Source organism: Bos javanicus, chromosome 1, assembly GCF_032452875.1.
Source record: "Bos javanicus breed banteng chromosome 1, ARS-OSU_banteng_1.0, whole genome shotgun sequence".
Lineage (NCBI taxonomy): Eukaryota > Metazoa > Chordata > Mammalia > Artiodactyla > Bovidae > Bos > Bos javanicus.
Window position 1 is genome coordinate 108,619,463 of NC_083868.1, and position 121,755 is coordinate 108,741,217.

The following is a 121,755-nucleotide window of genomic DNA, read 5'->3' on the forward strand; positions in this document are numbered from 1 at the left end:
AAGAACATTTTCCTCAGTATTTGGAAGCCAGGTTTTCCTCCGTCTGTAAATCCTACTTACTCCAGGTTTTTTTTAAAAACCCAGAGAAAAACATAAGATACCTTTAGTTTATATATCAGCTATTAGGTGGTTCCTTACCCACTGTGTGCTGCAAATTTCTTTAAAGATATTTTCCAGTTTAACAATTCCAGAAATACTGTCAATTCTCCTTTTCAACTGCTACTTTTCACTAAACACAAGTTATGCTGTTTTTCATATTGGAGGTCTGGGCTAACTGTATTTAAAACTATGCATTAACTCAATAAAACAAAACTTTAAAAACCTTAGCACAGAAAGAAATATTAGAGTTCAATTTCCCCAACCTCTTCATTTAAAAAAAAAAAAAGTAATAGTATTCACCTGGGGAATTTTGCTCATTGGATATCATGGGTGGATGGGCTTAGATGTAGGGCCATATTGTAATCACCTATTATCAGAAGGAAGTTTTTGAATAAGGAGGTAAGAATTTGCCCTGTTGGGGAAATAAGCTAAGATTAAAAGGGTCTCAATGAAATAGGCAATTACTATGAAATATGGCCCCGGCGTATGCTGGCCTCAGGGACATACCACTGTGGAACGTGGTACAAAAGCCAGGCAACATCAGTATGGCAGCACCAACAGGAGGAAGCTGGACAGACCTCTTCACTTGGTTCTCTAAACAGAGACCAAGCCAAGAAAAAGGGAGGGACTGTGTAAATGATCCTCAACCAGTCATTCTTCTTCAGTGACTGAAAACCTCAAGTCTGGCAGCACCCGTTTCTTTTGCTAAAGACCACCATCTGGAGTGAAACTGCCTCATCCCATCAGCATCAGGGCCCTCATTATTCTCAACAGGGCCTTTTTTTTTCATGTGTCTGAACTCCCACAGACAATGCAAGAAGTCTATGTACAAGCCCAACCCAGACACCAGAATAATGCTGGCTCGAGCCATCCATGGTCAGATGCACAGACACCTGCGTGACTGTGCCCCCAGCCCCCACAGGCTGGAGGTGGGAAAGTGCCAGAAGGATGCCTGAGTGCAGCTGAGCATGGTTGTAGCTGAGACGCAGCCCCTCACATCTATCATGTTGGCAGAGCAATCCCTTCTGAGCAGAAACACCTGGAAATCAAAGCGCAGCGCAACACTGTTGGTCCTACAATGCCGGCCCCATAGTTATCACAAAAGGAGATGGGCTAATCTTGCCAGCACAGCTTGCCTGCTCTCAGCCCCACACTCTGATCTGCTTGCCACTACGTCCCTGATGCTCCAAACAGCAGAGGTTATAATGTTGGCAGAGCTAAAGCAGAGTTGAAGCTGTGTTGCTATTGAACATGAAGAACTAGCCATAGAAACAGAGGCATCAGGATGGGGAGGGGACACAATGACAAAGAAGCCGCCAGAAGGCAAAGGGGAAGGAATGTAGAAGAGCCACATTCCTCCTACCCGCCCGCAACCGCACCGCACCACATTCCTCTTGAGGAGTAGCTACACAAGTAACTAGCCAGCCACTTCCCTGAACACTAGGGTTTCTGGAGTACTGCTCAGTGCCTGGTATTAGGACACTAAGAGGATAGTTGTTTCTGATAAAATGGGGAAGCGGAAAGAATCTTGAGAGAGGTTTCAGAACAGAAGCCAGATTTGAGCAGATCAGTAATAACAATGAGAATAACAGCTAAATGTACTGTGTGTTTACATAGTTTAATTAACTGTGTTAACTGCTTATGTGGATTATATAATTTAATATAATTATAAAATTAACTAGACAGGAAGGAAGGTACATAGAGAAAGCATTGCAGAAGGGAAAGGTAAGGACGAGAGAAAGTGTTGAGAGAAAGTGTCACGTTCAGGAAACGGTGAGATAGAAAAAATAAGGAGCAGGTGAGAGAAGAATCATGCTGGCATAGCATATTCTTCTCAGAAGCCTCTCTTGGCACTTCCCCATTCTGATTACTCACTGTATATTATCCCCTCCACACCTAAAACACACTTTGTTGAAAGTGCCTGTCAGGATAACAAGTACCTGGAAGTATCAGACACCTAAAATAATAGACAGGTGGCAGTTTATTGGTCTTTCACAGAGAAGCCCAGGGGTAGCTGCCCAGGGCCGTGTGGCAGTCCCGTAAATGCCCGGCCCCCAGTCGCCCTCAGACTCTGCTCCACCATTCCTAGGGTGCAGCCCTCATCTGTGTGGTCTAGCACGGTCACGGAAGCCCCAGCAATTACATTCACATCCAGTGAGCAAGAAGAAAACATGAAAAGAAAGGCTGAAGGAGGCATAACCAACATATAAAGGAGGTTCTAGAAACTTCTTACCCAGGACGGTCCAGATTTGGCACTGGCCCTTGGCACTGGCAAGGGAAACTGAGAGAGGCATCTTTACCCTGGGTGGCCAACTAAAAACTGGAATTCTGTTAGGAAGGAGCAGATGTGGGGGGATACCTACTAGCCTCTGTCCATAAATGTTTATTTAATCTCTTGTTTCTAGGGCATTTTCTTTGACTCAACCAGATCACAACTTCCTTAAGAATAAGGGCTGTCTTCTACTCTTTAATGTGTTTCAAGGCATCTAATACATACCAAGCATCCAATAAATGATGTAGGAAAAGAACTGATGAGTAACAAATGAAACAAGCAAATTCTTATAAATCTTTGTGGTGTTTACGGAGATAATTTTCACGGCTGAGCTCCACACAAATAGTGTGACCATAAGATAATGAAACTGATTTCTTTTTCCAGTATGTATCATGGAAAGATGCTTTCTAAAAGCCATGATTGTAATACCATTAGAAACAGAATTTTGTTTAAACAAACAAACCAGACCCCATGTAACAAAGAAGAGTCTTCATATGAAGAGCCATCTTCAGAGCCCACTGCATGTTCTCTTTTTCAGTAACCAATGGTGCTGAATCCTCTATCTTGTGAGGGTGTGTTTGGAATTTGGAAAAGTGATCCAGAACCAACTCTGATGAATAATAAGCTAGATAATTCAACTACATCACACCATTTCTTTAAATTATAACGATAAAGTAACTAGTCTAAATTCTTCATATGCTTTTTAAATGCCTGTGAAAAGTATTTTAGGAGTGCAATTCCTAAAATATTTTAAAGAATGCTGAATTAGCTAAATGTCATAATTAGTAGTTGCTTATGTTACATTATTTTAGTAGAATAATAATACAGACATGTTAAGCATATTAGCATAAAATTGATATATTTATATGTGTGTATTATGTATACATACATACATGTGTATTATGTATGCATACACACCTATAGTCTGTTATTTAATGAACAGGATTATACATTATGGATAATGCAAATTACCATTTTATATTTCTTTGTATATATACACAAACATATGCTACATATATAGATACACATATACACATATCCACACACATGTATGTATGTATGTATGTAGCCTCCTTGCTGCTGCTAAGTTGCTTCAGTCGTGTCCAGCTCTGTGCGACCCTATAGACGGCAGCCCAACAGGCTCCTCTGTCCCTGGGATTCTCCAGGCAAGAACACTGGAGTGGGTTGCCATTTCCTTCTCCAATGCATGAAAGTAAAAAGTGAAATTGAAGTCACTCAGTCTTTTCTGACTCTTAGCAACCCCATGGACTGTAGCCTACCACGCTCCTCTGTCCATGGGATTTTCTAGGCAAGAGTACTGGAGTGGGTTGCCATTGCCTTCTCCATGTATCCTCCTTATTATTTGACAAACAGGATTATCTAAAATGGATAAGCAAAATATTTACCAATCCAGACCTTCCACAGTATAAAGCATTTACTAGGTTCAACATTATCACCAATAGTTACTGAAAAAGCAAACCAAAACAAGCAAATAAAAGAAAATACACTGATAGGCAAATAAAAATACAGTACCAATATAATCAGTTTAAATCAAATAATAATGTCTTTTGAGAGAAAGCAAAGGCATTTTACAGACATCAATTTTCCTAGGGGAAAACACAGGCCACATCTCTTCTGCCAGCAATTCTTGGCTGTTTATGCAATGCTGAGCCATTATCTAATATGTGGAGAATTTTATATTAACCACAAGGAAAAAAGTGAATCAATAATGCTGCTTAGAATGGACACAGCACTTCTCATCTTCCTAGCACTTTACCAACATTGATGAATTAAGCCTCTCGTGGTCCCAGTGAAACTAAAACACAGTTATACTCTCTCACTCAGGAAAAGAGACAGAGATAGGAAGTCAAGTCAATTGTCCTCAGCTCTGTAAGGGTTAGGGTCAGGCAAGGACCAAGACAAGAATCCTCGTGTGGAGTCAAGAGGACCACACCCAGCATACTCAAGCCTCCCACCCCAGAGAACTGGACTTGAAGCTCGGGTGCCTCACTGTCTGAGAGAGTGTGGAAAATGTGTTTTCAAGTCAAATATCTATCAATAAACACACATTGATTTTCTTTAATTATCTCCACAGAGCAGACTTGATTCTGAAGAACTTTTTTTTTTTAAACTGTGATTTGAAAAATGTATCACCTATTTGTCAGACATGCATAATTTATGAAGGCCCTTTCACTCTGGGTTTATAGTCCAAAACCGACAGTTTGTGAGTTATTAACATGTTATTAGATATACCCTATTAAGATCTGCAGACTCCAGCCCCTTACTCAAAGACACTACTTAAATTTTCACTTGCGTTATTAAGATCAGAGGATTCTGACTCAAACACCACCCAATGAATTCTTTCTAAGGGACTGCCTGATACAATGAAACTATCAAAAAAATTATCCTTACTTCCATAATTAAAGCCTTTAGTTTAAAACAAGCATGCTTTACATGGAATGTGTTTCAGTAACTTTCTTCCCATGCATAGTGCATGCTAATACTGATATTAAACTCAAAAGAAAATCCTAGGAATCTTTATTAACAAAAGATGCTCTTGATTTGGAGGACAGATTGTCTACTTTACAGGTAACTGACTTAAAAATAACTTCTAAAACTTAATTCATGAGGCAACAGCTTTCTGTTGCTGTCACTAAGTAATACTAAATTTAAATATGTGCAAAGAACATGATAGGAATTTCTGTTAAGTCTGGTAAGATAACTGTATGCCTGTTAATGTCTTATGTATAGCAAAAAAATGAGGCAAGAATAAATAGACATCTCCATTCGTAAACAGGGATAACGGCTGTTAACAGTGTCACATGATTCATTTACTCTCTCCAATTCTAATTTCAAGTTAGTTAATGAAAGTTAATAAATATGTATGGAGCATATGCCCAGCACAGGGGAACCAGTAGAAAATGAGAAAAACACAGACCCTAGTGAGGGGCTCAGGGAAGAGATCCTTGAAGAAGCACCTGGAGCCTGGGGGCTGAAGGGGGATGAGGGGCAACAGGAAGACAGGCAAAAGCCACTGCCCTGTGAAGACCTGGTGGGCAAGAAGAGGAGACAGAAGTCCAAGAGGCAGGGGAGATGCCTGGGGCTGGATGCTACAGGCCACCTGGTCTTCATTCTGAGGACAGCAGGTGGCTACAGGAGGATTTTGAGCACAGGGCTGCCAGAAGCAAGGGAAGGGGCTCAAGGACACCCGAAAAAAAAAAAATCATTATGAATGAAAAGGGCCTGAGTGTCCAGATCTTTTTCAAAACCTATCTTGAATCTAAGTTTGAGGTGATCATTTTAAGTTAAAAACAAAGAAATCACCTTCTCAAAACCCCATGAAGATTACCCATCTTCTAGAGGTTGCTTTCCACATGCAATTCTATGATACCTCTCTGAAGTTGATATGAGAAAAAAAGGGGAAAATGGAGAAAGGGAATGACTGTTTTAATATTATTTCCCATATACCAAAATACATTAAAAAAAACAATAACAGACACCCCCATGCCTACCAGCAAGATTTTGCCAAGGTTAATATCTAATAATATTTGATTTGGTTTTTTTGCTTTTATGAGATCTTATTTTTGATAAATAAAACAAGTTATAGACAAAAACTAATTTCCCCAAAGAGGGCAATTATTTTGAAATTATTGTGTATCCTTCTTTTACATTTTACTTATATAAATATGTATACCTATATATAATTTGGAGTCTTTCAGGTTTTTAAACTTGAAGTGGTTTCATACTGAATGTGTAATTGTGCCACTTGCCTTTTTTGACCCAACATGTTTTTGAGATATTTTCATAGTGATACATGTTGTTCTAGTTCATTCACTTTAACTGCTGCATGAATCCTGTATGATTATGGCACAATACATTGATCAGTTCTCCTATTGGTGAATATTTAGACATTCTTTTTTTTCCTGAACTCAAACAATAACTGCAGTGAGCATCCCTGCATTTTTCTATCTCCTGATGCACATGTGTGAGAGCTTCTCTGAGGGACAATGTTTATATAAAATGTTTTAACACATTACAGGAAGGTAGTCCACTAAATTGAACTAATATTTTAATTGTTAGTAGTGACGACAATGACAGTGACATGTTTAGATTACAGGGAATAGTTCAAAGCCACCATTTTCAGGACACATATTCAAAAATAAATGAAATTAATTTTGTAGAGATGAAGAATGGGCATTTAGAGGTCAACCAGAACTTAGTCAAGTTTTTAATTGAGTGGCTGAAGCTCTGCAGGGTCTGATCTAAACTGAAAATCTGGTTGAAAGAGCTATGCATTTCTAATTTAAGATATATGCCACGTAGACCTAAATAGCAAAGAAAAACGGCAATAGATGAACCAAGAGAAATAAAAATCCGACATGTTCAGGTTAGCATGTCACTGAATAAGTTTCCCAAACCCCTGAGGCTCATCCAACGTGAAGAATTATATATAATTATCTATAGATCGATGAGATTTTTCAAGATCTTATTTTTCTTTCCTAATTTTTTTCTTTCCCAAAACTAACAATCTTGGACCAGGCTGGAGTCAGGATTTCCATTCACTTCCTAGTGCTGCTTTTTTCATCATCACTCATCAAGAAAACTCAAACAGCTACCTTGTCAGAACTTGCCCTTTGGCTAAGTGAATTGAGAGTGAAAAACCCTTCTGAACTGAACAGCAGTCCCATGTGGGCAAGTGGCAAGGCTTCAGTGGGAAGAAATTAAGTACAAAATGCATTCCCTCTAAGGCTAAGGGTGAAAGTCTTTCATCTCCCCACCTGCCTACAAAATGCAGAGCAATGCTTTCTAACAGCCCAAAGAGACCCCGAAAATCACACCCTCAACACTACCAATACTGCCACCCAGATATACCACTTGGCATGTACCTGGAGCCGGTGGAACATGGATGTTTTTATTTACAATGAAACTGGAGATCCTCTCATTTAAACCCTATGTTTTGCAGAAATGGAAGTCCAGTGATACTAAATGCCTTGTTGAGGCTTACTCAGTAACTATTGGTTTACAGACTCCAAATTCTCTATATCCTGGGCTTTGTCTTGCATTATGTGGCTTTTCATATACTGTTAATACATGATGACAATTTAAAATATTCATTCTTTATTAAATTTTCATTACTAGAAGTTTGCCAAAAATTTTCAGGAACAGTACTTTCTGATCATTAGAAACTTCCTGCGGAAGATTATATTAACATTCTCAATCACTTGCTCTGCCTTCTGGCCCACTGAGGCCAGGCTTGACTACATGATGTGCTTTGGCCAATGACATGCAAGCAGAATTGAAGCGTAACTTTCTAAGCAGAAGCTTTAAAGGGCATTGCATATTTCCTCTCTTTCTTTTCTTCCCTCTGCTATAGGACAAACATGTCCCAGACAAGGGCCATTCCCTCAGCCTAGATCCCAAGATGAGGAAGAGACATGGGGAAGACCTGATACTTACACTGACACATGGAGAATGAGAAGCAAATCTTTGCTGTTTTAAGTCATTAGGAGTTCAGGATTCTTTGTTATTGCAACATCACCTAATGAAAGCTGACTGACACAGTTACCAACAAACTGAAAATCACAAAAATGGTCAGTCATCACAAAACAACTCATATAAAATTGTGAGTAGCAAGACCAACCTCATAACTGTTTTTGGAGATGAAGACAAGTCATAATGCATTCTTTTTTTTCTTTTATGTATTTACTTTCACATTGTACAGAATTTCCAAGAGCAGTGTGGAAAGTTGGCTATGGGATCATTAATAGGTGCTTTTCATGATGCTCTATATCATCACCCATGGCTTCTAGAAAGGAGGCTGAACAGTAAGGGCCATTGAGAAATTCAACACACGAAAAGCCAAGACTTTGGGGGCTAAAGGCTCAAGCTACTTTTCTCTGTGCCCATCCATGAGGGTGGTTCCCCAACAAACACTGTCTCAGAGGCTAGCCTGTCATCATCTGTATGAACCCAGCAATGAAATCCACCCTGCTGGGGTAAGAGAGGCAGTATGGCCCTCAGCAAAGCAAGTCACTTGTCTCCCTCCCTTCAGGGACAGTACCCAGCCCACTCCATCATTCAGCTAAGATCTGTTGAGTGCCAACTATGTACAAAGTGCTGTTAAGCCTAAGGATATAAAAAAGAACAAGACTTCCCTGGTGGTACAGTGGAAAGGAATCTGCCTGTCAATGCAAGGGAAATGGGTTTGATCTCTGGTCTGGAAAAACTCCACATGTCTTGGAGCAACTAAGCCCATGTGCCACAATTACTGAAGCCTGTGTGCCCAGAGCCTGTGCTTTGCCACAAGAGGAGCCACTGCAGTGAGAGGCCCATGCAACTAGAGAGTGAAGTGAAGTGAAGTGAAGTGAAGTCGCTCAGTCGTGTCCAACTCTTTGCGACCCCATGGACTGTGGCTTATCAGGCTCCTCCGTCCATGCGATTTTCCAGGCAAGAGTGCTGGAGTGGATTGCCATTTCCTTCTCCAGGGGATCTTCCCAACCCAGGAATTGAACCCGGGGCTCCTGCATTGCAGGCAGATGCTTTACCGTCTGAGCCACCAGGGAAGCTACTAGAGAGTAGCCCCCATTTATTGCCACTAGAGAAGCCCGCACAGAAACAAAGACCCAGCACAGCCAAAAATAAGTAAATAATTTAAAAGAAAAAAAAAAAGAACAAGACAGACAAGGTTCCTGACCTCAATTAATGTATATTTTCGTGGCATACAGACAAAAACCAAGCAAAGTAATAAAGATATTGTAAAAAATATGGAAAGTAAATTAGGTGCTGTAGGAAGAAATTACAGCCCAAATTGTTTTAGATGGTAAAAAGCCTTCTTAGAACATGATATTTTAGCTAAGATCTGAAGGATGAGATGAATTTGGTCATACAGAGAAAAAACTGGGAAAGTGTGCTCCAAGCAGTTGGGGCAGGGATTGTAAACACTCTGAGGCATGGACAAGCGTGATGTGTGCAGGGGGCAGACAGGCCTTCAGGGAAGTGAGGTTGTGACTTGAGTCCGGGAACCAAATTCAGCATGAGAATAATCCAAATGAATGAGAGTCAAGGAATGAACCATGGGTAAACAGGCTATCCAGACGCTTTAAGGCAAGAAGCAGACATTTTTCAGGCTTAACTGAATATTGACTCTCCGTCAACGTGATAATGTAGCTTTGCTGATGCTGAATTTGGTTCAAACCTGGAAAACCAAAGGACACAGTACACAGAAGGTTAGGTTAAGTTTTGAAGTGAGTCCTATGTGTAAAAGGCTTGAGGTACAGCCAAAATCTGGCTGCTTACTTAGACACAGCAGGCCCCTGTCCTGTTCTGTGCAGACATGCCATGGGGGGACTGGCATAGAGAAAAAAAATCCTACCATAATAGACTGCATCTGCTCCTGGCCTCTGTGGCTACCTCTCTTCTGAATAGTTCCTAGGCTTTGATGACACCAATCAGGGTGTGGTGTGGTGTGTGTATGTGTGTGTATGTGTGAGAGAGAGAGAGAGTTTTCTCCTGTTGCACACCCATAGCCCAACGGACACATTGCAAGTGTGGCTACAGCCCCATAACTAGGGAGTAGAGAGGATGAGATGAGATTGAAGTGTAGAGAAGGGACAAGACCACACAGGACTTTATGGTCTCTGGGAAGACATTTGGGGTTATTCTGAAGGACAATAGGAAGGTAATAGAATACCTTTAGAAGGGCACAGAGTCTGATTTCTGCTTCATGCAGATAATTCTGACTGCTGTGCATGGAGTGGGTAAGAGGAGGCAAGAAGACAAGTGATGGGTACAGTTGAAGTGGACAAAAGATCCCAGTGCAAACACCAGGGTGGTGGCAGTGAGTAGGCAATGGTGGATGGTGTGATAGATACCTGGTAAGACTTAGTGATGGACTGATGTGGGGAAAAGGAAAAGAGAAGAATGAAGAATGATTTCTGGGATTTTGTTTGAACGACTAGATATATAACAGTGCCATTTACTGAAATGATAGAGTGTTCAGCAGAGAGGCAGATTTGGTAGAAGAAAAATGAGGAAATTAGAAGTTCAGTCTTGGCCACAGTAGATTAGTAAAATCTACCTAAAATATCCAGGTAGTGCCAAGTGGACAACTGGATATACAAGTGTGGAGCTCAGGGCACTGAACAGAGCTGTGGGTATGGAGAAGGAGTTATCAAGACATGGATGGTGAGAAGAAAACAAGCTTCATATATTGTTTAGAAATTATTCTTTTAGAATCACAAATATACTTTCCTCAGATAAACTCTACAACAAGAAAGCCAAAACAAAGGTCTTTAATGGTTCCTGACTAGAAGCTGGGTTTATGAATTTATGTAGAAACAGAGTCATGGGACAAAGTGAGTGAAGTCATTAACAGGGCTGGTGGGCACATGACTGCTTAGGTATATAAATTCTATCTCCTACCCAAACATATTCTAATATATACAATTTCTTATAACAGATATATAGTGAATAAATGGAATTCCCCAGAACAAATACGTAAAACAAGCTTTGCAGTTACCATAGCCTCGAGGTTAAAGATTGTAGACCATAGATGATTACAATAAACCCGTATAATAAGGAAGGGAAATATTCCAGGTGAATTCTTTACCTTCTCAGCAAGCAACCCAGGCAGAAATTTAGTTTCACAGGGAGAAAAGCAAGTATTTACAGATCTAACTTTAACAAGATTTTTAACCCACCTGGCTAATACACTTGATGCTTTGTGCCTTTATGGTGCATGGTGCGTGCAAAGTCACTTCAGTCCCATTTCTTTGCGACCCTATGGACTGCATCCTGCCAGGCTCCTCCATCCATGGGATTCTCCAGGCAAGAATATTGGCGTGGGTTGCCGTGCCCTCCTCCAGGGGATCTTCCAGACCCAGGGATCAAACTCACTTTTCTAATGTGTCCTGCGTTGGCAAGAGGGCTCTTTACCACTAGCACCACCTGGGAAGCCCCATGCCTTCATGGTAACTACTTCTAAATATTCTCATACCTTATCCCTTATGTTCAGAGCAAAGGATAAGGAGTAACTCGATGCTTTGCCTTCTCAGATACACTTGTGTCAACAATCTTCCTTCCTCTCAAAATTTCCCATTAAGTACTATTTCTCATTATATTCCCTGGCCTACCATTTCAATACCCTGTGTGAGCCAAGGTTTTCTCAAAGTGCTCTGGGCTATGCCCAACTTCTTCTTTCACTATGGACTGGATGAAATTGCCTTGAGAACAGTACAGTCATACAAGGGGGGAAGCTCTGGAGCTTGGCCACAGGGATATTCAACATTAGGGATCCAGTTGAGGTGAGTGACACAGTGAGCGAGACTGAAAAGAGTGAAGTTGGAGGCATATTAGGAAAGTATGGTATCAGAAAAACTGCTCTGGGCATTTGCTGTTTTTGCTGTCCCAGAGTCAGTCCATTTCTTGTGGTAAAGTGAAAAGTCAAAGTGAAGTCGCTCAGTCTTGTCCGACTCTTTGCGACCCCATGGACTGTAGCCTACCAGGCTCCTCCATCCATTGGATTTTCCAGGCAATAGTCCTGGAGTGGATTGCCATTTCTTTCTCCTCAGGGGATCTTCCCAACCCAGGGATCGAACCCAGGTCTCCCACATTGTAGACAGACGCTGTTATCGTCTGAGCCACCAGGGAACTCCCTTTCTTGTGATAATAGGACCTCAGATATGTTTTAGGGGAACCACCCTTTCCTCTACCACATGGGATTGGGGTGAACCCAGCTGTCTCTTAGGTGGAGCATTTAACCCCAGCCTGAGCCAATCAATGCCTTCCATCCCCTGGCCATAGTGGTTGGTTCAGGAATGGACACTGAGCCTAGGATAAGACAACAGGACCAATTACTGCTAATCCCAGGACTTCCTGGTTAAGGCATAATTTTTCTTGCCAGAGTTCAACATAATTAAATAAGAGAGTGGAGTTTATGGCAGCCATCTTGTCAGTATGAGGGGAGAATATGTTTGAGAATGGAGCCAATTTGGAGAAAATGGAACCAAGAAATGCATACAAAGAAAGCAGTCTTAGTAACTCTATCTGAACTCCTGAATCAGACCATGTCTAAAACCAGCATCACCAGGACAGTGATTATGTTACTGCTGCTGCTAAGTCGCTTCAGTCATGTCCGACTCTGTGCAACCCCAGAGACAACAGCCCACCAGGCTCCTGCATCCCTGGGATTCTCTAGGCAAGAACACTGGAGTGGGTTGCTATTGCCTTCTCCAATGCATGAAAGTGAAAAGTCAAAGTGAAGTCGCTCAGTCATGTCCGACTCTTAGTGACCCCATGGATGGCAGCCTACAAGGCTCCTCCGTCCATGGGACTCTCCAGGCAAGAGTGCTGGAGTGGGGTGCCATTGCCTTCTCCAACAGTGATTATACGAGCCAATAAATTATCGTTTAGCTTTGTCACAGCTCTCACCAGCAATTAAGTCTTAACTAATGGAGAAAGCAAGAGACAAGACACTTCAAGGAGTACTGAACTGCAATACAATAAGAGGTTTAAATCAAGTCAGAAAACTTGTCAAGTCCAGAGAATCTGGCAACTTGGTGGCTATCAAGAGCCTTGACAAGATCAGTTTTGGTGCAGTGGCACATTGGAAACTAGCTCCGGGTGGCTCTGTGGAATATCCTCCAAGAATGTGTATTATCAGTCACAGCTTCTAGTGGATAAAATGGAGCAGAAGGAGCCCTGGACGGAGAACCAGGAGATCTGGACCTCAGATATGGCAGCCACTAACCAGCTGTGTCTCCTTGGGCAACCTGCTCACTTAATCTCTGGGGTGTAACAGCTGCCTCATCTATCAAGTGATTACCCCTGCTTCATACCCAGGGTCCCTCTAGCTCTAAAACTCTCAGTATTTCTAAATTTCTCAGTATTTTGTTGAAATTCAGCACACTTGTTCTGTTCTGAAACTTAGTGGAAGAACAAGTCATCCAAACATACCCAGGTTCCATTAGCATTCTCTCCAATGCTGCTAAGCTAAATTCTCCTTGGTTGCTGTCTATTTCATAATATCATTTCACTGAAAGTCACATCACGGATGTGGTTGGCTTGGGCAGAGCACTGGGGTGTGTTCCCTGCCTCCGGAATACTAGAGTCTCTTCTCTGTGACCATACACGGCTGACACTGTACTCACATGTCCTGTTTGGGGTTTTCCACTCTGCTTCTGTGGTGGCTCAGATGGTAAAGCGTCTGCCTACAATGCGGGAGACCCGGGTTCAATCCCTGGGTTGGGAAGATCCCCTGGAGAAGGAAATGGCAACCCACTCCAGTATCCTTGCCTGGAAAATCCCATGGACGGAAGAGCCTGGTAGGCTACAGTCCATGGGGTCACAAAGAGTTGAACATGACTGAGTGACTTTCTTTCTTTCTTTACTCTGCTTCTATTCTCATCGTTGGTCTCATATAGAAGACACAATTTATGGCTCCATAATATCTGGCCAGGGGAGTTTCATAGGCCTTTTGAACCTCTAAAAGGAAAAAATATTGGCAAAGTCTTCCGCTCTTCGGGCTTCCCTAGAAGCTCAGTTGGTAAAGAATCTGCCTGCAATGCAGGAGATTCTGGTTCCATTCCTGGGTCAGGAAGATCTGGTGGAGAAGGGACAGGCTACCCACTCTAGTATTCTTGGGCTTCCTTTGTGGCTCAGCTGGTAAAGAATCCACCTGCAATGTGGGAGACTTGGGTTCGATCCCTGGGTTGGGAAGATCCCCTGGAGAAGGGAAAGGCTGCCCACTCCAGTATTTTGGCCTGGAGAATTTCATCGACTGTATAGTCCATGGGGCTGCAAAGAGTCGGACACGACTGAGCGAATTTCACTTTCACTTTTCCTTTCTTGATTTCATGCCATGGGCCTGCCCCATTGCAAACCGAACATTGTCCAGGAAGCAAAACAGGCAACAAAGGTCAGTGGCTATTAAAAGGCATTCTTATTTAGCTCAATCAGGAACAGGATAGGAGAGGTTAAGTTTTCAACAGAGTAACATACCGTATATATCAGCACTAACAATGAGGTTTTATTTCCCTGAGTCAGCTTTAAAAATAATGTTGACTTTTATGGTCGATACATTATAGATCACCATATTTATGTCAGAACATATTGGCATGAAAATAAATCAATGAAAATATTAATACGTGAGCCTTGTGTTTAAATGAAACCCCTTGCAACTCCACACCTTCCCCTCATATTTCACTATGGCACTTTCTGAGCCCTCACCTCTGACATGTTTTACTGAACATGACATCGAGGCCTGATTTTACTCTCTGCGACTCCTGTTTTTCATACGCCTTGCATATAATGTTCAAAAAATATCCAGTTTGCTCTTTTACCATAAACATACATATCTGCATTCCATCATCAATAGGACTGTCAATTCAAATATATAGTTTATGCACGAACAAAATATTTCTGAGTCAAATCTCTGACTGGTATACTATTAATAAATGAAACTCTCTGTGTTGGAGACCACCTTCAAATATTACGTTTGCTATCGACAATCACTTTTAAGAGTCATGGTAAGTTTCTGTTATAAATATGCATTTTAGAAAGCAAGTTCACAATATAGACATTATTAAAGAAAATTGGGTTTAGTGAAAAAGAAAATCCATTCTCTTAAGTGTATCTTTTCTTCTAACACTCTTCTGTACTGACAGAACATGCCAAGTGCCAGCTGCTCACAGCCCTCTTCTGAGGGGGAATCATCTTTCTCAAAGCCTCCCCAGAAACAGCAACCATTGGTGTGCATCCATCAAGTGTGGCCTGCTCCTACTCCATGATCGCATCCCAGCAGCCCCTGGGCACCATGAATGAGCCACCCAGGCAGCCAACAGGTGTGCAGACCCACAGCGTGCCAGAGGCCTGGTGTGGCAGTCCTATCCAAGCAGGAATAATGGTGACCACCTGGGCCAATCAGAGTCTCTTGAGGAAAATTCCCATGTTTCCATGGGCAGAGTTAGCCATCTGCAGCAGTGATGGAAGGCAAAGGAAGCCCGGAGGGAAAGCTGAGTCAGAGGAAGCAAGGAGGAAGCAGGAACTGAACAGAAAAGCAACAAAATAGAGGAAAAAAAGAAAAGGGTGAAGGTGTCGGTTAGAGCAGCAGAAAAAGAGGTCACTAGGGGTAGTCGTCGGAGAAGGCAATGGCATCCCACTCCAGCACTCTTGCCTGGAAAATCCCATGGACAAAGGGGCCTGGTGGGCTGCAGTCCATGGGGTCGCTAGGAGTCGGACACGACTGAGCGACTTCACTTTATTTTTTCACTTTCATGCATTGGAGAAGGAAATGGCAACCTGCTCCAGTGTTCTTGCCTGGAGAATCCCAGGGATGGGGGAGCCTGGTGGGCTGCCGTCTATGGGGTCGCACAGAGTCAGACACGACTGAAGTGACTTAGCAGCAGCAGTAGGGGTAGTCATCAGGTCCCCTCTCATATTTAATTCACTAGCTCCTCCCCAATATTTAGGACTTCCCTGGTGGCTCAGACAGTAAAGCGTCTGCCTATGATACGGGAGACCTGGGTTCGATCCCTAGATCGGGAAGATACCCTGGAGAAGGAAATGGCAACCCACCCCTGTACTCTTGCTTGGAAAATCCCATGGACAGAGGATCCTGGTAGGCTATGGTCCATGGGGTCGCAAAGAGTCAGACATGACTGAGCCACTTCACTTTCACTTTCCCCAATAATTAATTCACCAAAAACTCACATTCATTTCGCTCCTAAATATCCACTGAATACACCCAGAGCTCTCTGGGTGAGGGTGTACACCCTCACCACTCAGGTCAAAGCTACCATGATGTCCCTCTTGGACTAGAGCAAACACCCTCCACCTGTCTCCAATGCTCCCCGCTCTCCACTCTCTGCTGCTGCTGCTAAGTCACTTCAGTCCTGTCTGACTCTGTGTGACCCCATAGATGGCAGCCCACCAGGCTCCTCCGTCCATGGGATTTTCCAGGCAAGAATACTGGAGTGGGGTGCCATTGCCTTCTCTGTCTCCACTCTCTGCACATCATCTAATCCAGTCATGCCATTCTGTGTTTCTTAGACACACACACACACACACAAACATTAAACCCTTCAGTAGGAAAAATCAATTAGATCTAAATGGGGATGGCTTTCATATGCTAATTGGAGAAGTCCAGGAAAGCTGGAGTAGGAATACAAAGACTTATAACATGAGTAACAGAAAACATTTTTATCGAAAATACGTAAAGAACTCCTAAAACGCAGTAACAAAAGGACAGACAACTCAATAGGAAAAAAAAAAAACGGCCAAGAAGAAACTACAAGAATCACTTCACACAAAGAAGCAGGTCCAGATGCAGCAGGAGCCCCTCTCCCACAGAGAAGCAGCACAGAGCATGTGGGGAGGAAGAACACCTCATAGGCAAAAAAAAAATAGGGTTCAGTGAGAAAGTCTTATGCCAGAGGGTACGAGCGGACAAAGGCAGGTCCTTCTTTCACCAGGTCACTCCCCTTGTCCCTCACCCCTGCTCCCTGGAGTTGCTCTCCCAAACACGAAGGTACCACATCCTCCTCCTTCTCCCTTCTCTTGCCCAGAGTCCAGAGCCATTGCGGATTCCTCCCTCCACACCCCCCACCCCGCCCTAGCAACACCCTAGCAACAGGAAAGGCTCCGACAGTGGACCGCACATCCATCAGCCTGTTAGTGCTGTAAACGGCCCTTTAGGGAAGCTGTAAGAGGAGCCTGATGCCTGAGGGTAAGAGTGAATGAAGGCAGGGTCCCGAGATACAAGTTCTCTACTCTGCCGATGCCTTGGGCAACTTTACCACTAGTTCTTGAGCCGCAGGCTCTGCCACTGATCTCCTCTCTTGCCCCAAACCAAAGCAGCTTTCTACATTTCTGCACACAGCACATAGGCAAAGACTCAGTCGTGATGCGTTTAAAGATCTTTGATGCCAGATGAAACGAAAAGGTAAAAGTTTCCTAAAGATCTCCTTTCAGGGTCATGACTCCAGAGGAAATGATGGACTTCCAGAGCCACAGGACTTTATAGCTATTTTTATTGCATCATTAATGTAAAAAAAAAAAAAAATCTGATTTCAAAGTCATTGATGGGGTGGTATTACCCTTTTGTATTTTTACTTCTTCAGTGGTGATTATTTTTCCAGACAGTAACATCAGTTTCAGAGCAGCCACCTTCTCTGTTGTGACAATACAATGTCAGAACAATGCTTCCCAATCACTCCCTGTGTTTACACTAATTTGAAGCTGCCAATTTTGTCAGATCCTTGTCAATAGAAAACAAAAATGTGCAAACTGCTATATAATTATTGAAATTAAGTACTCACCGTCTCTAGATATCCTTCTAAATTATTTAAAGGATCCAATTTGCTTTTCCTTGTGAAAAAATAAAAGCCCTTGCCTTCTTATGTTTGTGGACAATTCACACATGGAAAAGAGATCTAGGTACACAGCAGGCACAAGCCCACACTGCAAAAATATAATACAAAATTATTAAAAGGCTAATCAGCACCTTTTATCTTAAGACTCAACGTATAGTTTAAAACTGGGTTGCTATCTAGGTCTCATACTTGAGGTTTTCTTCAAGATTTTTTTCTTTTTTGATGACCATTTTTTAAAGTCTTTATTGAATTTGTCACAATATTATTTCCGTTTAATGTTTTGATTTTTTGGCCATAAGGCATGTAGTATCATAACTCCCTGACCAGGGATGGAACCTGCACCCCCTGAATTGAAAGGTGAAGTCTTAACCACTGGACTACTAGGGAAGTCCCTTGAAAGTTTTTTAAAACTCAGATCTGTCCTCTCTCTCTTTACCATTATCTCCAGATCATGTTTTTTGAGCTAGGGTTCTGCAATGCAGGAGACCTGGGTTCAATCTCTGGGTCAGAAAGATCCCCTAGAGAAGGAAATGGCAACCCATTCCAGTATTCTTGCCTGGAGAATTCCATGGACAGAGGAGCCTGGTGGGCTACAGTCCATGGGGTCGCACAGAGTCAGACATGACTGAGTGAGTAACACTTATACTCTGTCACCTATAAAAGGCACTACTTCTAGTGACTTCAGGGATGACCTGCTTTTCTATTTCCCTTCTTTCTTTATTATGTGATTAGGTGGGTGAGATGGGGGAAGGTAGCTTAAAAAAAAAAAAGAAAGAAACCCTCTGGAAACCTGGGAATTTGCTATCTCTGCTTTGAAAAGGAAGCCCAGGCTTTCCCCAAAACATCAGAGATAGGACTTCCACTGCACCTCAGTTTGCTCAGCTGTAAAATGGTGAAAACTCAACATTCAAAAAACTAAGATCATGGCATCCGGTCTTATCACTTCATGGCAAATAGATAGGGAAACAATGGAAACAGTGACAGACTTTATTTTCTTGGGCTCCAAAATCACTGCAGATGGTGAAGAACTGACTCACTGGAAAAGACCCTAATGCTGGGAAAGACTGAAGACAGGAGGAGAAGGGGACAACAGAGGATGAGATGGTTGGATGGCATCACCAACTTGATGGACATGAGTTTAAGCAAGCTCCGGGAGTTGGTGATGAACAGGGAAGCCTGGTGTGTTGCAGTCCATGGGGTTGCAAAGAGTCGGACATGACTGAGTGACTGACCTGAACCAAACTGAAAATGGGGGAATTAATTCCGGCCATGCCTATCTCACAAGATCTTTTTATAACTCAATCTCAGCAAGGCTGCTTTCAGCTGATTGCAACACACCATTTTATTGTGGAAACCTAACATAGTAACTTTAGATAAAAGACCAGTAGGAGGTGGTTTAGCAGGTGGGATTTTCTGTATGTCCTCAATGAATTATATCCATGCACAACTACTAGGCCTGGACCTAAAACCAATCCCAATACCTGCTTTCATTTGGAGGGAAAAAATTATAAACTGTCTGTCAGTCTTCAACGCCACCTAGTGGTTCGTTGGCCAAATAACACCAAACTATCTAGTGGATTTGAAACACAGGAAAAGTAATTCAAACTACTAACTCCTGTAATCCACCATCTAATTAAATGTACCTTGGGGCCCCATTTTGAAAACTCATTGAAAGACAAATTATGTTGTGAATATGAAAAATAAATTTCTAATTCATCTTTATAAATTAAGAAATCTTTATAAATTAAGTAGTGCATACACTACATTAGCTTTTATTTGGTTGCACCATGCAGCATGTGGCATCTTAGTTCCCCAACAGTGGATCAAACCACCGCCCCCTTCAGTGGAAGCACAGAGTCTTAACCACTGGGCCACCAGGGAAGTTCCCCACAGCAGCTTTTTGAGAAACGGCCATACTATTTTGCACACCATTGTGGGAGGGGCATCATAGGGGTGGAGAGCGGGAGGGAGAAACTACGGGGTGTAAGACAAGCTCAGGGATCTACTCTACAACACGGGGAACACAGCCAGTATGTGGAACTCTTAATGGAGTGTAACCTTTTAAAATTGTATTAAAAATAAAAATCCTAAAGAAATGCATCTATTTATCAACAGTTTTTCAGAGTAACTTGTAAAAACAAATTTACTGTCTGAAAGCACTTATAAGACTCTGTTAAGTAGCTCCACTTCTCTAAGAAAGGTCTCTAGATAGAGATAAAATATTAAAATCAATGTATAGATTAAACACATGTAGAATACAAGAGTGGCATTCAAAAACGGAAAAAAGAAATGTCCACTTCTTTGGCCCAAAAATTTTTTTAAGGGAGATTTTATTTTCCCACTTCAACAACCATTCCTCCACAACTGAAAGCAGTAATACTTCATTGTTATTCAAATTTATTCATAACTTTTCCCTTTTCTGAACTCTTGAAGTACGTATCTTATAGATACTTGTTAAAGGAGAAAGAAGAGCCCTTTCTTCATCTGGGCTGAGTCATTTCTCTGGGTAGTGGTAACTATTTCAACCATGAAAATGTTAAAGACTTCCCTATTCCCATGGAAGAAGAAGAACTAAAGAGCCTCTTGATGAAAGTGAAAGAGGAGAATGAAAAAGTTGGCTTAAAATTCAGCATTCAGAAAACTAAGATCATGGCACCTGGTCCCATCAGTTCAGTTCAGTCGCTCAGTCGCGTCCAAGTCTTTGCGACCCCATGAATCGCAGCACGCCAGGCCTCCCTGTCCGTCACCAACTCCCAGAGTTCACCCAAACTCATGTCCATTGAGTCGGTGATGCCATCCAGCCATCTCGTCCTCTGTCGTCCCCTTCTCCTCCTGCCCCCAATCCCTCCCAGCATCAGGGTCTTTTTCAATGAGTCACTTCTTTGCATGAGGTGGCCAAAGTACTGGAGTTTCAGCTTTAGCATCAGTCCTTCCAAAGAACACCCAGGACTGATCTCCTTCACAATGGACTGGTTGGATCTCCTTGCAGTCCAAGGGACTCTCAAGAGTCTTCTCCAACACCACAGTTCAAAAGCATCAATTCTTCAGTGCTCAGCTTTCTTCACAGTCCAACTCTCACATCCATACATGACCACTGGAAAAACCACAGCCTTGACTAGACGGACCTTTATTGGCAAAGTAATGTCTCTGCTTTTCAATACACTATCTAGGTTGCTCATAACTTTCCTCCCAAGGAGTAAGCATCTTTTAATTTCATGGCTGCAATCACCATCTGTAGTGATTTTGGAGGCCCCCCCCAAAAAAAAGTCTGACACTGTTTCCACTGTTTCCCCAGATGCCATGATCTTCGTTTTCTGAATGCTGAGCTTTAAGCCAACTTTTTCACTCTCCTCTTTCACTTTCATCAAGAGGCTTTTTAGTTCCTCTTCACTTTCTGCCATAACGGTGGTGTCATCTGCATACTGATATTTTCCCCGGCAATCTTGATTCCAGCTTGTGCTTCTTCCAGTCCAGTGTTTCTCATGATGTACTCTGCATAAGCAGGGTAACAATATACAGCCTTGACATACTCCTTTTCCTATTTGGAACCAGTCTGTTGTTCCATGTCCAGTTCTAACTGTTGCTTCCTGACCTGCATACAGGTTTCTCAAGAGGCCGGTCAGGTGGTCTGGTATTCCCATCTCTTTCACAATTTTCCACAGTTTATTGTGATCCACATAGTCAAAGGCTTTGGCATAGTCAATAACGCAAAAATAGATGTATTTCTGGAACTCTCTTGCTTTTTCCATGATCCAGCGGATGTTGGCAATTTGATCTCTGGTTCCTCTGCCTTTTCTAAAACCAGAATAAACATCTGGAAGTTCATGGTTCACATATTGCTGAAGCCTGGCTTGGAATTTTGAGCATTACTTTACTAGCGTGTGAGATGAGTGCAATTGTGCCGTAGTTTGAGCATTCTTTGGCATTGCCTTTCTTTGGGATTGGAATATCACTTTATGGAAAATAGATGGGGAAACAATGGGAACAATGACAGATTTTATTATTTTAGCTCCAAAATCACTGAAGATGGTGACTGCAGCCATGAAAATAAAAGACACTTGCTCCTTGGAAGAAAAGCTATGATCAACATAGACAGCATATTAAAAAGCAGAGACATTACTTTGCCAACAAAGGTCCATCTAGCCAAAGTTATGGTTTTTCCAGTAGGCATGTATGGATGTGAGAGTTTGACTATAAAGAAAGTTGAGCGCCAAAGAATTGATGCTTTTGAACTGTGGTGTTGGAGAAGACTCTTGAGAGTCCCTTGGACTACAAGGAGATCCAACCAGTCAATCCTAAAGGAAATCAGTCCTGAATACTCATTGAAAGGACTGATGCTGAAGCTGAAACTCCAATACTTTGGCCACCTGATGCAAAGAACTGACTCATTGGAAAAGACCCTGATGCTGGGAAAGATTGAAGGCAGGAGGAGAAGGGGACAACAGAGGATGAGATGGTTGGATGGCATCACAGACTTGACGGACGTAAGTTTGAGCAAGCTCCGGGAGTTAGTGATGGACAGGGAAGCCTGGCATGCTGCAGTCCATGGGGTCACAAAGAGTTGGACAAGACTGAGCAACTGGACTGACTGATTCCCATGGAAATATATCCATCATGGTACTCAGAGGTCATTGCTCCATGGATGATTACCCAAGGCTCCTGTTTAGCAGGGAGCCAGAAACAGGACCAGGCTCTTGGAGACTCACAATGGGAAGAACTCTGGGCTGAAGACCTGGGACCCATCTAACCCATTCAGGATGATCACTTCATTATTTCCTCAAGGCCCTTATCCCCACTGAGTCCAACAGTGAAACAAATTCCAACCCTAATCATATCAGTCTTTTTGAAAGGTCTTGAAGAAATGGCGACAAAGAGGAGAAAACGCATGACACACTCACTTTTTAGAAGTGAGGGTGTCTCTTCTCCTGAGAATTTCATTCATCATGAAAACTGTCCCCCAAATTCTCTTCCATAAAACCCCAGCCTGTTTCTCTTCAATTCTAGGTCTTTCCACTTTTGCTATGAACAGCTGCATAGCCCTTCAATGCTGCTTCCCAATGAATGGAAGAAGCTAGTTCTAGAGAGACAGGAGAAAAGTCAGGGGATTGCAGAGGCTAGAAAAGCGGCTTCAAGAAGGAGGTGCTCAACATCATCCCAGATTTTGGCTAGTGAATTAACCCATTATAGTCTGAATTTTGCTCCTTCCTTTCTCCATGATAGCAGCCTACATGATGCACTGGTCCAAACATTGTGTAGTTCTCTTACCGGATGCCTTGACTAAGGATGGTCAGCCTCTCACTTAAACAGCTGTCCTTCCAGACTGAGTAAGGGCTTTCCAGGTGGTGCTGGTGGTAAAGACCCCACCTGCCAATGCAGGTAGACATAGAGACATGGGTTCAATCCCTGGGTTGGGAAGATCCCCTGGAGGAGGACGTGGCAACCCACTCCAGTATTCCTGCCTGGAGAATCCTCATGGACAGAGAAGCCTGGTGGGACACAGGGACACAAAGAGTCAAAAAGACTGAAGCGACTGAGCACACACATATGAATTTGTAGGTGACACATTTCAGACCACAGCAGAAGGTCATAGCCAGAAAGAAAAGTGACCTTGTCTGTTATGAAGTGGTAATGCCAGACTCACCCGCTCACCCTCCCACATAAGCCAAAGAGCTTAGTCAGAGCAACGTAGTCTCTAGGAGGAGGAAAAGGAATGGTGGGAACAGAACCAGAACCTGTTGGGTCACCCCCTTATGACACACTGTGTGCCTTTCTTCCAGCTGATTCTCCCAGCAACCTCACCAGGTTACAGCTGTGAAGACCGTGGCTCAGAGAGAGAAGATGACTTGCTCCTTCACACTGTACTCACAGTCCCTGCCGAGCTGGGATTGGAGGGCTTCTTACCACAGTCATGAGGGGGCAGAAGCCCACAGCCCGCCTCAGGAGCAAGCCCTCCACACTGGAGGGCCTAGCCAGCCCTGCAGGGGTGTCTCCTCTGACTCCAGGCTTCCTCACAGTAAAATAGAGCTAGTGCTTCATCCGCAAGGTTGCTCAGAAGACTAAACGAAATCACAGTGTGAACCGGCAGGCCCGAGCCAGCACTGAACCAGGCCGGTGCCACTCCTCAGCATCCCCCTGAGAGCCCACACCGCGCTGGGAAGGCAGGTTTGCTGAAAGTAACTAAGCATTGGCCAGCCCTCCATGTGGAAGATGATAGAGGACAAAATGAATGAAAATATCGTTCTTTCTATGAATACTCACCCAGCCAAAAAGCTTTGCTCCTCCAGTCAGGCAGATGTTAAAGTCAGTCAACAAGCCCCTTGCCTCAGAACATCATGTTAAAGTCAGTCAACAAGCCCCTTGCCTCAGAACATCGGTCCCAGCCTTCAAGCTTCAGGCTTCAGCTCAGGCACTGGCCTCCCCAACCCCTGCAACTCCAGCCTCAGGTATACTCTCAACTCCTCCTCTGGCTCACACCCCATGTCCAATGGGTCCCATTGTGCCTGCCTCAGCAGTGCCTCTGGGTCAGGTCCTCTCTCCTCATCAACCCACATGGCCTCGCTGGGGTCCGGAGCATCTCTCACCTGCAGGCACTGCCTGGGCCCCCTTACAGTCTGACTGCTCCAGGCTCGCTTCTGGGCTGCTGCCGGGCCTTCCTCCCACACTGCCTTACCCGTCACTGTCCTGCTTAAGCACATCCACCCTTCTTAATGCATCCTTGGAGTTCCGCCCCCACACAGGTCATCCCGCCATGCCAGGACTCTTCAGCTCTGTCTCCGTGCATGTGCTATGCCTCCAACCCCATCCCTCAAATGCCCTTCACCCTTCTTTCCCAGCAAGCTCCTCTCGGTTCTCCCAAGCAGCTCCCGTGGCACCCAACCCAAGTCTTCACTCGACTCCCTCAGCACCCTGCTGGTTTTTGCAGCGCTCGGTGACCATTTCCCACAATGCAATGCAATCAGCTGTATCTGCTTGTCTTCCCCACCAGATTATGAGAGCCTGGAGAGCAAGTGCTGTACCCATCTTTTCTCCATAGTGCCTGACCAACAGATGCTCCATAAGTGCTTGTTGACCGATAGAATGCACGAGGTCCCCGTTCCTTCTGCTGTGAGTAAAGACCTATATGTTACAGTTTACCCCCAAAGTACCCAATGTATGCTTTTCCCTCTTTCCCTGTATTAACTTGTCTTTCTGAAGATGAACCCCTAGAAATCAACTTCTTGGAAAGTTCAGGCTTCATCTCAGGCACCCCTGTAGGTCTTGTGCTGGCTGATTTCCCAATGCATCGGGCTCCACACACAGCTGCCTCAGCTCTGTGGCTCTGCCTGTTGGATCTGCTTTGTCAGCAGGGATGAGGGTAAGAAAGAAGCTGCACCTGGCTTCACAGCTCAGATGTGTTTTCTTGGATGTCCGGGATGCTGGGGTGTTTAACAAGCAAATCAGCCTCGGGATTCAAATACGCAGTTAATAAATCTTGAAAGAGATACAAATCAAAATCCTCTCACAGAGCCTGTAGGCAAAACCCATGCTTTCCCTAATCCTCCCTAACCCCCAGGGATCACTTTCCACTCCCACCAAGGCATGTGGGTGGGGTTAGGGCCAGGTTGCAGGAAATACTGCCCTCTACGGATGCACCATCATCTTCGGCTGGAAGAGGTCCTTTTGGAGGTTTCCTAACTCTATGCAAAGTAGTCTAGCCAAAGAACAAGTCACAGCGCTGGAGGTGGTATGCCCTGCTTAAATGACAGCAGCACCTTTTCCTGCCACATGTGTATCCGAGCTTCCTATCAACCCAGCCTGGACCCAAGAGCACACAAGTCAGGGTAAGGGAGGCCCTGTGGACCTGGTAAGTTGAAAAGCCCTCCTTTAAAATCTGCTTTGCCCTTGGTGTAAGCTTTTTTTTTTTTTTTTACTAGCACTGGTCTCTCTCAAACAAGGACTCTGACCAGACTTTAGGAGTTAATGCCAAGTCAAGGCAGAAACTAACACTCAGCTGAGGCTGTGATGCTCTGCTAGCCACTCCGTTTCCTCCGAGGGGAAGGAGAAGCAGGAAGAGCTGTGCTCCCCTGGGGAGATGGAGAAGCTGGACACCAATATCTCAGAGGAAGGAAGATCCTGCCATCTCTCAGAGCACTACAAGCAAGTCTACCTCTCCCTGACCTACAGCATCATCTTTGTGCTGGGGCTGCCCCTGAATGGCGCCGTCCTGTGGCTCTCCTGGCGCCAAACCAAGCGCTGGAGCTGTGCCACCATCTACCTGGCGAACCTGATGGTGGCAGATCTGCTGTATATATCGACACTGCCCTTCCTCATCGTCACCTACTCCCTGGAGGACACCTGGCCCTTTGGGGAGCTGCTCTGCAAGCTGGTGCGCTTCCTGTTCTACGCCAACCTCTACAGCAGCGTCCTGCTGCTGACCTGCATCTCCGTGCACCGCTTCCTGGGCGTGTGCCACCCACTGCGCTCCCTGCCCTACCGGACCCGCCGGCACGCCCTGCTGGGCGCCACTGCCACGTGGGCTCTGGTGGTCATCCAGCTGCTGCCCACCCTGATCTTCTCTCACACAGACGACATCGACGGCCAGATGATCTGCTACGACACGACCAGTGCGGATCACTTTGACAAGTTTTTCGTCTACAGCATGGTCCTGATGTTGTCCAGCTTTGTCCTGCCCTCCTTGGTTATCTTGGTGTGCTACTCACTGATGGTCAGGAGCCTGGCCACACTAGTGGAGACCCTCACGAGGGTGGGTGGCGCAACCCGGGCCAAGTCCATCCGGACCATCTTGCTGGTGTGTGGCCTCTTCGCCCTCTGCTTCGTGCCCTTCCACATCTCGCGCTCCCTCTACTTCACACTCCGCTTCCTGTCCTCAGGCAACTGCCAGCTCCTGACAGGTCAGCCTGGCCTACAAGGTATGGAGGCCTCTGGTGAGCCTGAGCAGCTGCCTCAACCCAGTCCTCTACTTTCTGTCAGGTGGGAACAGAGTCAGGCTCTTCCAGGAACTGGGGCACAACAAGGTGGGTGAGCACCCAGCTGGAGCCAAGGGACAGAGACTCTTGGCTGTCTCTTGCCCACCTGGGGGTGGGCAGGTCTGGGTCCTGCCAAGATGAAGTTCAGGGGGAAAGCTCCAAGATGCTGACAATGACTTGTCTGAACAGAGTCACGAGCTAGTGGGAGAGAGACCCCCACTAGGGCTCCTAGTGGTGTCCTAAAAGGATTTTAATTTTGATGCTAAGTGATTTTAAAATAAGAATATGGAAAGAGCTACCAACACAAAGGAAAACGTTCTTAATGAAGCTGACATTTATCTTTCATCATTCAGATTTCAGCTCACACGACACCTTCTCGTCACTCCTGCCACCCTAGCCAATGTTAACCTCTCTCCCCCGAAATCAATCTCTATTATATTTCCCGATTTGTTGTCATTATTGTAACACTTATTAGGACCTGGACTTGTTCGTTTACTTATTCATGGTCTCTTCCCCCTAGAATGGAGGCTCCAATAGGACAGGGACCTCATCTGAGTGCTGTCCCCTAACAGCAGCCTCCACAGCAGGGCTCAGCACACAGTGGAGTACAATAGGGGCTGAATGAAGAAGTGGGCAGCTGGCTGGATAGATGGAGCCCTTAATATGTAAGAGCACTTTATAAGAAATAACTCATTTAATCCTCCCAACAGTCCCTGGAGGCAGGAGCTATTGTTAGCCCCTCTGACAGATCAGGAAACTGAAGCACAGAGCTTAAAGTAGCTTATCCAAGGTCACCCAGCTGGAGAACACCCAAATCATAGTGCTGGACGGGAGCTTTGAACCCAGGCACTGGCTCTGAGGAACACAGCCCTAAGATTGAAGCAGATGGCCCAATCCCAATACTCATCAAGAGCTGGCTGAGTTTTCGTTGACAGTACCAGCTCACCTGTTTACATAACTGCTGTAACTTGAAGACAACTGTAGCGGTCCCCAACCTTTTTGGCATCAGAGACTGGTTTCATGGAAGTCAGTTTTTCCATGGAGCAGGGGTAGGAAGGGATGGTTTCACGGTGATTCATGTGCATTTATTGTGCACTTTATTTCTATAACATCGGCTCTACCTCAGATCATCAGGCATTAGATTCTAGAGGTGGGGGACCCCCGGTACACAGGATGTGCTCTTTTACTATGCTTCTTAACCAGCGTTCTGATTAAGGTCAGAAAAGGCTCTGCAAGGTAAAGTGGCTGCAGAAATGATGATCCACCTTATTCACATGTGAACATAATGTCTCAGTTTATGACAGAAAATTCTACCACTGTCTTAAATCACAAGATGATGCTCATCTTCTTAAAAAAAAAAAAAAAAACACAAAAACAGAAAAGATCTTTTTAAAAAAAAACAAAAACCTCTTATATTTAAATAATAATGATCTCCAAGGAGCTCTCAGGTCTAAACATGCATGATTTAATAATTCATTATAATCTCTCTATGAAGAGGTGGATAAGCCTTTTTCATAAAAGCTAAAGTGTAACCCCTCATTACTACCCCGACTCTATTTACAGGGAACGTCTGAGTAAACCACATACGTGTCTAAATTAAAAAAATTTATTCTAAATGTGCCATTTATTGCTTTCAAGGGCACACAATAATTAGAACTAGACTAAGTGTTGCCTAGCAGAATTCCTTCAGATAATTAGTTTAATGAATAGGCAAGGATGTTTTCTAATTAGCAGGTCAGCTGTTTCTATATAAATAAGGGCTTCTATAGTAGCTGAGAGAGCTTAAAACTGTTTGCTCTTTTGAATATTCTCTCAGTTGTCTTGCTTATATTATTACTTTTTGTCCCTTTCTTCTCACAAACACAAAGGAAACACTCAGCTGACCTACAGTCCCGACTATTACCTCTTACAAATGAGCAAGGTTTAACATTCCTAGAGAGTTGGCTCCCCAGTAAACGCTTAAAGCCATCCTACATCCCACTTAGACATTATTTCTAATGCCCACCAACCTGCCAACCCTGGAAATGGAAAGAAAACTAATCTAGAATTTTCAGGATGCATCACTTTTATCTAAAAAGCAAATAGTTTGTAAATAAGTGTTAGTCACTCAATCGTGTCGGACTCTTTGCAACTCCATGGATTGTAGCTAGCCAGGCTCCTTTGTCCATGAAATTCTCAAGGCAAGAATACTGGAGTAGCCATTCCCTTCTCCAGAGGATGTTCCCAATCCAAGGATCGAACCCGGGTCTCCTGCATTGCAGATTCTTTACCATCTGAGCCACTAGGGAAGCCCAAGTGCTTTATACCCCTGGCCAAACTTTTCCAGTGTTAAGTCCTTGCTAACTTATGTGCTTACAATTATTTCTCTGATCCATATAATGCTAATTTTGCTTCTGCAGAATCTTTTGACCTATCTAATAGCAAAGAATAAGCATCCACTTTTAACTTACTTCTCTATCACTGGGATCAAGAAAGTTTCACCTAGTTGTCATCATGTCCTAGTTTTCAAGGGTAGTTATCTCAAGATATGAGAATCGAAATAGACTATTCCCCTTTAGAGAAAGGGCTCCATTCAAAGGGGAGCTGGGAACCCACTGCTCAACAAAAGTCAAGGGGATATTCCTGACTCCCCTTTGGTTAGCAAACACCCATCAACACCAGGGAACGAGGAGACTAAAACGAACAAAAGTTCTCTCTCAATCTCCCCATTCAATGCCACCACCCTGGTGAAAGCTTGGGTCCTCAAATTGTTATCACCCTGGGCTCTGAGCATCTGTGTAATCTGCCTGGCTGCTTGGACAGGTTAAAACAAAACTGAAGGTCAGCAAATATCATCATGTTTGAAATACCAGCACTGGAACAGTACTGGATGCAAATGTAATGGCTGTAGCCACCTACAAGGGGCAAGCACGGTGCCAGCTCTTGAGGAGGTTACAGACTGTTGGAAAAACAAACCCAGACAAACAATATGAGCACTAATTAACAACTTCAGCAGCTACAGAAAAAAGTAATGTCAGTTGGTGATTAATTTAAAGCAAACAACACAGTGTAAGTATGAGGGAAGCTTTGTCAGGGGGCAGGGGCTTCGGGGGTCATGAAAGGTGTCACGTGTATGCTGAAAGCTGGGTGAAACTGCAGTTAGAATTTCTCAAGCATTGGAGAGAATGGAAAATTTGTGTGGGGGCCAATGGTTGGTTACTGAAGGGTAGGAGGCAGAGACAATGCTGGAAGGGCTGAAGTGTGATTATACCCCAAAGCCAGAAAAAGAACTGCTTCTCAAGGAACATCTGAGCAGGAGGGTCACAGGATCAAAACTTCGACTGAGAAACTTAATCTGGCAGTCTTGTGTTTAGAGATAAGAAACAAAATGTTACAGAAGACTTCTGTGATATCTCCTAACTGGCTTCAAAGTCAGCCTACACACCATCTCCAGGTAATTCTTAACACTTTTCATAGATCACACTCTCCCTATTTCTGTCCATTCCCTCCCTACAAACTTGCTTCTATAGGATAAAGACCAAATAGCTCATCCTGGTCTACTAGATCCATCACAGTCCAGGCCTAGATGAACTTTTCAACTCACAGGTCTTATACCACATCACATGGGTGTCCACCTCTCACATGTTCACCAGAGGGCCACCATCCACCACTCAACACCCTGCCCCAAACCTTCTCCACATGCCTACATACTCATCTCCCCAGATCTTGGGGTCCACTTCCTCCGGTCTCACTGCACTGCTGACTCAGCCTCTGGGCCTATCGCCTTGGAGTTGGTGATGGACTTCTTTATCATTCAGGTCTGTTTTGTCTCTCCTTCTACTCCATTTTTCAACGTATAGACCATGGTACCCTAGCAACATTCCTAGGAGGAGAGGGGAATGACAGAGGATGAGCTGGTTCGATGGCATCACTGACTCAATAGACATGAGTTTGAGCAAGCCCTGGGAGTTGGTGATGGACAGGGAAGCCTGGTGTACTGCAGCCCATAGAGTTGCAAAGAGTCAGACACGACTGAGCAACTGAACTGAACTGAGCAACATTCCAAACATAATGGACACTCAGTAAGCAATGGTGATGCTGATGATGAAGAGGAGGTAGAGGAAGGTGATCACCATTTATGAGGCCACTGCAGTGATCCAAGATACAGATAAAGGGCATGAAGAACTAAAATCTTTTAGTAGAACCAAAAAGATTTCAAAACACACTGGAAAGAATGAAAAAGAGTGAAATAAATTATTGAGACATAGCTGGTAAGGGGGACAGAAAAAAACAGACTCTGAGACTCCAAGCCTGAGGAATCAAAAGAATGATCAACTAGCACCAAGCACACAGGGACACTCAATAGTCGCTCAGTAGGAAAGCAAAAGGGAGGAAGTAAAGGAGGGAAGGCACAGGCTGTGCATCGTGAGGGAGAGTTCAGACGACTGAAATGTGAGCCGCCAGTGAGGCCTCAAGTTGGAAATGTAGGATGGAGGGTCAGAGAAAGTTTAGGCTCAAGCTCTGGGTTTAGAGTTATCTATTCAGGCAACTCTTCCAAGCTGCAGATAGCAATTATATCTCTGAGGAAGAAGGGAAGAGAAAGAACAAAGGACCTAGGAGATACAGGAACCATAAAAAGGGTTGACAGGGAACACAGAGGCAGTAGATGGTGCTGATAATAGTGTGGGAAAACCAAACCAAGGCAGTTTCAAGAAAGAGAGTAGTCAAGGGTATCACATGAAACAGACATGCCAAAGAGAATGAACAGTTGTCTCTCAGCATACAGTTCAAATGCCACCTCTTCCAAGAAGCCTCCCCTGATCACACATCAAAAGGCCCTTTCTCGGGACTTCCCTGGTGGTCCAGTTGCTAAGACTCTACACTCCCAAGGCAGGGGGCCCTGGTCTGATCCCTGGTTAGGGAACTAGATCCACATGCTGCACCTAAGACCTGGTGCAGTCAAATAAATAAATAATAAAAATAAATATTAAAAAAAAGAAGGCTTTCTCTTTTCTCTGACCCCTTGTCCACATCTCCCTTTCACCAAGTATGAGCAGCATTATTTAAGTCCCCTTATTTCCTATCCTGCCGGATCCAGCAGAGATTTCAACATATGGGTACTCGCTAAATCTGTGTGGAGTAAATGAACATACAGCAAATAATTCTCCTGTGTATGCTTTCCGGAATTACTGCCTGAATCCAGTTTATGAGTGTGTGCCTATAAAACTAAATCACAAATCGTTTGGGATTTATTTGTTCTCACACTCACCAACTGCAATTCAAAGCAATTCCAGGACACACTATACCTGCAAGCATTCTCACTTTTTAGCCTGTATTTCAAGGACAATAAAGAAGGGAGATTTTTCATCAAGTTGTTTACAATTAAGCATAACCTAAGCTTATAAAGTTGCGTATTCTCATTGTCTTTTACTTTTTTGTAAACAAGCTCAATCTCCTTAATATTTCAACTTCTCAACTTTTTGTTTTGTTAATATTTTCTGTTTGTTTGTTAATGTACTGAACAACTTCAAGGGTAATGGCCTCAAGAATTCCATGATAAGATGGAACTCATATTCCTGCAGCAAGCTCTAGCTGGACATTTTTATAGTGTTAAATCATGAATAAAAAGCAAAAAGTGCCACTTCAAGCAAATTAAAGAATCGTTGAGTCTGAGAAAGTTCCACTCCACAGGTAGAAAAACACATTAGCCATGAGACCTTTAGAAAGCATTAACCCAACAATCAAAGACACAGTCGCTGAACACTCCTTATGGTCTCTCCTTTTATAGCCTAGTTTCTTGCAAGAGTGGGCTATGCTTTTTATTGCAATTTCTACCTTGAATTCATAGTGCCAAATCATCGCAAGTTGGCTACTGCCCATCTCACCATCCCACTGCATTGTAACTGCTCTTTACAACACACCAATGGTTTCCAGTTACAAACCAAATGGTCATGCCCTATCCTGCTTGGGCTTCCATGGCATTTGTCACTGCCACCCACTTCCTCATTAAACTGATTGCACACACTGCCCCCTCTCCTGCTTCCACCCTGTAAGTGTGGGTGGGTGGCCCCAGGGTCCCGCCCCTGCACTCTTCTATTCTACCCCACTCTCCTCCTGGACAACCTCACCGACTCCCTGAGGGCCCCAATGATGACCCACAAACCCCTCTCCAGGGAAAGCCTCTTGCATTCCAAACCCATGCTCTTGTCCATACAACAGTTCCTCGGGCATGGCAAGTTCCATAAAGTCAAAACTGAAATCGTTTTCCTCCCAAACCTGCTTTCAGCTCAATGGCACCATCCATCCAAGCCAGAGATCTAGGGGTTGTGCTTAACTCCAGCCTCTTCCCACACTTCAAACTGTCATGATCACATGGTCAGATTGGCCTCCCTAGCATCACAGGACCGTGTTTTCTCCTTTTCATCTGCTCCACCACTGCTTTGGTTCAAATTCCATCACTTCTCGTGATGCTCCAATCGATTTATCATTCTCTGACCCCAGATTTGTTCCCCGCAAGCTCTAATTCATTCCCTTCCTTCTGCTTCTACAGTCATCTTTGTAAGATGTAAATCTTAATTCCCAATATATGTATCTTCCAAAAGCGCCCATCTGCCTTCAGGCTTAAGATCAAAATGCTGAACATACAACAACAGTCCTTCATCAATCTTGTCTCCTATCAAAGCTTCCAACCTGGGATTTCACTGGTGATTCAGTGGTTGGGACTTCACCTTCCAATGCAGGGGGTATGAATTCAATCCCTGCTTGGGGAGGTAAGATCTCACATGTCTTTGGGCCAAAAAGCCAAAATACATAAAACAGATGCAATGTTGTAACAAATTCAATAAAGACTTTAAAAGTGGTCCACATTAAAAAAAAAAAAAAAGCTTCCAACCTGAACTCTACATTTGCCTCCTTCACTCCATCTTCATCAATCAGCAGGTTCCAAGATTATCTCTAGAAACTCTTGTCCTCCTCATTCATACCTCGCTCCTCCACTCCTTAGGTAAGTCATTTTATTCATCCTTTGTCATGCAGCTCAAAGACCATCTTCCTCTGGGAATCTCAGAAGTATTCTAGAGCATTAGTCATTGCTCTATGACAGTGCTCTTTGCACCGTATCACTATCTCAGAATCACTGATCTTTTGTCTGTTTCTCTCACTCATCAATGTGTGGAAGATGGTCCACAATTTCCACATTTCTGAATCACCACCTCTAGTAAAGAGCCTTAGGGTCAGTGCTCCCAGAAATGAATGATGATACAGAAGTCTGTGCATATCATGAAGTATCATCTATTGTTACAGTATTACGCTTGGGTTTTCCTCACCACTTTATTTCTTTGAATCATAAGATGCTATCAAAGACACATTCCAATTTCAGAGACGTTAAGAGATGAAATACTACAGTCTACAGGATACAGCATATTAATTTAAGTTACATGTTTATAAAAACTTTATAGTCATCAGACTAAAAAGACATTTAAAAAAAAATCCAAGTGCTGGAAAATAACCCAAAACTTTCTAAAATAACTCTTAAGTGAAGAGAACACACGTATGTTATCTTAAAATGTTACATTTTTCCTTTGAAATGTTCATTAAAGAACTGTTTGTTCTGTATTCTAATTGTGGTAGCCAAACACAAATCTGCATCCATTAAAATTCACAGAACCATTAAATTCATGTAATCCATTAAAATTCATAGAAAATAAAAGTCATGGGAAATATTTTTAAATCTCCATTAAATATGGCCCATTCCTTGCCTCTCCTCTCCCCCAAGCCTGGACTGCACCTCCACAACCCCATCAGAACCCAAAGAGGACACTTACTTCTCTGACACTCTCACTCCAGCCCCTGAGCAATGACTCTGAACTTGGAGACGGCCCGTGTCCGGGCGCACCTCCCCACACCTCCACATCTCAGGCCAGGCTTCCTGTCACTCACATAAGCCCTGCTCCCCTTGCAGCCAATTCCCCTTGCAGCTGATTCCCTCATCCCTGCTCTCCCAGCTCTGTTGCTGCCAGTTCAACAACCTTGAACTGGTACCTTGCATATCTTTTCTCCTCTCTCACCCTCCTCCCACTTCACTCTCTCAACTCCTGTCCACTGTACCCTACAAAGTCTGGGCTCTACTGGGGTGCGGAAGGGGGAGAGGAATTCTCCTTTTGTCCTGATTATTTACTATTTAAATATTTATTAATATTTACTCAGAGCAGATAGGGTCTGCTTTGAATGGTTAAAAACTGCCTGAACATGGCAAGACACAGAACCTGGAAATAATCGGAGTTTCCTTGGGAAACTGAACCAGACTCTACAAAGAAGGCAAGTCTGCTGCTGTGCAGGGCGTGTGTGGTCCAGCAGCCCCTTACACTTCCCCTGTGCCTCAGCTGCAGCGAGCAGCTTACGTTTTAATTGGTCATGTTCCATCCCTTCTCAGGGGCTCCGTCCATGCTGCTCCCTTTTCTTAAGACTATTTTAATCCAAGATTCTCTACAACCTGGTTTCACAGAATTTACAACAGAAACTTGAGCCCCAGTGCAGCTTTTCCCAACTGATAAGGCCAACTTTCAGAAGCCATGGACTAGAACGGTCATATGGCAGTCAAAGCTTAAAGAAATAACAACTGAGTAATGATACAGTAAACCAGAAAAATGGATGTACTGAATAAACCTATCCTACATAATACACTTTCAAGCTGTTCTAGGAATTTTAAACTTACGATGTTATGCCATGTACATCCAACAATATAATCAGCTAAATATGTTAAATGTTGTCTAAAATATCTGCATGTCCAGAGAATGCAATACACAAAAATTCCTTGACTTTAATATATAATATGACAAGACCAGTGTTAATCACTCAGTTGTGTCTGATTCCTTGTAATTCCTATGGACTGTGTAGCCCACCAGGCTCCTCTGTCCATGGAACTGTCCAGGTAAGAATACTGGAGTAGATTGCCATTTCCTTCTCCAGGGATTCTTCCTGACCCAGGGATTAAACCTGTCTCCTGCACTGCAGGCAGATTCTTAACTATCTGACCACCAGGTAAGCTAAAGAGTGTTTCAGTTTGTCAGAAAATTTTCATATCCATATTTTATTTAATGCAAAAGACATAAATGTTACTTAAGGTCCTACTCTGGAGGAAAAACTACTCCCATAATCTTTCAATGACGGTAACTAGGCAAATTTTCTGTATTCCAACTTAGATTTTCTTCTTATATAAATAATTTTCCCCATAAATAAAGAGTTAAAATCAGTGTTTTAATGTTTTTTAAGTCAAAAGTTAAAGACATCAAGTATTTCTTTTGCAGCGCTTTTATTTATCTGTATAGATATACAATTATCATAATTTACAGTTACATAACTTTTAGTAATTAACCGGACTATAGGAAAAATCATACAAAAAGTTTGTACCACAAAATCATGTCCCTAAGGGATTAGGGTTCTCAGTAACAGAGAAATACAGAAGCTCAAAAGGGTCAGCAAGCTCTTGTAACTAAAGAGAGAACACAATCTGCTATATGTGGAAATGAGACTTCATAAAAGTATCTTTCAAATATCCCCTATTACAAAAGGGAATGCCTATTAAAATGCCATTATTTATTCTATATAAAACACCCTTTCTATCACTTCAAAAGCTTTTTTTTTTGCTTTAAGATTAAAAAAAAAAAAAAGGGCCAAATCCTTAAATAGATTTTGTGAAAATTATGTCAATACAATATCCAAAGATTTCCATTATTTACTGTCCTTACTCAAAATCACCTGCATGTACCAGGTGCAATTTTGCAAACGTCACCACTGATAAGCCTATTCCAAAGCAGAATTTTTCAGCAATACAGAAGACACAGTCCTCACAGTTATGCTTTACAATAGGTATATTCAAAATATAAATATAAAATCTCTCCAAACTATTATTTTTCCTAATGACTAAACTCTAAATTTTTTTTTAAAAAATGGAGGTTTTCAAACCAATGATGTGTGCAGCCCAATCTCATGACACAGTCATTTAAACTTCTCATCTGTAAAACACAATATAATACATTATCAAAAAAGGGAAGGGAAAAAAACCCACAAAACCCCATCATTACAAAATGAAAACCATAACCACTATAAAAAACATGCAGTGTCAAGTATTAAGTTACACATTTTGCTGGATAATCTTTTCACTCCTTTTGACCATAAAAGTAACACAGGATCAATGTAGAAAATTCAGAAAAGCCAAGAAAAAAAATAAACTCTTCTAACCCTACCATTCAAATGGAATTGGTAATATTTGGGGATTTTTCTTTCAGCCTTTTTTCCATTATATACAAGTAATGCATTTAAGAAATACATATGCTTGCATACTTTTTCTTGAATAAAATTAGGATATATTTGCATTTTTACCTTTTGTTCACTTAACATATGACAATGTTGAGTATCTCTGACTTTAAAAATCCTTCTAAAACATGATTTTAAAAACAACAACTATTTACAGAAGTAGAATTATTATGTTAAAAGGGAATTTGAGGGAGTTCCCTGGCAGTCCACTGGGAGGACTCCACACTTCCACTGTTGAGGCCCTAGGTTCAATCCCTGGTTGGGGAACTAAGATCCCACAAACCTCAAGGTGTGGCCAGAAAAAAAAGGAATTTGAGACAAGCAAGAATCAATCTCCAGAAAACACAGCCTTGTTCTATCCTATTTCAGCCTACTCAAAATTCATAAAACTTACACAGTATATATTTACAAATAAATTTTTTAAATCATAAAAATTCAGTATCTAAAAAACTAGAAATAACAAGAAAAAGACTCATCAGGAGAAAGTATTTGCAAATGATGTGACTCATAAGGTATTAGTCTCCAAAATTTGCAAACAGCTTATGATGCTTAACAGCATCAAAACAAACAACCCAATCAAAAAATGGGCAGAAGACCTAAATAGACATTTCTCCAAAGAAGACATACAGATGGCAATTAGGTACATGAAAAGATATTCAACATCAATAATTATCAATAATTATGAGAGAAATGCAAATCAAAACTACAATGAGACATCACCTCACACCCACCAGAATGGCTATCATCAAAAAATCCACAAACAATAAATAAATACTGGGGAGGGTATAGAGAGAAGGGAACCCTCCTATACTATTGGTGGGAATGTAAATTGGTACAGCCACTATGAAGATCAATATGGAGACACTTCTAAAAAAACTAAAAACAGAGCTACCATATGACCCTGCAATCCCACTCCTGGGCATATATCCAGAGAAAAACATGATCCAAAAGGATACATGCACCCCAGTGATCACTGCAGCATTGTTTCCAATAGCCAAGACATGGAAACAACCTAAATGTCCACTGACAGAGGAATGGATAAAGCAGATGTGGTCATATATACAACGGAATATTACTCAGTCATTAAAAGGAATGAAATAATGCCATTTGCAGCAACAAGGATGGAACTAGAGTGTGTCATGCTGAGTGAAGTAGGTCAGACAGAGAAAGAGAAGCACTGTATAACATCCCTTATATGTGGAATCTAAAAAGAAATTATGCAAATAAACTTACAGGACACAGATAAACTCACAGACTTAGAAAACAAACATGGCTGCTGGGCCGGGTAGGGACAGTTAGGGAGTTTGGGATGGACAGGTACACACAGCTGTGTTTAAGACGCATAACCAACAAGGAACTACTGCATAGCACATCAAACTGCTCAGTGTTATGTGGCAGCCTGGATGAGAGGATGGTTAAAAGAGAACGGATGCTTGTATATTTATGGCTGGGTCCCTTCACTGTTCACCGGAAACTATCACAACATTGTTAATTGGTTGTATCCCAGTATAAAATAAAAAGTTCAAAAAAAGAAAAATAGTCACTACTATGGTTCAGCATACACTCATGGAAAAAACTGATTTAACTTCAATTCCACACTATATACTTTAATCTGTTCCAAGTAAGAGAATACAGAATAGCATGTTAGTACCAGGAGGAAATAAAAGATGATCCTAACTAGTTAATATCAACTATCTTATCTTATCCAGTACTTTGGCCACCTCATGCGAAGAGTTGACTCATTGGAAAAGCCTCTGATGCTGGGAGGGATTGGGGGCAGGAGGAGAAGGGGACGACAGAGGATGAGATGGCTGGATGGCATCACCGACTCGATGGACGTGAGTTTGGGTGAACTTCAGGAGTTGGTGATGGACAGGGAGGCCTGGCGTGCTGCGATTCATGGGGTCACAAAGAGTCGGACACGACTGAGCGACTGATCTGATCTGATCTGATCTCAACTAGATAGTAAAAGATTATTTCAACCATCACCAAGAGTCAGACACAACTGAGCAACTGAACAACAATAATTAGTTAAGAAAAAGAAAATACGAGAAAGAATGAAAGGGTAAGCCTAGCACAGGAAGTGAGGACAAAGCCCTTTCCTCCAATAAATTATAAATACTGCAGGCCTCTCTCTCTTCTCTCAGAAGGAAAGTTAAAGCCCAATTTGCTTTTTATTCCCTTCATTTTATTTTAATCTTTGATATCCACCCTTTAAAAATTTTCTAATACAAACAAGAATTATGTTACAGTAGTCCCAAAGGTAACTGTTAGGTCTCAAAACTCAAGAGACTAATTTCTTAAAAGTCTAAACCCAATCTTGAAATAAACTGCTAATGCGTCAAGATTTTAAAAATAAAGACTTTTCTCTTTCAATACTTACTCTTCATGAGAAAGTTTCATTTCTTCCCTTTTTTTGGCAGAATAATTTAGGTTCCCACCTAAAATACATACAAGTGTGGAATTTTTTCAATGTAACTATCAGAAGTAAAATTCAAACACGCACGTGCCAATTTGCACATGCACACATACATCTTAAAGTAACAAAAAAAGCTGCGGAAGGTGAAAAACAGTTTATCTCCTGAAAACGTCCCAAGGGGGAAAAAGTGTTTTTTAAGAACCCTTATATGATACAAATAATCACTCCTTAATGTTAGCATTTTTTAAGAAATTTGGATTTATGTATTGCTCAAGGTTTGGGGACACTGTACTATTAATAAGTAGTGAAAATTAAGAGACATTAAAAGAAATGACCTAAAATTATTTAAACATCATATATAGTCATCTTTCTAAATACATGACAACCCTTAGGGGGTAAGCCAGTTTAGAAAAACTAATAAAGGTAATATAAAAATTTTATTAAGGACAAAAAATACAAAAACCAATATAAGCAAATGAAAAAAACCTGTAATTTCTCATTCTGTTACCAAACACTTTCAACCTTAAAATGCAAACTTCAGCCATAAATATGTTCACTTTTCATTTTTTAAAAATATAAGACACAGGCTACAACAGTCATCACAATTATACTTTAAGTATATAGGAAGGACTTCAGGTTACTTTTTTAAAAAGTTATACTTCTTTATGATAATACAAAAATAACATCTAACACAAAACTTAAACTGAACTGACCAGCAAGAACAGAACAACAATTTTAATAAATAAATGTGAGGGTCCAGAAACATAATTATATGCTATGAAGGAAAATATGTTTCAACACTATAAACAGAATGTTATTACATGAACTAAAGCACTGGCCTCTACAGGGGCATGGAGACAATCCAAGTGCCCCAAACAACTGTCCACTGTGGTCGATATTTGGCTGAAAATAATAAAATTCTATAAAGCAATTAGCCTTCAATTAAAAAATAAATTAATTTTAAAAATACCTCAACTTCTCTTACCTTGGGCATGATTCACCATGTAGAGTAGGACGACAGATAAAAGGGACACTGGAAGTGAAAAAAACATAGGATCCTTAAATACCTGTGCTTTTCCCCAATGGTTCCTATGTAATCATAACTGCAACCCCATGGATTGTATGTAGCCCACCTGGCTCATCTGTCCATGGCATTTCCCAGGCAAGAATGCTGGACTGGGTTGCCATTTCCTTCTCCATGAGACCTTCCTGACCCAGGGATCTGGAAGATGGGTGGATTCTTTACCATCCAAGCCACCAGACCAGGGAAGTCTATTAATTCATATACAGCCCACTATTTAAGAAGAAATTATATATTTTTTAAAATGTGATGTGCTAATTTCTGCTAATTTTGAGATAATAAAATGCATTCAGGCTAGTCATAGCAATCATCTGCAAATACCACACCTTAGTATTTATTCCTGTAAATGAAGTCAGATAAAATTATCACTGGAGTATACCATTTTAAATACAACTTACTGAAGGATAAAAGACATCTTGGTATGTTATGTGACATTTTCTTCAGATGAACACAATTTATGTGTAAGGTGAACACATCAGTGGAAAAATACTGATTTATGTTTGCAGTTTCAGCAGTTTCCTAATGCTTCCTATTTTTAACCAATGAATCATTAAATAAATGATTTATTGGTAAAATTAAATAACAGGACTAACAATAAAAACAATTCAAAACAGACTAATGAATAAATCATGAGTGTTCAGCCCTAAGCCACACTAATGTCCACATCTTCACACTAGGGACATACTCAGGACCCTTCAAATGGATCTACTCTAAAGGGGAAAGTGTTTTGTTTAAAAAAAAAAATTAAGTCTTTATGAAACAGACAAGATGAGTATGGAATCTGGGTGACTTTTTCTGTGTAACTTTTTTCACTGAGAATGTTTTTAATGTTCATTCACGCTGTAACATGTATCTGTACTACATTCTTCTTTGCACTGTATAACATAACGTTTACCAGTAAAAAGAACAAATATTTAGAACAGAACAGAAAGTAGACTCCACTGCTACCTTTATGGATAGGAATCTCCTGAAAAGTGCCGATGACTCTTCACAGAACTGAAAAGTCACTAGCTGGAGGAGGAAGCTGCTGTGTAACACAGGGAGCTCAGCCTCGTGCTCTGTGGGTTTTGGGGGAAGGAGGTTCAAGAGGGAGGGGACATATGTATACTTATGGCTGCTTCACACAGCTATACGGCAGAAACCAACAAAACACTGTAAAACAATTATCTCCAATTAAAAATAATTTTAAAAACTGAGAGATCAAAAAAAATAGTACTACCAAAAAAAAAAAAAAATCACTAGCTGGGAAACAGATGCATAGGCTAAGAATTAGGCAAATCTGAGTGCAACACTTTAGGGATTTGGTTTTTAAAAGCGGGGAAAAGAACAATAACAAAAACCTAGAAGTATAAATGACAACGTGTGCATGCTAAGTCACTTCAGTCATGTCTGATTCTGCAACTGCATGGACGGTAGCCCGCCAGGGCCCCTTCAGGTTCTTCTGTCCATGGGATTCTCCAGGCAAGAATACTAGAGCAGGCTTCCATCTCCTTCTCCAATAAACAAGGACATTCTGCCACATATTAGAAGAAACTAAATGTTGCCAGGTGGCGCACTTACAGGAAACACAGGCAATGAAGAAAACTTCTAAAAACAAGTATCCCCGAGTATCCAGGATCATTCCAGCAATGATGGAAATGACCGCCAACCCAAGATTCTGAATGGACTGCATGCTACAATTTAAGAAATCAAAAAAAAATATATATCAATTCTAAAGTCATCATACACAAAAAGCAAGTCACTATAAATAATTGTATCTATAAACCACATATTATTAATGCTAAGAGATGTTTTAACCAAGAATGATCTGATTAGATTTTTTTATTTCCATGACTGTTTCCACTACTTAACTTTAGGCTCACAGGTAAGGGAATCTGCCTCAGCAAGGGCAGGATGAACATGACACCTTCCTGCTGAAGGAGACAAAGGGCTAAGCGAATGCCAACCATAGATGTGGTTCCCCACTTTGGCCTTTCCCACCAGAGAGGACAGGGATGCAGTGTCTCACTGAGAAGTCTACAGATAAACAGGCAGCAGGATGGTCAGCAAGCAACGCCCTTTTACAGGGTGGCTTATCGCTAGTTCTCCTATTAGGGGCTTGGTGCATTTTTTTGCCACAATAATAACACAAATAGATTAACGGACTTTTCTGCTTATTTCGAGGTTCAGAGCTGTCCCAAAAGCCTGAAGATGACTAGATTCAAGAGGTCTGGATTTTTATAAGATAATTAAATTGACACAGCAGGGACAGACATTATATGATCCATGTGCAAACACTTACAAGCCATATGCAGTTCCCAGTTGATGTTCAGGAACTACAAACGCCACCATTGGCCACAAGGCACAGGCGAGTAATGAGTAGGAGAGTCCCAGGAGACACTACAGAGAGCAACACAGAAAAGAGTAAAAAACGCTTATATTTACCAAAAGGTGATTTTCCTTTGATGTAGATTAGCAACAGTGACATAATAACTAACACATGCATATCCACACAAATTGCGTTACAAAATAATTAGGCTAAAAATTCACATTCAATACAGAAAGGTCCTGGCCCCTCTCTAACAGTATTCCTCCAGTGACAAAATACACCAAGTAAGAAAATAAAGCTAATTTGCAAAAAGTCATTACCAATGTCTCAGGAAAGCTAATTTTCCAGTATTCATTAGGAATTACAAATTAAGCAATCATGGTAACATTATGCCAGTAGTCTATTATCTTACCTCTGGGTCATCACCACTCATCTAGAGAGCCAAGCATAGAACCAGTAACAACCACTGCTCATTAAACAGCACCTACTGCTAACTTTTTCTCCAATTAAAGAAGAGACTTTATGACTTAAGTTAAAATAAGATCACTCATCATTTATCCCTATCAAATTGGCAACAATTAAAACAATGCCAGTGTCCAACATAGCGAGGACACTATTAATAAAAAAAACAAACACATTCATATATTATTGGTAAAGTCCTAAATGGGTAGAAAGTTATTACAGCAGAGGCTTCACAGCATCCACCAAGATGTTCAGTGTGCAAAACCTCTGCTCTAGCATTTCTACTTCTAGGAATCCATCCCACAGACTTCTCACCAAGGGCACAAATAGATATATTCACAATATTCTTTTATTAACAGTTAAGAAATATAGCACTTCAGCCTGTGGCCTTAAAAAATGACATTTTTGATGAATAACAAAAACTTGATGAATTCATCATTACTCTTTGACCTACTTAGAGTCAGAGACCAAAAAATGTAAAATCATAGATGCTGGGGCTAAATGATGGAATGACTTTTCTTAATGAAAAGTAAATGGAACTAATAGGCATTTTGGCTTTTATACGACTGTTTTATTTCAAATTCTCCATTAGCATTGAGAGTACTATACAGCCAAATGAAATCAAAAAGACTTTATGTATTGATGACTATTATTTATATACTTTAAAAATAGTTATCCTGTGGAAACGGACATCAAGTCTGTCTGCCCCAGTATCATGAGCACTGCGATCAGAAGACCGAGCACGGCTTTTGTTACGTGCTGTACAGTCCTCCCCGAGCCCCGCGGTGTCAGTAGCCACATTACCATAGCAATCCAGGGGTTCCACAGTGTGAAGGCCAGCATGATGTGGGAAGCAAGTGTGGTCACCACTGCACACAAAACCCAGATGATGTTCTTTCCTGTTTTATCCACCAGAAGCCCAAATATTGGGGACATGGGAGCTGATATTACATATACGACACTGCCCAGAAAATACAAAAGATACTTAATAAAAGATATCACAGCAAAAAAAAAAAAAAAATCCAAAAGTCCTTAATTCTAAAATTCCTAGCTCATTTAACATTCTTCTAAAATGGTCATCAGTAAATAGAAATATAAAGATATAAAAGTGATCCAAGACTTCGCTGGTTTTCCATGAATGTAAAGATGGCCATTTTCAGGACCAAGACCCAAGATAGACTTGGTTTCACACTATAGACGTTAGCTCACATAAATCTTCTCTGGCTCTAACACGGGGTTATAACTAAAGACCCACACTAAGCACACAGTAAGCATTCACAGAATTAATGGAATACCTGTTAATAGCACTGGCTGCCTGGGAGGAAAATCCAAATTTCTCTGTAAAGAAAACTCTAAAATAGAGAGGGGGGAAAAAAATAAACCCTTTAGAGAGAATTATTCTGTTTTTGTAAAAATAAAAGCAAAGTAATACTGAATAAAATAGTCAACTTCCCCTTCTTTCTGAACTGTTTTCCCATCTTATTTGATATTCATCTTTGAGCAACGGGCTAAAGCTTTAGTATTTATGTAAGTACTTGACCAACTAAATAAAATACACTGATGCCTAATTTTTCCTCTTTTACATATACAGAAAATAATACACACAAATTTTCAGAAACCCAAATATATTACTATATGAAACCAAGATGGCTTCTTTTTCTTAAAAATAATACTGGATGCATCCTTTGCTAAATAATGTATAAGGTTCCTCTCTCAAACTGTAAAATGAAAGACTGAATTTAAGGATTATGATTACAAAGATGTTTCTCCACAAACACACACTCACACACTGCTCTGTTTAAGTGACAGTGAAAATTGCTCAGTCGTGTCTGACTCTCTGCAACCCCATGGACTATACATACAGTCCATGGAATTCTCCAGGCCAGAATACTGGAGTGGGTAGCCTTTCCCTTCTCCAGGGGATCTTCCCAACCCAGGGATAGAACCCAGGTCTCCTGCATTGCAGGCACATTCTTTACCAACTGAGCCACAAGATTAGCCCACTCTGTTTAAGTAGGTGCCTACAAAAACATAGAGGAGGTAGGAGATAAAGCAAAGAATTTGACTTAAACCCTGAATTGGAGTCTGGTAGAACTGCAGTCTAACAAATGCAGATGTGCCTCGTCACTATGAGCTAATGCACCATCTCCATTCTCAGTAAGATACTTCCTAGCAAAAGAATAAAGAGGAAACAAAGAATACAAATCCAAAATCAAGCATTAAAATAAATCAGTATCACGAATCAAAAACTGTACTTAGGTATTTCCTCAAAAACCTGGTACAAGAATTAAACCAATACTAAACCTTAAGCTACAGCTTCCTGGGTGGCTCAGTAGTAAAGAATCTGCCTGTCAACGCAGGAGATGCAAGAGAAGTGGGTTTTATCCCTAGGTCAGGACGATCCCCTGGAGGAGGGCATGGCAACCCACTACAGTATTCTTGCCTAGAGAATCCCACAGACAGAGCTTGGCGGACTACAGTCCACAGAGTGTCAAAAGAGTCAGACACAACTGAGTGACTGAGCAAACAAACCTCAAGCTAAGAAAAACAGTTGTATCCCAGGATGTAAAACAATTTCTATGAACATACTAACAACATACTAACAAAAATTTACAGCTTAAAAATTTACACTTATATGATTAAATTCTCATAATTTAGCGAACAAAAATGGAAGGCTAGAAATTACTTACTTTCCAAGTCCAATGAAAGGGAAGATGGCGACATAATAGCAGACACAGATGATAAATATAAGCCATAGGGGTAAGGAGAAATCCTTCACGTCCGTTAACTTGATCACTTCTCCTGAGAGGAGACAAGAAAGATGCTGTCAGTGCAATTCTGCATTTCTAAGTCCAGATTCTTTTTCTTTTATCACCTGATTAACTTTTGCAGTTCAGTTAAAAAAAAAAAACAACTTTTCTCAGTAAATTACTAGAACACAGCTTTGGGGATAATTTTAAAAGACAATAGAAAAATATAAAATCTAAGATTAGTATCTACCTTCTTCCTCTCCTCCAGGAACACTTATCACTTTGAAAATATACAAAGTACAATCAAGAAGGTAAATTCTGCCAAAACCACTTACAGGGGAAAAAAACATATCCAAAACTTTAGACAAGTGGAAATAGATTTGGAAATAAAATATTTAAACTGAATATACATCAATATAAAATTGTTTTTAAAATTTAAGTGGAAGAAAAAGATTTAATAAGCATGTATTAATAAGCTTCACTGGGTTTACAACATTACTATTAAGAACTTACCTCACTGTAAATTATCTCAAAAAGGCCATAATTCCCAAAAGCCTAAGTTATCTTGCATTCAGACTAACCTGTTTTCCCTTGTTCTTTATGAAGGATTCGTTCCGCTCTCTGATCCAAGTAAGCAAGGGCCAAGGCACAGACAAGTGAAAGAATGCATGTTATACCCCCTATAAAAAAGAGAGAGAGAGATTTTTTACGGAACCAAACCGAAGGTTCCTAAAAGGCAGCACATTATATTAACAGCAGAAAACTTAGCCACGGAAAGGGATGGCATCTGGAGGCATATACAAAAAAACTACAATTACTAAATCAGGACAGAAGGAAAGTAAATGCATATGGGAACCACTCAGCACTTAACAGTTGCTATTACTATATATTAATTATTTCCCAGGAGAAGGCTGGAGATTAGAAAGGCTAGAACAAACTAGTCTAGTCTTATAATCAGAATACAGATTAAAGAAAGCTGATGACCAGCTAGCAAATTAGTCCGAATTTCTTAATTCAGTCTAAGCACCCATTATTGATGGATACCGGGGCAGGGGAAGAGGATAGAATTGCAAAAGCAAAGTCTGATTCTATGATCGGCTCATGTTCTTCTGACCCCTTCCCAAGTCTAACCCCTGCTTCCACCCCATGGCGACCCCAAGGGTACCAACCAGCTCAAGTTACTTCTAACCCCTTCCCAAGTCTAACCCCCACCCCATGGCAGCCCCAAGGGCACCAGCTCAAGTTACTTCTGACCCCTTCCCAAGTCTAACCCCCACTCCATGGTGGCCCCAAGGGCACCAGTTCATGTTTCTTCTGACCCCTTCCCAAGTCTAGCCCCTGCCCCCACCTCGTGGCGCCCCCAAGGGCACCAGTCCTCCCACAGCACAGCCCACTCACTCTCTCCTCCGTGCAATCAGCATTAGTCACCGATGCTGAGTCATATCATTAAAGTGAACCAGGATAGAGAGTGAAGAAAGTTTATGCTTCTCAAGATTTTAATAAACAGAAGTTTAGTAAAGCTAATGAATCTTTAATTGGCTGATGCAATACGGCATAATATGAAAGACTGCAGGGTCAGGAGACATGAGTTCTGCTTCTGGCACTAACAAGCTGACTGATCTTGGGCAAGGAATTTAACCTCTCTGAGCTTCAATTTTCCCATCTGTAAAATAAGAAGCTTTGACTTGATGGCACAGATCCTTCCTGGCTCTAAAATTCTTTAAAATGTATTATCAAATTCTCCACCGTGGAGGGAACTAGAAAGAATACTGAAGAGCATTTGAGAGTAAGAAAAAGCTTTTGAGAGGCAAAGGATTTGAGAGGGAGGGGAAGAGAGGAGGGGTCTCTAGAAACAAGCTTCCAGTCTAGCATTACCTCTCACTACCCCCTAGTTCAATTCCTGGGTTGGGAAGATCTCCTGGAGAAGGGACAGGCTAACCACTCCAGTATTCTTGGGCTTCCCTGGTGGCTCAGATCGTAAAGAATCTGCCTGCAATGAGGGAGACCTGGGTTCGATCCCTGGGTCAGGAAGATCCCCTGGAGGAGGATATAGCAACCCATTCCAGCATTCTTGCCTGGAGAATCTCCATGGACAGAGGAGCCTGGTGGGGGTTACAGTCCATGGGGTTGCAAAGAGTCAGACATGACTGAGCAACTAAGCACAGCACAGTCCTCCCTTTACCAGCCTGTACCAAGGAATTATAAGGAATAAAAGATGGTACAGAGCCTGCAGCTCGCCACCCACAAGTCTCCCTAGGGCTCTGCAAGCAGTTCTCCATACCCCATGGGGCTCAGTTAGACAAATTTACCACACAGAGAGGCACAGCTGGTGAGTCCAGAGAGCCTCATCTGCTTCTCACTGACCCAGCTGGCAACCAGCACAACCCAGCCTTAGCCAACAGACCCTGGTGCCAGAAGTGATCTATATGGCTTAGGCAAACAGCCACACTTCTACAGAAAACTAAGACATGGAGGTTAACTTCCTTGTCAAAGATGAGTCAGGACCAGAATCCAGACTCTGGGCTCCCAACCTGGTAGGTTTCTAATCACATCCTATCACCTCTGACATCTACAAAATGTAAGTTCCATAAGCAAACTGAATTTGATCAAAGGCAACAATGCTCCCTTTTGCTACAGACTATTAACGAACACCTTACAGGGAGGTATAAACTCCCTGACTGCTTTCCAAGTTCTCACATATACTCTCATTTGCTCATCACAACAGCACACACAGGACAAGATCCTCATTTTAAGAAAGTGGAAATAAAAACACAAATGGGATGAATGACGTTACTATGTTCACTGTGTCTAATTAGGTCCAAGAACTAGTGAACTGTGCAGGCACAACCATAACCACGTGGTCTAAGCCGGGTTCCCCTCTCTGTCACGCCCCTTTGTGTAACAAGCTTTCAAAAGAGGCAAAACGTGGGACTTCAGGATTCACTAACCGATCATAAGTGTGACCCCAAGGGTTGTGTGACCAGCAGAACCCAATGAAGCTTCAACCTTAGAATATAGCCATCCCATGAGGTTCATGTTTACTGTGCTTCCCTGGAAGAGAAAGAAAAAAAATCATAATTTTCATTTGTATCTGTCCTGCTTGAAAAAAAAAAAGATGTGAGTAGCTTAGAGAAATAGGTATAATAGGGATCATTAAAAAACAGATAATTATAAAAAAAAACACTACAAGGAAAAATAACAACCTAAGATAAAGCCACAGCTAAGATTACTACACAAAAATGGCAACTTATAGAAAATGCTAGTATTCAAAACAGCACAGTACATATAGAACTTCCTAGTAGCCCAAACAAAAATAAAACACAAGTTACCAAATTTACAGGGTACCCAAGACAATAATAAACTTTGGCTCAGAAAAAGCACAGCTTTTCCTGATAGTGACATCTGGGGAAAAAAATCCATCCTCTGATTGTCCTTGGCATGGCGTGCTCAGTCGTGTCTGACTCTCTGTGGCCCCATGGACTATAGCCTGCCAGGCTCCTCTGTCCATGGGATTTCCCAGGCAAGGTTACTGGAGTGGGTTGCCATTTCTTTTTCCAGGGGATTTTCCCAACCCAAGGATTGAACTCGAGTCTCCTACAAGTCTCTTGCGCTGCAGACTGATTCTTTACCACTGAGCTACCTGCGAAGCCCATATCAAATAGCAATACATGTTTCCTTAAAAAAATAAGCAAAAAATAAAGGATGGAAGGAGAATAGGAAGGAGTGGACACCTTGCTGAGATGTGACTGTGGATTAAGAACTTGAAGGGAGCTGTGAGACTGCCCAGGGGAAAAGCACAGCACTCCAGACCGAAGAATAGCCAGTGACCTGGCCCCGAGAGTCTAGAGCAGTGTCTGCGAAGGAGACACAGAAGAGATGAGGTCCTCAGGGAGGAACTGGGGGGAAGGCAGGCTACTGGTAATAAAAGAACTTCTGGCTTTTACTGAGTGAGATGGGAAGCCACTGGGATTCTAAGTAGAGAACTGGTACAATTCCTTACATTTTAACACTCACTCTGGCTGCTATACTCAAAACACCCTACAAATGAGGATGACACAGAAGCCAGGACATTGGCTGGGGGAGGCTGCCATAATGAAGAAGAGAGATGACGGTCTCGGACTGGGGAGACTGGCAGAGGACACAATGAGAAGCGATCAGATTACAGGTACATTCTGATGGTAAAGCTGATAGGATTTGCTGCTGGAAAATATGTAGAGAGTTGAGCGAGTGGTAAGGAGTGGTTCACAGTGACATCAAAGTTTTTGCCTGAGAAACTGGAAGATAAGAGCTGCTCATAAATGAAAACCTTTAGCATGAGCTGGTTTGGGTGATGGTAGGTGGAATGGCAAGAACTGGGCTTTGGCTGTGTTGAGTCTGATACGCCTACGAGACATCCACATGGAAACGTCAGCAGGAAAGCTACACGTAAGGGATGGAATTCAAAGGATAGGCCTGGACAATACAACTTCAGGAGCAAAGATATGCTATTTAAAACTTCAAAACCAGATACAATTACCAAGGAAGTTAAGTGTCAAAAGAAATGAGAAGGTGTCCGATGACCCAGCCCACATTACAGGTTGAGAAGACTGAGATGGACACAGCAAAAAGAGGTACAGGAGCAAGAAGAAAATGATGATACTGTGGGGTCCTTGAAGCCAAGAGAAGAAATCAAGGAAGTGTCCTAAACACTACTGCTAAGGTCAGACACTGGAGACTGAGAAACGAATGGGTCCTCAACCAGATTCTCACAGCAATTCACACAAATGGCTATTTCTCACAAAACGGTAGCCAGTGGCACTACTCAGATGAACATGAAGGTATAAATGAAGACCTACCAGAAACTTTCCTCAATATCATCAAATATACAAGCCCCTCAAAGACATGTTGTCTTAATAACCCTTTAAATCTAAAATGCCTAATGTGATCTGGCTTAGCAAGTACTTAATAAATATTTCTCAAAATAAGGAAATTTTAAAAGTAACAAAGAAGAACCAAAAGGCTGCTGGACTTCCAACCCCCAGGTAAGGCATGAAAAATAATAGAACTGAGAAGTCCACTGACTGAAGGGTAATGGTAATAGCCTAAGTGTTTAAAATCAGACAAACTCCCAACTCAGCCAACAAAAAAACCATGACAAGGTAAAGCCAGAACTGCCACAATCCTTCTGAGTAAGTGCAGGGACATGAGAGACACAAAAAAAGACTGAACTTCCATCTATCCCAGCACCTCTGTGATGGACTCCTCTTGTCTCACGAGTCTCACAAGGACCCTAAGTACACCATCCGGACCAGAATCGAGCCACCCTCGCTATTGCAGAGGTGGCTGCCTGAGCTCTGCTTCACTCCACGTCCAGCTCAGGTCCCTTACCATCTGATAAGCCCTGCATCACAGAAGCCCAAGACACCTTTTGAGAAACTTAGGGCTCCTCAGGATGAAGGTGAATGGATTATTAACTAGTTTGTGGCCACAAAGGAAAGAACTTGAAGATCACTAGTAATCACAGTGCATCACTGAGAATGAGTCTTGCTCAACTGCTCCTATTTCCTTCTTTTAGGAGTTACTGGGTGATGAGATACACTAACTGCTACAGACATGTCTTGATTTGCCCAAGATACATTATGAAGCACCCAGAATGTCCCTGTGGATAAAATTTAGAAAACGTGGAAAACCACACTAGTTATCAAAGGTAAAAAAATTAAAATAATACTTGGGTATTTCCTACCCAATTGACAAAATGACTTTTTAAAAATAATAGCCTGCAGTATCAAAGCTACAGTAAGAAGGATCCTCTCATATCGCAAAGACAGAGATAGAAACATCTCTGAAAAGATAAGGTGGAAATATGTCTCAACAGTCCTAAGAAACCCAAACAAACCCTCTGACTCAGTAATAATTCCATTCTGCGCAATCTAGCCTCAGGAAACAATCAGAGATACAGACAAGTTTTGGAATGTTGCTGCACAACAGCTCTATTTATAATATTGGAAAACTAGAAAAAGCCTATGTGTACAAAAATTAGACATGTTTTATATATACACAACACACATAAGTGTAATATATCTCATAAGATGAAGCATTACATTAAAAATATTTCATTTGTACTGCATTTTTTTGTACTGGATTACTTTACATGTACAAAAATTAGACATGTTTTATATATATACAACACACATAAGTGTAATATATCTCATAAGATGAAGCATTACATTAAAAATATTTCATTTGTACTGCATTTTTTTGTACTGGATTACTTCCCTAAGACTATGTTCCAAGGATTTTCATGCCATTTACAGTCTTTAAAATCTTGACTTTTAATGGCAAGAATCTTTTTAAAAACCTCTATTCATAGGAGTTTATGAGAAAAAAAAACCGAACAGGGTTTGGGATGGCCAAAGCACCTTTCAGGTTGAGTTTATAACAACTTGCCAAAGCCTCTGACTGTGTAGATCACAAGAAACTGTGGAAAATTCTGAAAGAGATGGGAATACCAGACCACCTGATCTGCCTCTTGAGAAACCTATATGCAGGTCAGGAAGCAACAGTTAGAACCAGACATGGGACAACAGACTGGTTCCAAATAGGAAAAGGAGTACGTCAAGGCTGTATATCGTCACCCTGCTTATTTAACTTATATGCAGAGTACATCATGAGAAACGCTGGACTGGAAGAAGCACAAGCTGGAATGAAGATTGCCAGGAGAAATATCAATAACCTCAGATATGCAGATGACACCACCCTTATGTCAGAAAGTGAAGAAGTAAAGAGCCTCTTGATGAAAGTGAAAGAGGAGAGTGAAAAAGTTGGCTTAAAGCTCAACATTCAGAAAACGAAGATCATGGCAGGTCCCATCACTTCATGGGAAATAGAAGGGGAAACAGTGGAAACAGTGTCAGACTTTATTTTTTGGGCTCCAAAATCACTGCAGATGGTGACTGCAGCCATGAAATTAAAAGACACTTACTCCTTGGGAGGAAAGTTATGACCAACCTAGATTGAAAAGCAGAGACATTACTTTGCCAACAAAGATCCGTCTAGTCAAGGCTATGGTTTTTCCTGTGGTCATGTATGGATGTGAGAGTTGGACTGTGAAGAAAGCTGAGCGCCAAAGAATTGATGCTTTTGAACTGTGGTGTTGGAGAAGACTCTTGAGAGTCCCTTGGACTGCAAGGAGATCCAGCCAGTCCATTCTAAACGAGATCGGTCCTGGGTGTTCTTTGGAAGGAATGATGCTAAAGCTGAAACTCCAGTACTTTGGCCACCTCATGCGAAGAGTTGACTCATTGGAAAAGACCCTGATGCTGGGAGGGATTGGGGGCAGGAGAAGGGGACAACAGAGGATGAGATGGCTGGATGGCATCACCGACTTGATGGACATGAGTTTGGGTGAACTCCAGGAGTTGGTGATGGACAGGGAGGCCTGGCGTGCTGCGATTCACGGGGTCACAAAGAGTCGGACACGACTGAGTGACTGAACTGAACTGAATGTCGCTCCCCTGGGTACCCTCTACCAGACAACCTAATATGAAACACCGTGATCATTTCCAGGTTCCAAATACTGGAAGGAACATGACCACCAATAGTGAAGTCCAGAGAGGCAGGAGCATCACAGTCAGGGAACTGAAACCCAGGCCACATGGTTTAGACAAGCACAGCAAATGAGTATGTCTGACCAAGACCTTCAGATCTGTCTTCGTAAGCAAAATGCTAGTGCCTGACAGAGAAAATAAATACTCGCTGGAAGGCAAAAATCCAACAACCAGTAAAAGCTACTTGTGCAGGCAGATCTCACCTCTATAGGAGACTGGGCTTTACTAAGTTAATCATAGCTGGAACTTCCTTGGTAGTCCAGTGGCTAAGACTCCATGCTCCCAATGCAGGGGACCCAGGTTCAATCCCTGGCTGGGGAACTAAGATCCCACGTGCTGCAAGTAAAGAACCCATATGCCACAACTAAGACCCAGGGCAGCCAAGTAAACAAATAATAATAAAAATAATGTATTTGGATGCTTTTTATAAAGTGACACGACTTTGAGAATTTGTTTAAAAAACAAAAAGTTAACTGTAGTAGATGAGAGAGAGCTTATCACTAGAAATGTGCAAGCAGAGCCTGGATGACCATACATAAAGACGTTCACTGCAGTAATGCCAAAAATGGGTAAAGAAGTTAGAGAATAAAACCTCTGCGATCCATCTGTCCCAATGCTCAGAATCTCTGAACTAACGAATGCTCAATTAGCATTTGAAACTGCTTCCTCTTAGGTGAAATAAGACTAGAAATGCCTTCACTAAAGGTAAATGGTACATTATGGTCTAGAAAAATATATAAAAAATCAACACAACTTATACAGAAATATATTTCATCCTGTAATCTTTAAGACATGGTTACAAGAGTCAATCGTTTGCTTCCTATTTGGCTTTGTTATCTGTCATACTTACAATTCTCGCCATGCTAAGCTGGAGTCCAAACACCAAGTTTAATTCTTTGCCTTTAAACCAGCTCACAGCGTATGTATTCTGGGCAACTGCTAAGGACTCCCCACCAATCCTAAAACAAGGAAAGAAAAGTCACAGCTTTTAAAAGAAATACCACAGTTAGCAATGCAGCAGGTGTAAAATTTTGACACTCATCCTGTCAAGAGGTAGTGTCTACGCTCCTCCTCTGAATCTAGATGGACTTGTGATTGCTTCAATGAGGAGAAGGCAGTGGAAGTGGGGCTGGGATATAAAAGGGGGTATCTGCCTTTTCACTCAAAAATTGACACTTAGAACCCTGAGCCACTGTGTACGAAGGCCAACGACCCTGAGTCCACCGTAGTATGAGACAGCCAAGCCACAGAGAGGCCAAACGTAGGTGCTCTGGTCAGCAGTGCCAGTCCTCAAGTCACCCCAGTCCAGGCTCCAGATGTCAGGGGCACAGACACACTGTTCACACTGTACCCAGTCCAAATTCCTGACGCACAAAGTCCAAGATGTAAGGGTTCTTTTGTAACCCAGCAGGATCTATGGGGCCTTCCTGAGACAGGCCTTTGCCCGTATGCTCTGCTGCAGCTCCTCTCTGAAGGACACAGATAATAGTATTTGGTATGAATTTCCTGAGTTGTGCTGCAGATGTGAAAACTGCCCCCACCAAAAGAAGAATGACTTGATGACCATGAGCACACAGCCCAGGCCTCCAGGAGCCTAGGGACTGATAGAGTTACCCCTGTGACACCACCCTACTGCCTCCCATCATAACCACCCATCATCAGCCAATAACAGAATTCTACACAAGCTGATCAGGTACCCTGAGACATCCCCGCTTCGTCTATCTTTTAAAATGCTTTGCCTAAACCCTTCCAGGAGCATGAAGCTTTTTAGGGCATGAGCCACCTCGTCTCCTTGCATAGCCCTGCAATATACCTTTCTCTGCTCTAAACTCCTACATTTCACTGAACCTCACTGTGCACCTGGCACACAAACCTGCGTTTAAGTACAGGTAATTTAATACACTGCAATGACAACCCTGCCTGGCAATAAAAGGAGTTTGAGCTACCACATCATCATCTACACTGTATAAAATGTTCATCTGGGAAGAGTGGTCCATACTTTGTGAAAACACATAGATTCACACTTTTTAGGCAGTATCTTCCATATTTGACATTCTTCTATTTTCCAGATTTTAGTTTTCCTTCTGCAGGTTCTAAATACTGACCTTCAGGTAAGAGATTCCTCTTCTCTGCATCCAAACACTGAGTCCTCCTCACCACTGTCCTCATCTAAAAATACTTCCCCTCTTCTATGAACCCAAATCCTATATGGATGGCCATTTCTGATCACACATCTATCTCTGAGTCCCTTTCACATTTTAATAAGCCATTTTTCCCTTCTTCCTCACTTAGAGCACTTTTGGGGATGTGTCACCTATGGCTACGTGTCCCTGGTACCTGTAAAAAGCGTAAGTTAGGTTGTCTGCATCCCTCCAGGCAGAAAGCCCAAGGCTGAATTGAGAATGAGCTTACAGAACAGACACTGAAATTCAGTGAGAGCTATTGGTCTTTTAGTAATCTGCTCATTAAAGCCTTTTCAACATGATTCAAAAGGACCTACACATTACCCACTAAGAAACAGCAAAATGTCCATTAATCACCAAGCTAGAAATTGACATTCTATACTTCTCTACCGGAGAAGGCAATGGCACCCCACTCCAGTACTCTTGCCTGGAAAATCCCATGGATGGAGGAGACTGGTAGGCTGCAGTCCACGGGGTCACTAAGAGTCGGACACGACTGAGCAACTTCGCTTTCACTTTTCACTTTCATGCATTGGAGAAGGAAATGGCAACCCACTCCAGTGTTCTTGCCTGGAGAATCCCAGGGACGGGGGAGCCCGGTGGCTGCCGTCTATGGGGTCACAGAGTCGGACATGACTGAAGTGACTGAGCATAGCAGAGCATAGCATACTTCTCTACATGAGGTTTAAATCACAGTCTTCAATACAACAGAAAAGCAAAACACCTAAGAAAAACATCATCTCTGGAAAACTATTTAATATTCAAACCCTATACAGAATTAACTATTACCACCCAAAATTGTTGCTTACTGTAAAGGAAAATTAAGACAACAATTGAGCAGTTGTGTGTGTATATATACGCACGCACACACACACACACATATATATATAGAAAGAGAGAGAGAGAGAAAAAGAAAGAGAGATAGATATCAAGGATTTGAAGTAATTCTCTAGAAGATACAATAATATATTTTGGCAAATCTTTAATAAATTGATAAATGAACAGTAATGTGTGCATGTGTTCAGTTGCTCAGTCGTGTCCAATGCTTTGCTCCATGGACTATAGCCCACTAGGCTCCTCTGCCCATGCAATTTTCCAGGCAAGAATACTGGAGTTGGTTGCCATTTCCACCTCCAGACGATCATCTCCACCCAGGGACCAAACCCGTATCTCCTGCAATTCTCCTATACTGCAGGCGGATTCTTTACCACTGAGCCACCTGGGAAGCCCCCAAAACAGTAATTTGTTAAGACAAATGAAATTATGCATAACTTACCCAAACACAAACCTTCCCAATTCCATCAGCCAAAAGGCATTAAATATTCCACCTAGGGCAAAAACAACCTGTAACATGGAATATAATGTAAGATCAATGAAAAAGAAAATTCAAGGAATCCAAAATAAGTAACATATGATGAAACACAACTTCTACAATGATTTTACTATTTCTTCTTGGTAAATCTGTGAAATTTAAGTATCAATGTTCATCTGTCTCAAGGCTTAAAATGGACTGTGCATTATGTCACATGGGCATTTGTGAACTCTGCTTAAATTAGGCTTTCACCAAACACATCCACGCTGGTGGAAGCAGATAAGAATTCGAGAGACAGTGTTCACAGTAATCAGTGAACCATTTGTCTTACCTGCCCAATGCAAACAAAGCAACTAAAAATGATGGTGCCCCATCTGTCAGAAAGAGAGAGAGAGGGAATTAAGAGTTTATCACCAAATCCTTCAGGAATAATTCACTTTGGATTTCTTGGGACTCCTCTGCATTCCCTCCAAAGGAAGAAAAATGAGGTTCTGGCTGGCCTCTGAAATCAGCAGCTTTCCGAGGCTGAATGCTAATCCATGGAGGTCTCTAATCCCAAAGGGATTCCAGAGGCTTTGGTAAGGCATATTTGTTTAAGCCATTATCATCTCTTAAACAAAACTTGTTAAATAATCTTCAAGAAGTTCCCAGGGTTCCCATTTAAAAATGGACATTCTTCACAAATTTTTTCTTGAGTTTAGGGTTGATTCCAAGGAATATCTATATTAAATAATTTTAAGTGGTTTTAATTCTGTATGCTGCTGCTGCTGCTAAGTCGCTTCAGTCGTGTCCAACTCTGTGCGACCCGACAGACGGCAGCCCACCAGGCTCCGTCATCCATGGGATTTTCCAGGCAAGAGTACTGGAGTGGGTTGCCATTGCCTTGTCTGTTAATTCTGTATAACTAAAAGCTATTTGTAAAAGGAAAAACAGGGACCATGAGAAATGATATAAATCTGCTTACTCTAACATTCCACACTCTGAATAGCTCATTAATGTTTCCCCAGAGTAATAAAATACCAGTATTAGGAGAGTCATTAAAGATTATATGAGTAAACCATCTTTCTGAAACCCAAGTCCCTCCAAAACTCCTTGTGAAATGGTCATACCACAGTCTACTGGAAGTTTTCCCAAAACAACTCATGGCCTCTCCTGTTATCCTGATCAAGCAAAATCTTCATCACTCATAAATGGCATCTGTTTCCTTCAAGTTCAAGCGAATTCTACCCCTTTAGACGAAGCAAATTAAAGTCCATCTTTATACACTCATCAAAGTGTTTAAAAGTTAGTCCCCAAGCTTAAACACATATAGTTTCTTCTTTTTCACCACACACGGCTGGAAAGCCCATCGTCATTTTGCCCTCTGCCTTCTGAAAATATTCCAGACTACATCCCTCCTAAAGTCTCCACAAACAGCACACAATCACCAGGATGAAAACTGACAAAGCTAATAATGTGATGCCTTCCTCAGCATCTAACTGGAGTGGTCACAAAAAGTTTAATGCCTAAAGAAAGGCAGAAGAGAAAAGCTCACTGGGGCTGGGAGAGGTAAACAGTAAATACCTGCCAAATACTGTGCATCCATCTCCCTCAATCCTTATAACCACCTTGCAAGGCAGGAAATACTATCCATGTTTTACCAATAAGGAAACTGAGGCTCAGGAATCTAGGAACAGCTCAGAAGAACTAAGAAGCTGAGCAAGTGGCAGCAACAGAAATCAGAACCTGGCTTGCTGATTCCAAGTGAGGGCATAACTGACCTTTAGATAACTGAGTTACCATATGCCATGAGCAGCATTTAACTGAAATACCAAGTTTCAAAAACCAAAATTACACACACACACAAATAAATGCACATTAACACACTCAATACACAAGTTTATTCAGTTCTTCCTAGAAATACTTAATCTAGTTTTGTGTTTTCTTAATAATCATATTTACCCACAAGTGAGATTTTTCCCAAGCTTACCGTATTCCAAACACTCGGTCTATCAAAAAGCCACCAAAGAAACACAAAACTACATTGGGCCAAGAATACCAGGCATACAGCAGCATGAATTTCGTGGTATTCACCTGCATATCCTATATGGAAAGAAAACAGAACAATTTTTTTCAAAGCAGTTAAGTGTAGCAACTAACAATCAAATCATTCTTTCTGGTAGTGGAGGCATTTCTTAATCATTTACTGTTACTAACAGCTTTGGCCTCTACCTCCAGAAAAACGGCCCCACCTGGGAACTTCTTGCATCTGCAGTCGTTTCAGAGGCTCCGTGGGGCTCAGCGTCCCTCAGCTCTTGCCCTATGGGGATCACCTCTGCCTACATCCGCCCGTATCTTCTACATTTCTATTCCCTGTGTACTACCTGCTGTGGGGCTTCACTCACATGAAAAAGGACAGTCTTTAGCATATCCTTTCCCCCCACCTCACTAATTCTTGGTCTTTCTCATTCACTCTAGAATGTAAAGGGCCAATCTGTGTATTTCTCCCTATCCAAAGGTTAAAAAAAAAAAAAAAACTTACAAAGGAAAAAAAATCTAAATACATAGGAAACTGTAAATATCAAAAATACCGACATGGACAATCCTCTGGAATCAGTATCCACATTTTAAAAATGAAATAACAATAACATATTTAAGAAAGCAAAATGCTCTCCTACCAAATCATCTGTCATTCTGATGATTACACAGTGGGAGAGAGACATGCCAACAAAAATTTGCAATACTTTTTGGGCTGCACTGTAGAAATAGTAGTTATTTATCTAAGGTATGAAACAATATCAAGTCATAAGTGCCATAAATGAATTCTCTGTGGCCACTCATTCCAAGTCAAGAATACTCCTTGCCTACACAGATTTGGTGACAACAGATGTTCAAATGGATTCATTAGACAATGTTTCAGACCATGCAATCTGAGAGCTGATGCTTCAGCAGTATATCTGCTCCAGAGACAACAAAAGAAACAAAGGTGAAAAGTCAACTTACCCGTTTAACTTGAATCTGAAGGGCAGCAGGATTATCATAGCAAAAGTAGCTGCCTAGATAAAGGAAAAGCAAATTTCTTTTTAGTAATACTTTCCATATAAAAGTTTCAAGTTGCAATTACTACTCCAATGGTGATTTTAAATGTTTATACTAGGAAATTAAAGTATACTAGGAAACTTTTTTGGACTGCTTCCTTGTCCACTAATACTCAGTTGCAGCCAAATAACTCAGAGAAAACATACCAAGTTATTTATAAATTATCAGCCTGCATACACAGCAAATACTGGGAACCTGGATTAAGAAGTTAATCAACAACTGTTTTTCCACCTTGAAAGTGAAAGTCACTCAGCTGTGTCTGACTCTCTGCCACCCCATGGACTACACAGTCCAGGGAGTTCTCCAGGCCAGAATGCTGGAGTGGGTTGCCATTCCCTTCTACAGGGGATCTTTCCAACCCAGGGATCAAACCCAGGTCTCCCACATTGCAGGCAGATTCTTTACCAGATGAGCCACCAGGGAAGCCGTTTTCCACCTTACTTTCATCCTGTTTCCTATGTCTATTGTTTTATTAGCATCTTCATGAAACAGCTATATTTTCCTTAAAGCTACCAACACACACACACACACGTCAAAAACATCCTCAGCAGTTTCCTAGTAATGTTACCTAAAGCCACCACTTGAGCACACAGGAATGGAGTTTAACTACTCTGACTAGATCTGTTTTCAAAATAAGAATTCTAATTCCACAAACAGTATCCAAGATCAAATAACTCAGCAAATACACAGCCAGGAATGAAGAAGAATAAAATAGAGTTCTAAAAGGTTAGATTAAAACATAGTAACATCTTCTGGAGGGTCAGAAAGAAAGAAGTGGAGAGAGGTCGGACTTTTTATAGTAATAAAATCAACAAGAGTTTTGATAGGCCACAAGATAATGTTGCCTCTGTTTCTCCACTAACTCTGTCTAGAAGTATACATGAGAAACCACCAGTTCAAAAGAAATAAAACTGTCATTAGAAAAGTTATGACTCTGGTTTCTGAAACCCACTGAAAGTAAACATAAAAATCACTAAATATAAATTGTTAAAGTAGGGGCAATTTTAAGTGTCTTGTGTTGTTCTTGATTTTTTGTTCCTAAACTCAGAACTTCATGAATCCTGTTTTAATGGCATATCAATGTCAAAGGAATCATATCATATCAAAGGAATATCAATGTCAGGCTTCAAAGTTAATGAATGGGCACCATCTTGCCACAAAGTGAGAAGAGAGGGAACAGAAAGAGGTGCAAAGAAACTTAAAGCCCAAAGCAGCCTCCATGCCTTCTTATATATTCCAGCAGTAGCATAAAGGTATCCACCATAAACCTGTTGATTACACCAAATCCAGCGAGTCCACGAAAAATACATTATTACTTTCACACCAAGCTGATACTGACATAGAATGTTACTGGAAAAATTAGTTGCTGGGACATAATAAGCAGATATTTTAAAAATTATCTCCAGAAACTGCTTTCACAGTCACCAAATTTCGTAACTGAAACCAAACAGCACAAGTCCAGTCCAGTATGATCGCTTCACATTAGCAGAGCGGAGGGTACTACAGAGTACGAGAATACATCTACCCATTGACGCAATCAACAAGACACACTCATACCTTTTACCAAAGAGGAAGAGAAACAAACGACTGCCAACGAATTTTTCAATCAAAAAATTTAAAGTATTCTTTAAATACTTTAAAGTATTTTTGGAGGCTTCTTTGGGGGAGGGGATTACATCTTTCTGCATTCCCTCTAAACAAAGTGTCATGAGAGGAACCTTGACATCTAGGGATTCTCTCATATCTATAGTCCCAGAAGGCAAATTGCTAGCTTTTGGAACTTCTTTCGAGAGCAAATGAGTGGGACAAAGGTTGCTCAGCTCAGTCCCCTGACCCCCCACCGTCAGGACACTGAATAGCCAGCAACAGTGGGGTCGCGAAGCGGGGGAAAAAAGGGCGAGAGGACCTAGGAGTTCAACGCAACTCCGAGACTCTGTAATTCCTTGATTACCACTCCCACCCCACCAGGCCGGCCGGCTCACCGAAGCCAAGGAAGCACATCAGCAATAGAACCACAAGCCGGTGCGCTAGGTGACTGGGGTCGCAGAGGGCCTGCAGCGCCCCGGAGGCAGCGGGGGGAGCCCGGGTTTCTCTGCCCGCCTCGTCCGAGCCGCCTGGCAGCAGCGCCCTCGCTTCCTCCTCCTCGTCCTCCATCGAGCCCGCGGGAGACAGAGAGATGACAGCGAGTTCAACTCCAGGAGGAAGCCGCTGCCGGAGCCCAGAGCAAACTGTGCCCACGTGACCGCGGCCGCTCACGTGACGCCGCAGCAGATCACGCAGGGCTACGCTCACGTGAGTGGGCGTGGTCACTCGGTAGGCCGGGCCGGAGGGGCTTGGAGGGTAATAGCAGCGTGAGTTCTTCACTCGCAACTTTCTAGGCGGGGGTCCTCAACCCTTCCTCCGCAGACCGCGCTGTTCTCTCGTTTCCTGCCTTGCTCCCACTGCCGACTCCACGCCGCTCCTCCGGAGAAAGTGCGGGCCTCCCCTCAGGCCCGACGCCAGGCTCCTCCTGCGCGATCCCACCTGCGCGAAGGAGGCGAGAACGCGCGCAGCGCTCCTCTCGGCAGCTTCTTTGGCTGCTCTTAATAACACACCTTCATTGAGCACCTTATGATGAGTCAAGTTACGTTTCAGGTACTGGGAAAACTAAGTGGAATGTGACAAGCTCTCGGACCTCAAAGAGTTCACAGTTTAGTTGCAGAGAGCGACAGAAACTGATACCTTAGAGAACAGTATGGTGAATGAATGAGTGTAGTGAGAACTGCGGCTGAAATGAGCACTGAATTCTAGCGGAAAGTCAGGGAAAGGCGTTTGGGAAACGGAGAGTAAGTGTACCGTTTAACCAACTGTAGGGGGAAGTGACGGCGGAGGGGGTGAGGAGTACTAAAGATCCTTAAAGTTCATACCTAAACTAGAGTTAATAACAATGAGTCAGTCTTGGTTCTTTATGAAGGGGTGGGTTATAGAGGTGAGGGGAGCGTTACGGATAATAAAGATGCAAGCATGAAACAACTGAGTGTGTGTGTGAGTGAGTGAGTGAGTGAGTTGATCTGGGAATGAGAGAGGGAACTCCAGAGTAGGAACAACAAAGCTTGTTTCATGAGGAGCCATGCAAGGTAGAAATTTCTAGCAGAGCAGCAAGGACGCCAGACCTGTGGTGGTGCCAAGCTTCATGACAGAACTCTTGAGGGTGACAAAGCTAGAGGTTGAATAACAATGAGGATTACTAAATATTAGGAAGATTAGAGGTGATGAGGGCCTATCCTGGGGAAATAAGGATGGAGCAAGGAAAATGGGCTTCCCAGGTGGCGCTAGTGGTAAAGCACCTGCCTGCCAATGCAGGAGACTGCAGAGACGTGAAATCGATCCCTGGGTTGTGAAGATACCCTGGAGGAGTGAATGGCAAACCACTCCATTAAGTATTCTTGCCTGGAGAATTCCATGGATAGAGGCGGCAGGTGGGCTGCAGTCCATCATAGAGTCAAAAAGCGTCAGACAGGACTGAAGCAACTTGTCTGCAGACAAGGGAAACAGACGAAGTGTTTCACAGGTGAAATGGATGACTTTGTGAATAATAGCTTATAAGGTCTGAGAGAAAGGCTGGACTTGAGAACCTCTCCCAGGTTTCTAGCGTGGGCTCCCCAGTAGAGAGATCAGAATACAGGGAGAGGGGAGTGGGGGAGGATGCCAGAGAAGAGAGATCAGTTTGGAACATGTTGCCTTTGAGATGTCTGCACAAGAGGACTCCACCTTGCACCTCCCATTCTCCAGCTCCGAAGGAGGAGCCCCCAGTCTAATAAAGCTGTCTTGCCAAGATTATTAACAATGCCATCTTCCCAATCTCAGTGGTCACTTCTCTCCCTGTCTTACTCCACTTCTCAACATCAGTTGATGCAGTTGACAGCCCCTTCTTCATGGCTCCTTTGACATACTCTTGCCTTGTTTTCCTTCTGGTTTAGTGGGCTCTCATTTGCTATCTCATTTGTCAGCTCCTCCTCTTCTACCTGATCAAGTGCTCCCGAATCCAGTCCTGGACTCTCCTCCACTCCTGCAGTTCCATAGCTTTAAATATCAGCACTGTTCTGTACTGTCCAATTGGTAGTCATCACCACATGTGACAAGTTGATACTTGAAATGTGGCTAGTCCTATTTGAGATGTGCTATAATCACCAACTCGATGGACGTGAGTTTGAGTGAACTCCGGGAGTTGGTGATGTTCAGGGAGTCCTGGCGTCCTGTAATTCATAGGGTCGCAAAGAGTTGGACATGACTGAGCGACTGAACTGAACTGATAAGTATAAAATACCAGATTTCAAAACAGTGTGAAAAAAATATCTATCTCTCTGGGAATTCCCTGGCGGTCCAGTGGTTAGGACTCCACACTTCCACTGCAGGGAACACAGGTTCGATCCCTGGCTGGGGAACTAAGATCCCACAAGCCTCAAGATGCAACCAAAAAGAAAATCTCATTAATTTTTATACTGATTACATTTTGAATTAATAATATTTATGTATATTGGGTTAAGTAGAATGTTAAAGTTAATTTCACCTGCTTTGACTTTTTAATCTGACAGCTAGAAAACTTTAAATTATGTGTGTGGCTTACATATTTCTATTGGTGCTGATTTATACGCTGATGCCTTCTAAATAACCTCCATTCCAGACTCCTTTCTTAAACAATGACTCCTATTTCAACTGCCTATATAACATCTCTGCATGGATAACTAGTAGGCATTTCAAATCTTACATGTCCAAAGCAGAATCCTTGAGTTCTCTCACACATTCTACCTGTTCCTCCCTAGCTGCTCCCCAGCAAAGTAAATGGCACATCTCTCCACATGTTGCCAGCCACGAGCCTAACATTCATCCTAACGGCTTACTGACTTCAGTGCCAATATCTACTCCCCACCTTTGGAGTTGTCAGCTTCCCTCCAAAACATATCCTGAATCCATGCATGAGCTCCACCACTACTGTTCTTAAAAGACTGATGCTTGAAATGGTGTACTGCAACAGATGTTTAAATTCTTTTTTAAATTTTGCTCATTTTTCATGAGAAACATACCTAGTATGACATTCAAACAGTACCGAAGAGAATTGAGCTCAAGGCAAGACTTTTCCGCCTCCCTCTCCCCAGTTCTTCTGGGAAGCAATCACCTTTTCTAGATTCCTTTGTATCTTTCCAGAGATATCCCACAGTTTTTTTTTTTTTCTTTCAACAGAACAATATAACAAAGAGAATGGCTTCATTTTGTGTAACAGATGCAAAGGATTCTGCCCTATAAATATGTTATACTTAGCAAGTCCTCTATTGATGGACACTTAAGTTGTTTCCAAACTTCTGTACACATTCCTGCTGTGAATTGCCTAAACAATGTTCATTTCACATTTACCTGTAGGATAAATTCTTGAAAGTAGATTTCTGGGACAAAGGGGTATACTTTTAAAATACTGCTCAGTTTAGTTCAGTTGCTCAGTCATGTCCAACTCTTTGCAACCCCATGAACCGCAGCACGCCAGGACACCCTGTCCATCACCAACTCCTGAAGTTTATCTAAACTCATGTCCATTGAGTCAGTGATGCCATCCAACCATCTCATCCTCTGTCATCCCCTTCTCCTCCTGCCCTCAATCTTTCCCAGCATCAGGGTCTTTTCAGATGAGTCAGCTCTTCACATCAGGTAGCCAAAGTATTGGAGTTTCAGCTTCAACATCAGTCCTTCCAATGAACACCCAGGACTGATCTTTAGGATGGACTGGTTGGATCTCCTTGCAGTCCAAGGGACTCTCAAGAGTCTTCTCCAACACCACACTTCAAAAGCATCAATTCTTTGGCGCTCAGCTTTCTGTATAGTCCAACTCTCACATCCATACATGACTACTGGAAAAACCATAGCCTTGACTAGACAGACCTTTGTTGACAAAGTAATCTCTCTGCTTTTTAATATACTGTCTAGGTTGGTCATAACTTTCCTTCCAAGGAGTAAGCGTCCTTTAATTTCATGGCTGCAGTCACCATCTGCAGTGATTTTGGAGCCCCCCAAAATAGTCAGCCACTGTTTCCCCTTCTATTTGCCATGAAGTGATGGGACTGGATGCCATGATCTTAGTTTTCTGAATGTTGAGCTTTAAGCCAACTTTAACTCTCCTCTTTCACTTTCATCAAGAGGCTCTTTAGTTCTTCTGCTACATAGTGTCAAATTGTTCTGATTAAAGTCATACCAGTTTATACTCCACCAGCACTATCCCTAATCAACCTTGTGATCAGAATTTTGGTGTTTGCAAATCTAATAAGTGAAAAACAGTTCTCATAGTGTTGTCTCAAATTGCATTTCTGTTCAAGTTGCAGGTTCAAACCTCTTTATATGATTAATAGTCACATATTCTAGGAATTCTCTTCATATGCTTTTTTATATTTTCAGATGAGTCCTTTGCTTTCTGTCACTGATGAAACCGGCTGTTTGTGAGATAATTTCCTTTGACTATGTTTATGGTGTATTTTTTCATACACTTTTTTAGTGTAAAAAAAAATTTTTTTTTCGTGACTCTGAGGATTTGCTTCTCACACAAGATTTCGACAGCCTTAACTGGGCTTCCTACTTCCACTCTTTGATTTCTATGATATGTTGACCACACAGCAAGTCAGAATGATCTTTTTGGTTCATTTTGGGCTTTGGTCTGTCAAAAGATAATGAGACAACCATCCAATATGTGAACTAAAAACAACAAAACTGGAGTTGTTATGTACTCTTTGTAAGGGAAAGCTGTGTGGGTGGGTAGGTAGGTAGGTGCACACCACCTTAACCAAGTGATCAAAGTTAATATTACCAGTACTGAGATAAACTGACATCATGTGCCTGCTGATATTATGCACTGAAATGGACATAGCCCTGTAGTAGCCCTACCAAAGCTCATGCCCAGATCTAATCATGAGGAAACGCCAGACAAACCCAAATCAAGAGACATTTTACAAAATAACTACCCAGTACACCTTCAAAAAGTCAATGTCATGAGAGACTAAGGATCTGTTCCTGATTAAAGCAGACTAAAGGGACATGATCACTGACTACGTGTGATCCAGAATTTCTTCAGTTGTAAGGAGCATTATCAGGTCAGTTGACAAAATCCACATAAGGCCTATGATTAGATAATTTATACCCAGTCAGTGTCACTTGCTTTATTTTGACCATCTATCACACTGTGGTTATGAGAGAGAAAATACATCATTTTAGAAAACACACTGAAATATTTAGTACCAACTTAACCTGCAACTTACTTTCAAGTACTTTAAAAAAATGTGTATGTGTGCATGCTTACACATGTGTATGTATGTATGTATGTATGCATGCAGAGGGAGGAAAATAAATAAAATGTTAAAAACATTAACATTTAGGGGGTCTGGGTATAGGATATATGGGAATTCTGTGAACTAGTCTTACTTTCATGGAAGTCTAAAATGATGTCTACCAGACATTGACCTGCCCTGAGTGCCTTGTGCGTTCTGGTATTTAAAACACCTTGTACAGGACCCAGCTTGAAAAAACACTAAAGTGGAGGGACGACGTCATTAAACTCAAGGAGAGTTGCTCCAGCTCAAGGTGTAACAAGAAAAGTATATGGACTTGGAAAAACCCATTCCTGCCCACACAATAAACATGCTCATTCTGTCTTCCTTGACCTCTTATAAGTCAAGCAAATCACTTACAATTACCAAGTGATACAAAAATAGGAATGAGGATATAGGTGTAGATTTTATCATCTGGCTGGGATCAAAGGCCATTGGGTTGACCAGCTGGTTTCATTGGTGTGGAGATGGCTGCAGCCTCTGGAGCAAAGTTAGCCCTGTAGGCAGAGAAGAGGGTAGGGTTCTCTCAAAGCTCTAGATTCAGCCTTCACCTACTTTTACTTCCTACCACTCATCCTGAGGGCTGTGTGGGTCAGAACTTTTCACTGTCTCCCTCCTACTCAGAAGCCCAGCTGGAAACCACTTTGTCCTCTTCAGTGTCTTCCTGCCAGGATCTGCCCCAACCCCACCTCTTCACCAGCAGGGTGAGCTTCTAACGTGGGACAAGAGAGAGGAGCGTGAGGTTCTACTTGGGAGTCCAGGAGGAGTGATAAGTGAGCTTGATCTCAAAGAATGGATAAGGTTGAGGAGGAGGAGAGTGAAGGTTTTTCAGGCAGAAGCAACATCATATGCAAAGACTTAGAGATTCAAAATTGAACGTGTGTGAAGGAAAGTGTTAGATGTCTGGCAAAAATAATTTTTAAATTGATTTAAATCCTGGAGCTAGAGTTTTAAGTCTGACTTTTCCATTTATCAACTCATAATGGATATTTTATAGTCTCTGGTCAAGTTTATATAATCAGAATGAAAATTCTGTAGATTCTTGAATGAGGTACCAATTTTAAGAGAAAAAAATACGTGTTTTAGTAGTGTGTGTGTGTGTGTGTGTGTGTGTGTGTGTGTGCGTGCTCAGTTGTGTCCAACTCTTTGCAGCCCCATGGACTGTAGCCCGCCAGACTCCTCTGTCCATGGGATTCCCCAGGCAAGAATACTGGAGTGGGTTGCTATTCCTACTCCAGGGGATCTTCCTGAACAAAGGATGGAACCTGCACCTCCTGGGAAGTAGTGTAGTATAAGATATACTTATAAGATAAGATTGCCCTTACATTTTGGTATTTAATTGACAAAGCTCATGGCCCAGATCATGAAAAGGCATCCACTAGAAGGTCTGGGTAGCCTTGGCTAGTTCACCTACTAATCATTCTTTAAATACTTTCTTTTCCTTTACCTTTTCTTTTGGCATTAGCAACCATGACCTGAGAATCTATGTCTTTCACACATTTTGCCTGGTACCTTGCCTTTGACTGTCAATGGTGTGGACCAAGCTTTTCACCTCTCAGCTCTGGGACTCAGGTAATGTTCCTGTTCATTTGTTAACATTTCTCTCAGCAATATATTTGCAAGGAAGTCCGCTCTGAATATCTACTTCCTCTGCCCAAAATATAAAATCCACTCATTTATAAGGAAAAATAGCATGACATAAGCTTGAAATGATGTCCTCATAAAGCATAATTTTAAAAGTCTCTTGAAACACAAGTGCTTTTGCAATAAGGAAAGATACCATGTGACTACAGTCATACTATATGACTATAATCATAAGCCTAAATGATTTAGGCTTATTTTGGATTTTAGCAACATAATTTTCCCATCAGTTAATTAAAAGACGCTTACTCCTTGGAAGGAAAGTTGTGACCAACCTAGACAGCGTATTAAAAAGCAGAGACATTACTTTGCCAACAAAGGTCCGTCTAGTCAAGGCTATGGTTTTTCCAGTAGTCATATATGGATGTGAGAGTTGGACTATAAAGAAAGCTGAACACCAAAGAATTGGTGCTTTTGAACTGTGGTGTTGGAGAAGACTCTTGAGAGTCCCTTGGACTGCAAGGAGATCCAACCAGTCCATTCTAAAGGAAATCAGTCTTGGGTGTTCATTGGAAGGACTGATGCTGAAGCTGAAACTGCAATACTTTGGCCACCTGATTCGAAGAGCTGACTCATTTGAAAAGATCCTGATGGTGGGAAAGATTGAGGGCGGGAGGAGAAGGGGATGACAGAGGATGAGATGGTTGGATGACATCACCGACTTGATGGACATGGGTTTGGGTAAACTCTGGGAGTTGGTGATGGACAGGGAGGCCTGGCTTGCTGCAGTTCATGGGGTTGCAGAGTCGGATACGACTGAGCAACTGAGCTGAACTTTCCATCAGTAAAAATCATATTTGTGACTTGCATACTTTATTGGGATATCAAAGTAACAGTGGAATTTTTAAGCATGTCCGTGTCCTCATACAGAAAAAAAATATGAACAAAAAATACTAGTCTTAATGTCTTTTGGGAACAAAGCCTTGAATCTAAAATAATTAAAGCCAAAGAGCAGTCTTTATGGGTCAGACCCTCTGCAGCCAAACTTTTTTTTAAAGGTCTGAACAAATGTTTGCATGCTCAATAAATAATGCTTTTAATTGTATAGCAAAATACACAAGAACTATTTAGATCTATTTTACACACTTCCAATGGAATAATTTTATTGTTTTCCTCATTTGTTTATGGCAAACTTGAGTCTAGAAGGAGCAGTTTGTTGCAATACAAATTAGTGAGTGAACAAAGATTAAACAGTAATGTACTATATAACTTACTTCAAACCTATGGCTAAAAGAAGGAACAAAAGTGAAAGTGAAGTCGCTCAGTCGTGTTTGACTCTTTGTGACCCCATGGACTGTAGCCCACCAGGCTCCTCTGTCCATGGGATTTTCCAGGCAAGAATACTGGAGTAGGTTGCCATTTCCTTCTCCAGGAGATCTTCCCAACCCAGGGATTGAACCCAGGTCTGAAAGGGATTGTAAAATATATTACATTATTTCTATATATGACTATTCCACTGAATGAAAAAATTCATTAAAAATGCAAAAATTGGGACTTCCCTGATGGTCCGGTGGTTAAAACTCTGAGCTTCCACTGCAGGGGGCACAGGTTCAATCCTTCATTGGGAAATCAAGATCCCACATGCCTTGTGGCACAGCCTAAAAATTAAAAAAAAATTTTTTTTAATGCAAAATTCGATGAAAGTATAAAAAATATATGAGGCAATATGACCAAAAAAAACTAAAAAGATACATAATACAGACCTTAGAAATGAGGAGGAAAAGATAAAAACAAACAAATAAGACAACACCAAAACCAGCCCCTTGAAAAAGCTGCTTTAGAAAGTAAATCTGAGTGCGCCAGTACAGGAGCACACAAGGTTCCCCAGTGGGAAGAGTGAAAAATGGGAAGGGGGAAGTTCTTACACCTTAGAGCTCAGAGCCTCTGATCCCAGCATGACTGTTAGAGCTCTAAGTACTTGAGTGTAAAGTGTAAGAGTAAATATATGTGTTTCCATTCATACACAGACCCCCAGACTGACACATTACTATCTGTTTTGAAAACCAATTGGAGAGATGGGACCTGCCCCAAAGATACTAAACTGGTGAATTTGTCAGGATGAAGAAGAGAAAAGGCTGGCTTATGGGTAACAAAGATATGTACAATGCCTTATGAGATGCCATCCACAGTTGCCCCAAATTTCTAATACCAATGGTTAAATTTATGCCCTTCAGACTTCAATTTTTAATAAAGTTAGAATCTGCCTACAATGCAGGAGACACAGGAGATGCAGATTCAATCCCTGGGTTGGGAAGATTCCATGGAGAAGGAAATGGCAACCCATTCCAGTATTCTTGCCTGAAAATCCCATGGACAGAGTAACCTGGTGGACTATAGTTCAAAAGGTTGCAAAGAGTTGGACACAACTGAGTGACTAAGCACACACACCTCTCTCTTACTACATGTTATCTGTGTATGAATTCTTCTTTCAACTTATTTCTGTTTTTCTCTTTATGTGTCTATATTCATTCATCCATATGTCTATATATTTATTTGCCTGTTTGTCTACTATAGTTGTGGAAGTCTGTGTTATTGTCTAATTGCAAAAATCATTGTATTTTTCCTCCTTAATAACAGATGAAAGAATAAGTAATATTACATCTTCTAATTGAAAAAATACAAAGGAACTCTCCCTCTCTTGGTTTTATATATATATATATATATATATATATATATATATACACACACACACACACATATATGTGTGTGTATATATGAATATAAACAATGAAATATGTTCACATACTTATGAATTACATGTTGAGAAAGAGAAAGACAAAGGATGAGCAAATATATTAAGAAAGAATTAAGCTGATAGAGGAACAGCCATAGGACGTGTGTGTGGACACTCCTTATGCCCGTTACAGATTTACTGTCTGACCTCTAGCTCATCCTTTCTCCCTCTTCTGTGATAATTTAAATATGCTTCCTTTGCCAAGTGGCCCCAGTTAAGTTTTGTCAGTAGATGGCAAAGGAGAGACATCTCAGATGGAAAGGGTTTCCCCCTCCAGTCCTTCTGTGCTCCATCCAGAGTTTCCTGTGAGTGCCCAGGCACTCCAGCTCCCAGTTCCTGCAGTACCGTGGTTGGTTGGTGTTTTTCTTTTTTTAAGGAAAAATGTTAAGAAAACTACAATTTTAATAGAAGAAAGAAATAGAATACTATAAAATGAGTACTATTGCAAAACCATACAATAAAACGACCTCTGAAATTCAAAGTGAGATGAGGAAAGAGAAAAGGATGAGACAAAATTAAATTAGATTAGATTAGATTAAATTTCAGTAACCAGCTTGCTGGAAGAACAATGATAGAAAGAGAAATATGAGCATACCTCTACAGAAGCAATGGCAGATTTTACAACCTGGGAAGCAGTTAATCTTCCCTACTCTAATCTTGAAATTTAAGTCGGCACACACCCATGTTAAACAGATCAGTGTAAAATCTTGAATTAAACAATCTTACTAGATTCTGGTTCACCTATTGTCATCTGTTCAAGCATGATTTGTCTGTAAATAGTGCAGAGTCAATGTATGATTCAATTCATACATGTAAACCCACATATTTTAATTATCTGTTTCAGATAGCTATCTACCTATATATGTATGTGTGTATATATCTCTACCTATACATATAGATATATGTACATCTGTATCTATCTGTAGAAATGACTGCCCCTGATAGATTGTTTCAGTGTATATATCTGGCAGCTGGCCCATGAAAGACAAAGACAAGTATCACAGGTATCATATCTGACTTGAAATGCCTTTCTCATCCATCTCTACCATGCCTGATTCACCATACATTTATAGTACAATAAAATTTTTAATTATCTCCTGGCTTAGGTTAAAAAAACAACAGTATTGTTATCTATGTCAGTCATTGAGTGGTTTCTCTCTGCCTAATAATCTATCCTGAAAAACTCTCCATATCAGTTCATATAGATCTTAATCTTTCTTTTCTTTCTCTTACCTGCATAGCGCTGTGTCATATGTATGCACCATCATTTATTCAGCCACTCTCCTATATTGGGGCATTTATTAAATATTCAATATTTTGCAATTATAAATCATGTTACAATAAATAACTTCATGCATATGTATTTTATATTGTCAGAGGTGTCTCAGTCTAAAGTGGGATTGCTGGGTCAACAAATAAATGCATACGTGGTTCTGTTGGATGTTGCCCAATTTCCCTTTAAAGGGTTTGTAACATTTTGTGTTGTGAAAATACCTGTTTTCAAGAGGCAGTCCTAAGATGGCGGAGGAGTAGAATGGGGAGACCACTTTCTCCCCCACAAAGTCATCAAAAGAACATTTGAAAGCTGAGTAAATTCCACAAGACAACTTCTGAATGCTGGCAGAGGACATCAGGCACCCAGAAAAGCAGCCCATTGTCTTTGAAAGAAGGTAGGAAAAAATATGAAAGATAAAAAGAGAGACAAAAGAGGTAGGGACGGAGATCCATCCTTGGAATGGAGTCTTAAAAAGGAGAGAAGTTTCCAAACACCAGGAAACACTCTCACCAGCGAGTCTGTGGTGAGCCTTGGAACCTCAGAGGGCAACATAACTGGGAGGAAAAATAAATAATTAAACCCCACAGATTATATGCCCAAGTGCAGACACCCGCATCCGCCACTAGCAAGCGGGGGCTGGGCAGGGAGGCACGGGCTGCATTGCTTAGAGTAAGGACCGAGCCTGAATGCCCCGAGGGCAATCTGAGGGAACTAACTTAAGATAGCAAACCAGAATGTGGGATAGCTACCCCCCAAAAGCCCTAACCTAAGACACCACCAGGCCCGCTCACAGAACAAAGGACTGAGCAGAGCTAGCCGGCTGCAGACCAGCCCATCCCCCGCCAGAGACAGGCAGGCGAGGGCAGCCAGAGCTGCAAGGGGGCAATCGCGGCCCCAGAGAGGCATCATCTACCAAACTGCAAACAGGCTTCATTGCTAACCAAGACTTCTTGGGATTCTGGACAGTCGACATCCGCCTGAGAAGGTGCGCCAGTTGTACACCCAGAAAACCGAGCGGCAGGGATGGGGGAGGCGATAAGTGGCAGCGACCGCACTCGCCAAACACCTGGTCACCTGAGCAGCATGGACCTGGGAAGGGCACAAAACGCAGGCCCAATTGAGTCTATGCCTTTGTGGAGTACCCGAGTACCTGAACCTGAGCAGCTTAGACCTGGGAAGTGCATGCAACCCAGGGCCGGCCTCAGACAGTTCCCAGCAGAACAACCTAGAGCCTAAGCAGTGTAGACAGGGAAAGCACACGCACCGTGAACAGGGACAAACCCAGTGTGGACGAGACACTGCGCACAGGCCAGTGTTACTTCTTTGCAGTGTTCCTCCCTCCCCACAGCACTTCTGAACAAGTGAGCCTAAAAAAGTGTCCACCACCGCCCCCTTCTGTCAGGGTGGAAATTAGACACAGAAGAGACCAGCAAACAGAAGAAGCTAAAACAGAGGGAACCTCCTTGGCAGTGACAGATGGAGAAGTCTTGAGGCTACTGTTTAAGACTGAAAACCAGAGGCAGGAGGCTTAAGTCCAAATCCTGAGAACACCAGAAAATTCCTGATTCCAGGGAACATTAATTGGCAGGAGCTCATCAAACGCCTCCATACCTACAGTGAAACCAAGCACCACCCAAGGACCAACAAGTTCCAGAGCAAGACATACCATGCAGATTCTCCAGCAACATAGGAACATAGCCCTGAGCTTCAATATACAGGCTGCCCAAAGTCACTCCAAACCCATTAACATCTCATAACTCATTACTGGACACTTCATTGCACTCCAGAGAGAAGAAACCAGCTCCACCCACCAGAACACCGACACAAGCTTCCCTAACCAGGAAACCTTGACAAGCCACCTGTCCAACCCCACCCACAACAAGGAACCTCCACAATAAAGAGAACTCCACAAACTACCAGAATACAGAAAGGCCACCCCAAACACAGCAAGGTAAACAAGATGAAAAGGCAGAGAAATACCCAGCAGGTAAAGGAACAGGATAAATGCTCACCAAACCAAACAAAAGAGGAAGAGATAGGGAATCTACCTGATAAAGAATTCCGAATAATGATAGTGAAAATGATCCAAAATCTTGAAAACAAAATGGAGTTACAGATAAATAGCCTGGAGACAAGGATCGAGAAGATGCAAGAAAGGTTTAACAAGGACCTAGAAGAAATAAAAAAGAGTCAATATATAGTGAATAATGCAATAAATGAGATCAAAAACACTCTGGAGGGAATCAACAATAGAATAATGGAGGCAGAAGATAGGATAAGTGAGGTAGAAGATAGAATAGTAGAAATAAATGAAACAGAGAGGAAAAAAGAAAAACGAATTAAAAGAAATGAGGACAATCTCAGAGACCTCCAGGACAATGTTAAATGCCTCAACATTCGAATCATAGGAGTCCCAGAAGAAGAAGACAAAAAGAAAGACCATGAGAAAATACTTGAGGAGTTAATAGTTGAAAACTTCCCTAAAATGGGGAAGGAAATAATCACCCAAGTCCAAGAAACCCAGAGTGTCCAAAACAGGTTAAACCCAAGGTGAAACACCCCAAGACACATATTAATCAAATTAACAAGGATCAAACACAAAGAACAAATATTAAAAGCAGCAAGGGAAAAACAACAAATAACACACAAGGGGATTCCCATAAGGATAACAGCTGATCTTTCAATAGAAACTCTTCAGGTCAGGAAGGAATGGCAGGACATACTTAAAGTGATGAAAGAAAATAACCTACAGCCCAGATTACTGTACCCAGCAAGGATCTCATTCAAATATGAAGCAGAAATCAAAAGATTTACAGACAAGCAAAAGCTGAGAGAATTCAGCACCACCAAACCAGCTCTCCAACAAATGCTAAAGGATCTTCTCTAGATAGGAAACACAGAAAGGGTGTATAAACTCAAACCCCAAACAATAAAGTAAATTGTCAGGAGCCATGTTAGGCATTACTGACAAAATGGAGGCATGGCCCCAACTCCTTCTCATCTCGCAGGCATGGCCCCAGGATGAAAGAGTTAGGCCTTGTAATTCTGACTTGTTCTTTCCTTTCTTCGGTTGAGTTGGGTGGAAAGAATGTTAAGGTGCTTGAGAGAAGCATGAGAAAGCGCAAAGCCTTCTGCAGTTGTGCCCAGAAAATAATCTATAAAGTAACCATTGACATTTATTCAAGGATCTTTACAAAAAATGTCCCAGGATGAGCATGTAGGCCGCAGCTTGAGGCCATGGGAAGGATTGTTTTCTGAGACCTGTTTGTGAGGGAAATATTTATGGCAAAGGAAGTTTGCTGAGTTTGGGGTTTAGGAATAATTAAGAATAGAAGCCTTTTTAGGAGATAGTGATCTTAAGATGCTAGGGGAAAACAAGATTCAGAAAGATAAGAAATAAACTGAGGAATGTGGCATGAGTTACAATGTAATCACAAGTTAAGTATAGGACACATAAGAGAAAGTAGATAATAGATAGTAAAGACAATTCTGAGAGAATCGCTGAAACAGGAACTCTGTTTGTAGGGCAACAATGATTTCTGGAGACAATAAATCTGGGTGGGGGAAACTGAAAATGTCAAACCTCTGACCTAATGTTTTTGTCAAAGTATATAAGCTTGAAATAAACGTGTAGTTCCGTACTATGAGTCAGAGGCTACATCATCATCTGCCGACACCACTCACGCCTTCAGGCTGATTCCTTGGCTGCCAGAGCTGGACTCTGGCAGTAAATGGCAACGGGATCATACTTATCAATAATTACCTTAAATGTAAATGGGTTGAATGCCCCAACCAAAAGACAAAGACTGGCTGGACACAAAAACAAGACCCCTATATATGTTGTCTACAAGAGACCCACCTCGAAACAAGAGACACATACAGACTGAAAGTGAAGGGCTGGAAAAAGATATTCCATGCAAATAGAGACCAAAAGAAAGCAGGAGTAGCAATACTCATATCAGATAAAATAGACTTTAAAACAAAGGCTGTGAAAAGAGACAAAGACGGACACTATATAATGATCAAAGGATCAATCCAAGAAGATATAATAATTATAAATGTATATGCACCCAACATAGGAGCACCACAATATGTAAGACAAATGCTAACAAGTATGAAAGGGGAAATTAACAATAACACAATAATAGTGGGAGCCTTTAATACCCCACTCACACCTATGGATAGATCAACTAAACAGAAAATTAACAAGGAAACACAAACTTTAAATGATACAATAGACCAGTTAGACCTAATAGACATCTATAGGACATTTCACCCCAAAACAATGAATTTCACCTTTTTCTCAAGACCCACACGGAACCTTCTCCAGGATAGATCACATCCTGGGCCATAAATCTAGCCTTGGTAAATTCAAAAAAATTGAAATCATTCCAAGCATCTTTTCTGACCACAATGCAGTAAGATTAGATCTCAATTACAGGAGAAAAACTATTAAAAATTCCAACATATGGAGGCTGAACAACACGCTGCTGAATAACCAACAAATCACAGAAGAAATAAAAAAAGAAATGAAAATATGCGTAGAAATGAAGGAAAATGAAATTAACACAACAACCCAAAACCTATCAGATCAGATCAGATCAGATCAGTCGCTCAGTCATGTCCAACTCTTTGCGACCCCATGAATCGCAGCACTCCAGGCCTCCCTGTCCATCACCAACTCCCGGAGTTCACTCAGACTCACGTCCATCGAGTCAGTGATGCCATCCAGACATCTCATCCTCTGTCGTCCCCTTCTCCTCCTGCCCCTAATCCCTCCCAGCATCAGGGTCTTTTCCAATGAATCAACTCTTTGCATGAGGTGGCCAAAGTACTGGAGTTTCCGCTTTAGCATCATTCCTTCCAAAGAAATCCCAGGGCTGATCTCCTTCAGAATGGACTGGTTGGATCTCCTTGGAGTCCAAGGGATTCTCAAGAGTCTTCTCCAACACCACAGTTCAAAAGCATCAATTCTTCAGCGCTCAGCCTTCTTCACAGTCCAACTCTCACGTCCATACATGACCATAGGAAAAACCATAGCCTTGACTAGACGAACATTTGTTGGCAAAGTAATGTCTCTGCTTTTGAATATGCTATCTAGGTTGGTCATAACTTTCCTTCCAAGGAGTAAGCATCTTTTAATTTCATGGCTGCAGTCATCATTTGTAGTGATTTTGGAGCCCAAAAAAATAAAGTCTGACAGTGTTTCCACTGTTTCCCCATCTATTTCCCATGAAGTGGTGGGACCAGATGCCATGATCTTCGTTTTCTAACCCAAAACCTATGGGACACTGTAAAAGCAGTGCTAATGGGAAGGTTCATAGCAGTACAGGCATACCTCAAGAAACAAGAAAAAAGTCAAATAAATAACCTAACTCTACACCTAAAGCAACTAGAAAAGGAAGAAATAAAGAACCCTCACTTTCACTTTTCACTTTCATGCATTGGAGAAGGAAATGGCAACCCACTCCAGTGTTCTTGCCTGGAGAATATCAGGGACTGGGGAGCCTGGTGGGCTGCCGTCTATGGGGTCACACAGAGTCGGACACGACTGAAGCGACTTAGCAGCAGCAGCAGCATCAGAGTTAGTAGAAGGAAAGAAATCTTAAAAATTAGGGCAGAAAAAATACAAAACAAGAAAAAGAGACCATAGCCAAAAATCAACAAAGCCAAAAGCTGGTTCTTTGAGAGGATAAATAAAATTGACAAACCATTAGCCAGACTCATCAAAAAACAAAGGGAGAGAAATCAAATCAATAAAATTATAAATGAAAATGGAGAGATCACAACAGACAACACAGAAATACAAAGGATCATAAGAGACTACTATCAGCAACTATATGCCAATAGAATGGACAACTTGGAAGAAATGGACAAATTCTTAGAAAAGTACAACTTTCCAAAATGAAACCAGGAAGAAACGGAAAATCTTAACAGACCCATCACAAGCATGGAAATTGAAACTGTAATCAGAAATCTTCCAGCAAACAAAAGCCCAGGTCCAGACGGCTTCACAGCTGAATTCTACCAAAAATTTAGAGAAGAGCTAACACCTGTCCTACTCAAATTCCAGAAAATTGCAGAGGAAGGTAAATTTCCAAAGTCATTCTATGAGGCCACCATCACCCTAATACCAAAACCTGACAAAGATGCCACAAAAAAAGAAAACTACAGGCCAATATCACTGATGAACATAGATGCAAAAATCCTTAACAAAATTCTAGCAATCAGAATCCAACAACACATTAAAAAGATCATACACCATGACTAAGTGGGCTTTCTCCCAGGGATGCAAGGATTCTTCAATATCTGCAAATCAATCAATGTAATACACCACATAACAAATTGAAAAATAAAAACCATATGATTATCTCAATAGTTGCAGAGAAAGCCTTTGACAAAATTTAGCATCCATTTATGACAAAAACCCTCCAGAAAGCAGGAATAGAAGGAACATACCTCAACATAATAAAAGCTATATATGACAAACCCACAGCAAACATTATCCCAATGGTGAAAAATTGAAAGCATTTCCCCTAAAGTCAGGAACAAGACAAGGGTGCCCACTCTCACCACTACTATTTAACATAGTTTTGGAAGTTTTGGCCACAGCAGTCAGAGCAGAAAAAGAAATAAAAGGAATCCAAATTGGAAAAGAAGAAATAAAACTCTCACTGTTTGCAGATGACATGATCCTCTACATAGAAAACCCTAGAGACTCCACCAGAAAATTACTAGAACTAATCAATGAATATAGTAAAGTTGCAGGATATAAAATCAACACACAGAAATCCCTTGCATTCCTATACACTAATAATGAGAAAATGGAAAGAGAAATTAAGGAAACAATTCCATTCACCATTGCAATTAAAAGAATAAAATACTTAGGAATATATCTACCTAAAGAAACTAAAGACCTATATATAGAAAAGTATAAAACACTGGTGAAAGAAATCAAAGAGGATACTAATAGATGGAGAAATATACCGTGTTCATGGGTCAGAAGAATCAATATAGTGAAAATGAGTATACTACCCAAAGCAATCTATAGATTCAATGCAATCCCTATCAAGCTACCAACGGTATTTTTCACAGAGCTAGAACAAATAATTTCACAATTTGTATGGAAATAGAAAAAACCTCGAATAGCCAAAGCAATCTTGAGAAAGAAGAATGGAACTAGAGGAATCAACCTGCCTGACTTCAGGCTCTACTACAAAGCCACCGTCATCAAGACAGTATGGTACTGGCACAAAGACAGAAATATAGATCAATGGAACAAAATAGAAAGCCCAGAGATAAATCCACGCACCTATGGACACCTTATCTTTGACAAAGGAGGCAAGAATATACAATGGAGAAAAGACATCTCTTTAACAAGTGGTGCTGGGAAAACTGGTCAACCACTTGTAAAAGAATGAAACTAGAACACTTTCTAACACCATGCACAAAAATAAACTCAAAATGGATTAAAGATCTAAACTTAAGACCAGAAACTATAAAACTCCTAGAGGAGAAAATAGGCAAAACACTCTCCGACATAAATCACAGCGGGATCCTCTATGACCCACCTCCCGGAATATTGGAAATAAAAGCAAAAATAAACAAATGGAACCCAATTAAACTTAAAAGCTTTTGCACAACAAAGGAAACTATAAGCTGACAAAGAATTAATCTCAAAAATATATAAGCAACTCCTGCAGGTCAATTCCAGAAAAATAAACGACCCTATCAAAAAATGGGCCAAAGAACTAAACAGAAATTTCTCCAGACATACAAATGATTAACAAACACATGAAAAGATGCTCAAATCACTCATTATCAGAGAAATGCAAATCAAAACCACAATGAGGTATCATTTCACTCCAGTCAGAATGGCTGCTATCCAAAAGTCTACAAGCAATAAATGCTGGAGAGGGTGTGGAGAAAAGGGAACCCTCTTGCACTGTTGGTGGGAATGCAAACTAGTACAGCTACTATGGAGAACAGTGTGGAGATTCCTTAAAAAACTGGAAATAAAATTGCCATAGACCCAGCAATCCCACTTCTGGGCATACACACTGAGGAAACCAGAATTGAAAGAGACACGTGTACCCCAGTGTTCATTGAAGCACTGTTGTAATAGCCAGGACATGGAAGAAACCTAGATGTCCATCAGCAGACGAGTGGCTAAGAAAGCTGTGGTACATATACACAATGGAGTATTACTTAGCCATTAAAAAGAATACATTTGAATCAGTTCTAATGAGGTGGATGAAACTGGAGCCTATTATACAGAGTGAAGTATGCCAGAAAGAAAAACACCAATACAGTATACTAACGCATATATATGGAATTTAGAAAGATGGTAACAATAACCCTGTATGCGAGACAGCAAAAAAGACACAGATGTATAGAACAGTCTTTTGGACTCTGTGGGAGAGGGCAAGGGTGGGATGATTTGGGAGAATGGCATTGAAACATGTATTGTATCATATGTGAAACAAATCGCCAGTCCAGGTTTGATGCATGATCCAGGATGCTCGGGGCTGGTGCACTGGGATGACCCAGAGGGATGGTACGGGGAGGGAGGGGGGAGGGGGGTTCAGGATGGGGAACACATGTACACCCATGGCTAATTCATGTCAATGTATGGCAAAACCCATACAATATTGTAAAGTAAAAAAAAAAAAAAGAACCAAAAAAAGAGAAAATACCTTTTTTTCCCACAGCCTGACCAAGAGAGTACATTGTCAAGGTTTTGAATTTTTGCCAGTGTGAGTTGGCATATGCAGCATAGATTTGTAAAAATAATGTTAAGGAGTATATACAATAGTAGATATAATTTTTTAAATTTGAATACATTTGCTTTTGGATAGATGTATTCACCTATGTGGCTCAGTAGTAAAAAAACTGCCTGCCAATGCAGGAGACGCCGGTTCAATCCCTGGGTAGGGAAGATCTTCTGGAGAAGGAAATGGCAACCCACTCCAGTATTCTTGCCTGGAAAATCCCAAGTACAGAGGAGACTGGTGGGCTTACAGTCACAAAACAGTCGACATGACTTAGCAACTGAACAACATTCAACTATGTAGAGCATCTGTTTTGGCATGTTCTCTTTTTTTGTCACTTGTCAGTAAAGCTATTTGGCCAGTGGATGTCACCCTTGTACTACTTTAAGGAATAGGACAATAGCTCTCTTTAAAAATCCACTTCATGTGTTCATTAGATAAACTATGCAAGACTTTCCAAGGAACAAGTCATTTTTGAAAAGCCTAAGATTAATATGCTTAATGGGAGGGAACTTTTTGAAGGGTTAAAATCAGCATGTTCTGATTTAAACTGTGTGATAGATGTGAGCTGATACCTAAAATCAGCCAAAGTAAGGACAAAATTAATAAGCAGTGAGAACTAAACCTTGATCGTGTGGCTCTTTGGTGTATGTAAACATTAACAGTTTGGCATTTTTGTCCTTGGTGGAATGTCCTGTGAGGGAACTAGAAGGAGGGTGTTTACCTGCACTTCTACAGACCCCTCTCCAGCCCAGAGCAATGGACAGTCTCCAAACATGAAATGAAAACCTCTTAACTCTTGCAGTCTCTCTCCTAACACTACCTTCATAAAATCCATCTTTAAATTAATTCCTAAAGCATTTATGCATTTTTTAATTGGCAAAATCAGTTTTCATTCCAATCTCAAAGGCAATGCCAAAGAATCTTCAAACTGCCACACAGTTGCACTCATATCACACGCTAACAAAGTAATGCTCAAAATTCTCCAACCTAGGCTTCAACAGTTTGTGAACCGAGAACTTCCAGATGTTCAAGCTGTATTTAGAAAAGGCAGAGGAACCAGAGATCAAATTGCCAGCATCCATTGGATCATAGAAAAAGCAAGAGAATTCCAGAAAAGCATCTACTTCTGCTTCATTGATTATGCTAAAGCCTTTGACTATGTGGATCACAACAAACTGTGGAAATTCTTCAAGAGATGGGAATACCAGACCACCTTACCTGCCTCCTGAGAAACCTGTATGCAGGTCAAAAATCACCAGTTAGAATTGAACATGGAACAACAGACTGGTTCCAATTTAGAAAAGGAATATGTCAAGGCAGAATATTGTCACCCTGCTTATTTAACTTCTATGCAGAGTACATCATGCAAAATGCCAGACTGGATGAAGCACAAGCTGGAATCAAGATTGCCAGGGGAAGTATGAATAACCTCAGATACACAGATGACATGACTTTTATGGCAGAAAGCGAAGAGGACCTAAAGAGCCACTTGATGAAGGTGAAAGAGGAGAGCAAAAAAGCTGGCTTAAAACTCAACATTCAAAAAACTAAGATCATGGCATCTGGTCTCATCATTTCATGGCAAGCAGATGGGGAAACAATGGAAACAGTGACAGACTATTTTCTTGGGCTCCAAAATCACTGCAGACGGTAACTGCAGCCATGAAAATAAAAGACAGTTTCTCCTTGAGAGAAAAGCTATGACTAACCTAGACAGCATATTAAGAAGCAGAGACATTACTTTGCCAACAAAAGTCTATCTAGTCAAAGCTATGGTTTTTCCAGTAGTCATGTATGGTTGTGAGAGTTGGACCATAAAGAAAGTTGAGCACTGAAGAATTGATGCTTTTGAACTGTGGTGTTAGAGAAGACTCTTGAGAGTCCCTTGGACTGCAAGGAGACCCAACCAGTCAATCATAAAGGAAATCAGTCCTGAATATTCATTGGAAGGACTGATGCTGATGCTGAAGCTCTAGTACTTTGGCCACCTGATGTGAAGAACTGACTCATTGGAAAAGACCCTGATGCTGGGAAAGATTGAAAGTGGGAGGAGAAGGGGACAACAGAGGATAAGATGGTTGGATGGCATTACCAACTCGATGGATGAGTTTGAACAGACTTCAGGAGTTGGTGATGGACAGGGAAACCTGGTGTGCTACAGTCCATGGGGTTGAAAAGAGTTGGACATGACTGAGTGAACTGAACTGACTGAACTGAAGATTGATCTTAAGAACTGGAGGATCCTTGAACTGGTTACTTTTTGCATTAAAGGGAAAGAAAAATCTTATCTAGCCTGTGGCATTTTAATATTAATTATTGTTGCTCTTTAATATTCATTATCATTCTTCTTTAATATTCATCATTGTTTACTTCAGAAAACCAGGTAATTTTCAAATCCAAGAGAAAGAAAAAGTTAACTTTAGAGATTAGAGCTGTGTTCATCATCATCAATCAGGCATATTTGTTATCAAAATTAATTAAATGAACTTGTTATTTTTAAAGATATTTTATCAGGAGAGTCCCAGCAGAAAAATGGTAGCATACACAAATTAGGATACCTCACAAAAGGTTCTGAGAGTCTTAAAGACCACAAACCCTCGTTGGTTTAGCCCAACTCCTCATTCTGGTATAAGCTCAGTATTCAGTGAACATAATCACGGTTAATAAAACTGACAACAGATGATGCACACTGAGTTCTGACATCCATAGTTAGATCCCGCAGGATGACAGACCTTAGCCAGGTGTGGCTGAGAGGTCGCCTCCATTCTGAATCTCTCCCTCCACACAGGGCAAGTCCTGCCACCCGTTGTGACCTGCTGGCTTCATCCTGTTTGAGTCTTTGTTCCAGTTGCCAGGCCATCTGGGGTTCTTGCTTAGACTCTTTTTCCAAGGTCACCAGAAGTGCAGTCTTCATGAGGGAGTTCTCAGATCGTCCTCTTCCTTCCACTGTGCTTGCTAAGCATTTGCTGTTCATCACGTGCGACCATGGGGCTGTCTGTCTCATTCTGCTCGTGAGGCCCTGTGGCTTCTGTGTGTTTCTCATTTAAGCATTGTAACTTTTCTGGCCGTGGCCTCTCTGTTCTTCCCACAGATGGTTATGGAAAGAGTTTTCAAATCAGTTCTGTAAATATTGGGCTTTTTTTTTTTTTTTTTTTTTTAGAAAAGATTAAAGTGTGTGGATAGTAGAGGGTGACAGTGAACTTAGGAGAGTTCCCACTTTATTACCTTCCATTCCTTGAGCAGGAATTTCACTCAGTTTGCCTAGCAACCTTGATTTTAGGAGCTGAACATGTAAATCACTCACTGCTGTTTGAGAGGAATAGTGTTTTACCTAAAACTTCTGACAGTTTTGCGAAAGCTGAAATTGAAAATTGGCTGAGCGTTGCTGAAGAATCCATCATCATTCTAGTGTGCTGATGCATTGCAATCAGCAGGTTGAAGCAATCTGGGCATTCTATTTCTTCCAAGAAATACACATCTGCCGATTAGTTATAGATGTGTGTGCTCAGTCGCTTCAGTCGTTTCTGACTGTTTGCAGCTCTCTGGATTAGAGCCCACCAGGCTCCTCTGTCTGTGGGATTCACCAGGCAAGAATACCAGAGTAGGTTGCCTTGCCCTCCTCCAGAGGATCTTCCTGACCCAAGGATCGAACCAGTATCTCTTAGGTTTCCTGCATTAGCAGGCGGGTTCTTTACCACCTGCAAGCCCCTGGTTATAATTAATAATAGTTAACTCAATTGTGTGTTTCCTGTGTACCAGGCACTGTTTGAAGCACTTTACTTGTGATATCTGACATAATACTCACAGCAACTCTCTGAGGTAGGTACTCTTAATATCCCCATGTTATGGATGATGAACTTCTAGCCATCTAAGTAGAAAAAGACAGAATGAGAAAACTGTTAAGTAAGCCAGAGAGCTCTGGGGAGTGTGGGAACTCCACCAAGAGCAAGCAGGGCGGATCAGCCCCAGTGGATGCACACAATACCCAGACAGAGAGAGAACCCATCAGTGTGCAGCCTGATGGAGGAACTGCCCCTTCTGTGGGTGGGAAGGCCTCTTGCTGACCTGTTCATCAGACTGAGTAAAGAGGTGAAACACAAAATAGTAAACCAAAGCAGGGCTTCCTATGCCCAGGACTTGAGGGCAGAGAGGGAAGAAGAAGGACCACATCTCTGTCTTCAGTAGATAAGACAACCTCTCCCTGTGCCCATGGTGCCCTGGGGCGGCCTCTCGTGGGAAGCAAGGGCTTCCTGGCGGGAATGAGGCACAAGTAATCCATCCTCCTTGTGTTCCTGGAGAAGGCGATGAGCAGCTTGGGAAAGACGGGGCAATAGTACTACTTCATGTTTCATTTAATGCCTTTCAGGGGCTGTGGCGGAAGCAGCCCACCTTATCCTCTGCAGGCACATAGCGTTTCTGCACGTGCAAGCCCAGCTTCCAGATGCAGCTCTTGCCTTCAGGGCTGGCTGTGGCCTCCCCCCACCCCCCAGTGCCCACTGGGCCCATGCACAGGGTAGGCTGGAAGTTCCAGACAATTAATACCAACTCAGGAGTTGGTGGATAAATATCACATCCCCCTTGCCACATACGTGCTTGTTCTACACTTGTTCCAAGTTCCCCAGAAGAATTTTGCCCCATTTGTGCACTTAGGTAACTTATTTGACAGTATATGCCTTTAAGGCCATCATCTCTGCCCTTCTTTGTGTCTCCTGGGATCACCTCTTGTGTTGAGGCCTCCAGGATCACCCCCAGGTTCAATGATTCTGTAGAAGGATTCATACAACTCAGCATATAGTTGTACTTGTGGTCATGACTGATTATAGCTAGAGGACACAGAGCCAACTCAGCAAAGGGAAGAGGCATGTAGGATGAAGTCCAGAGGACCAGGAACATGCTCCTAAGAATTCTTTCCCAGTGAGTCAAATGGGATATTGTTCCTTCCCCCAGCAACAAGTTGTTAAAGCATGTGAGAAATGCCATCTGCCAGGGGAGCTCTTGAGAAACTCAGTGCCCAGTGTCTCTGTCTCTCTCTTTTTTTTTTTTTTTGGCTGCACTGGGTCTTAGTTGCAGCACACAAGATCTTTGATTTTCGTTGTGGCATTCTAAATCTTAGTTGTGGCATGTGGGATCTAGTTCCTTAGCCAGGGATCAAACCTGGGCTCCCTGCATTGGGAGCACAGTCTTAGCCTCTGAACCACCAGGGAAGTCTCACCAGTGTCTTTCCTGAGAGGTGCTCACAGAGATACCCTCTCCCTGGCCTGTGGTCTAATTCCAGAAGGAAAGCACGACCCACATTATTTGCACAGTTTAGGTACAGTGAGCCATTCTCATAAGGGTTTTAGGATCCTTCTCCAAATCCAAGTTCTCAGATGCAAGCCAAGGGCTCCAGGATAGCAGTCTCAGACCCTCATGTTAATGCTTTTCTCCACCCCCAAGATCCCTGCCTCAGGGTTCACTTCAGTTCAGTCGCTCAGTCGTGTCCGACTCTTTGCGACTCCACGAATCACAGCACGCCAGGCCTCCCTGTCCATCACCATCGCCCAGAGTTCACTCAGACTCACGTCCATCGAGTCAGTGATGCCATCCAGCCATCTCATCCTCTGTCGTCCCCTTCTCCTCCTGCCCCCAATCCCTCCCAGCATCAGAGTCTTTTCCAATGAGTCAACTCTTCGCATGATGTGGCCAAAGTACTGGAGTTTCAGCTTCAGCAACATTCCCTCCAAAGAAATCCCAGGGCTGATCTCCTTCAAAATGGACTGGTTGGATCTCTCTGCAGCCCAAGGGACTCTCAAGAGTCTTCTCCAACACCACAGTTCAAAAGCATCAATTCTTCGGCGCTCAGCTTTCTTCACAGTCCAACTCTCACATCCATACATGACCACAGGAAAAACCATAGCCTTGACTAGACAAACATTTGTTGGCAAAGTAATGTCTCTGCATTTGAATATGCTGTCTAGGTTAGTCATAACTTTCCTTCCAAGGAGTAAGCATCTTTTAATTTCATGGCTGCAGTCACCATCTGCAGTGATTTTGGAACCCAAAAAAATGAAGTCTGACACTGTTTCCACTGTTTCCCCATCTATTTCCCATGAAGTGATGGGACCAGATGCCATGATCTTCGTTTTCTGAATGTTGAGCTTTAAGCCAACTTTTTCACTCTCCACTTTCACCTTCATCAAGAGGCTTTTTAGTTCCTCTTCACTTTCTGCCACAAGGGTGGTGTCATCTGCATATCTGAGGTTATTGATATTTCTCCCAGCAATCTTGATTCCAGCTTGTGTTTCTTCCAGTCCAGTGTTTCTCATGATGTTCTCTGCATATAAGTTAACTAACCAGAGTGATAATATACAGCCTTGACATACTCCTTTTCCTATTTGTAACCAGTCTGTTGTTCCATGTCCAGTTCTAACTGTTGCTTCCTGACCTGCATACACATTTCTCAAGAGACAGGTCAAGTGGTCTGGTATTCCCATCTCTTTCAGAATTTTCCACAGTTTATTGTGATCCACACAGTCAAAAGCTTTGGCATAGTAAATAAAACAGAAATAGATGTTTTTGTGGAACTCTCTTGCTTTTTCCATGATCCAGTGGATGTTGGCAATTTGATCTCTGGTTCCTCTGCCTTTTCTAAAACCAGCTTGAACATCAGGAAGTTCACGGTTCACGTATTGCTGAAGCCTGGCTTGGAGAATTTTGAGCATTACTTTACTAGCATGTGAGATGAGTGCAATTGTGCAGTAGTTTGAGCATTCTTTGGCATTGCCTTTCTTTGGTATTGGAATGAAAACTGACCTTTTCCAGTCCTGTGGCCACTGCTGAGTTTTCCAAATTTGCTGGCATATTGAGTGCAGCACTTTCACAGCATCATCTATCTGGATTTGAAATAGCTCAACTGGAATTCCATCACCTCCACTAGCTTTGTTCATAGTGATGCTTTCTAAGGCCCACTTGACTTCACCTTCCAGGATGTCTGGCTCTAGGTGAGTGATCACACCATCGTGATTATCTGGGTTGTGAAGATCTTTTTGTACAGTTCTTCTGTGTATTCTTGCCACCTCTTCTTAATATCTTCTGCTTCTGTTAGGTCCATACCATTTCTGTCCCTTATGGAGCCCATCTTTGCATGAAATGTTCCCTTGGTATCTCTAATTTTCTTGAAGAGATCTCTAGTCTTTCCCATTCTGTTGTTTTCCTCTATTTCTTTGTATTGATTGCTGAGGAAGGCTTCTTATCTCTTCTTGCTATTCTTTGGAACTCTGCATTCAGATGCTCATATCTTTCCTTTTCTCCTTTACTTTTCATTCTCTTCTTTTCACAGCTATTTGTAAGGCCTCCCCAGACAGCCATTTTGCTTTTTTGCATTTCTTTTCCATGGGAATGGTCTTGATCCCTGTCTCCTGTACAATGTCACGAACCTTAGTCCATAGTTCATCAGGCACTCTATCTATCAGATCTAGGCCCTTAAATCTATTTGTCACTTCCACTGTATAATCATAAGGGATTTGATTTAGGTCATACCTGAATGGTCTAGTGGTTTTCCCTACTTTCTTCAATTTAATTCTGAATTTGGTAATAAGGAGTTCATGATCTGAGCCACAGTCAGCTCCTGCTCTTGTTTTTGTTGACTGTATAGAGCTTCTCCATCTTTGGCTGCAAAGAATATAATCAATCTGATTTCGGTGTTGACCATCTGGTGATGTTCATGTATAGAGTCTTCTCTTGTGTTGTTGGAAGAGGGTGTTTGCCATGACCAGTGCATTCTCTTGGCAAAACTCTATTAGTCTTTGCCCTGCTTCATTCCGTATTCCAAGGCCCAATTTGCCTGTTACTCCAGGAGTTTCTTGACTTCCTACTTTTGCATTCCAGTCCCCTATAATGAAAAGGACATCTTTTTTGGGTGTTAGTTCTAAAAGGTCTTGTAGGTCTTCATAGAACTGTTCAACTTCAGCTTCTTCAGCGTTACTGGTTGGGGCATAGACTTGGATTACTGTGATATTGAATGGTTTGCCTTGGAAATGAACAGAGATCATTCTGTCGTTTTTGAGATTGCATCCAAGTACTGCATTTCAGACTCTCTTGTTGACCATGATGGCTACTCCATTTCTTCTGAGGGATTCCTGCCCACAGTAATAGATATAATAGTCATCTGAGTTAAATTCACCCATTCCAGTCCATTTTAGTTTGCTGATTCCTAGAATGTCTACATTCACTCTAATCCTGGAACATGCCCCTCCTCTGAGGGCACCATCCAGGAATTGTGTCATAAGGTCAACATATTTGGTTTTAAAACTCCTTCATGTTTCTCTCGTTTTCACAGTGCTTTGGACTCATATCAGGTGATATTATACAAACTAAAAAGAACTGAACACGTGGTAGAGTGGCTCGATCCCTGTTCTAGAAATTAAGAACACTAACTTCTATCTGTACATGCCTCACATAAGGACTGACTCACATGGTGGATTTCAGTTTGTTATCAACAGTAATCCCTTGTTATTCCTGTTTTAGTCCATTCAGACTGCTAAAACAGAGCGCCATAGCCTGAGTAGCTTATAAATGACAGAAATGTATTTCTCACAGTTCTGGAGGCTGACCATTCCAGTATCTGGGTGCCAGCTGGGGTTGTATCTGGTGAGAGCCTGCTTTCTGGTTTGTTTATTTTTTCCTGCATCATATGTGGCAGAAGGGATGAAAGAGCTCTCTGGCTTCTAAGGGCACTAATTCCACCTCCCAAAGGCTCTACCTTCTAATAATCACGTTGGGGGTTGGGTTTTAACCTTGAGTTTGAGGGGGAAAACAAACATTTCAGCCTGTAGTAATTCCCTACTTCCATAAATCACATGTTTCTTTGATTTTTGTCTAGAAAATGTAGTCACCTTTATAGAGGTATGATTTACATTCAGTAAAATGTGTACTTTGTCATTGTACAAGTCAGTAATTCATGAGAAATGTATATTATTATATAACCACCACCCAAATCAAAACATAAAATAGACATCACCCCCCAAAATTCCTTCTTGGTCCATTACAGTTAATCCTTTCCTCTACACTTATCTCCAGACATCCCCTGATCTGATTCCCTTCATTACAGTTTGCCTTCTCTAGATTTTTATATGGGTTTCCCTGGTGGCTCAGAGGTTAAAGCGTCTGCCTGCAAGGCAGGAGACCCGGGTTCAATCCCTGGGATATAAGTGGAATCAGAGAATATGTAGTCATTGTGGTCTCTCTTCTTTTACGTAACAAACCATCTGCACTGCATCCATATTGTATGCTCTGGTAGTTAGTTCTTTTCTTGCATTGAAGGGATTTAGAATGGTTTGTCTGTGTAGTCGCTTGTTGATGAAACCTTGAGTTCCTTCCAGTTTGAGCTATTATGAATAAAATTGCTAAGGACAATCATGCATAAGTCTTCATAAAAACATAAATTGTTTATTTCTCTTGAGTGAATACCTATGTGTAGGCTTGGTCAGTGGAATGGTAAGTATATATGTAAGTTTTTAAGAAACTGCCAAACTACTATGCAAACTGGCTGTGCCTTTTTGCATTCCCACAGAAATGTATGAAAGATCCAGTATTACCACATGCTCATGGACGCTATATACTGTCAGGTTTTTTCTCTTTGATTTTAGCCATTCTAATGGATATGTAGTAATAGCTCTGGCCAGTTTCACTTTACATTTCCCTGATGACTAATGATGTTGATTGAACAATTTTTATGTTTATTTAGCATTCATGTATCTTCTTTGGTGAACTGTCTATTCAGATCTTTGCCCTATTTTTTTTAAATAGAGGTGTTTGTGTTCCCAATATTTAGTTGTAATATATATTTGAGTTGTTACTTTTTAAATCAGATTATATTTTGTAAATAATGTGTCCCAGTCTGTGGCTTTCATTTTTATTTTCTTTATTGAGATACCACTCATATCCCATCAATTCAACCATTTAATAAGTAAAATTCAATGCATTTCAGTATTGGGTTGGCCAAAAAGTTCAGGTTTTTCTGTAACACCAGGGCTTTTCAGAAAAGCCCAGACTTTTTGGCCACCCCAGTATATTCATAGAGTTGTGCAACTATCACCACCATCTCATTTTAGCACATTTCCACACTCCAGAAGGAAACCCTATACCCATTACCTTTCATTTTTCATTACCCCTAAGAGTCCCCCATCCACCCAGCCTTCAGAAACCACTAATATGTTTTCAGCCTCTGTTGTTATTGTTCAGTCGCTTAGTCATGTCCGACTCTTTGAGACCCCATGAACTGTTGCATGCCAGGCTTCCCTGTCCTTTATTATCTCCCAGAGTTTGCTGAGATTCATGTTCATTGAGTCAGTGATGCTATCTGACAATCTTATCCTCTGTCCCAAGATTTTTCTCTGTAGATTTGCCTATTTGGAACATTTCATTTAAAAGGAATTACACATGTGGTACATTATGATTAGCTCCTTTCGTTTTATAAAATGTTTTCAAGTTTCATCTATGTTGTAGCATGTATCAGTATTTCATTCCTTGTAAATGTCAAATAATAGTCCATTGTGTGAATACACATTTTTTTTTTATCTCTTCATCACTTGATAGACACTGGAATTGTTTCCACTTTTTGGTGATTATGAATGAAGCTGCTATGAGTATTCTTATACAAGTTCTTGTGGACGTATGTCTTTAGTTCTCACTAGGGATTTCATTCTCCACATCCTTTCCAATACTTGTTATTGTCTTGTCTTTTTTATGATAGCCATCCTAGTGGGTGTGTATGAAGTCATATTTCTTTGCTTTGTGTTTTCTGATGGCTGATGATATTGGAAATCTTCTCATGTGCTGATTAGACTTTGTAAATCTTCTCTAGAGAAATATCTATTCAGATCCTTTGCTCATTTTTAATTGGATTGTCTTTTTATTATTGGACAAAATTAATCGTTTTATCTTTTTTTTTTTTTTGGTTATAGAAACTACCCCAAATTTAGTGGTTTTAAGCAATAACCAGTTGATACTGTATGGAGGAATATACTTTAATAGCTGGGGAAGCCTTGTGAATGCATAAGGGATTATTACTACTGATGCTCCTGGCTAATTCTAGTTCTTCTCAATTCCAGTCAACTAACCTGGAAAGGAGTGAAATAATGCCTAATAATGCACTAATGACACAGTTCTGAGCAGTTGTAATCCTGGCCAATGTCTAACCAGCAATGTCCCGTGTAAGGTAAAGTCACCTACCAGAGAAGGGACCGGGTATAGTCCCCAACCCCTCCCCAGATGAAGCAAGCTATGGCAGCCCAGGTCTCTTGAGAAAGAAGAAACTACAAAAGAAGCTACCAGGGCAAGATGACACAGGAGAAACAGAGATAAGGAGAAAGGTTGCTCATTCATTTTTTCCTCTGAAAGAACTGTGACTCCCAGGCCTGCTGGATCTTGTCAAACACTCCTTCTTGGCTCACAGATGAAGCTGTTTCTAGCCTAATCCTACCACTGACGTGGGTTTCCCTGGTGGCTCAGATGGTAAAGAATCTGCCTGCAATGAAGGAAACCCAGGTTGGAAAGATCTCCTGGAGAAGGGAATGGCTACCTACTCCAGTATACTTGCCTGGAGAATCCCATGGACAGAGGAGCCTGATGGGCTACAGTCCATGGGGTTGCAGAGTTGGACATGACTGAGCAGCTAACACTACCACAGACTTCTCTGTCACCTTGGAAAAGTCAGCTTCACCTCCTTGTGCTTCAGTTTCCTTATTTTTCTCCCCAGCTTAATTTTGATGTGATTGACAAATTAAAATTGTATTTATTTAAGGTATACAATGTGATGTTTAAAACATCTCTTAAATTAGCCTTAGGGATATCAGGTTTTTTTGGGTTTTGTTTTTTAAATATGCTGCCAGCCACCTCTTAAATTAACTAAATGCATTTTTGTCCAAACTTGCTCTAACACTGTCTAGAAATTAACATTTTTCCTTCATTAAAATGGACTAAATTATTTCCCTGTTATGAAATTACTTTGAACTTAGACACTCTTACTTTGGTTTGTATTTTAGTAGTTTTCAAATTAACTGAATTATGCCACCCTTGTTGTATCCATGCTGCCAAAATAAGCACCAGACAACCCACAGAAAACTAAACAGACCTCAAGGGAGTTATATTGAATGGGGAAAAAAGTCAGTCTCAAAAGTTTACAAACTGCCTGATTTCATTTACACAGCATTCTTGAAATAAAAAACCTATAGAGATGAAGAAAAGATTAGTGGCTGCTGGACTTGGGGGCTGGGGGAAAGAGGTGAGTGTAAAAAATAAACAGAATGTGATTATTAATCAGGAATATAGAAAGATGAAATCCTATATATCATTTATTTGAAAAATATTTATCATTACGCATTTGATCTTTTTCATTTCCAACCATATATAGTTTTCACCTTGGCAATGACCTTGCTGAGTGGGAAACATAATATCTTTAATACACGAGTTAAATCTAAGATGATGTTCAAATGGACTGCAGGTAACCGTTTATGTCAATAATAAATACAGTAGATTACTTTTAAAACCCATACTTTGGGTTTTTTATTACAGATGCAATTGCTGACTTACCATAAATCAATGTGCTTAAAGTGCCATATGATATCAAATGTTTAGCTTAACAGCATAAAATTGAGCAGAAACTGTAAAACATGTTTTATAGATGCCATAAAACCCTGGGGCTGGAGGTCTTGCTTTTTTGCATTACTCTGATCCATCAAGTCCCCTGAAAATTCCAGATAGTCAGTACACTTGGGAATTGAAAACTGGCTTTCAGAGTTTTACTCACTTAGGTCACTATGACCTCCAAGGAGAGCATTTCTGTTTCCTAATGTGAGAAGAGAAGCACTTACTGGCTAGTATGGGACTCACTGGGAGTGAAATCATTAGATCCTTTGTAATGCTCTTTGTTAGGAGTCCTTCCTGCCTAGCAGGTCTCCGCCTCCCCCTCAGCCCCTTGTGGGCTCTTTACTATCTGAAAAGAGGCTAATTGATATGGCAAAAGGGTGGTAGTTGTCCTAAACTGTTGCTTCTGTGAGCATTCATGTAGCAAATTGAGTCATCAGGCAGTGTTCTGCTGGTGTGCGATACAAAAGAGCGGGTAGGGGCGGTGACAGTGTGGAGAGGTGTGGATCGATGTGAGGGGCCTTCAAGATGCAGAGGCAGTCAGAGTTGCTGATAAAAGATGAGAAAGAGGGGGAAGTCGAAGCTGATGGATGCCTAGGTTCTCGGCTTGGCAACCTGGTAGGAGGTGGCACTATTGCTGAGATAGCGTGCAGAGAAGGGAGCCAGGGCAGTGAAGGAGGATACACTGAATTTAAGATACTCAAGGGTCATCCAGTATGAATTTCCAATAGCAGTTGGATATTGGGTTCCCTGGTAGCTTAGCTGGTAAAGAATCCTGAAATGCAGGAGACCCCGGTTTGATTCCTGGATCGCAAAGATCTTCTGGAGAAGGGATAGGCTACCCACTCCAGTATTCTTGGGCTTCTCTGGTAGCTCAACTAGTAAAGAATCAGCTTGCAATGTGGGAGACTTGGGTTTGATCCCTGGGTTGGGAAGATCCCCTTGAGAAGGGAACGGCTACCCACTCCAGTATTCTGGCATGGAGATTTCCATGAACTGTGTAGTCCATAGGGTTGCAAAGAGTTGGACACGACTGAGCAACTTTCACTTTCATTGGATCAAAACCAGAAAATAAATATAAAAGGGTTGACTGAAGGTGTTTTTCTGTGTTGCAAATGTGGTGTCTTCTGTTGTAAAACCATGTATCCCATGAATTCTTTCAAAGAATGACCTAGTTCAGCCTTCCATTTTTATTTATCCATCCAGCCATTAATTTCTAAGCTTAAACCACCTATTGCCCACCTCTTAGCATTCAGAAAGTTTGCTACTTTTTCTCTTCACCCTATGGAACCTGGAATGGAAGGTAGTGCCTTATAATGTAGCTAGAGATCAGCCCTGAAGTCATAGTAGTAGTGGTAGTGTTAGTCGCTGAGCTGTGTCCGACTCTTTTGTGATCCCATGGACTGTAGCCCGCCAGGCTTCTCTGTCCATGGGATTTCCCAGGCAAGAATACTGGAGTGGGTTGCCATTCCCTTCTCCAGGGGATCTTCCCGATCCAGGGATTGAACCTGGGTCTCCTGCATTGCAGGCAGATTCTTTACCATCTGAGCCACGAGAAGCCAATACTCAAGACATAAAAACACTAAATAAAAAAATCTGTGACAAGTCAATAAAGAGGTAAAATGGAATGATAAAAAATGTTTTAGTCATTCAAAAGAAGGAAGGGAGAAACTTTAAATGGAACATAAAGCAGGTGGGTTAATTAGAAAACAGTAAGATAGTCACTGAAAATCCAACTATATCAAGAACTAATATAAATATAATATAAACTATATCAAGAAGGCTGACTAATCCAAGTAAAAAGCTACAACCATAATACTGGATTTTGAAAAACAGGTTTTAAATATAGGAACACAGAAAGGTTGAAATTGAGAGGATTAGTCATCATGCAGATGTTCACCACACGGAGCTGGGGGAGCTGTCCTAATACCAGACAAATTGTGAGGCAGGAAGCACCACCCAACAGAAAACAGGACACTTTACAATGACCAGAGGGTCAGTCCAACAGAAAAACAGCACTGTCTCAAATGCTTACACACACAGTAACTTAGCCTTAGCTTCAAAGTATAAAAGATGAAAAATTTACAGCTCTGAAATCCACTGAGAAAAGTCACTAATCAAATTGGAAACTGATCTGAAAAACAAGTCACTTCTAATTGTGAATTCATTATTGCAAAGCACCTGACTTTCCTGAGCACTGGTTGGCCTTGAAGTTGCCGTAGGGACAGTCAGGTGATCTGCTGATGCTGATTAGAATTCATTTAGAAAAACACAGATGGAATGCAACAGTCTCACTTGATGACGTAATAAACACATAGTGTTTTACTTGAAGTGCCTGGAGATGTTTTCGAGAGGGCTCACTAAGCACGTGGGAGGGATGGGGCTCACTCTCCAGTGGTTGCCCCTTCCTGACTGTCCTGCCTTGGGATCCTCTAGCTACTAATCTTGTTGTCAAAGGCTAAACATAATCTGCAGCTGCATCTTGGTACCTGGTCCCTCAGGAGTCCTTCTCAGACACTTAGAGCAGTGAAGTGCTCCAGGAATATGGTCCGAAGCATTGTAAACATGGAGAGAATTTTAAAATGCTGGTTTCCTCCCCAGCAAGGACCTCATCATTTAGTTCCTCACATCATCACTAATTTCTGCCCTGAGACCTTTTGTTTCATGAAGATCATTTAACTCTCTCTATTGGATCTGCAGAATCACCTGGTGCCTGCCACCATAACACACAGTGTCTACTTAGGGCAGAATCTCAGGTCAGAGGTAGTAATCTCTGCAGTAGAATTCCTTTCTCTAGGAATGGAATATTACTCTGCTACATTTAACCATAAAGGAATGTGTACCATTCCTTTGAAGTGTCACCTCTCTCATTGCCTCCCTGACATAGGGCTTTGGCCCTGGAGTTCACCCACTTCCTCTTCCTCCAGGAAAAAGGACCCCCTTAATTCTTCTTTAGTTCTGGGAGAACTCCCTGGGTTTCCAGCCACTGACCTCTTTCCAGAACTACCTGTATCTCTGCCATCTCTGCAGGCTCCCACAGAATCTGCTTCCAGTGGTTTGGGAAGTAACTCCAGCCTCTCCTGCTGAGGGTAGGTCTGGAGAGGTGAATGCAACAATGGGTAGGTTGTTATCAACAAACATAGCAAGAGGTTTCCTTGAGATGTTCAGTTCAGTTCAGTTCAGTTCAGTCGCTCAGTCGTGTCCAACTCTTTGCGACCCCATGAATCGCAGCACGCCAGGCCTCCCTGTCCATCACCAACTCCCTGAGTTCACTCAGACTCACGTGCATCGAGTCAGTGATGCCATCCAGCCATCTCATCCTCTGTTGTCCCCTTCTCCTCCTGCCCTCAATCTTTCCCACCATCAGGATCTTTTCAAATGAGTCAGCTCTTCGAATCAGGTGGCCAAAGTACTTGAGTTTCAGCTTCAGCATCAGTCCTTCCAAAGAACACCCAGGGCTGACCTCCTCTAGAATGGACTGGTTGGATCTCCTTGCAGTCCAAGGGATTCTCAAGAGTCTTCTCCAACACCACAGTTCAAAAGCATCAATTCTTTGGCGCTCAGCTTTCTTCACAGTCCAACTCTCACATCCATACATGACCACTGGAAAAACCATAGCCTTGACTAGACAGACCTTTGTTGGCAAAGTAATGTCTCTGCTTTTGAATATGCATGCTATCTAGGTTGGTCATAACTTTCCTTCCAAGGAGTAAGCATCTTTTAATTTCATGGCTGCAGTCACCATCTGCAGTGATTTTGGAGCCCCAAAAAATAAAGTCTGACACTGTTTCCATTGTGTCCCCATCTATTTCCCATGAAGTGATGGGACCAGATGCCATGATCTTCGTTTTCTGAATGTTGAGCTTTAAGCCAACTTTTTCACTCTCCTCTTTCACTTTCATCAAAAGGCTTTTTAGTTCCTCTTCACTTTCTGCCATAAATGGTGTCATCTGCATATCTGAGGTTATTGATATTACTCTGTGGATTTTTCTTTCCCTGCTTCCTTGTACAGTGACCAAGTGACCTTGTGGAAGAATAAAGTTGATAGAAAATGATTGAAAAGAGCCAAGAATAGTCATGTTGAGATTGGTGACTCCAAAACAGCTTTAGGCTTAGGGCACGAAGCACGTGGAGAAACGTAAAACAAGAAGAGAGAGACTAGAGGACTGGCCAGACAACCGCAGCCCAGTGCCTCCCAGGGAGACCAGAGTAGGTCTGCTGGGTGGGGTGAGGGGAAGAGCAAGGAGGAGCAGGTCAGCACTGGGAACCTGGGGAGCACCTGAGAGGGCTCCTGATCAGTACCCTTCCTCCTGGGAGGCTTTTGGTAGCTACACATCCCTGGAGATGGTTGCTGAACTCTTTCCACACACCCTTTCCACTTTCATGTTTCAGGACTCTCACAATCCCCACGTATATGTTAGGAATGCTTTCGGTTGCAAACAGCAAAAAAGAATATGCTTTGCAGTGCCTTAGACAACAGAGGTTTCTTTTTCTTTTGTAACAAGAAGGCTGGAGGTGGGCATTTGCTTCATTGAAGCAACTTGGGACCAAGTTCCCAAGAACAGGATTCAGTTAGTTCTGGAACGATCTTCAAAGATCTGTCACTCTAGAAGCTGCCCAGGTGGAACCAGTATTCCTGAACTCACTTGAACCTACTGTGCTCTCCTCCCTTCTGGGTTTCCAGAGTCCTTTAACTTCCAAAAGAGTCAGTAGTACTACCAGTGAACACCTGATTCATTTATTCATTCAGATAGTCAACCGGCAGGAACTCCTCACCTTCTACATGGCAGACAGCTCAATAAGGGTTGTGAATTGGACCTACAGATGTGATGATTTAACAACTTTCTCAAACTTGGTGGGATTTTCAAAGAATATTTTAAGCACTTTTTCCGCATTGAAAGATGGAGCAACCATCCAAGTCAACATGGTGTATTAAACAGCCTCTTTTGCCTTCATCCCATCTCAAAACCTCATTACAATATAAAGATTTTGTTCAAGGCAACAAACTCTTCAAGGACAAAGCTAAAAAGGAAAATGGAAAAAGAATTGAAAAGATGTGAATAAAATTTTGGAAACTGGAAAGCAGGTAGGAAGTAAGGAATGACTTAGAGACCAGGCATGAGTTGCAGAGAGGAGGCAGAAAGCAAACAGATTGGCCCCATAGGGCAGCCCCCTGAAAGGCACAGGATTGGAGGCACCAGGAACCTCTAAGGAGGTGGGGTGAGAGTTAAGAGGCTTTACTAAAAGCAGGGGGACCCCTAGTCACTTATCTACCCCACCCACCAGACATCGACTTCAACAGAAAGCACATCGGAGAAGGAGATTAAGGGCAGCTCAGGATGCTGAATGAATGGGGAGAACCACCAGCGACTCTTTTTTCCACTGCCTCTGCGAATCCTGTGGCCCAACTTGTACATCTGAGGCAGCAGGTTAGAATGTTCCTCTTTAGGGTAAGTGAACTCAAAGAAAAGACTTATACACAATGATTATTGGGAATCCTAATCAGACATAGAAATTCAGAGGAAATTAAGGCAGCACAAAGAACAGCATAAACTTTCAGAAAAATCTTATTATCTTCAGAGAGGTAATGGAAGATAATCGCACCAATGAAAAAATGCTACTTACAGAATAAAATGAGTTTTCAGTTCCTATAAAAACAGGGGAAAATATTCAAAAATTTTATAGAATTCAAGCAGGCCTTACTGGGAAGCTACTAGAGGATGTACTTCACCAAAATGAGGGGATAAACCAGGGAAAGAGAAGACATAGGATTCAAGAAATGGATTCAACCCAGGAGAGTTGGATAACACATCAAAACAGAAGGACAGAAGGCTCCAGCTGGGCTATATTTTTTTAAAAGAAAAAAATCAAGGGACTTTCCTGATGGTTCAGTGGCTAAGACTTCCTGCTTCCAATGCAAGGGGCACGGATTCAATACCTGGTCAGGGAACTAAGATCTCGCGTGCCACACAGCCAAAATAAATAAACCAGTAAAAAAATCAACAGATTACCTGACACATTTGACTTAAATGGAGATTAACAATTCTGGCAAAGAGTTGAAAGAACATTAGGAATAGTTATAAATCTTAAGATAATTTTGAACTCCAGGGAGAAAAGTTGCATTACAAAGGAAACATTATCGGTTTGCCTGAGCTGGGAAAAATATTTCCAGTAATCACCACAGTGTTTCCCTTGACTATTGATTTAATAAAAAAATTACGATACAGTTCCATTGGCAGAATGGGCAGAACAAGAGTGCCACATCCTTATCTTTCACAGCAGCAAGTCAAGAGATTATAGCGAAATCTGAAAAGTCAGTCAATAAATACAGAAGCCTCTGATTTAGGCACATGGAAGAAAAATCCAGAAGCAGCAGCAGAGCCAGTTGAAAGTGAGACCGTCATCTCTCTGATGAAGAGGGCTGTGTGGGAAACGGTGATCTGTCAGACCACAGGGAATTTTCTGGTCAACAAGTCCCAAACTTTGTGATTCTTTCCCCACTGATTCCCTGGGTTCAGCCAAAGTCCTCCCTTGAGGATTGCCAAGTGTAAACTCTTAGGTAAGCAAACAAACACACACAATGAACTTCATTTGAACTTGGTTTTATCTTTTTTTTCTAAGTCAAAAGCATCATAACAAATAGGGAAGGTGCCAGGGCCACACACAGGTGGGCGGGTCTGCTCAGAGGTTCTGTTCCCCCGAGCCTCTCGCATCTGTGTCTCTGGTTCATATGGAGACCCTGGAGTGTCTTCACTAGTCACCCGACATACAGGCACTCAGCACACATTTGAATGAATGAAAGAATGAATGAGCAAACAGTGAAAGAAAACCCCACTATTTTTCATACATCATAAACACTTAACAAATGTTAGGACCAACACTGTTGCCTCTAGCGCTTCTTTGACTCACTCAGCAGCCTAATGGCCTATTATGTATTCTGACAGTATATGAAGTGGGCATCTCTAATATGCAAGGGACACTCCTGCCTTCAAATACAATACTAGCTGTTTGGAGAGGCAACATGGGAAGAGAGGAAAATTGAAACTTATGGCCTCAGACAGTTGAGCAGTGGGTGCAAAGGAAGAAGTTGCAGTGGGACTTGAACCCATAAACTGAGGGAGGGCATGGCACAGGGAGGGGGGAACTTGGCCAACTCTGGCTGCAGAATCCCTAGTCTTTCCCAAGTATTCACACCGAGGATGGAAAGAAAGGAAGACAAAAGTCAACACAGTGCAAATTTGGTTGGCTTCCCACAAGCATCCTCATGTTTACCTTAAGGTTTTCACTCTAAGGCAGAGAAATAACAGTTTCCCTGGTGCTGAAAACTCTCCAGTCTTTCCTTTCTGCCAGGAGGGCAGTGGGGAGACTACAAGTTGACTGCCTGTTCTGCTCACTCCTTGACTTAAGATGCCCATTGATTTCCCCCATCTGGATTTCCCCCATTTCTTCCCACTGGGACAAGGATTAAATCATCATTCAGGAGTAGCTAAAAGAACTTTCACTAGTCTAGACCCCTTCTTTTGGTGTTTTCTAATTCTGGAAGTCTGTATCTCCACTCTTATGTCCTCAGGAATAAAGCAGGTCCAATGCCAGACATACTAGTTCACATCAGAACAGCCCCTTCCTCATTCTAGGAGGAATATCCCAGTTAAGGAGAATTCTTGGTCTCACATTCCACTTGTTGAGACTTCCAGGTATAGTGTCATTGTTTCTTTAATTCCAGTTACTTTGCCTTTATTTACTCCTGGAAAAATATCTGGAGGAGCAATACTCTAAGTTTTGTAAATATTCCTTTTTAGCAAAAGGCATGCCCTTGACATTTAAAACCCCTGACTTTGGGAAATAAGATAACTAGAACAGGCATAATCTTAAGGCTCTTGAATTCCATGGGGTGGTCACTTCTAGGAATCTGGTTCCATGTACATGTGTTGGAGTGCTCAGTTCTAACCCCGTATGTCTAAAACGGAGCCTGGCATAGAGAAGTCCCTCCATGAAGATTTTTAAATGAATGAAAAATTTAAAAACCTAGCATCTGATGGCCGTAAGTGTATCCTGCCACAAGAGAGAGTGTCAGAGGGTTCTATTTTGTAGTGTGTTTAAATCCACTTATCCATCCCACGAGCTTGCATAGACTCTATTTTGTTTCAGGATGACCTGGGAGCTCATGTTTGCTGATGAATCTAGTGGTTCTGTGTCTCAAGTGCAGGGAAAAAGTCCTCTCTTCTGGCTCTTTTCAAATAATCTCCTATGTGAGGCCAGCTCTAGGAGGGCAGGGTTCCAGCTGCCATTGTCCATGAACTGCACAGGGTCTCTAGTGTGGCTTGTGGTGGAGGAAAATCTGTGTTGGCAGAAAGCGTGGGAAGTTACCTTAGAAGTCGTGGGAAAAAAGTCCTCAGAAACCCTGTTCCAGCCATGCTCCTTATAAGGATACTGGTTGTGCAGGCTGAGTACCTACTATGTGTCAGTGGTAAACAAGACAGACACATTTCTGCTTTCAAGGGACTTGAAGTCTCATGGAGGAGCTGGAAGTTGTAGAGTCTTACAGGGCTACATAAAGGGACATATGGCCCAGACAACCAGAGAATGATCACTAGGAGCTAAAACCAGGCCAAGGAGGGCAAGGAGAGTTCCCAGGAGGGAAACAGCCCATAGATGAGAGATGTTGGGTTGTATTTGGGTAAACCTGGAACAAAGAGTATGATGGGGCACAGGAAGCTGCAGTTGGGGACTTCCCTAGTGGGCCAGCAGTTAAGACTGCATGCTTCCAATAAAGTGGGCCTGGGTTCATTCTCCGGTCAGGGAACTAGATCCCACATGCCTCAACTAAGAGCCTGCATGCCAGCTCAGCCAAGTAGAAGTTTTTTAAAAATTAGAAAAATACAAAGATGCTGCAGATGAAGGAGGGTGTGGCAAGCAGGGGTACGATCACAGAGGCATCAAGTTAGGCAGTGTGGGCTTTATTCTGAGAGAAATGGGAAGTCACTGAAGTACCTTTTAGCTGGGAGTGAGAGGGGGCATAGTCATATTTGCATTTTAGAAACATCAGATGGTGATTCAAGCCAGAAGAGTGGCAGTGGTGATGAAGAGAAGCAGCAGAACTGGAGCCTTTTAAGAGGTGGAATTTATATGTAGGAGGGAAAAAGATACGGTGGATGACAGAGAAGACATCAAGATGAAGCTTCAGGCTTCTAGAATGAGCAAGGGAGTCAATGAAGGTGCTCTTCCCTGAGCTGGTGCTCACAGAAAGAGCAGGTTTGGTGGGAAGATGATGGTTCAGGTTTAACCTGTTGAATTCAAGTTACCTGTAGGAAATCCAGCACAGATAAATGTCCCTTGGATGGACACTGTATTTGGGTCTAGAGCTCTGCAGAGGAGCTGGGCTGAAAACAGGGATTTGGATGGCATCAGCACAGAAAGATAGTGAAAGCTGTGGAAATGGGTAAGAATGTGTCAGAGAGGAGAAAACAAAATCAAAACCTTGAGGAGCCCCAGCATTTAAAGGCAAGACAAAGGAAGAAGAGTCTATGGCACAGATTGAAAGGAGGCAGCCAGAGAGATGGGAGAAAAACCATGAGTGTGGAGTCAGGGAAGCAAGATAGGAAAGAGTTGTAGATGGAGGTAGATATCTTTGTCCAGTGATGCTGAAGGATTAAGCAAAATAAGGGTGGGAAAGTGTATGTTGGATTTAGCAGCAGAGCAGGTGTTTTTGAGTTGAATCATGTCCCCAAATTCATATGTTAAAGTCTAACTCCCAATATTTCAGAATGTGACTATATTTGGAAATAGGTCCATTGATGGAGACTTGGGTTGCTTTTACTTTTTAGCTATGATAAATAATGCTGCTATGAACACAGATGTATAAATGTCTCTTCAAGACCCTGATTTCAGTTCTTTTGGGTATGTACTCAGAAGTGGCATTGCTGGATCATAGAGTAATTTTATTTTTAATTTTTTGAGGAGCCTCCACACTGTTTTCCACAGTGGCTGCACCATTTTACAGTCCTACCAACAGTGAACAAGTGTTCTAGTTTCTCCACATCCTCACCAACATCTATTTTCTATCTTTTTGATACTAGCCATCCTAATGGGTGGGTTGGGAAGATCCCCTGGAGGAGGGCATCACAACCCATTCCAGTAGTTGTGCCTGGAGAACCCCATGGACAGAGGAGCCTGGTGGGCTACAGTCCAAAGGGTTGCACAGAGTTGTACACAGCTGAATCAATTTAGCATGTATGCATCCTAATGGGTGTGAAGTGTTTCTACTGGCACTTTTTTGGAGTATTCTAGTTTAAATAGGTCCACCCAAAACTGACCACAAAGCTGACCCGTGCAGGGTAACCCAAGTTCAAGCTGTCAGTAGGTGTGCCTCCACCCATCACATAAGAGGAGCCTATTGCACTAGTGACCAGCAAAACTACACACACACACACACACACACACACACACACACATTTCAAAGAAGTTGTCATTTAAAAGGGAATGCGTTCATGGGCTGACATGTTTAAACAAAATAGAAGTATATAAAATAAAAAGTAAAATCTCTTTACACTGCTTCCCAGTCTCCAGCTATCTGTCATCAAGAGAAAAGGATGGTTGACAACTTCCTGTGTATCCTCATGGAAATTTTCCATTCATTTCCACATATACCCCATTTTATACCACCCTGCATAGCTGATCAAGATGACACTATACATCTCGTAAATTTTGTATTTTAAAAATACGTGTATGGGATTTACCTGGTGGTCTGGTGGTTAAGACTCCACACTCCCAATGCAGGGGGCATGGGTTGGACCTTGGTTGGGGAATATCCTGCATGCCACATGGTGCAGCCAAAAAAAAGAAAAAAATGTGTGTGTGAATACACACAATTTACTCCTACATCATGACAGCCCCCGCACCCCCGCCCTGTGTCACGGGCTTGCGGCTAACAAGAGCTAGTGCAGTCACCCACCTGTAGGGTGTATCTGTATGAACCTGTGTGTATATTTTACCCAGATGAAAGCTTACCTTTTATACTTTCTATAACTTTTTTTTTTTTTTTTGCCTTAAAAAGATATCACAGTGTGATGGATTGATTTTATGTGTCAACTTGACTGGGTCATGGTGTGCCCAGATTTTTGGTTAAACATTATTCCTGGATATGTCTGTGAGGGTGTTTCTGGATGAGATTAACATTCCGAGTCTGCAGGCTGAGTCAAGCAGATTGCCCTCCCTCGTGCGGGTGGACCTCACCCAGTCCATCGGACTCCTATGTAGAACAAAGGGTGGGGTGAGGGAGAATTCGCTCCCTCTGCCTGTCTTCAGCCAGAACATTCCGTCTTCTCCAGTGCTTGGACTGGAGCCACATGACTAACTCCCCTGGATCTCCAGCTTGTAGATGGACCATCTTTTAACAAATCTTCAAAAAATTCATGGTAGTCTCTCACTGTCTTCACCTTCAGCTGCTTAACGTTTTTATCTAGTTTTCTCTCCAAGAGTGACTTTGACTTTTCCCATGATGATTAGATGGGACACCCCAGAGGGACCACCAAGGGCCACCTGGGGAGGGCGGGGCAGCCCACCAGTGACACACCAGGGAGGAGGAGCAGGTGGCTGCCTGCACGCCGCAAGCGCCAGTCAGGAGCAAGGACTCTAGGTGTTGCCCCCACTTCAAAATTCTGCATTCCATCACCTGGCCCTTCCAGCACGTCAGAATATGGTACTTTTTGTTTTTCAAGAGAACCAGTTTAGTTTAAATCTTTGAGGGATACAGTATCATATAATTCTGTGTGCAGTGAAGTCTGTTAGCAGGAAGTCTGTGCTTAGCAGGACCTGCTACTGTTTCCATGGGCACCACAAGTTACCGTGCTCCAGATGCCTCTGTTTGGTTTGCCACCAGAAGTCACTCTGTTGTGCTTTGTGCCTCGATCTCTTGCCCAAATAGAGTTCAGGTTCATTTGGGCCATAAATGCCTTCAATTTTAAGAAAAGCCGTGTGCTCCCTCCGGTTGCAGAGACCACGCTTGTAGCCGACAAAAACGACCCCAGACCACAGCCTCCCCGACAGTTACTTCTTTAGAAGTCCTGTTACTGGCAGACTTCCACAGGCTCCAGGATGGTGAACTGAGCAGATCTGATCTCTTTTGATAGGATAAGAACCCCTCTCTTCCAATTAGAGAAGAACAAAGTACTTTTTAAGTACAATGTGTCCCCAAATAAACTATTTCGATTGCTGAATCCGAGATGTAGCAATACATGCAGACCTAAATCTTATTCAGATTCCTTAAAACTACGTTTAGTTTCCAAAAGGTTGATACCATATTATTTTGTTGGTACCATTTATTTTTTTGTGGTGAAAAATTAACAGTACAAAAAATAATAGTTCCACGAAAAAGTTCCACCAGAGAAAAATCCCTTCACTTCTATTAAGATTTGAAAGACAGCCTATCAGTTTACATGGACATTGACTCAGAATTCACAATTAATTCCCAAATGATGTAAGCAAAATTCTGCAGGTCAGTAAGGAGGAAAATAGAGATGAATCTCATTAAGGATTAAGACTGCTCAAACTGTGGCCCAAAGCCATTCCCCCTCTAGTTCTGTAGGCTTGGGTTCTCAGGCGCATTGGAGTTGGGGTTGAAGAGAACTCAGCAGGGCGCCACCAGAGAGCACCTGGGTACAGCAGGATGTGGTGGTTGTGATTAGGAGGCCTCAGGCCGCTTGGGTTGGTAACAACAATATTTAGTCTTCCTAGGGTGCTTTTGAAATCTGAGAAGCTCCCCAAAGCCCCACTGTAGGCCCAGGGCACCAAGTTGCTAAGAGAAGTCACTATTACAGACATCATGTAACCTGAGGTCCTGGGGGACAGACCGGGGGGAGGGAGGCACCAGCACGAGTGGGGGTTACAGGAACACCCTCCTCACTGAGGGTGTTCTGCCTCTGCCTGTTCCCGTATGTTCACAGCAGGGCAGCCAGGGTGACCCTTTCCAGGCACTTCTGATCCTATCAGGCCTCTGCTGAAACATTCAGGCCTCGTATCAGTCTTAGAACAAAGACCATGTTGTCCTCACAGGGTCTTCAGGCCCATTTCTCCACCAATTTCCTCCACTTCCAGCTCCTGCGCACCAGCCTTCTATAAGCTCCTCAGGCATTCCATGAGGGCACTTTGCTACATCGAGCTCTGTACAGGCTCTGTTCCTTCTTCCAGGACTTCTCTCCCCTCCCCTCCCTCCTGCCCTGTCTCACACTCCTGCTTCAGATCTCAGCCTAAAAGTCTACTCCCCCGTGAATTTCCTACCCCAGACAAATTTGCCTCTCCCAGCAAGTATCTTCCCCTCAATAATTTATCACAGTGTGCAATTATGTTGGCACATGCATGACATCTTCCTCCTCCATTAAAGTTGTGATCCCCACAAGGGCAAAGCCTATGTCTGTTTTGTTCACAGTGGTGTTTCCTAATGCCTGGCACAGGTACCTCAAAGGCACTCAATGAATGCTTCACGCATGAATAAATGGTGTCCCATCTTGTATAAATGTAAGATTTGGACTCACTGCCCACCCCTCCAGCAGAGGGTACAACCAGCATGCAAATTTCTCATCTTACCCTCTAGGATTTAATTGTATTTTCATTACTTCAATTCATGTATCTCCATCCTTCAAAGTGAAAGAAAATCATCACAGATTCTTGGTGCTAAAAAGGACTTGGGTTTTGGGTTTTTTTTTTTTTTTTTTTTTTAGTTGATTTACAATGTTGTGCCAATCTCTACTGTACAGCGAAGTGACTCAGTTAGACACATATAGACATTCCTATATTCTTTTCCATTATGGTTTGTCATGGGATATTCAGTATAGCTCCCAGTACTATACATTAGAACCTTGTTTTTTTATCCATTTTAAATGTAATGTTTTGCATCTACCAGTCCCAAACTACCAATCCGTCTCTCTCCCTTTCCTGCTCCTCCTTGGCCACCGTAAGTCTATTCTCTGTATCTGTGAGTCTGTTTCTGTTTTGTAGATCAATTCATTTGTGCCATATTTTAGATTCCACATAGAAGTGATATCCTATGATATTTGTCTTTTTCTGACTTACTTCACTCAGTATAATAATCTCCAGTTGCATCCATGTTGCTGCAAATGGCATTGATTGCTTCTTTCTTATGGCTGAGTAGTATTTCATTGTATATATGTACCATATCGCCTTAATCCATTCATTTGTTGATGGACATTTAGTTGTTCCCATGTTTTGGTTATTGTGAACAGTGCTGCTGTGAACAAAAAAATACGTGTATCTTTTTGAATTATAGTTTTGTCTGGGTATAGTCCCAGTAGTGGGATTTTGGCATCATATGGTATTTCTATTTTTAGTTTTCTGAGGAACCTCCATACTGTTTTCCATAGTGGTCACACAAACTTACATTCCCACCAACAGTGTAGGAGTGTTCCCTTTTCTCCACATCCTGTCCAGCATTTGTTATTTTTAGACTTTTTAATCATGGCCATTCTGTCTGGTGTGAAATGGTAACTGATTATAGTTTTGATTTGCATTTCTCTAGTAATTAGTGATGCTAAACATCTTTTCATGTGCCTATTGGCCATCTGTATGTCTTCTTTAAAGAAATGTCTATTAAGGTTTTCTGCCCATTTTTCATGGAGAAGGAAATGGCAACCCTCTCCAGTGTTCTTGCCTGGAGAATCCCAGGGACGGGGGAGCCTGGTGGGCTGCCGTCTATGGGGTTGCACAGAGTCAGACACGACTGAAGCGACACAGCAGCAGCAGCAGCAGCCCATTTTTCAATTGGGTTGTATGAGCTGTTTGTATATTTTTGAGATTAAACTTTTGTCTGTCACATCATTTACAAATATTTTCAACCTCTTCTGTAGGTTGTCTTTTCATTTTTTTATGGTTTCCTTTGCTGTGCAAAAGCTTGTGGGGATTCAGTTATACTAATAAAGTATTAGGCAAATGTGTTAAGCAGGCTAATCAAGATAACTAAGCTTTCTAAATTTTTCTACAGTTCAAGATTTTTCCCTGCCCAAGAAGTCTAGTCAAATGCCACTTAAATCTTTAAGTTCCCTAACAGACCAGGAAAATTTCTCTTTGTTTTCATGTACTCTCCCTCTGACTAATGTTCTGGGAAGTAAAGATCATCCAAATGCAGCATCTTGCTCATTCTTCACAAGCTCTCTGTGTAGTTGATGGATGCTATGCCCTCTGTTCCCCGAAATAAGCCATCCTCACGTCTAGCTTAATTCCTTTATTTGAAGTGGTTTTTCTTCTCAACTTCTCCAGAGGTGCCATGGAAAAGGCAACTTTGGAAGAAATTGTAAGGACAAATCAGCTCTGCCAAATATTAAATACATTAAAAGGCTATGATAACTGATGAGACTAGTGCCAGGACTTATGTTTTAGTAGCCATGTCCTTTGGGTACCAGAGTAACTAAAGGAATAGAAATCCTGGACATTGCTGACCAGGGCTGTGATCCTTCATGGTTCCTGGAAGGGGTTGTCCACTTGATGCACTTGAGGCTGCCTCTCCACCAAAGCACCTGCTTTAAGGATCACAGTCTCGACTTGAGAGTGCCTGGCTCCTCCTGGCTTCCCGGCCTCACTCGTTTTCTGCTTACTACCCCTTTTATCTCATCCCAACCATAGTTCCTCCACTTTAGTTACTTAGGTTTCTTCATTCAGAGTGATTATACCCCCAAACTGGGGTCTACTAAAGTTTTCAGTGGCCTTCTGTCTATAGCGATGCTGATTCAAGAATACTATAATCAGTTCAGTAGGTAATGAGTAGCTGAGAAAATTGGAAACTCTCTGCCCCACATACTATGAGATCTATTTTGTGTAAAAGCAGAAGGAAAATTCTTAAACCACTGTGTACACAGCAAATCTTAGTCAGAGCTGATCTCAGTTTCTATTGACAGCAACACAAACAGACAATAAATAAATCCTTTTAGTTCCTAATTTCTCAAGTACCAGAATTAGTTAGCTGAGAGAGCTGAGCAACCCAGTGAGTAGCTGCAGCCAATTCAATAGAATTTTTTAAAAGATAATTTTAAAATATTGTATATGATTGAAGTCTTTCTATCAAGCTCAAAAGTAGTGTTGGAAATAGGTGCTAGAATAGACACTACAACGAAAACCTAAGTGCCTACTGTTTTATATATATATATATATATTTTTTTTTTTTTTCCCCTTTGTAATTGACACTTCTGTGTCATCTGACCAAGTGTTCACTGAGAGATTCACCTCTCAACTCTCTAATAAATGCAGCATAAGGTTTGTAACTCTCTGTGAATCCTTCCATGAGAAAAGGGCTAGAAAAACTATACCTGTAAAAGCAAATGTTTCCCCAAGGACTATGGGCATCCAGAAAGTTTGTCATCTGCCTGCTGCCGTGTGTAAAGAAAAGTAAGTCTTTCATGTGAAATCAAATCCCCAGGCTTACTCCATTCATAGGCATGGGAGTCACATTTACATTATTTCCAGAGCACAGGAATCCTGATCCAAATAGTTAAACCAAGAGCTAGTCTAGGACCTAAAAAGTCCTTGGGTTTAAGAATAGTCAGACTTCCCTGTAAGGATACCAGAAAAGAATTAAGAGTTCAAAAATTTGGGATAATCCAACCATGTACCCAACATTAGAAACATATTTTTGTCCTGTCACACTTGAAACATTTATAAAAATTGAATAATTACAAAAATTGACCACTGAACAACAGCAAAAGGAATCTCAGTACCATGAAAAAATTCAATCAAAAACAAATTTTAAAAATAAATCAATGTATTTGGACAATAAGAAATAATTTCCTAATTATTTCATGAGTTAAAGAATAAATCATTATAAAAATTATAAAATATTTAGAAATGGATGCCATTCTATATGTGGAATGCAACAATGCTTAGAGAAAAAAATCAAATATAGTAGAAAAGAAGAAAAATTTAACTAATGATCTAAAGCATTCAGTTCAAGAAGTCATAAAAATAATAAAGTAGAAGTAATAAATGTAAAAACAAAAGTGAATGAAATAAATAAATCTAATTCACTAGGTTTAATAAAATCAAAGGCTGACTCTTTATAGACCTGTAAAATGGATAAAACTCTCCAAAATTGGTCAATAATAAACAAGAAAAGGCACAGATCAATAATACTAAAAATGGAAATTAAATATAAGTATAGGAATTTTTAAAATTTTGTATAAGAATGCTATGCACAATAGGACAATAATTAGATGCAGTAGATAATTTTCTAAAAAAATACAGAAAAATCAAATGAATTTTAGAAGCCTGTAAAAATCTATAAACTTTAAAAACGAGTTGAATCAGTAATTTAAAAAAAGAATTCAGCCACTAAAAGGAAGCAATGATCCTTTAAAATGGTACAGTAACTTGGGAAGACAGTTTGGAAATTTCTTACAAAACTAAACAGACTACAGTCCAGCAATCACAGCCCTTAGTATTTACATAAAGGACTTGAAAACTTATGTCCACACAAAACCCTGCACACAGATGTTTATAGCAGCTTTATTCATAATTATCAAAACCTAGAAGCAACCAAGATGTTCTTCAGTAGGTGAATGGATAAACTGTGGTAATGCAGACAATGGAATATTACTCAGCATTAAAAAGAAATGAGCTATCAGGTCATGAAAAGACGTGGGAGAAACTTAAATATGAATTACTAAGTGAACAAAGCCAGTTTGAAAAGGCTGCATGCTGTGTGATTTCAACTGTGTGACATTCTGGAAAAGGCAAAACTATGCAGACGTAAAAAGATGAGTGGTTGCCAGGGCTTGGAGGTAGAAGGGATGAATTAGGTCATGGGATTTTTAGAGCAGTGAAAGTACTCTACATGATACTATAATGGTGCCTAACACGACACATTTGTTAAAACGCACAGAATGCACAACAGCAAGAGTGAGACCTAATGTCAACTATGGACTTTTGGAGATAATGATGTGTCAATGCAGATTCATCAATTGTAACAAATGTACCACTCTGTGGAAGATGTTGATGAGGAGGGAGGGTGGGGAGAGACAGGGAGTTTATGAGAACTCTGTTAATACTTTCTGCTCAACTTTGCTATGAACCTAAAAATGCTCTTTATAAGAAAAAGTCTATTTAAAAAAAAAAAAACACAACAATCCTTGATGGCATTACATTTGTTTTACCGAATATTTGAAGATAATAAAAATCTTTAAATAAGATGTTAACAGACTGAATCCAGCAATCTATTGAAACTTAAGGAAAAAATTAAGATTCATTGCCAGAATGAAACAATGTTTAGCTTAAGAAAATCTATCAATGTAGGAGCCAGTTTAACATGTTAAAAAAGGAAAATACATAATTATTTCCATAGACATAGAAGACTCATTTAATAACTGTAAAGCCCATTTATAATTAGAAAATAAACTCTTAGCAAAGTAGGAATAGAAGAGAAAGCTTAGACCTCATAAAAGATGTCCTCCAAAAAATTACAGCAAGCATTATACTTAAAGATGAAACATTAGAAGGGTTTCCTCAAAATTAAGAAAAATTCAAGGATTTTCAGTATCAGTTCTTCTATTTAACCCAAGATCTTAGCCCTCAAGATAAGACCAGAGACCACTATGCAATGTATACTGTTTGGAAAGGAAGAAAAAAAGCTTGCCATTAGTTGCAGATAATATATATTGTTTGTGTTTGTATTTGTTTTCTGTTGCAGGGTAACAAGTTACCACAAGTATAGCAGCTTCAAGCAGCACACATTTATCATCTTATAGTTGGGTAGAATTCTGTTCTCTGCCCAAGATCTCAGATGGTAGAAATCAAGGTGGCTCCTTGTTTCTATTCTCAGCTGGAGCTCAGGGTCCACTTCCATGCTCACGTGGTTGTTGGCAGAATTAAATTCCTTGTGGTTGTAGGACTGAGGTTTCCATTTCCTTGATCATCTGGGGGCTGCTCTCAGCTCCCAGAAGCTGCCTGCAGTCCCTTGCTACATGCCCCAATCCATGACAGCGTACTTACTCAAAGCAACCAGGAGAATCTTTCTTTTCCATGGGCTAAGACTGAGTCTTTTGTGATACAAAAATAATGCGAGTGAATGTTGTCCCATCATCTTTGCCATATAAAATAACCTGTTCAAGGGAGTGACTATTCCACCATATTCACCGGTTCTGCCACACTTAGTGGAGGGGATTATAGGGGGTGTAAATACAAGAAGGTGAAAACCTAATGATCTTGGAGACTTTCTTAAACTTTTGCCTACCACAACACAGAAAATCCAAGCGATTATTTTAAAGTATTATACCTAATATGACATTTTAACAGGTTACTAAATATAAGATCAACAGATGAAAAATCAAAAGTATTTAGACAAGAATCATTTAATGAAAATGTATTTAAAAAGAAGTTTCCAATCTCAATACAAAACAAAACTACCAGGTATTTAACTAGGAAAATATTCTAACAAAAACAGTTTATGATCCAGAGGAAATTATCAAATTATAATGAAGGACATGAAAGGACATCAACACAAAAAGAGAAATATAGATCAATGCAACAAGATAGAAAACCCAGAGATAAACCCATGCACCTATGGGCACCTTATCTTTGACAAAGGAGGCAAGAATATACAGTGGAGCAAAGATGCATTCTCTTCAATAAGTGGTGTTGGGAAAACTGAACAGCTATGTGTAAAAGAATGAAATTAGAACACTTCCTAACACCATACACAAACATAAACTTAAAATAGATTAAAGGCCTAAATGTAAGACCAAAAACTATAAAACTCTCAGAGGTTTAAAACATAGGCAGAACACTCTTTGATATAAATCACAAGATCCTCTATGATCCACCTCTTAGAGAAATAAAAACAAAAATAAACAAGTGGGACCTAATTAAACCCAAAAGCTTTTACACAGCAAAGGAAGTCATAAACAAGGTGAAAAGACAACCCTTAGAATGGGAGAAAATAATAGCAAATGAAACAACTGACAAAGGATTAATCTCCAAAATATACAAGCAGCTCCTGCAGCTCAATACCATAAAAACAAACAACCCGATCAAATAGTGGGCAGAAGAGCTAAACAGACATTTCTCCAAAGAAGATGTTGTTGTTCAGTCACTCAGTCATGTACAACTCTTTGCAACTCCATGGACTGCAGCACACCAGGCTTCCCTGTCCTTCACTATCTCCCAGAGTTTGCTCAAATTCATGTCCATTGAGTCAATGATGCCATCCAACCATCTCATCCTCTGTTGCCCTCTTCTCCTCCTGCCCTCAGTCTTTCCTAGCATCAGGTGGCCAAAATATTGGAGCTTCAGTATCAGTCCTTTCAGTAAATATTCAGGGTTGATTTCCTTTTCTATTGACTGGTTTGATCTTCTTGCTGTCCAAAGGACTCTCAAGAATCTTCTCCAGCACCATAGTTCAAAAGTATCAATTCTTTGGTGCTCAGCTTTCTTTATGGTCCAGCTCTCACATCTGTACATGACTATTGTAAAAATCACAGCTTTGACTAGACAGACCGTTGTCAGAAGAGTGATATCTCTGCTTTGTAATACACTGTCTAGGTTTGTCATAACTTTTCTTTCAAGGAGCAAGCATCTTTTAATTTCATGGCTAGTAATTTTGGAGCCCAAGAACAGTGACAGCCCAAGTCTGTCACTGTTTCCATTGTTTCCCCATCTATTTGCCATGAAGTGATGGGACCAGATGCCATGATCTTAGTTTTTTCGTAAGTTGAGTTTTAAGCCAGGTTTTTCACTCTCCTCTTTCAACTTCATCAAGAGGCTCTTTAGTTCATCTTCGCTTTCTGCCATTAGGGTGGTGTCATCTGCATCTGAGGTTACTAATATTTTTCCCTGCAACCTTGATTCCAGCTTGTGCTTCATCCAGCCCAGCATTTTGTGTGATGTACTCTGGATATAAGTTAATTAACAAGGATGACAATACACAGCCTTGATGTATTCCTTTCCCAAATTTTACCTGGTGGCTCAGACAGTAAAGAATCTACCTGCAATGCAGGAGATGTGGGTTTGATCCCTGGGTCAAGAAGATCCCCTGGAGAAGAGAATGGCAACCCACTCCAGCGTTCTTGCCTAGAGAATTCCATGGACAGAGGAACCTGGCGGGCTACAGTCTATCTAGCAAAAAAAGACATACAGATAGCTAATAAACACATGAAAAGATGTTCAACATTGCTAATTATTAGAGAAATGCAAATAAAAATACAATGAGGTATCACCTCAAACTGACCAGCATGGCCATCATCAAAAAATCTACAAAGAATAAATGCTGAAGAGAGTGTGGAGAAAAGGGGACCCTCTTGCACTGTTGGTGGGAATGTAAATTGATACAGCCACTATGGAGAACAGTATGGAGAGTCCTTAAAAAACTAGAATAAAACTCCCATATGACCCAACAATTCCAATACTGGGCATGTACCCTAAGAAAACCATAACTGAAAAAGGCACATGTACCCCCAATGTTCATTGCAGCACTATTTACAATAGCTAGAACATGGAAGCAACCTGGATGTCCATCGACAGATGAATGAATAAAGAAGCTGTGGTACATATACACAATGAAATATTACTCAGCCATAAAAGGAACACATTTCAGTCAGTTCTAATGTGATGGATGAATCTAGAGCCTATTATACAGAGTGAAGTAAGTCAGAAAGAGAAAAACAAATGTCATATATTAATTCAAAATTAAAAGATGCTTACTCCTTGGAAGAAAAGTTATGACCAACCTAGATAGCATATTCAAAAGCAAAGACATTACTTTGCCAACAAAGGTCCGTCTAGTCAAGGCTATGGTTTTACCAGTGGTCATGTATGGATGTGAGAGTTGGACTATGAATAAAGCTGAGCGCCGAAGAACTGATGCTTTTGAACTGTGGTGTTGAAGAAGACTCTTGAGAGTCCCTTGGACTGCAAGGAGATCCAACCAGTCCATTCTGAAGGAGATCAGCCCTGGGTGTTCTTTGGAAGGACTGATGCTAAAGCTGAAACTCCAGTACTTTGGCCACCTCATGTGAAGAGTTGACTCACTGGAAAAGACTCTGATGCTGGGAGGGATTGGGAGCAGGAGGAAAAGGGTACGACAGAGGATGAGATGGCTGGATGGCATCACCGACTTAATGGACATGAGTCTGAGTGAACTCCGGGAGATGGTGATGGACAGGGAGGCCTGGTGTGCTGTGATTCATGGGGTCGCAAAGAGTCAGACACAACTGAGCGATTGAACTGAACTGATGGGATCTAGAAAGATGGTACTGATGAAATTTTAGCAGAGCAGCAGTGGAGACAGAGACAGACATAGGGAACAGATTGTGGACACAATGGGGGAAGGAGAGGGTGGGACAGATTGAGAGAGTAGCGTGGAGACATACGTGTTACCATATGTAAAATAGATAGCCAGTCAGAATTTGCTGACATGATTCAGGGAGCTCACACCAGTGCTCTGTGACCACCTAGAGGGGTGAGGGGATGAGAGGTGAGAGGGAGCTTCAAGAGGGAGGAGACATATGTAGACCTATGGCTGATCCATGTTGATGTATGGCAGAAACCAACACAATATTATAAAGCAATTATCCTCCAATTAAAAATAAATATTTTTTAAAAAAGAAAGGACACCACAACAAGTAGATACATCTACCACAGTCACAAATGGCAAAACTTAATATTTTTGTTCATTTTCCTGGGGTTTTTTGGCTGGGCTGCATGGCTTGTGGGATCTTAGTTCTCTGACCAGGGATGGAACCCAGGCCCTCAGCAGTAAAAGCACCAAGTCTCAACCACGGAACCACCAGGGAATTCCTCAAAATTCAATATTTTAAATAAGTCAGTTCTCTCCAAGTTAGTCAATAAATGCAATGCAGTTTCAAACAAAACCTCAACAACTTTTTTTCCCTGGAACTTGTCAAGTTCATTCTCAAAATATTAGCAAGTAACAAAAGGAATAGTACAGCTAAAAAAATTGAAGAAGGAGGAGGAAGAGAAGGAGATAGGGACTCACACTTCCGGATAATGTGATTTACTAAGAAGGCTGGAGACACTAACATAATGAGTGCCAGGTATTTATAAAATAACAAGCCCAGGTAGGCAAATCAACCAAGGAACACATCCACGTGCGTGTCCTTACGTGAAAACTCCATTCATGGCAAAGGTGATATTACAGTTTAGACCAGTGAATGATGCTGGGACAACTGTCAATTGCTTTGGGGGGAAAAAAATCACTGTTTTACACACACACATACAAAATTATGGATGCCAAAGACCTGATGTGGAAAACAACATCTTAACATCTGTGGAAGAAGGTAAGAGCCTATTTTTAAGATATTGGAGTAGGACAGGAATTTCTTAAAAAAGATATAAAAGTACAAACCATGAAAGAAAAGCTAAATCTGACTACACTGAAGTGTAAAATATATGTAGAACAAACGTCAACATACATGAAGTGAAAAAAACATGCCATAGACTGAGCGAAGAAATTTTCAGTATAAATACTTGACTACACCAACGGGTCTCCACCTCCTGCTTCCATTGGGTTTATCAGTGGAGAGCCCAGGGAGTAGAGATAGGCAAGTGCTGTGAGGTCAGGGCACGCATTCTCCCTGTATCTGTGGATGCCCTGTGACTGACAGTGACTCCCAACCAAAGACCACAGCTCCTGAAAGAGCCCTCTGCACACAGCCTCACTGTCTCCAGCTTCCTCCTCTCTACTGACTTAGGGGCACAAGTGCCCCACTGTTCGGAGCCCTTATGGTTTCCCTAAAGCCTGTCCACACCTTATTTACACTCACTTCCATTCGCCCAGTGTAAGTTTGCCATCTATTCTCTGCTGGTAGAACTGGTATAAATGCTGCTGTTAACATGGTGTAGCCCTATTAGGTGGAGAAGGCAATGGCACCCCACTCCAGTACTCTTGCCTGGAAAATCCCATGGATGGAGGAGCCTGGTAGGCTGTAGTCCATGGGGTCGCAAAGAGTCAGACACGACTAAGCAACTTCACTGTCACTTTTCACTTTCATGCATTGGAGAAGGAAATGGCACCCCACTCCAGTACTCTTGCCTGGAGAATCCCATGGGGTCCATGGGGCAAAGAGTCAGACACGACTAAGCAACTTCACTGTCACTTTTCACTTTCATGCATTGGAGAAGGAAATGGCACCCCACTCCAGTACTCTTGCCTGGAGAATCCCAGGGACGGCGGAGCCTGGTGGGCTGCCGTCTATGGGGTCACAGAGTCGGACACGACTGAAGCGACTTAGCAGCAGCTTAGCAGCAGCCCTATTAGGTAAATTACCTAACCTGTCTGACTCCAGTTACTTCATCTATAAATGGTGCAGCCATGGGAATTAATCAATATGATTTACATAAGCTCCTCAGCACAGCTTCCAGCACATAAGCAAACAGTAAACAGTTGCTACTGTTGTCATGAGGGTGGTGGTGGTTATTGACATCACTGCTAATATTTCTTTGTTGCTGCCCAGTGATCTGAATAGCACTTAACCATAGGAGGGCAAAAACACCAAAGCTGAACCTGAGGTAGGATTCCTAAAACATAATTTGCATCAGACTTAAAGAATATTCCAGAGTTTTCCTGAGGTCACCATCATAATAAATGTGAACACTCCTTACAAGGCAGAATTTCCGAATTTTCTTCTGTCCACTTAGGGTGAATGGGCCAGTTCACCTCTGGCAACAAACGAAAGCTTCATTATTTGCAAAGTCGGGCCCCACCAATCACTCACATTTCCCAGGCACACGCAGGTGTATGGGTTGCAGCAGTCAGCAATGCACTTCAAATGCGGGGCTCCTTAAACAGCAGCCAACGCAGACCAGTGGTGGAGGCCAGCCAGCACCCTCCCCTGTGTGCACCTCTCCTGGCTGCAGGCCCCAAGGGTTAATCCAGCCAGCCAGTGACCATGCCATTGGTCCTTCCATACCCAGTGACACTCATGTCCAGGCAGATTGTCCCCATTTAGGTTCAGTTTTACACATGTGTTTGTTACATACCACAAGTTACAACACAGAATAAAGGCTTTAGCTGTTATGATGTATGTAACTGCTTGTTTTAGCAACGGGAATTATGGGGACAAGATGTAGTAAACACTTGGTACCTTGCCGCCGGTAGAGGGAGGGACATTCTAAACTGTAGGGACAGTTGAATGTAGGAAGGACATTCAGATCATGTTTTCTGTAGGATATTTATTCTACCCTAATTATGTTAGAATGGTGTCTAAGATCTGTTGCAGTGGTAGAGCCTTAGACTGTGTGAAGGGTGAGGGAGGGAACCTGCCTGTGGTGATGGACAAGTTCTGTATCTTGATTGGGATGCTGGTAGTACGGATCCATACATTTGTCAAAACTCATGGAACTGCACATTTAAGACCTGGGCATTTATCTGTAGGCCTTAACTCAGTTGTAATTAAGGTCACAGAAACAGGTAGAGGAACAGAAAAGTTAAAACACAAGTTCTAAAAGGATACCTGTCAAAGTGGATCCTACTGCACCAATGTCTTCATGTGACAGAATAAAACCTTGGAATAGTTAGCAAATCAATCTGAACTCTCCAGGAGTTTGCTAAATAATTGTTAATTGTTGCTGAGAGGAGTTGACACAGAGACCTGTGAGTGGCCAAAGGGAGTCAGTCAACCATTGTGGATTTGTGGGGAGTAAACCACCCACAAAATTATAGGGTCAGTGCTTCAACTCTCTGTGCTCATTAGAATGGGGTTGACCAGTGACACCCTATCCTTTCTGGGAAAGGCTTCATCCCCCCACGGATCTTTATTTTTCAGGAGTTTGTGCTCTAAATCCCTGTGATTACCCCCACAGGCCAAAAAACAATGAGATGGATTCCTAGGTGGCTCAACAAGAAAACTTCAGATTGTTGACTGACAGCATATCCATCTAAAAGGGTGTCTCGATGGTGTGTTTTGTCCAGAGTCCTGGATGAGAGTGTTGAAGAAGTGTTTACCAAATGTCTAGAAGGCACATACAGGGCTAAGACCACCAGTAAGACAGGCTGCAGGCTCACAAGTCACATCACCTGAATAAGAATGAGGCCTGGGCCCAAGCCAAAATGTTAAATAAATGAAAAAACAAACTTCCATTAGGTCAAAAAAGCCAACTGCCAAATCCAGGGTGTGACTGGGGAAACTGGACTTGAGAGACATAAGCCCTATGGTTTTCCTTAATCACACTTGCAATTAGGAGCCAATGATGGTACAACTGGTTACAAACTGATGGCATTGACAGACAAGTCCGCCAAACTCAACAGTGACTGTTGTCTTTGGTTCCAGGTGCTGATTTTATAAGCAACATTGACAAGCTGGAGAGTGTGCCCGAGAGCAGAGTCAGGACGCAAGGAGATGTAAACACCTCATTCTACTGCAAACATTTTAGGAAACACGCTGCTTAACCTGAAGAAGTGTAGACAGTTACAGGTTAAGGGATTAAACATATTGATTTGCCCAGGTCTGAGAAGGTTTCCAGACAGAGCTTTCAGTTTCAAAACTGGGATAATCCCAGGCAAACCAGGATAAACTGTCAGTCTAGATCAAGGTGACAATGAGGGAAGAGGTGCGAAGACATATGACTGCTGCTGCTGCTAAGTCGCTTCAGTCGTGTCCGACTCTGTGCGACCCCATAGACGGCAGCCCACCAGGTTCCCCCGTCCCTGGGATTCTCCAGGCAAGAACACTGGAGTGGGTTGCCATTTCCTTCTCCAGTGCATGAAAGTGAAAAGTGAAAGTGAAGTCGCTCAGTCATGTCCGACCCTTAGCATGGACTGCAGCCTACCAGGCTCCTCCGTCCATGGGATTTTCCAGGCAAGAGTACTGGAGTGGGGTGCCATTGCCTTCTCCAGACATATGACTACTGACCTCCAAATATTCAGAAGGGTTTATTCTCAGCTGCCCTCAAGTGGACCAGATCACTGGTACGAGCTACCCAGAGTCAGAGCTGAACTCAAGGTAAGGAAGGCCCTGAGGTTCCCAGGGGGCCTTCTCAGAGAAGGAGCGGCACAGGGCAGGTCTGCATGAGGAGGGGTTCATAACCCTGGGGTATGAAAACCCTTTAAACACACACACACACACCCCCAAGAAAATTCATCATGGCCACAACCTCTGCATTTAGCAATGCTTTTATTATATCAATATATATTATTATATATGTTAACATATACATATATGTATATGTTATAGATAATAT

At 41.8% G+C, this 121,755-nt stretch overlaps 2 protein-coding genes across 3 annotated transcripts; one reads left to right on the plus strand and one right to left on the minus strand.

Moving 5' to 3' along the window:
* The first annotated feature begins 23,443 nt into the window (after positions 1–23,443).
* On the plus strand, positions 23,444–26,841 carry LOC133247940 (P2Y purinoceptor 2-like). Its single transcript, XM_061417420.1, has 2 exons — positions 23,444–24,182; positions 24,773–26,841. Exon 2 carries the CDS (start codon positions 25,811–25,813, stop codon positions 26,759–26,761), a length of 951 nt encoding a protein of 316 aa, XP_061273404.1. The 5' UTR covers positions 23,444–24,182; positions 24,773–25,810; the 3' UTR covers positions 26,762–26,841.
* Positions 26,842–35,977: 9,136 nt separating this feature from the next.
* On the minus strand, positions 35,978–62,447 carry MFSD1 (major facilitator superfamily domain containing 1). Of its 2 annotated transcripts, XM_061417399.1 has the most exons (16): positions 62,160–62,447; positions 60,082–60,134; positions 59,069–59,181; positions 57,431–57,473; positions 57,064–57,131; positions 54,455–54,563; positions 48,967–49,069; positions 46,600–46,698; positions 45,959–46,070; positions 44,564–44,620; positions 44,073–44,229; positions 42,780–42,877; positions 42,059–42,171; positions 40,403–40,450; positions 39,382–39,439; positions 35,978–36,697 (listed from the first exon to the last, which is right to left on the minus strand). In XM_061417399.1, the coding sequence occupies exons 1-16, from the start codon at positions 62,329–62,331 to the stop codon at positions 36,694–36,696; spliced, it is 1,407 nt and encodes a 468-aa protein (XP_061273383.1). In that variant the 5' UTR covers positions 62,332–62,447; the 3' UTR covers positions 35,978–36,693. The 2 variants fall into 2 exon arrangements, with proteins under 2 accessions (XP_061273383.1, XP_061273391.1); XM_061417407.1 differs by lacking the exon at positions 35,978–36,697 and having other exon boundaries at positions 39,378–39,439; positions 62,160–62,423.
* Positions 62,448–121,755: the final 59,308 nt, after the last annotated feature.

Excerpts from the sequence above, each read along its gene's own strand:
- LOC133247940 (XM_061417420.1), top strand. The coding sequence starts at position 25,811 with ATGGAGAAGCTGGACACCAATATCTCAGAGGAAGGAAGATCCTGCCAT.
- MFSD1 (XM_061417399.1), bottom strand. The coding sequence starts at position 62,331 with ATGGAGGACGAGGAGGAGGAAGCGAGGGCGCTGCTGCCAGGCGGCTCG. Across the intron at positions 59,182-60,081 it reads TTCAGATTCAAGTTAAACGG|GATATGCAGGTGAATACCAC; the intron begins GTAAGTTGACTT and ends CTTTCCATATAG. Across the intron at positions 42,878-44,072 it reads GGAACCCCTGGATTGCTATG|TGTCTCCTGGGACTCTCCTA; the intron begins GTAATGTGGCTA and ends TGCTCTCTGTAG.